The 121,896-nt window shown below is 43.0% G+C and overlaps 1 protein-coding gene across 2 annotated transcripts; it reads left to right on the top strand.

Moving 5' to 3' along the window:
• The first annotated feature begins 734 nt into the window (after nt 1-734).
• Nucleotides 735-67,443, top strand: SUDS3 (SDS3 homolog, SIN3A corepressor complex component). Of its 2 annotated transcripts, XM_073625542.1 has the most exons (13): nt 735-1,013; nt 7,073-7,142; nt 11,069-11,124; nt 15,835-15,897; nt 25,305-25,376; nt 28,388-28,407; nt 35,165-35,321; nt 42,294-42,389; nt 45,362-45,423; nt 46,030-46,051; nt 46,899-47,004; nt 64,473-64,557; nt 66,573-67,443. In XM_073625542.1, the coding sequence occupies exons 1-13, from the start codon at nt 740-742 to the stop codon at nt 66,669-66,671; spliced, it is 1,182 nt and encodes a 393-aa protein (XP_073481643.1). In that variant the 5' UTR covers nt 735-739; the 3' UTR covers nt 66,672-67,443. The 2 variants fall into 2 exon arrangements, with proteins under 2 accessions (XP_073481643.1, XP_073481651.1); XM_073625550.1 differs by lacking the exon at nt 15,835-15,897.
• Nucleotides 67,444-121,896: the final 54,453 nt, after the last annotated feature.

Raw genomic sequence — 121,896 nt, 5'->3', positions numbered from 1 at the left:
CCAATCAGCGTAACTTATCAGTGCCCATCAGTGGAGCCTCACCAGTGCAGCCTCATCAGTGCCAATCAGTGTAACTTATCAGTGCCCATCAGTGGAGCCTCACCAGTGCGGTCTCATCTGTGCAGCTTATCAGTGCAGCCTCATAAGTGCACACCAGTGAAGAAGAAAAATTATTTATTTGCAAAAATTTATAACAAAAACTAAGAAAAACTTTTTTTTCCCCAAAATGTTTGGTCTTTTTCCGTTTATTTAGCAAAAAATAAACACCCCAGTGGTGATTAAATACCACCAAAAGAGAGCTCTGTCTGTCTGTTGAGTTCTTTGTGGATGTGTTTTTACGATATTGTAAATTGAAAAGTATAACTATAATCCAGGCAGGCACTGGCACCCAATAATACAAAAGTAAACTGGTGGATCGTGCTCTCACGGTATTGCGCGTTATGGTGACTTTAGCAGTAAGCGATCTCTGGAAATTCTGTTCCAACTATTGCAAAGTGTCCTGAACTACACTTCCCACAATGCCAAGCGCTGCACAACCAGCCAAACACACAAGGGTTGTTGTTGGGAAGGGCTGTCTTTCAGATGCCTGCATATTCGATCTGTTTTTCGCAGCACGTTTATTTAATGACATGCCTTTTTGAGGTGCTCGGAATGTACATAGATTTTTATTTCAGTTTTGTCCGTATCATTTTAGGTAATTTTCCTTGACATTTCTAGGCTCACGTTGCAGGCATTGCTAATGACAGCCGGAAAGAGGAGTCAGGAAACCAGGCTGCCCGAGGACCCCGTTGCTGTGCGGCGGCTGTTGTATCAGAGTGCTGGTAGAAGACCGGGAGTGCTCTGTGTGGCCGATCGGGGATCGCTGGTGTCCGGCTGTACATTCCGCACCATGAGCTCGGTCGGTGTGATGTCTCCGGCCGCTGCGCCAACCACTGATTACTATGAAGAGGAAGATCTGGAGAGCGCCGAGGAGGAGGATGACCGGAGTTTCCGGGGCCGGGAGTCTGATGAGGGTGAGGGATGCTGCAGGCTTTGTTTACACTCTGCTCCGACAACATGTCAGAGGTGCGGGGAAGTGACGTCATGGACGGACTCCCCGCTGTCATGTGTTGGATCCCCCAGTGACCAGGCAGCTGTGTTCTCCTCCCCAACTTTCTCTGATGGGGTCAGACTCATTCTCTATGGGCAGCAAAAGGGGGGTGTCTGTGTCTTGTGCTGGTCTGAAAGTTGCACCCCCAGTGTCCCCCTCATAGAGATCCATGGGTTTCTGAACACTCCAACCTGAGCGCCACATTTGGCACATTTGGGGTGAAGCGGGTACCTGGTTTTGACAGGTACCTGCTTTCGGGTAAGATTGCAGCAGCGAGAAGATAGTGGGACCAATCACAAAGCACAGTAGGAAACTGTCTGTGAAGGCTTCATTGCCGGTTTCCCTTAAAGTGTTTGTAAAGCCACTTGTCATGTCTCTACAATTCCCTCTGTTAGACAATAACATGTGCCCCACTGTATGTCCTTTATTTACAAAAATAAATAAAAAAAAAAGTGATGTCGGCACCCCAGCGGATTCTTCAATCGGCTTTGGGTGCAGGCGCTGGCATCTTCACTTAAAGTGTTTGTAACCCTTAAAAAAATCCTGTTCCTTTAAAGCATTTTATAATGCACAATACTTGTGCTGTGTAATTTGTCCCCCTGTATCACGTAAAAAACAACCTGGCTGATCCTGCCAGTTTCTGTCCTCCCCCCTGTAAACTGACCACGTTTATCATGGCTGCTGAGTCCTGAAACCGTGGTCAGTTTACATACCTCCCCTCTCCCCCGATCCCCCTCCCTGCCTGTCAGCTCCATCCACTCCACGATCCTCCCCTCCTGCTGGTAAAATAGTAGTGTTATGGCTCTACAATCCTCTATGTTAAATAATAACGTGCCTCACTGTAAGTCCTTTATGTAAAAAAGCCTATATCTACCTTATTTCACATCGTCTCCTGGCACTTGCGTGATGACTCTGCTCTCTCTCCTCTCCCTGTCTGACAGATACAGTGGGAGGGGCCGAAAACTCCCGCTGACCTCAGCTAGGGAGGAGAGGAGAGAGCCGAGGAGGTACGTGAGTGCCTGGAAACGATCTGAAATAAGGTTGATATGGGCTTTTTTTTTTTTTTTTTAAATAAAGGACATACAGTGGGGCACATGTTATAATCTAACAGAGGGGATTGTAGAGACATAACACCTAATTATTTTACCAGCAGGAGGGGAGGATCGTGGAGTGGATGGAGCTGACAGGCAGGGAGGGGGATCTGGGGAGAGAGGAGGCATGCAAACTGACCACCGTTTCAGGACTCAGCAGCCATGATAAACCGTGGTCAGTTTACAGGGGGAGGGCAGAAACTGGCAGGATCAGCCAGGTTGTTTTAGGTGATACAGGGGGCCAAATTACACAGCACAAGCACTGTGCTGTATACAATGCTTTAAAGGAACAGGATCGATTTTTTTTTTTTTTTTTTTTTTTTTTTTTGCGTTACAAACACTTTAAGTGAAGATGCCAGCGCCTGCACCCAAAGCCGATTGAAGAATCGTCTGGGGTGCCGACATCGCTGGATCCCTGGACAGGTAAGTTCCCTAATATTAAAAGTCAGCATGTACAGTATTTGTAGCTGCTGACTTTTAATTTTTTTGGAGGAGACTGGAGCTCCTCTTTAAATGTATTAGCAGATTTAGGTAAACTAACAAATTAAAGCCAATCTCCAACTCACACTTGACTTTTTATAATCAGTTACAGCAAACAGTTTTTTTTGCAGACATCACATCTAAGAGGCCCTAGAGAATAAATTGGTGGGCTTTGCAGTTTTTATGTCGCACAGTATTTGTGCAGCAGTTTATCAAACACAAATATTTTGAAAAAAAAATACACTTTAATGCACACAAACACAATATAATACCCAATTTTTGGTAAAATATAAAAGATGATGTTACACTGAGTAAATAGATACCTAACATGTCACGCTTTAAAATTGTGCATGCTCGTAGAATGGCAACAAACTATGTAGTCATAGCTGACGATTAAAAAGGCTTTTACAGGTTACCAGTTTTTTGTTCACAGTGATACCTCACATGTGTGGTGCGATCAGCGTTTACATGTGTGTTCACCTTTGCGTGCGAGGACAGGGGAGCCTTACTTTTTTTAAATTTATTTATTTTTTTACACTGTTTCTTTTTTTTTTATCACGTTTTTTGCTGTCACAAAACATCCCTTGTGACAGCAATAGGCATGTGACAGGTCCTCTTTATGGAGAGATATGGGATTTATTAGACCCCAGCTGTCTCCTCTGCACTTACAAACATTTGATCACAGCAAGATCGGTGTGATCAGATCCTTTCCAAATTGAAAAATGGCACTGTTTACATTCGGGAAACCGTAAGTGAGGAATATGCTTCTCTCTTCCAGTTTCCTATACCATAGAACTCACAGGGGACCTTGGTCCACAACAAGCTCTGCGGTGAGCCAGCTTTTATTCTGGGCTCGCCTGTGGGGCGGGAGAGGCCCGGGGGGGGGGGGGGGGAGGGGGCCCTCCTGCCCCCTTTAAAAGCCATCTAGCAGCTAATTAGCCACTAGGATGACTTTTATTTAAAAGCCTGTTGCCCGCTGAGAAAAAAAAAACAATATCGGAATGATGCCTGTAGCTGCAAGCATCATCCTGGTTTCACCACTTGAATTCAAATGACGTACATGTATGTGATTTGGTGGTAAGTGGCTAATACCACTTTTAGCTACAACTATGAACAGATAGGGTTGTAAACCTGCTGCAATGTTTTGCTTTGGAGTAGGTGATAGTGTTGTCACTTTAAAGCCTGGCAGTGCTCCTGTACCGCTTTACTGCAGATTGCTTTTCAGAGGGGCATCAAGGGCTGCTGGTGATTTGAACAAGCCCTTTGGGATGTATTTATAAAATAATATGCATAACCATTTGTCCGGTGACTCTGCATGTACATTTGTTCTGTGCAAAATAAAAAATGTTCTTTTATGCTATTTTCTCTTCTAAATGAATGTTGTTTTTATGGACAAGAATAAAATACTACGTTATGGCCTATCGACTAAATGGAGCTGGGGAGCATAGGAAGTTGGTTACGTTTACTTTTTAATTCCTGCTGGTATTCTTTAGAATTGTTACATAATCATTGTATCTCTTGTTCTCCAGATGTGTGTATTTCCTATGCTCTTTAGCTCCATCTAGTGGAGCTGAGGAGCAGAACTCCAAAAACATGGTAATGATTAGAGGTGAGCTCAGGTGTTTTCCAAACTCCTCTCTAGTTGAACGTGTGCTTTTTCTCAGTTCAGAGGATGCCCAAGCTCATTTCCTATGATAATGTGTGTTACATAACTAATATACCAGCACTAGTGTGCTGCTCCGTGCTATAATTGTGCTGATCAGGCTCCAGATCCTCAGTGCTTATAGGCTGCCTGCGCAGATTGGTCTTATTCAGCACCTCTGATACCATAACTGACATCTCACTCCCTTTCAATTCTGTTCATAGTGATGGACCAATAAAACATATGATAGGGGGACAGGACTGCGCCTGACACCACTAGGAAGTCATGTAACTTGCTTGTAAATAAAGCTGCTCTCAGCTGTGTCACAAGTCGTTTTTGCCACGTTTCATAAAAAGTGAAATCAGTCCAGGAAATTTTGTTTGAAGGATAGATTTTTGACTATAAATAGACATTACGCTTGTTTTTCCATTAAGTTATAGCAAGGGATTCTACAGTCATAAATTTGGTGTAATCCAAATCTCCAGTAAAGGAGAAATTAACCATTAAAACTCATTTCATTCCTATACAGAACAGCCTGGTTTCCAGTGCCTAACCTCTCATTCATTCTCCCTGATATTTGCTGTATAGGATAATATGTGAAGATAATATAAAGCTAGATTTCATATAGTTGTTTTAGCACTATTTAAAAGTAACTTATGTATTTTTTTTTCTATATTATGATCAAAACCAAGTAATGGATCTGATTTTAAAGAAGTACAGCCAAAGTTCATTTGGCTGTACTTCTCCTGTGGATCATAGGATTGCAGTTTATTCTACACTCCTGTGATCCATTTTTAGGAGACAGCAGGCTGAAGCTCGCTGTCAGCTGTTGTCACAGAGACTGTCCAGGCTCAGGCAAGATCATGACCATATGGTGGGGATCCGCCCACATGCCTAAACCGGCACCCAGCTCAGCTTCTCAGCAAGCCGCTGAGAGCCTGAGCCGGCCACTTCTGCCCCCTCCACAGCTCAGTGCAGTGAACATGAAGAAAGGGCGGCAGAGCAGAGAGCTGGTGACTGACAGTCACCAGCTCTCTGCTCAGGGAACTCTGAGAATCGAGGAACCGGCAGTGTTTGATCGCTCGGTTCTCAGTCTTAGAACTGGCGAGGAACAGATGCAGTATCAGAGCGATGCTGCATCCACCTAGGTCGGTATGATTTAAAAAAAAAAAAAAAAAAAAAAAAAAAAAAAAAGAAACTTTCCCATACCTCTCTTTTTAAAGTGACCCTGTTATAAGGTGACCATTGTGCCCTCCGTCTAAAACAGGGGTAGGCAACCTCAGCCCTCCTACAAATCCCATCATGCCTCTGCCTTTAGGAGATATGCCTGTTATTGTTAGGGACTTGCAATGTCTCATGGGACTTGTAGTTTGAAAACAGCTGGAGAACCGAGGTTGCCTACCCCTGAAAACAAATGTTTCTTGGCTTTGTCCATGCCTTTTGAGTGACAGACCCTGAGCGAGCGTGATGTACAACGAGTGTCAGAATTCCTTAGCTCTATGCTTGTTCCAAGTCAGCGACTCCGGAAGCTTTGAAGCCAATGCATCTCCGAGATAGCCAGTCGACAAGCATTTTTGGAATGATCCACCATGACAGCCTCCATGATTCTCTAATGACAAGTTCTCTTTAAGATTGTAAAATCATAGAGAATCGAGAGTGATCAGGGCTTTTTTTTTTTTTTTTTTAACCTGATAAGAAGTCCTGTATACAGCCTTAACCTAAGATCCAGGTACCTGTGCCTGGGCTTTGCCAATAACGTTGATGCACTTTGTTGGACATGACAGGATCTAAGGTATTTTTATTTTTCTCTGTGTTGCAAACGGGTCGTTTACCTATTCATGCAGGGGACCCAGCGGGTGCTTCTGGCGATTAGCTGCGGGCAGCAGCCCTATTGAAAGCAATGGGAGCTTCCGGCAAAGACAGCTTCCACAGCTAACCGTCAATATTCTCATCGCACTTGTTCCTCTAAAACGCTTTAAGATATTGGGTATTGCAGCAATCACTGGCTGAAGACTGGATCTTCCATGGCACAGAGTAGATATTTGCCAGCACACCACGGATCTTTATCTACCTGGGTAGGTATGACTTCATAAGTCCGGCCAAAAAGTCAGTAAACAAAAAAAAAAAAAAAAAAAAGAGATCATAAGGATATGCACTAACTTATTGAAAGAAATTCAATGCCACACATTGCCACTCCCACGGCTCATCACACCTGACCATCTGTGACCAGGGCTAAAGGTTCGTAAGGTAATTGCTCAATGAGGGATTACATGCTAGTGGTCACAATTTGCTGTGATGTCTGTTAGCCTCTAATTGCTTTCAAATAGGCTGTTGCCTGTAGCTAATCGCCAGGAACACTAACTGGGTCTCTCATGTGTAATTGTTAATGGCCCTATTTGCAAATGTGAATGGGGCCTTAGAAAGATTTTCCCTCACTTCCTGTCTGAGGACGACCTTCTTACCAGACAGGAAATAAACAAATCTCTCCAGTGAAGCCTGTTAAACCTGATAGGAGCTCTAATCCTTCCCCACTCTACATAAAATTAAAAAAAAAAAAAAAAAAAAAAATTTGGGGTATAGATACACTGTAGTACATGTCTGACATTGTAACTATAGTATGTTCATTTATTGTGTTTTCTGAGATATAATAATTAATAAAAGAAAGACTATGTACAATTCGAAATGCCTGTTGATTTATATCTTGTGATTCAGTTTTGCAGTGACTAATTACATTTTTTTTTTTTTTTTACATTTTTGTGTCCTGTGAAGACACTGAAGATGCCAGTGAGACTGATCTGGCAAAGCATGACAATGTGGACTATGTGGAAATGAAAGAACAGTAAGTAATGGACTCCCAGTAATATGTCGCCCTTTTATTTATTTATTTATTTTTTTTTTGGATAGGACCAACACGGGAAGGATACATGTATGAAATGTATGCATTAGATGTAGGATGTATGTATTTTTGCGGTATATGCATCACAGTGAAGATGTCCGAAGGAGAAATATACTGTGATTTGTTTATGTTGTGTTTGGTGACAGGACATCTTTCAGAAAAGCAAGTAGTGCCACTACAGTAAGCCCTGGTTCACAACGGTTTGGCTTTGAAATCACACTCCTTCAGCACGATTTCTAAGCTGCACAGCAGTGCGATTTGCACTGCTGATTTAATTGCGGCTTGCGACTTAATTTAACAGAAGTCTGTGCAAGTCACAATGAATTTGGTAAAAAGTAGCGCAGGAACCGGTTTTATAATAGCTGCAACATGAGTCGCGGCAATATGAACAGTTCCATTGCCGGAAATTGGGTGCGACTTATCATGTGATTTTGAACTGCCAAATTGCATAACAAGTTGCACTTGTGTGAAGGGGGGGGGGGGGGGGGGCTTGGTGTACTCCATTGTATAGTTGAATCCCCATAAGTGCAATTTGCCTATGTTTAGCCTGAGCAAGAACTTTTCTTTCACATTTATTTTATTGGATTGCCAAGAAATGTTACAAGTGCACTAAAAACAAGGCATCGGAGCGTATGCATTATATGACAAATAGGGTGTCGAATACCACGGGGTAAATGGGGAAGAAAAATATGCACAAAATCAACTATAAATACAGAAAACATGTGCCACCAGTGAGTAAATGTAAGTGTGAGCAGTGGGAATATCTATTGAGATGTAGAATATAGTGCAAAATGTATAAAGTGGAGCCTCAAAATTTAGCTGTTGGGAGTGGAAGTTATTATGGTAGGCTCTGTAAGTAAGGAGTATGCTTTACCTCAATAAAGTTCAAAGTAGTCTCCAGAGTATGACTATGGTTTGTTGTGTGTAAAAAGACAAAGGTTAATATTTTTCTTCTTTGTCTGGTCAGGTCAGAGATTGGTCTGTTAGGTTAAGCCTAGACCTGACATTTACAAGTGTGTTATTTTTTTTTTTTCTTAAAGTGGTTGTAAATTCGTACATAAGTTGCACCTGTTTATTTGCAGTCTTCTCTTCTCCACATCCATTCAAAATCCAGGATTTATAAAGCTTGTCAGAAAAAAGGGGGTGGAGAGCTGAAGTTACACTCTGCGGAACTCAGTGTGGAGAGGTTTGAGAGCTGATTGGAGCAAACGGACACACCCCCTTTCACACACCACACAGGAACAGAGCTGGGGCTGTCACTTAGCTGGAGCTCCCTCCCTTGTCACAATTTTTTTTTTCTCTTGGTGTCAGGAAAACTTGTCAGAAGTGACTCATGCTGATAGCAGAGGAACAAAGCAGCAGACAGAAATCACACTAAAGGCTAACACGCATATCCCTCTATAGTACACACTATAGAGGGATATATTTTGTTCCTATTTAATGTCTGAGGTTTACAATCACTACATTTCCTGTCCCCAAGTGACTGTTTACTCGCTGCTCTGTACCGATGGAGAGAGTATTATTAGCAATCTTGGCTTTTGATTTGAACTACAAACATGTCTTTTTCTCTTCATTTCTGTTATGTGGTGCTGGATTAGAAGGATTTATAGCTTAGGCTCCGTTCACATCTAGGCGCCCCGGATCGTGGGCAGAATCGTGGCGTTTCTGCTCGTGATCCTGAATCACGGCAAATCGCAGGATGCCCTTGCGATTCCCGTCTCTTTCAATGGCACCCCGATCACGGCACGATTTTCCCGCAATTGCTGCCCAACGAATCATTGTAAAGTCGTGCAAACAGAATCGTGGAATGCCAGTCTTCCAAAAGAAGTTCTGCCTGTTCTCCCTGTGCCTGTGGTGGGTTTCCTCCGAGTACTCCTTGTTCCTGAGTACTCCTTGTTCCTCCCACATGCCAAAGACATGTTGGTAGGTTAATTGGTTCCTGTCTAAATTGGCCCTAGTATGTGTATGTTTGAATGTGAGTTAGGGACCTTAAATTGTAGCTCCTAGGGGGCAGGGACTGATGTGAATGTTAAAATATATACACACATACAGTGGCGGCCCATCCATTAGGGGTGCGTCTATGCGTCCGGCCCCCCTGATCTGCATGTTTTTTTTTTTTTATTTTATTGTTAGCACATGATTAGAGCCAGAGGCTCTAATAGGCTTCAAAAAAAGGGTGGGCTCGAGGCGCAGATCCCACCAGCCACCACTGTGTGTGTGTATGTATGTGTGTGTGTGTGTGTGTGTGTGTGTGTGTGTGTATATAATGTATGTACTTGTAATAAAAATAACAGAAATAAGGAAGTGAGCTGCCATCTATATAGGGGGAGGCCTGTGGATGTGATGTATCTAGACTTTGCAAAAGCATTCATTTACAAGCTGAGGTCTGCAGGCTTGGACCCATAGGGTTTGTGCTTGGGTAAGGAACTGGTTACAAGGACGGGTCCAAAGGGTAGTGATAAATAACATGTACTCAGACTGGTCTGGAGTGGTAATTACCCCAAGGCTCTGTCTTGGGACGAACTCTATTCAACATATTCATAAATGATATAGGGTATGGGATAACTAGGTCAGTCTTCGTTTTTGCGGATGACACAAAGATAAGCAGAGTAACAAACTCTCATCAGGCTATAGAAATTTTGCAGAATGACCTGAATAAAATAAAGGAGTGGGCAGACAAATTGCAAATTAGGTTTAATGTGGACAAATGTAAAGTAATGCACTTGGGGTCAACAAAACATAAATGAAAAATATTCACTAGGTGGAATACAGCTGGGAGAATCTCTCCCACAATTGGTGGTGGCTGCGGGGAGTATGGATATTTTCAAAAGACTCTTAGATATACGAAAGAACACAACATACAGAGATATGGGAAATCATTATAGACCAGTGGTTCTCAACTCCAGTCCTCAAGACCCACCAACAGGCCAGATTTTAAGTATTACCTTGGGGAGATGCAGACTAGAATACTGCAATCACTGAGCAGCAAATGATATCACCTGTGATGTATTTCAGTTATCTTGCAAACCTGGCCTGTTAGTGGGTCCTGAGGACAGGAGTTGAGAACCACTGTTATAGACACTGATACACATACACCTACGCAGGTTGAATTGGATGAACAACTGTCTTTTTTTCAGCCTTACGGACTATGTAACTATGTAAAAAAAAAAAAAAAAATGCTGTTTGTTCTTTTAGTTCAGCTCCTGGACCTACTCACGTTTTTGTTTGTTTTTTTTATTTGCACTTTAGTTCTATTGTAGTATGGAGCTGCATTCTTCTTTCACACTGGGGCGGGATGTGTGTCGGCGGTAAAACGCTGCTATTTTTAGCGGCGCTTTACCGCCGTTTTAGCGGTGGTATTTGCCCGCTAGCAGCCGACAAAGGGCTAAAAACCACACAAGGCACTTCTGCAGAGACGCTTTGCCGGCAGTATAGCCGCGGTGCCCCATTGATTTCAGTGGGCAGGAGCGGTGAAGGAGCTCCTTCACTGCTTCATAGATGCTGCTAGCAGGACTTTTTTCAGCGTCCTGCTAGTGCACCGCTCCAGTGTGAAAGCCCCGAGGCTTTCACACTGGATACACAGCAGCGGCTGTTTCAGGTCGGTTTGCAGGCGCTATTTTTAGCGCAAAAGTCCCTGCAAAACGACCCAGTGTGAAAGGGGTCTTAAAGTGTAGTTGTCTTTTAAAACCTGAGATACCATGAGAATGCAAATGTGGATCTCCTGTTTTGTAAGTACTAGTTGGCTTATGTATTCATATGTTAGAAAAGCAAAAAAAGGCCATGCTATAGTTTACATTTTGTTTCTGAAATATAGCTATATCAAAAAAATGTATCCTCTGTTTGACTTGGACCATATTGTGTCTTTTTAGAATGTATCAAGACAAATTGGCTTCTCTCAAAAGACAGCTGCAGCAACTTCAAGAAGGTAAGACATGTTTTCAAAGCTTTCATTTTTGGCTCAGTTGGAATGACGAGATTTGGCATTTAAGAAAACGAAGACATTTGTGCTTCTCAGTTCTTCATACTACATGACAGCCATTGATTTCGGTTTAAGTAGCTGTGTTGGTATGCCTTAACTTCTATGGTAATTTATACCAGTAGCCATGTAATGCTGATCGGTCAGACTAATAGAGTACAGAGACAGATACATTGTTGTCTATTAGGACCACTACTCCGTTCAGATCAGGCACAGGCTAGAAATATTTCAGGGTAAGAAATCACTGCTGTCTACATTGTCAGCAGCTAAGTGTATGCATTTGTTGTGATGTGTTCTTCGAAGTTGTCACAGATAATTTACTGTGGCCCATCTGTGATGTTTCATCCTGCATTATACATGCCCCGTGTTTAATCTGTTTCCTAGTAGTAGCCTTTTATACTTTATTGTGGTTGCTCTGGTACATTCAGTGATTTACTTCTGAGCTGCTGCTTTCAGCAGTTTGGGTTTGTTATCCTAAGGTACGGTTATTGGCATCCTACAAGGATGATGGGAAAAACTTAAACATCATAGGATTATTTTGACTTGCAGTTCTTACGCACAAAAAAAAAAAAAAAAAAATCAATTGCATCCTTATTCACATGCATTGTTTACATCTGCACTGTGGATTGTGTCACAGCTTAAAGGATTTTTTGGCCACAGCATACACTTTCATTTTATAACATCAGCATTGTAATAATACAAACCGTAGTTAAATTTGACAATCTAATATAAGATTACTTGAGAAGTCTCCTTTCATGTTGTGAGTTCTGTCTGTCTGCTGGCCATATCTTTCCACAACTTCCTGGATTCTCTGCATGCTTTGCAGCTTCTTCTCTGCTTTTTACATTTGATTTTTAAAGCTGAGCTCCAGGAACATTGAAACTTCCTTGCATTGGGGCTGCACCTGTACTGCAAGGGAGAAGGGAGCATGCAAGAGGACCAGGAAGTTCATAACTACTCAAATAGAAATGGAAAAGTAGATTTACTTACTGATCCTCTATTCCTGCAGGCTCCCTGGCACTCTAGGCAGGTCCCCACAGCATCTTCTCACCTTTTGCTTTGGAGGTCTAAGGTCCTAATGCCGTCAAGAACGATGCAGAGTTCATTGAGCTGCATTGCACTTGAGGACGTAGAAGGAGAGTTCACTGCATGGGGGAGGATGGGGTATGTAAAATTGCTTTTACCATCTATTAGACAAAATGAGTAGTTAAAGAGGAGGTCCGCCCAAAAAAAAATAAGAGCCAGCAGCTACACATACTGCAGCTGCTGGCTTTTAATAATAGGACACTTACCTATCCTGGAGTCCAGCGATGTCGGCATCGCAGCTGTTTCTTCCATCAGCTGTCAGGTGCTGCCACCGCTATTGCGGGTAAGGGAACCCGACAGTGTAGCCTTACGGCTTCATGCCGGGAACCCTACTGCGCATGCGTGAGGCCCCGCTCCTCTCTCCTACTGGCCTGGTGATAGGGGGAGGAGGAGGAAGGCCTGCGGTGACATAATGGACCGCGGCGCTGACTCCCAGGAGTGGGAACAGGATAGCTGTCAAAGACAGTTATCCTGTTCCCCCTCCCCCACTGAAAGGTGCCAATTGTGGCACCGGAGGGGGGAGAGGAGACAAATGAGCAGAATTTCCACTTTTGGGTGGAACTCCGCTTTAAAGCGGATCTTCACTGCATCTGAGCACCACAAAACAAAAACACTATTTAATTAAATTTTAATACTTAAAGCAAACTCCCCCATCCATCCATGTCTTCATGCTTTATTTTGCTGAGAAATCACTTTGAAAAACACCCCCTTGCGTTTTTGGTTGTGGCCATCTTGAGTAAGGGAAAATTATATTTACTTCCTGGATACCATCTGCCCTTCCATGCATGCAGGAGAGTGTGCTTAGCTGGGAAACCTCTCCAGAAGACACCTGGGATGTATGACATCATTTGTCTAGGCAAGAGACCAGGAAGTAACTAAAGAAATGTAAAGGCAAAAAAAAAAAGTTTTTTAAAGCGAGTAAATATGATATACTTTCCGATCTGTTTACTAATGCTAGCAGCATGAGGATTAAAAATAAATAAATCAATGTTCATTGGGAGAGTAAATTTCCACTTTAACTTTTGCAGTGTGGCTGCAGCCCCAAATCAAGGAAGAATGTTCAGGTCTCTTGGAGTTCAGCTTTAAAGACTACATATCCCATGGTACCTTGCTGCCTGCAAGCAGTGATTCCTGTACTGACTCCGCCTCCTGAAACTCCTCCTCTCAGCACCTCTATAGTTCAGAAGGCAGACTCTGTGAAATGTGTGACACAGCAGTGCCTTCTCACAGAGCATAGTGATTACCTGTCACAGAATTCATGGCAGTTAATGTGGGTTATTCACAAATGTCCAAGATTATTCAGCTTAATAGGAGTAGGCTAGAAATAACTCAAATTCAATGTGGAAGTAAATATGATTTTAAATTTTGACCATAAATACACTTTACCAAAGGACTACCTGCATCCAAACGAACAGCACAACACTGCTAGGATGAAATTTCAGAAAAACAAACTTTTGTGAAAAGAAAAAAGACGTGTGGTCGCTACTATACAGTGCATCCAGAAAGTATTCACAGTGCTTTAATTTTTGTTCCCCATTTTGTTATGTTACAGCCTTATTCCAAAATGGAATAAATTATTTTCCTCAAAATTCTACAAACAATACCCCACAATGACAATGTGAAAGAAGTTTGTTTGACGTCTTCTTGCAAATTTATTAAAAAAATAAAAAACGAAAAAATGACAAGTATTCAGAGCCTTTGCCATGACACTCAAAATTGAGCTCAGGTGCATCCTGTTTCCACTGATCATCCTTGAGATGTTTCTACAACTTGATTGGCGTCCACCTGTGGTAAATTCAGTTGACTGGACATTATTTGGAAAGGCACACACCTGTCTATATAAGGTCCCACAATTAACAGTGCATGTTAGAGCACAAACCAAGCCATGAAGTTCAAGGAATTGTCTGTAGACCTCTGAGACAGAATTGTATCGAGGCACAGATCTGGAGAAGGGTACAGAAAAATGTATGCAGCATTGAAGGTCCCAATGAGCACAGTGGCTTCAATCAACCATAAATGGAAGAAATTTGGAACCACCAGGACTCTTCCTAAAGTGGGTTGTCCGGCCAAACTGAGCGATCGGGAGAAGGGCCTTAGGAAGGTGACCAAGAACCCTGATGGTCACTCTGACAGAGCTCCAGCATTTCTCTATGGAGAGGGGAGAACCTTCCATCTGAAGGACTCTCAGACCATGAGAAACAAAATTCTCTGGTCTGATGGGACAAAGGTTGAACTGTTTGGCTTGAATGGCAAGCTTCATGTCTGGCGGAAACCATTCACTGCTCATCTCCTGGCCAATACCATCCCTACAATGAAGCATGGTGGTGGCAGCATTATGCTGTGGGAATGTTTTTCAGCGGCAGGAACTGGGAGACTAGTCAGGATCGAGGAAAGATGAATGCAGCATTGTAAAAAGACATCCTTGGTGAAAATCTGCTCCAGAGCGCTCTGGACCTCAGACTGGGGTGAAGGTTCTTCCCCAAAAGAAAAATGACCCTAAGCACACAGCCAAGATAACAAAGTGGCTATGGCACAACCCTGAATGTCCTTGAGTGGCCCAGACTTGAACCCGATTGAACATCTCTGGACAGATCTAAAAAATGGCTGTGCACCAACGCTTCCCATCCAACCTGATGGAGCGTGGGAGGTCATGCAAAGAAGAATGGTACAAACTGCCCAAAAGTAGGTGTACCATGCTTGTATGTAACATACGCAAAAAGACTTGAGGCTGTAATTGGTTGCAAAGGTGCTTCAACAAAGTATTAAGCAAAGGCTGTGTATACTTATGTACATGTTATTTTGTTTGCAAATTTATTAAAACTAAAAAAACAAAGATTTCAGACAAAATTTTTTTACTTTGTCATTTTGGGGTATTGTTTGTAGAATCTTGAGAAAAATAACAAATTTAATCCATTTTGGAATAAGGCTGTAACAACAATGTGGAAAAAGTGAAGTGCTGTGAATATGCTCCGAATGCACTGTACACTACTGACAGCTGAGCAGGGGTGATTTAGGAACACTCTACTCCCATGACATGGTGGCAAAAGGGAACATCTTGTGTTCTTTGTAAGTTTAGCCATAGGTGGACAGAAATTCAATTTTTTTTTAGGTAATCTGACTCAGAACTGTGTGACAGATGCTCTTCAGTTGCAAGGAAGGGGAGGAATCGGTGTTCATGTGTTATATTTGTGCATTGTCAGTGGTTGTGGGCACTGTCCTTTCTATGGCCCTCCACAATCCATTTTTTTTTCTGTCTTCCCTTATTTCCTTTCTTCACCTTTACCATACCCATCCCATGTAGTTTGTTATAATGATTTTATTTGTTCAGGTAAAGGCTGACATTCATGGAATATACTGTATACAACATCAGATATATAACAGTTTACTGCTAAAAATAGAATGGATGGCACAATTGTATTATTACATTTGCTAGTGTCCTGCATTGTGTGAGGGTTAGGCTGAGATGGTTCAAAAATCTTCAAAACTGTAATTTCTCATATAATGGTAATGGCAGTTAAAAATGTCTGTAAAACAGCTGTTGTCATACAAGGCTCAATTAATTTATTTTTCTAGTGATGAAAACTAGCACAGAATCGAATGATGTGAAAAAGGAAAAAGGCCAAGTTACACATTACAGTATGTCTATTCTTAGTTATAATGATCTGAGTGCAGTGAAATTTCTGCTTGACTTAATCGCAAAATGTAATAAGATTATACACGTTTGCTTGTTTCCAGACATGCCTCAAAGTTTTAACTCTTTAAATATTCTCTGTATAGTGTCATGCCGTTTTTTTTTTCCTATTTTAGAACGGTACTGTTTATTAGGCAACCATTTTACTATCCTTATAGAAAAATGCGACTTTACAATAAAAAAAACATTGTAATGTGCACAGTCGGCTTATGCTTTGAGTGTGTCAACAACCAGATTTTCTGTATATGCTCCTTTTTGTGTATTTTTGTTAGTAATTTCACGGTCATATTTTAACCACTTCAGCCCCGGGAGATTTGGCTGTAGAATGACCGGCCATTTTTTGCAATTCAGCACTGCGTCACTTTAACTGACAATTGTGCGGTCGTGCCATGCTGCACCCAAACAAAATTGACGTCCTTTTTTTATCCCCACAAATAGAGCTTTCTTTTGGTGGTATTTCATCACCTCTTTATTTTTTGCGCTATAAACAAAAAAAGTGCAACAATTTTGAAAAAAGCTAAATATTTTGTACTTTTTGCTATAATATTCCCCCCCCCCCTTTTTTTTTTTTTTTTCTTAAAAAGCAAATTTTTTCTCATTTTAGGCCGATATGTATTCTTCTACATATTTTTGGTAAAAAAATTGCAAAAGTTATAGCATCTACAAAATAGGGGATAGATTTATAGCATTTTTATTATTATAATTTTTTTTTTTTTTTTTTTACTAGTAATGGCGGTGATCTGCAAAATATTTTTATCGTGACTGCGACATTATGGAGGACACATCAGACAATTTTGAGACATTTTTGGGACCATTGGCATTTATACAGCGATCAGTTCTGTAAAAATGCATTGATTACTGTATAAATGTCACTGACAATGAAGGGGTTAACTATGTTCCCTGGGAGATGATTCCAACTTAAGGGGGAGGGGACAGACTAGAGGAAGTGATGGATCATGGTTCCTAACTAATAGGAACACGCGATCTGTCACTCCTGTCAGAACAGGGAAGTGTGTGTTTACACACACTCGTTCCTGTTCTGTGTCTCCTGCTCACGATCGCTTGTGGCCGGCGGTCATCGTGACCGTCGGCCATGAGCATCGGCGCGCGCCTGCTATCCCGTGCCCGCAAGCCGACGTATAGCTACGACGGTTCGTGGGATCATCCTGACCTGCCGCAGTATGACGGCGGCTGGTTGGCAAGTGGGTAAAGTTTTTGTTTTTTGTTTTTATTTTGGTTTTTCTTTCTTTCAAACATTGTTATACTTGCCTGCTCTGTGCAATGGTTTTGCACAGAGCAGCCCAGATCCTCGTCTTCTCAAAATTCTACAAACAATACCCCATAATGACAACATGAAAGAAGTTTGTTTAAAAAATTTGCAAATTTATTAAAAATAAACAAAAAAAATGACATGTACATAAGTATTCAGAACCTTTGCCATGACATTCAAAATTGAGCTCAGGTGCATCCTGTTTCCACTGATCATCCTTGAGTTGTTTCTACAACTTGATTAGAGTCCACCTGTTGTAAATTCAGTTGATTGGACATGATTTGGAAAGGCACATACCTGTCTATATAAGGTCCCACAGTTAACAGTACAGGCCAGAGCCCAAACCAAGCCATGAAGTCCAAGGAATTATCTGTAGACCTCCGAGACAGGATTGTATTGAGGCACAGATCTGGGGAAGGGTACAGAAATATTTCTGCAGCATTGAAGATCCCAATGAGCACAGTGGCCTCCATCATCTGTAAATGGAAAAAGCTTGGAACCACCAGGACTTTTCCTAGAGTGGGCCACCCGGCCAAACTAAGCGATCGGGTGAGAAAAGCCTTAGGGAGATGACCAAGAACACAACGTCCTTGAGTGACCCAGGCTTGAACCTGATTGAACCTCTAAGCCGAAATCTGAAAATGGCTGTGCTCAGACTCTCCCCATCCAACCTGATGGAGCTTGATAGGTCCTGCAAATAAGAATGGGAGAAACTGCCCAAAAATAGGTGTGTCAAGCTTGTAGTATCATACTCAAAAAGACTTGAGGCTGTAATTGGTGCCAAAGGTGTTTCAACAAATTATTGAGCAAGGGCTGTGACTTCTTATGAAGTAATTGTAATGTAATTTTTTTTTCATGTTTTATTTTGTAATACATTTGCAAAGATTTCAAACAAACTTCTTTCACGTTGTCATTACGGGATATTGTTTGTAGAATTTTGAGGAAAATAATGAATTGAATCCATTTTGGAATAAGGCTATAACATAACAAAATTTGGAAAAAATGAAGCGCTGTGAATACTTTCCGGATGCACTGTAGTTTATATCCAATCAAGCAGCCTATTGCACTACATATTTGTTGGTAGATCTAAAGATTTTACATTTAGATTGTAACATGCTGTGTATGGTGAGCCTTAAGCTGGCCATACACTGATTAACCACTTAAGGACCGCCTCACGCCGATATACGGGCAGGCAAAATCGCGTTAATGTACGTGATCTGCCTCCCGCGGGTGGGGGGTCCGATTGGACCCCCCCACCTCCGGTGCCTGAGGCGGTCCTCTTTTGTCCCCCGGCGATCGGAGGTGAGGGGGAGGCCATCCGTTTGTGGGCCCCCCCCTCGCAATCGTCGCCGGCCAATCAGAACATTCCTTTGCTGCTGTATGCTAAACAGCAGTCATCTCTCCTCGGCTCTGTATTTTCCGTTCCGGCGCCGAGGAGAGAAGACATCCGAGTGAGTGAAAACACACACACACACACACTCAGTAGAACATGCCAGGCACACAAAACACCCCCGACCACCCCCCCGATCGCCCCCCGATCACCCCCAATCACCCCTCCCCCCTCCCTGTCACACTGACACCAAGCAGGTTTTTTTTTTCTGATTACTGCATGGTGTCAGTTTGTGACAGTTACTGTGTTAGGGCAGTTAGTGTTAGCCCCCTTTAGGTCTAGGGTACCCCCCTAACCCCCCCCTAATAAAGTTTTAACCCCTTGATCACCCCCCGTCGCCAGTGTCACTAAGCGATCATTTTTCTGATCGCTGTATTAGTGTCGCTGGTGACGCTAGTTAGGGAGGTAAATATTTAGGTTCGCCGTCAGCGTTTTATAGCAACAGGGACCCCCATATACTATCTAATAAATGTTTTAACCCCTTGATTGCTCCCTAGTTAACCCTTTCACTAGAGGTCGACCGATATGGGTTTTTCTCTGGCCGATGCCGATATTTAGAAATCGCGGTGGCCGATGGCCGATATGTGATGACGATTTTTTTTTTTTTTCTTTTTTCCCTTCATCTCATAAAATCTAACAGTTAGATCCCTTTCACACTGGGGCGTTTTTCAGGCGCCTTTGGGCTAAAAATAGCGCCTGTAAAGTGCCTGTAAAACGGCTCCCCTGCAGTCTCAGTGTGATATCCCAAGTGCTTTCACACTGAGGCGATGCGCTGGCAGGATGTAAAAAAAAGTCCTGCAAACGGCATCTTTGGAGCGGTGTATACCACTCCTCCACCACTCCTGCCCATTGAAATGAATGCGCACCGCTGCCGAAGCGCCTGCAAAGCGTTTTGGCAGCGGCGCTTCAGGGGCGCATTTAACCCCTTCCTCGGCCGCTAGCTGGGTTATAAGCGCCCTGCTAGCAGCCGAATAGCGCCTCTAAAATGACGGTAAAGCGCCGCTAAAACTAGCAGCGTTTTACCATCAACGCATGCCCGCTCCAGTGTGAAAGCAGCCTTAAGTAATACAGAATTTTTTTTCATTTAAACATTAAACAAAACAAACCTCCAATCAGTTCACTTGTATGTATAATTTAGAAAACAAAAAAAAAAAAAAAACTATCTTAAATATTAAATACACAAAAACAGGTAATCAAAACTTTTGGACGAAAAAAAATGGGCTAACTTTACTGCTTAGGTTTTTTTTTTAATTCATTACTGTATTTTTTTTTTTTTTAAATTGCGTTTGAAAGACCGCTGCGCAAATACCGTGTGACATAAAATATTGCAACAACCACCATTTTATTCCCTAGGGTCTCTGCTAAAAAAATATATATAATGTTTGGGGGTTCTAAGTGATTTTCTAGCAGAAAATACAGGATTTTTACTTGTGAGCAACAAATGTCAGAAAAGATTTAGTCTTTAAATGGTTAAACTGAGAGCTTCTACACACGGAATTCAGTCTATTGATAAAAAGAACCTGAAAGATACAATGTATCTTCTTATCAGACTTGGCAGGCTACGCAGAGGAGGAGAGAATCCTCTCCACAGATAACCTCAGGAAACTTGCATTAACTTCTATTACAGAAGTCATTTGCAAGTCACGGCTGAAGTTACAATCGGCCTTTTTTATCAGCACAATCAGCCGATGCCGATTAAGTAAAAAACGCCAAATATCGGCCGATATATCAGCCGGCCGATATATCGGTCGACCTCTACCTTTCACCACTGATCACCGTATAACCGTTTACAGGTGACTCTGGTTAGTTCGTTTATTTTTTATAGTGTCAGGGCACCCGCCGTTTATTACCGAATAAAGGTTTAGCCCCCTGATAGCCCGGCGGTGATATGCGTCGCCCCAGGCAGCGTCAGATTAGCGCCAGTACCGATAACACCCACGCATACAGCATACGCCTCCCTTAGTGGTATAGTATCTGAACGCATCAATATCTGATCCGATCAGATCTATACTAGCGTCCCCAGCATTTTAAGGTTCCCAAAAATGCAGTGTTAGCGGGATCAGCCCAGATACCTGCTAGCACCTGCGTTTTGCCCCCTCCGCCCGGCCCAGCCCAGCCCACCCAAGTGCAGTATCGATCGATCACTGTCACTTACAAAACACTAAAAGCATAACTGCAGCATTCGCAGAGTCAGGCCTGATCCCTGCGATCGCTAACAGTTTTTTTGGTAGCGTTTTGGTGAACAGACAAGCACCAGCGGCCTAGTATACCCCGGTCGTAGTCAAACCAGCACTGCAGTAACACTTGGTGACGTGGCGAGTCCCATAAGTGCAGTTCAAGCTGGTGAGGTGGCAAGCACAAGTAGTGTCCCGCTGCCACCAAGAAGAAGACAAACACAGGCCGTCGTGCCCATAGTGCCCTTCCTGCTGCATTCGCAAATCCTAATTGGTAACCCACCACTTCTGCAGCGCCCGTACTTCCCCCATTCACATCCCCAACCAAATGCAGTCGGCTGCATGAGACGCATTTTCTTTATGTCCTCCCGAGTACCCCTACCCAATGAACCCCCCCAAAAAAGATGTCGTGTCTGCAGCAAGTGCGGATATAGGCGTGACACCCGCTATTATTGTCCCTCCTGTCCTGACAATCCTGGTCTTTGCATTGGTGAATGTTTTGAACGCTACCATTCACTAGTTGAGTATTAGCGTAGGGTACAGCATTGCACAGACTAGGCACACTTTCACAGGGTCTCCCAAGATGCCATCGCATTTTGAGAGACCCGAACCTGGAACCGGTTACAGTTATAAAAGTTAGTTACAAAAAAAGTGTAAAAAAAAAAAAATATATAAAATAAAAAAAAATAGTTGTCCTTTTATTGTTCTCTCTCTCTCTATTCTCTCTCTATTGTTCTGCTCTTTTTTACTGTATTCTATTCTGCAATGTTTTATTGTTATTATGTTTTATCATGTTTGTTTTTCAGTTATGCAATTTTTTTATACTTTACCGTTTACTGTGTTTTATTGTTAACCATTTTTTTGTCTTCAGGTACGCCATTCACAACTTTGAGTGGTTATACCAGAATGATGCCTGCAGGTTCAGGTATCATCTTGGTATCATTCTTTTCAGCCAGCGGTCGGCTTTCATGTAAAAGCAATCCTAGCGGCCAATTAGCCTCTAGACTGCTTTTACAAGCCGTGGGAGGGAATGACCGCCCCCCCCCCCCCCCCCCCCCCACCACCGTCTTCCGTGTTTTTCTCTGGCTCTCCTGTCTCAACAGGGAACCTGAGAATGCAGCCGGTGATTCAGCCAGCTGACCATAGAGCTGATCAGAGACCAGAGTGGCTCCAAACATCTCTATGGCCTAAGAAACCGGAAGCTACGAGCATTTCATGACTTAGATTTCGCCGGATGTAAACAGCGCCATTGGGAAAGCATTTTATCACACCGATCTTGGTGTGGTCAGATGCTTTGAGGGCAGAGGAGAGATCTAGGGTCTAATAGACCCCAATTTTTTCAAAAAAGAGTACCTGTCACTACCTATTGCTATCATAGGGGATAGTTACATTCCCTGAGATAACAATAAAAATTATTAAAAAAAAAATGAAAGGAACAGTTTAAAAATAAGATAAAAAAGCAAAAAAATAATTAAAAAAAAAAACAAAAAAAACCCACCCCTGTCGCCCCCTGCTCTCGCGCAAAGGCGAACGCAAGCGGCGGTCTGTCGTCAAACGTAAACAGCAATTGCACCATGCATGTGAGGTATCACCGCGAAGGTCAGAACGAGGGCAGTAATTTTAGCAGTAGACCTCCTCTGTAAATCTAAAGTGGTAACCTGTAAAGGCTTTTAAAGGCTTTTAAAAATGTATTTATTTTGTTTGCCACTGCACGTTTGTGCGCAATCGTAAAGCATGTCATGTTTGGTATCCATGTACTCGGCCTAAGATCATCTTTTTTATTTCATCAAACATTTGGGCAATATAGTGTGTTTTAGTGCATTAAAATTTAAAAAAGTATGTTTTTTCCCAAAAAATGCGTTTGAAAAATCGCTGCGCAAATACTGTGTGAAAAGAAAAAAAATGAAACACCCACCATTTTAATCTGTAGGGCATTTGCTTTAAAAAAATATATAATGTTTGGGGGTTCAAAGTAATTTTCTTGCAAAAAAAAATTTTTTCATGTAAACAAAAAGCGTCAGAAAGGGCTTTGTCTTCAAGTGGTTAGAAGAGTGGGTGATGTGTGACATAAGCTTCTAAATGTTGTGCATAAAATGCCAGGACAGTTCAAAACCCCCCCAAATGACCCCATTTTGGAAAGTAGACACCCCAAGCTATTTGCTGAGAGTCATGTCGAGTCCATGGAATATTTTATATTGTGACACAAGTTGCGGGAAAGAGACAAATTTTTTTTTTTTTTGCACAAAGTTGTCACTTAATGATATATTGCTCAAACATGCCATGGGAATATGTGAAATTACACCCCAAAATACATTCTGCTGCTTCTCCTGAGTACGGGGATACCACATGTGTGAGACTTTTTGGGAGCCTAGCCGCATACGGGACCCCGAAAACCAAGCACCGCCTTCAGGCTTTCTAAGGGCGTAAATTTTTGATTTCACTCTTCACTGCCTATCGCAGTTTCGGAGGCCATGGAATCCCCAGGTGGCACAAAACCCCCCCCAAATGACCCCATTTTGGAAAGTAGACACCCCAAGCTATTTTCTGAGAGGTATAGTGAGTATTTTGCAGACCTCACTTTTTGTCACAAAGTTTTGAAAATTGAAAAAAGAAAAAAAAAAAAAGTTTTTTCTTGTCTTTCTTCATTTTCAAAAACAAATGAGAGCTGCAAAATACTCAACATGCCTCTCAGCAAATAGCTTGGGGTGTCTACTTTGCAAAATGGGGTCATTTGGGGGGGGTTTGTGCCACCTGGGCATTCCATGGCCTCCGAAACTGTGATAGGCAGTGAAGAGTGAAATCAAAAATTTACACCCTTAGAAATCCTGAAGGCGGTGATTGGTTTTCGGGGCCCCGTACGCGGCTAGGCTCCCAAAAAGTTCCACACATGTGGTATCCCCGTACTCAGGAGAAGCAGCTGAATGTATTTTGGGGTGCAATTCCACATAGGCCCATGGCCTGTGTGAGCAATATATCATTTAGTGACAACTTTTTGTAAATATTTTTTTTTTTTTTTTTTTTTTTTTTTGTCATTATTCAATCAAAATAAATATTCAATGGGTTCAACATGCCTCTCAGCAATTTCCTTGGGGTATCTACTTTCCAAAATGGGGTCATTTGGGGGGGTTTTGTACTGCCCTGCCATTTTAGCACCTCAAGAAATGACATAGGCAGTCATAAATTAAAAGCTGTGTAAATTCCAGAAAATGTACCCTAGTTTGTAGACGCTATAACTTTTGCGCAAACCAATAAATATACGCTTATTGACATTTTTTTTACCAAAGACATGTGGCCGAATACATTTTGGCCTAAATGTATGACTAAAATTGAGTTTATTGGATTTTTTTAATAACAAAAAGTAGAAAATATAATTTTTTTTCAAAATTTTCAGTCTTTTTCCGTTTATAGCGCAAAAAATAAAAACCGCAGAGGTGATCAAATACCATCAAAAGAAAGCTCTATTTGTGGGAAGAAAAGGACGCAAATTTTGTTTGGGTACAGCATTGCATGACCACGCAATTAGCAGTTAAAGCGACGCAGTGCCAAATTGAAAAAAGACCTCTGGTCCTTAGGCAGCATAATGGTCCGGGGCTGAAGTGGTTAAAAGTCCTCTGGTTCAGGAGGGACTGGTTGAATTTCAATAGTTGTGTCAGCATTTGATCGACTTCTGTTGGAAGGACGTATCGGAAACTTTTTCTTGACCAGCGGCTGCAGCCAATCAGCTGCAGCCACTGATTAATGTATCCTGACAGTGGTAGGTGCAGCTGTAAGACTACAATGTCCCAGCAAGGAATATTCCTCTATCCACCTCCATTTGTGTGAATGGATGAATCTGTATTTTTTTTTTCTCTTTTGTTCAGCCCTCTTGCTGAATAACTGTTTATGGCCAACTTTAATCCAGCAAAATACATTAGATGATGGTTTATGTTCTAAAAATTCACCCACTCCAACATCATTTTTTAATTTTTTTTTTTTTTTTATGCTTTACATTCATCACATGTAAGACATTTGGTAGTACCACTATAGTTTGAGGCAATCATCAAACCCTTAGAATAAAATGTTGTATGAAAACTAGGGTTGCACCGACACTAGGCATTTTACACAAGTATTGGTACTTGTGAATATGCCCCGATACTTAAAACCGATACCTTCTTGCTAATTTTGCCCTTGTAGTTGTGTGGGCCAACAGTGCTGAGTGTTGGGAGTGCTCTGTTTCTTCATTACTTGGTCTCATCCAGATGGTAATATTACACAGCACACTGAGATGATGGAGACCCCCCCCACTCCTCCTAATCTTGATCTCCCTAAATGCCGGAAATTGGTATCGGTAATAGGTATTGGCGAGTACTAAAAAAAAAAGTATCGGTACTTGTTGCTACAATAGTGGTATCGGGCATCCCTAATGAAAACAAATGTCTGCTTTTCTTCTTATAGAATGAGATAGTTGCATGAGCTTGTATAGTCTTATATACGTTTGTTTGTGTGTGTGTGTGTTTTTCATCATTTTTTATTTAACAGGGACATTGCAAGAATACCAAAAGCGCTTGAAAAAATTAGATCAGCAATACAAAGAAAGACTAAGAAATGCTGGTAAGACCAAACTTCTCAAATGTTTTGCAAAGTAAAACTCTGTTTTAACTTTTTTTTAATTTAAATTTTTTTTTTTTTTTTTTTTTAATCCACCCACACAAACATTAAAGTGGGAATAAACTCTCATGTATAACTTTTACCCATCTGTAAGTAGGGGTGCAATGGATCAAAAAACTCACGGTTTGGATCATACCTCGGATCAGAGGCACGGATCAGATCATTTTTCGGATCAGCAAAAAAAAAAAAGACAAGACAAACTAGAAAAAGCATTTCCTGGGGAAAATGCGTGGGAATGATGAATAGCCGAATAGCTAAAACGGCCCCCATCAAAACTGCCCCCATCATATTGCCATCAGAATTGCGCCATCAGAATTGCGCCATCAGAATTGCGCCATCAGAATTGCGCCATCAAAACTGCCCCATCAGAATTGCGCCATCAGAATTGCGCCATCAGAACTGCGCCATCAGAACTGCGCCATCAAAACTGCGCCATCAGAATTGCGCCATCAGAATTGCGCCATCAGAATTGCGCCATCAGAATTGCGCCATCAGAACTGCCCCATCAGAATTGCGCCATCATATTGCCACCATCAAAACTGCCCCATCATATTGCCACCATCAAAACTGCCCCATCATATTGCCACCATCAAAACTGCCCCATCATATTGCCCCCATCATATTGCCACCATCAAAACTGCCCCCATCATATTGCCCCCATCATGTTGCCAAAATCAAAACTGCCCCCATCAGAATTGCCTCATCATATTGTCCCCATCAAAATTGTCCCCATCAAAACTGCCCCATCATATTGCTCCATCAGAATTGCCCCATCATATTGCTCCATCAGAATTGCCCCATCATATTCCTCTATTATAAATCAGTACATGGTGTGTCTGTCCCCTCCCCCGGGCTCTGTAATCAGAGCTGAGATGCGCCAGCCACCTCCCCCACCGCTCATCTGTGTATAACAGAAGCTTTGGTAACTATGGCAACAAAAGCAGCACAGTACACTCTGTTTAATGGATAAAATTTCCTGAAATGACCACTAAACAAACAGATTTTTCACAAAAACTGTAAAAGATATCAAACTGAAAAGATATAGCCAGATAGCTGAATATTTTGTCAACATTTTAAAGTTTGTTTGGCGTCTGTAGGTGAAAGTATGAAGGAGCTGAAACTTTTGGGAGCGGAAGAAGATTTTAAGGATCTGAAGCATGCTCTCATTGACTTCAATGTTAAAAAAAAGTGTTAAAAAGCTTAATATTTTAAAAAGTATAAATAGTAGAAAAAAAGTTGAAAAAGTCCCATCATCAGCTGAAAGAGATGAACATTTTAATAGTTGAATGGTTTTAATAGCTGAAAGTATGCAGAAGTTATGCAGAGCCAAAAAACGTGCGGAATAATAAAATTGAAGTTAAAAATAAATAAAAACGAATGACAATAGTGGGACTGCTAAAGCAGTCCCACTAATAAACATAACCCCCCCCCCTGTAATAGCCACAATCTCCCCCCCCCCCCCCGTAATAGCCACAATCCCCCCCCCCCCGTAATAGCCACAATCTCCCCCCTCCCCTGTAATAGCCACAATCTCCCCCCTCCCCTGTAATAGCCACAATCTCCCCCCTCCCCTGTAATAGCTACAATCTCCCCCCTCCCCTGTAATAGCTACAATCTCCCCCCCCCCCCGTAATAGCCACAATCTCCCCCCCCCCGTAATAGCCACAATCTCCCCCCCCGTAATAGCCACAATCTCCCCCCCTGTAATAGCCACAATCTCCCCCCCCCCCCCCGTAATAGCCACAACCCCCCCCTGTAATATCCACAATTCCCCCCCCCCCCCCGTAATAGCCACAACCCCCCCCCCCCTGTAATAGCCACAATCTCCCCCCCTGTAATAGCCACAATCTCCCCCACTGTAAATAGCCACATCTCCCCACACTGTAACATCCACATCTCCCCTACGATTGTCTGCTTGCTTGCAGTTGAGGCGGGGGATGATGACGTCAGCGTGCCACTCACCTAGGCGGCCGCCGGGTGTACCAAGATGGCCGCTGCTCCGGAGCTGGGCCGAAGCCGCAAAACCTTTCCTAAGTCCGAGGCAGCGGAGCGCTCCGCGGATCGCGTGTGTGCCGATCTGAACTGGTTGACCTGTTTGGATCACGGATCGGTGACAATCCGTTGCACCCGTATCTGTAATGTATCTGTAAACCTATGAAAAAGCTTACCTATAGGTTATCTAAATATCTCCTAAACGTTTTCAGGTAAGTGTGTCATTATGTGCTAGTGTGCGATGTATACTAACAAATGTATGACTTAAACTGCCTGCGGGTTGCCAATTTAGGCAGAGAACACTCTGGGTCATTTATAAATGACCCATAAAAGCGGGTGTGATGTGAAGTGAGCACTGCGGTTTCTTCATTTTAATTAGTCCTCTTGATGTACTTCTAATTACTAATTTTGTGACCCGTAATAGCAATCTTATTGTGTTTGTGGCTGCCTAGAGAATGTGATTTTCTCTTTGACTAGAAATTGGAGGTTCGCCTATTCCTAATGCAGTCAGTATCTTTTCATTTTTATTACAATGGGAGATTCACACCAGTCATTTTAAATTGTCAACTATATATATTTTGTTGGAGACCCCCTGAAACTTTATGCCACAATGTGCTAGTCTGCACCACAAACTTCCATTATCGAGCTTCCATCTTCACCTGGTCTTCCTTCTGGGTTCACTCCGTTTTGGCCTTCCGTGCACAAACTGGGCAGAGTTAGGTCAGTTTTTTTGTTGTACAACCAGATGAAGCGGTTGCAGGTTTTAACCAATAACATGTTTAGAATGCTATTAGAATGTTTAGAATGCTATCGAGGTATGTGTCATTCAGTTAAATTGATTTTATATTATGCAACCCTAAACAAGACTCCAAAACATTGAATTACCAATAATTTATGTCAAGTTGTCTCTTATTTTAAAACAATATTTTCATAACTAACTTGAGTTTTTGTGATTATTTCAGAGCTCTTCCTGCAGCTGGAGGTAAGTGCATGTATTCTTTTTATTATAGTCTTAACATGATCACGTTTTCCTTCTTTTTTTTTTTTTTTTTTGCTTGTGACAATTGAACATACAAGGGTTGGATTGCTAAAACTGGTGCGTGAAAAATCTGGTGCAGTTCTGCATTGAACAAGCTGAAGTTGGAAGCTGATTGGCCACCATGCACAGCTGCACCAGATTTTGCACTCTCCAATTTTAGTAAATCTACCTCGCAATCCCCCTAGACCAAATTGCTTACCTTTTAGGACATACTGCTCAGACAGCCAGGTAAGCATTTTTCCCTTTAGGATGAATGCATCCAAAACTGTTAATTTAGAGGTTTGGTATATTCTGGAGAGTTAACAGTCTGGCAACATTTTGCATATTTTTGATGCTTGAGCTCCTGGGTCTAAGGAACTGTTGTGGACATTTGAGAGATTTCCACTCTCCTTATTGGATTTCTTCTGTGTTATGTAAGATTCAACAAGAATTGCTGAAACACACAGCACAGGGAACAGCCAAAACTTGCAGGTGGGGAGGGAGATCTGGCTAAAGTTGAAAGGTTGTACCTTTAAAGAGCTATGAGGCTGCATGGACTAGCTGCGGGAGATCAAAGGGTAATCCGATTCTATCAGAGCTTCGATAACCGGAGTTAGACTTCCCGGTAACTTTTTTTTCTAGGAGTCTTCCAGGACAGCCTCTGAGACATAGGGCTCCTCCCTCCGGGACAGGAAACACGTATAACCAATTAGTTTAAAAGGTGATCCTCCAGGCCTCCCTCTTCAGTTTAACCAAGAACTACCGGGTGGGAAACCAGGCTGTCCTGGAAGACTCCTAGAAAAAGTTACCGGTAAGTCTAACTCCGGTTTTTTCCTTTCGTCTTCCAGGACAGCCTCTAAAATGATAAGCAAGAAACTTAGTTTTTCAGGGCGGGACCACTGCCTGGAGGACCTTTCGTCCAAATGTCTGTTCTTTATCAGACAATAAATCCAGATGGTAATGTCTAGCAAACGTACAGTAGCTGGACCACGTTGCTGCCTTGCAGATGTCCTCCGGAGAGGCACCGGCCCTCTCTGCCCATGAAACTGAGACTGCACCGGTAGAATGTGCCTTAACTAATGGTGCTTGCATCCCTTCTAACTCATAAGCTTTTATAATCACCAGTCCAATCCATCTAGCAATGGAGGACTTAGACGACTTATAGCCTTTGCGAGCCCCCGCAAAATTAACAAAAAGAAAATCTGACTTCCTGAAGATTCTAGTGTCTTCCAGATAAAATAAAAGGCTTCTTTTAACATCTAATAAACTCCGAGATCCCTCCTCATCTGCCTCTGAGGTGGAAAAAAATGGTGGTAAGACAATGTCCTGCATTCTATGAAACGTAGATGCTACCTTAGGGGAGGGAACTAGGGTCAGTCTTGAGTACGATCCTATCCTCCAAAATCAACAAAAATGGCTCCTGAATAGAGAGCCTTCAGATCACTCACCCTTCTGGCTGACGCGATAGCTATCAAAAAAAACTTTTTAAGTACCACTCATTTCAGCGTTGATTCCTCCAAGGGTTCAAAGGGACTTCTGGTAAGGGTCCTGAGGACCAAGGATAGATCCCAGGTGGGGCAGGCCCTTACCCTCAGCGGCCTGGATCTCGCCAGGGCCTTGAAAAACTTCTTAACGAATTGATTCTGCTGAAGTGAGGTCTGAAGGAAAACGCTTAAGGCAGCGCCCTGAACCTTCAAAGTACTAATAGAAAGATCCAGTTCTACACCTGTCTGAAGGAAATCCAGGACTGCCAGAATCCCTGGATGTTCCAGCCCCTGCTCCTGCAACCAGGAACTAAACCTTTTTCCATACTTTGGCATAAATTGCCCTGGTTACCGGCTTACGGCACTCCAGAAGAGTTTTAATCACTCTTTCTGAAAATCCCTGAGACCTCAACAGCTGTTCCTCAGATACCAGGCTGTTAGTCTGAGGTTCTCTATTTGTGGGTGTAGAATAGGGCCCTGAGAAATCAAGTCCTCGCTGACCAGAAGGGATAATGGGGGACCAATGGCCAGTTTCTTCAGGTTGGCAAACAAAGGTCTCCTCGGCCAGAATGGCGCTACTAGGATAAGGTCAATTCTACCGAAAATTTTTGTAGGACAGCTCCCTGTTGAGGGATCACTCGTCCTAATTTATGCGCTGACAGCTGAGAAAATCCACCAGCAAATTTTGAGAGCCTTTCAGATGAATGGCTGACAAAGAGGACAGGTTTACCTCGGCTCAACACAGAATCCTGTTTGCTATAGACTGCAGAGCGGGGGGGTTCCTGGTCCCCCCGCTTGTTCACATAAGCAACGGCTGCAGCATTATCTGTCCGTACCTGTAGGTGCTGTCCCCCTATCCGGGACTGGAAAGCCTCTATAGCCGTCAGAATTACAAGAAGCTCCCTCTGATTTGAGGACTGACCTGCTTCTACTGGCAACCAGGCCCCCTGAGCTAAGATTCTCTCCAGGTGTGCACCCCAGCCCAACGCACTGGCGTCGGTTGTTACCACTAAGGCTGCAGGTTGGGTCCAGGACAGACCCTTGTCCGGGTTGTGATGAGCCTGCCACCACCACAACGACCTCTAGACTCTGGATGATAGGGGCATAGCTTGATCTAGGCTCTGCTTCTTGCCATGCCAGTAACGCAGCATGAGACCCTGCAGAGGGCGCTGATGAAATCTTGCCCAAAGTACCGCTGGGAAACAGGACGTCATCAGACCCAGCACCCTCATGACCTCTCTGATCAGGGCTACCTGATTGGTTTGAAGCTGGGCTACTGCCTGATCCACTTTCTGTATCTTTTCTCTGGGAGAAATACCTTCATCTCCACTAAAGAGATTTTGTACCCCAAATACAGGACCTCCTGTGCTGGGGTCAGCTGGGACTTGTCCTGGTTGATTAACCACCCGAGAGAAATAAGGAAACTCTGCGCCTCCTGCAAGTCTCTCTCTAGCTGTTGGGAAGAGTAGGCAGTAAATAGGAGATCGTCCAGGTAGGGGATCAACTTAATAGCCCTGCCCCTATAGGGGCTAGAGCCTCCGCTAGAACCTTCGTAAAGATTCTCGGCGAAGAAAAGGCAGTGCCTGGAACTGTAAGTGCAGAACCTCTGAGTTTACCCTGACTGCTAACCTGCGGAATTTTTGAAAGTCCTGATGTATTGGCATGTGCTAGTAAGCATCCCTGAGATCTACTGTGGCCATGTGGCAACCTGGAAACAGGAAATTTGGTTATTGTAAAGATTGACTCCATCCTGAATCGTTTGTATCTCACAAACTTGTTCAAGGGTCGGAGATTCAGAATTAATCTCAACTTTTCTGATGGTTTCTTTACAACAAACACATGGCAATATACTCCCTGGCCACGCTCCCTCTGGGGCACCTGAATAAGGACTCTCTGTTCCACTAAATCCCCCAATAACAGTCCCAGAGCGTTTGCTTTTTCTCGGTCTCTGGGTAACTGGGTAACCTGAAAGTTTGAGGGGGGAACCGAATCGAACTCCAATCTGTAACCGTTCTTTATGGTGTCTAGTATAAACGGACTTGAGGTTGAAGTGGTCCATTGTGGGAAGAACTCCCCCAGTCTCCCTCCCACTGGGACGCAGGAGTCACTGGGGCTTTGAGGTGGCTTGAGGAGGATTAAATAGGATTCCTCCTCTTCCACGCCCTTTGTGGCCTGTCCAGTGTTTCTTGGGGCGGCCATCCCTCTCTTGTTGGGGCTGCTGCCTGGGACATCGGAAAAAGCGTTTACCCTCGTTTTTCTTCTTCATTTCAGGAAATGCTTTTTTCCTATCCTGAGTGCGTTCCAGCGCCTCCTGGAGGCCGCGCCCAAAAAGATGGTCACCTGAAAAAGGTAACCCACAAAGATTAAGCTTTGAGGCAGCATCACCCGTCCAGGCTTTTAACCACACAGCCCTTCTAGCTGCATTTACTAGTGCGGCTGACCTAGCCGCCAACTTTAAAGATTCCCCACTCATCTGCCAAAAAACCAACTGCCTTAAATAATAATGGAAACGACTTCAAAAGCTGTTGCCTAGAGGTGCCACCCGAAATGTGGGACTGTAATTGCGTTAGCCAACATTCCAGATTTCTGGCCACACAAGTACCTGTGAGGGCTGGTTTCAATCCAATTGACGAGGCATCCCAAGCCCTCTTGAGCAGCACGTCCCCTCTTTTGTCCATGGGATCTCTAGGAGACCCCAGGTTGTCAAAGGCCAAAAAGTCTTTTTAGAGACCTTGGCCAATGGTGCATCTAGTTTGGGAATTTTATTCCAGGGATGAGAAGCATCTGCTTCAAAAGGGAACCTTCGCTTGAGACTGCCTGAAAAGAACGGCCTCTTTTCCGTCTGCTCCCACTCCAGCAAAATCAAAAATGTGGATGCAATCTTGTCTTTAACAGATGTCATGATTTTGTGACACGCTGCCACTGAATCCTCCTTGACCAGACTGCTGACACACTCGGGGCAAAGCGGCTTTTCCCAATTGGCACCTAACTTAGTCCCACACACGGCACATTTTTTCCTAGGCAGCTGCTTCTGGGTCCTATCTTGTTTGACCTGAAAGCAAAAAAGACAAACAATCTTCCATTAGAATGCAGCCCTGCCCACACCACCACTGTGTTAGGATAAGCCTAGGAAGTGCCCAGCCCATCACCTGTGGCTTCCCACCCAGGGAGGGCTTTTTAGGTCTAAAAGACCCTGACCCCCCAGTGTAAGTCATGGTCTACCCTCACCACGCTTACCTGAGAGGTGCCGGAGCCTGCTGAACCGGAGTCCACCTGTACAGCTGTACCCTCCATGGTCTCTGGTATTCGCTCAGTCTCTCTGAGCCTTTTCCACCGTTCTGAACGCCTGTACACACGCACTGCTGCGCCCAAGAGACTGGAACCGTGTCTCGCGGCGCCCTCTGATGATGCAGTTCTACCGGAAGTACGCTTTCGTCACTTCCTCCTGCTGGAACGCAGAAGCTCCGCCCCCCTCACACAGCGCGCTGCACCTGGAAGAAATGGATACCAGCATGGCCGGCCGAGCGTCTCCCACCCGCCAGCTAACAGGACACAGGTGCCTAGCGGGGCATGGGTGGTGAGATCTGCAGCTTCTTTAGGGTCCTGCTCTCCCTGAGCAAATGGGAGCTGTGGTTTAACAGCGACCCTACTCTTCCCTGACAGGACAGAGGGGTGCTACAGGTAGAGGACAGTCCACGCCAGGGGCTCTCCCAGGACAGAACTGACATATGGAGCTCCCCTTAGGTTCCTAACGTGCTCCTTCCCGTCCGGCAGAAAACACAAAAACTGAAGAGGGAGGCCTGGAGGACCACCTTTTAAACTAATTGGATAAACGTGTTTCCTGTCCCGGAGGGAGGGGCCCTATGTCTCAGAGGCTGTCTTTGAAGAGGAAAGGGGAAAAAATGTTATTGTTCATTGTAGCATCCATATCATCCAGTATTAAGTGTAAAGCCTGGTACACACAGTGTTTGTTTTTTTTTTTTTTTTTTAATTCAACCCAGCATAGCCGCTGTACTAATTATGCAAAGTTAGTATAGCGATCTCCCCTGCTGAGCTGTTGTGATTCCTGACAGGGGGATGCCTCCCCACCAGAACACTCTAATAAGCATTCTCTGCCATTGGCTGAGAGCACTGATCTGGAGTCGGGCGGCTGCTGGTTTTCCAGCATGCTCATCTGAAGGCTTCTGTCAGACAGGGTGGCGTGCACACCAGCCAAATGTCGGCGTTTTTTTTTTGTTTTTTTTTTGTTTTTTAAACGGCCGATGTCTCCCGACATTCAGCCTGTGTGTACTGGGCTTTAGGCCCCTTTCACACTGGGGTGGGGGCGTTGTCGGCGGTAAAGCACCGCTATTGTAAGCAGCGCTTTACCGTCGGTATTGGGCCGCTAGCGGGGCGGTTTTACCCCCTGCTAGCGGCCGAGAAGGGGTATAGCCACGCCGTCCCATTGATTTCAATGGGCAGGAGCAGTGAAGCTCCTTCACCGCTCAGAAGATGCTGCTGGCAGGACTTTTTTTCCCGTCCTGCCAGCGCACCGCTCCAGTGTGAAAGCCCTCGGGGAATTTAAAGCAGCGGCACTTTCGGGTCGGTTTGCAGGCGCTATTATTAGCGCAGTAGCGCCTGCAAACCGCCCCAGTGTGAAAGGACCCTAAGAGTAAATGTTTACATGATGATTTTATTTAAAATTTTGTTACACATTAAAGCAAAGATCAATATTTTTAGGGAGACCGGTAAAAGCTTCTTACTAGGGTAAGAGTTGGAAGCTAAAAAAAAAAAAAAAAGTTTTACTGAAGCTCCGATTAGAAATCTCTGATAGAAACTTGTTTGACCTGCATTTCACCAATTTTTAATGAGCACTAGTTTGCATTATGAAGACCATATATGGAACCAGGGGCTGACTTAGACCAATTAGGCTCTGCCTCTAGCTAAAATGTATTACTTTTGGGTGATCTTTGTAATGAGGGTCCAAAGAGGAGGGTAGGCGGCAGTGTGATCAGGTGCCGGTGGTGGTTCTCCTTTCCGGTCCACAGTGTGCACCTCACCAAGTGTGCTCTTGTCTACAATATCCATGGATTAATGTTTTATGGACAATCATATGAGCGCTGCATCTATCTTTTACTGGTTATCATTGTTGTTCATCAATATTGTGCCGGCTGCTCGAGAGATTATTACTACTGTTTAATTTGAAATTGTTATTAGCGCAGCAGTTACCCAATTTTATTTCTTGTTTTGAATTGCAGACAGAACAAGTGGAAAGGAACTACATCAAGGAGAAAAAGGCTGCTGTCAAAGAGTTTGAGGATAAGAAGATTGAACTGAAGGAAAATCTAATTGCAGAGCTAGAGGAAAAGAAGAAAATGATTGAAAATGAAAAATTAACAATGGAATTGACAGGAGGTAGGATTCGTTTAAGTGTAAACTCTCCTTTATAACACTGTAAAAAGTAGTATTAAACTCTCACGTTTTTAGTTAATCTTGTCTTCTAATTTCACATAATTAGTAGCACTTTCTAAGTATTGTTTTATTCTGGTCCCAAACATGCAATTTAGCTGTTTGTAAAATTTCCGCTGATGTGTCACTGTCCTTGTGGCTTCCTTGAGCATTCCGGTTAGGGAGTGCACACTGTGCAGGTTGCAGAATAATCAAAGTGGCAGAAGGAAAACTGCTGTCAATTTCTTATGGTGGACTGAGCAGGGGTTCAGTTCTTAGAGGAGGTTTTCTCTGCCTCCTGGGTTTGTGGGCGTCCAGGGTTTCTACATGTAAAGCTACAGTTCCAGACGATAGTGTGCATGTCAGGGTGGCTCCAGGGAGATCCTGCAAGCCAGTGGAGCCACCCTGTGAACAGAAGTCTACTGGTCATATTCTTATAGTTCTGCCTTTGAACAAGGTCAGGTAAACCTTTAAACATCTCTTATGAATAGCATGTATTCAGCTACGGATGCAGCGATATTTTTTTTATCAGCGCGTTCGGGTACTGATACTTTCAGTTAGGTACGCGCCAATCCTGAGTACCGATACTTTGCGGTGTGATTTCTGTCCATACAGTATTAATTGGTGCAAATCGCACTGCAAAGAAACGCGTGCGATTCCTGTCCAATTTGCATGCTGTTTTCCCACTGCTCCTGTGTGAACCCAGGCTTGTTGTGGTGATTTCAGCCTGGGTTCACACAGGAGCAATGTGGGTAACTGCTTGTGATTTGGACAGCAATCACACCGCATTCCTGTTGAAATCGCATTTGATTCTTTGCAATATGATTTGCACTCATTCATTTTGTATGGATCCAAATCGCACCGCAAAGTGTTGGTTTCAGTATCGGGAGCATTTTCGTGAGTACTCGTGAAAATACTCAGTATCAACACATTCCTATATTCAGCTATCTATATACAAAATATAGAGATGATCTAGGGAGCTTGACCAAAATGTGTAACTGAGTGAAGAGGTCTTACCACGTGCACAGTGTGGGTGTAACCAAAATGACATATTCAACAACAAAAGGGACCATACACCCACACAGCTGCCTTTTCAAAATGTTTATTATCAAAAAGATATACATTATCTCACAAAAGTCAGTACACCCTTCACATTTTTGTAAATATTTGATTATATCTTTTCATGTAACAACACTAAAGAAATGACACTTGTGCTACAATGTAAAGTAGTGAGTGTACAGCTTGTATAACAGTGTAAATTTGCTGTCCCCTCAAAATAACTCAATACACAGCCATTAATGTCTAAAGTGAGTACTCCCCTAAGTGAAAATGTCCAAATTGGGCCCAAAGTGTCAATATTTTGTGTGGCCACCATTATTTTCCAGCACTGCCTTAACCCTCTTGAGCATGGAGTTCACCAGAGCTTCACAGGTTGCCACTGGAGTCCTCTTCCACTCCTCCATGATGACGTCACAGAGCTGGTGGATGCTAGAGACCTTGCGCTCCTCCACCTTCTGTTTTGAGGATGCCCCACAGATGCTTAATAAGGTTTAGGTCTGGAGACATGCTTGGCCAGTCAGTCACCTTCAGTTTCTTTTAGCAAGGCAGTGGTCAACTTGGAGGTGTTTTTGGGGTTGTTATCGTGTTGGAATACTGCCCTGCGGCCCAGTCTCCGAAGGGAGGGGATTATGCTCTGCTTCAGTATGTCACAGTACATGATGGCATTCATGGTTCCCTCAATGAACTGTAGCTCCTCAGACCATGACACTCCCACCACCATGCATGACTGTAGGCAAGACACACTTGTCTTTGTACTCCTCACCTGGTTGCCCCCACACACGCTTGACACCATCTGAACCAAATATGTTTATCTTGGTCTCTTTAGACCACAGGACATGGTTCCAGTAATCCATGTCCTTAGTCTGCTTGTCTTCAGCAAACTGCGGGCTTTCTTGTGCATTATTTTTAGAAGAGGCTTCCTTCTGGGGCGACAGCCATGCAGACCAATTTGATGCAGTTTGCGGTGTATGGTCTGAGCACTGACCGGCTGACCCCCCCACCCCTTCAACCTCTGCAGCAATGCTGGCAGCACTCATAGGTCCATTTTCCAAAGACAACCTCTGGATATGACTCTGAGCACGTTCACTCAACTTCTTTGGTCTGCCATGACGAGGCCTGTTCTCAGTGGAACCTGTCCTGTTAAACCGCTGTATGGTCTTGGCCACTGTGCTGCAGCTCAGTTTCAGGGAATCTTCTTATAGCCTAGGCCATCTTTATGTAGAGCAACACATTTTTATTTTTTTTTTTTTTTCAGATACTTAGAGTTCTTTGCCATGAGGTGCCATGTTGAACTTCCAGTGACCAGTATGAGGAGAGAGTTACATAGTTAGTCCAGTTGAAAAAAGACACAAGTCCATCTAGTGCAACCATAAGAAATAAATTAAATAAAAATATCATACAATCCCATGTACCCAATCCTATAAGAGTAAGAGTGATAACACCAAATGTAACACACCTGCTCCCCATTCACACCTGAGACCTTGTAACACTAACGAGTCACATGACACCGGGGAGGGAAAATGGCTAATTGGGCTCAATTTGGACTTTTTCACCTAGGGGTGTACTCACTTTTGTTGCCAGCGGTTTAGACATTAATGGCTGTGTGAGTTATTTTGAGGGGACAGCAAATTTACACTGTTATACAAGCTGTACACTCACTACTTTACATTGTAGCAAAGTGTAATTTCTTCAGTGTTGTCACATGAAAAGATATAATAAAATATTTACAAAAATGTGAGTGGTGTACTCACTTTTGTGAGATACTGTACAAGTAAAACCACTGCATCACATGTCCCACTGAACGCCTCCCACCCACTGAGCCGCCCAGGCAGCCCTCATGCATCTGGAACACCCAATGTTTTCCCATGACCACCTGAACGCCCACATTCAACCACACACTCATTGCCCCACAGGAGCTGGGGAGCCCATTCTCCCCTACCTAGCCCCCTCTAATCCTAACCTAAAAGCACCTCAGGTAGTCTGCCGAAAACCAACAGTGGGAAATGCCCTAGACCAATCCCAGCTCCTCCTAATTATATAAAAAGCTCAGTGCATTTTTGGAGGCCAATTGGATCACCGGTACGTAGGTGAAATAGGATGAATGATAGCAGTCTAGTTCACCATCATGGGTGATAGATAAGGGAGTCCATAACAAGGCATGTGGTATGGACTGTCTTATGCAATAGGAGGCCTTTTTCAAGAGGTAAGCGGGGACTGTGTACCGTGTGCTGCGACTTCTCTTCTGTGTCCCAAGTCCAGCCTGTGCTGATGATCCAACACAGCTGATATGACCTATACAGGGGTCTTCGGGTACTGTGAAAGTTCCATCTACCCAGCATCCTAGTAATCTACCACCTACGTGCATTCCATGTTAACAGAATTTTATCCAAAAAGAGGCTGACTGTTCACTTGTTAACTGGTGCTGGCGTACTGTGGTAACACCAGAGCATATAACTCCATCTTGCAAACTGCTGAGGTGGGCCTGCGGTGCAGGGGGGGAAGAGGTGGCGTGGCGCCACGTCACATTGATGCATTTTGCCCCACCCACTACCGGGACTCCTTCAGGACGTATGGTAGGATAGGGTGTCACTCATGCTTAAATACCTCCCTGACCTCCCGCCCATCAACCTCTTAAAGTGACCCCAATCTTACTAATGCCTATCTCCTAAGGAGTGTCCAGGTGGGGAAATACATTCCACTTAATCACAACCAACATTATAAAAATAGTAATAGAAAAAGAACGCGCTAAATAAATTCTAACTACAAAGTGTAAGCAGCAAACCTCCTGTGAGACATATACACAGTACACAAACAGAAAAATGTTATAGGATCGCGCTAATCAATAATATTGGTAAAATTCTATACAGTCCACAAGTGATGTGAAAATAGATTATGTAGACTCCTGGTGTTAGTCTTCACCATCCACCACCTTGTAGTGGCTTTAAACATCAGTGCCTCCACCAACAGCTGAAAAACACGCTTACCAACTCCTGTGGACCCCTCATTACAAAGGATCATTTAACCACTTCAGCGCTGAAAGATTTACCCCCTTCCTGACCAGGCCATTTTTTGCGATACGGCACTACGTCCCTTTAACTGACAATTGCGCGATCCTGTGGAATTATACCCAAACAAAATTGATGTCCTTTTTTCCCACAAATAGAGCTTTCATTTGGTGGTATTTGATCACCTCTGCGGTTTTTTATTTTTTGTGCTATAAACAAAAAAAGTGACAATTTTGAAAAAAAAAGATTTTTTACTTTCTGCTCTAATAAATACCCCCCAAAAAATATATATAAAAAAATTATTCATCAGTTTAGGCCAATATGTATTCTTCTACATATTTTTGGTAAAAAAAAATTGCAATAAGCGTAGCTTGATTGGTTTGCGCCAAAGTTATAGCATCTACAAAATAGGGGAAAGATTTAGGGACTTTTTTTTTGTTGTTTTTACTGGTAATGACGGCGATCTGCATTTTTTTTTTTTTTTTTTGTGACATTGTGGCGGACAAATCTGACTCTAAGTGACACTTTTTGGGGACCAGTGACACCAATACAGTGATCAGTGCTATAAAAATGCACTGATCACTGTACAAATGGCACTGGCAAGGAAGGGGTTAACACTAGGGGGTGATCAAGGGGTTAACTGTTCCCTGGGAGGGGTTTCTAACGGTATGGGGGATGGGCTGCCTGGGAGAAGAGAGATCGCTGTTCCCGATCATTAGAAACTGCTGATCTCTCTTTCCCCTGTCAGAACAGGGATCTGTTTGTTTACATTGACAGATTCCGATTCTGGCTCTCTTTCCCTCGATCGCAGGTGGCCGGTGGAATTAGCGTCCGCCGGACCCACGGGCAAAGCCAGTGCACGAACCGACATACCAGTAGGTCGATTCGCGCAGCTGAGCCAACTTGCTGCAGTATAACTGTGGCGGCTGGTGGGGCAACTGGTTAAGCTTGTGGCTTTAGCCCAGCCAAGGTCTTTCTCCAGATCCGATTGTTCTCCTACACAGGATCACTCCTGGGCACCGTGTTGCATGTGAGGGTTTCTCCAAGAAAACCAAATGCTCTGGAGAAGAGATGCTTGCGAGGGGATATGATTTCAATTTACAAATACCGTACTGGTGACCCCACAATAGGGATTAAACTTTTTCACGGAAGGGAGTTTAACAAGACACGTGGCCATTCATTAAAATTAGAAGAAAAGAGGTTTAACCTTAAACATTGTAGAGGGTTCTTTACTGTAAGAGCGGCAAGGATGTGGAATTCCTTCCACAGGCGGTGGTCTCAGTGGGGAGCATCAATAGTTTAAAAAAACTGAACGCCCGCAACATACAGGGATATACAATGTAATTCTGACATATAATCACACACATAGTTTGGACTTGTGTCTTTTTTTTCAACCTCACCTACTATGTAGCTATGTAACATGCTGTAAAATCCTTATCAAATTTATTGAAATCTAAAATAATCACTTGCAGCATCCGCTAATAACATGCATCCGCTAATAACATGGTTTAGTGTGTCGGCCGGCACACAAACAGACATAACCCGTCCTAGGATACGTGTGGGATTGGTGACGTCAGCGCGACTCTCATCCCTACGCATTTCGTCATAGGTTGAGGTCATCCAGGGAGAAGGTCTCTTCTCCATTCAGGGCTGGAGCTTCTTTCGACCTTGAGTATCTTGCAAGGTCAAGTCTTCTTTCAGAGACTACAGGCCTCTTAGTCTCTGAAAAAGGCCTTTGTTCAGAGGGTGGCTCACATCACTCCCTCTGTTCGTCCACCTTTCGTGCCTTGGGATCTCAGTTTGGTCTTGTGATCCCTACAGAAACCTCCCTTTTAACTTTAAAGTGGGTTTTCTCCTTGCTATCATGTCAAAGGGGTCTCCTTATACTATGAAGAATCCTTTCTTGTTCTTCAGAAAGACAGGGTTGTTTTGAGGCCTAAGGCCTCCATTGTTTAGATTAAGTTTACCCTATGTTAGTTTCTCTCTCAGCTACTACTTCCATTCAAACCTTGTTTTTTCTATTTGTCCTGGCTGTGGGCTCTCAAAATTACTCTGCTTTGTCTTGTTCCACTATCTCTGGTAGATTAGGCAGGTTATTACTAAAGCCCCATACACCCTATCAGATTATCTGCTGATTTTTGTCTTCAGATTTACCAAAACCATGTAGTGCAAGGGCCTGCCTGATTGCATACAAATTGAAACTCCTAAGGTTTGACCTCATATTATATGGTTTTGGTAAATCTGAAGGAAAAAATCAGCAGAAAATCTGATAGTGTGTATGGGCTTAAGGCTTACACCTTGAAGGAGAGTTCTCCTCCTCTTCCTGTTAAGGCCCACTCAACTCGTTCAGTCAGTGCCTCTTGGGCTTTTCAGCACCATGTGTCTGTTTCTCAGATTCCTAAGGCCAATACCTGGTCTTCTGTTCACTCAAGCTGTTCTTTTAGTTTAAAAACAGATCCCCTTGTTTTGAGCCTGTTGACGTTGTTTGCTATGTTACGCAACCCTCAGTTGTATTATTTGTAGAGGTCCCATGGTCAGTACTTAAAGAAGCCTGTGTCGTGTCCTCACTGTATGATTAGGTCAAAATATTTTATTTCTTATCTGTAAAATCCTTGCCATACAGAACACAGGGCACCCTCCCAACTGAGCAGGCATTTTCCTTGAAAAACTAAGGTTTGTTGGGTGCAGGAGGGGTTGTGTGTCCTGCCTTAATACATTTTTTGCCATTGTCCTTATCTTAAGGAGGCAGCATATAACCAATTGTCAAGTCTTAATGGGCCTATGTCTTGTACTGTACTCCAAGAAAGGAGTTTTTACAGGTCAAAAATTCAGTTAATCTAAGTGGTCTTATTAAAGTGCCTCACTTTTTTTACAGATTCCATGGAGGTCAAGCCTATTATGACTCGAAAACTGAGACGACGGCCCAATGATCCAGTGCCAATCCCCGACAAGCGAAGGAAGCCAGCACCTGATATCCTTTACCACATTAAAAACAAATTACTATTAACTATTGTTGCTGTAATACTTTTAAATAATAGTGGCTGGCTTTCGATTCCAAGTTTCAATACAGAGGTTTTGACAAATTGGACTTATTGGCAGGTTGAAAACATATTCATACCCCTTGAAATTTTTTTGCCATGTTACAACCAAAAATGTAAATGTATATTATTGAGATTTTATGTGATAGACCAACACAAAGTGGCACATAATTGTGAAGTGAATTTTTTTTTACAAATAAATATCTGAAAAGTGTGGCATGCATTTGTAATCGCCCCCCTTTACTCTGATACCCCTAACTAAAATCTAGTGGAACCAATTGCCTTCAGAAGTCTCCTAATTAGTAAATAGCGTCCACCTGTGTGTAATTTAATCTCAGTATAAATACAGCTGTTCTGTGAAGCCCTCAGAAGTTTGTTAGAGAACCTTGTTGAACAAACAGCATCACAAAGGCCAAGGAACATACCAGACAGGTCAGCGCTAAAGTTGTGTAGAAGTTTAAAGCAGGGTTAGGTTATAAAAAAAAAAAAAAAAAAAAAATATCCCAAGCTTTGCACATCTCATGGAGCACTGTTCAATCCAGCATCCGAAAATGGAAAGAATATGGCACAACTGCAAACCTACCAAGACATGGCCCTCCACCTAAACTGACAGGCCGAGCAAGGAGAGCATTAATTAGAGAAGCAGCCAAGGGGCCCATGGTAACTCTGGAGGAGCTGCAGAAATCCAAAGCTCAGGTGGGAGAATCTGTCAACAGGACAACTATTAGTTCACTCCACAAATCTGGCCTTTATGGAAGAGTGGCAAGAAGAAAGCCATTGTTTGAAAGAAAGCCATAAGATGTCCTGTTTGCAAGAAGCCATGTGGGGGACACAGCAAACATGTGAAAGAAGGTGCTCTGGTCAGATGAGACCAAAATCAAACTTTTTGGTATAAAAGCAAAACGCTATGTGTGACGGAAAACAAGCACTGCACATCACCCTTAACACAATATATCCACCGTGAAACATGGTGGTGGCAGCATCATGTTGTGGAGATTCTTTTCTTCAATAGGGACCGGGAAGCTGGTCAGAGTTCATGAGAAGACAGATGGAGCCAAATACAGGGCATTCTTATAAGAAAACCTGTTAGAGTCTGCAGACTTGAGACTGAGGTGGAGGTTTACTGTCCAGCAGGACAACGACCCTAAACATACACCCAGAGCTACAATGGAATGGTTTAGATCAAAGCATATTCATGTGTTAGAATGGCCCAGTCAAAGTCCAGACCTAAATTCATTAAGAATCGTTGGCAAGACTTGAAAATTGCTGTTTACATATGCTCTTCATCCAATCTGACAGAGCTTGAGCTATTTTGCAAAGAAGAACGGGCAAAAATGTAACTCTCTAGATGTGCAAAGCTGGTAGAGACATCCCCAAAAAGACTTGCAGCTGTAATTGCAGCGAAAGGTGGTTCTGCAAAGTATTGACTAAATACGAATGCAAGCCACACTTTTCAGATATTTATTTGTAAAGAATGTTGAAAACCATTTATCATTTTCCTTCCACTTCACAATTATTTGCCACTTTGTGTTTGTCTATCACATAAAATTCCAACAAAATACATTTATGTTTTTGGTTGTAACATGACAAAATGTGGAAATACTTTTTCAAGGCACTGCATATTGAAAGCAGACCTGGCCTTGTAATGAAGAGTATGCACCTGTAGGTTTTAGTCTCAGACAAAAGGGATCCTTCTCCTATTTATTATATTTCATTGAATTGTTTGCTCCTGTAGAATGTTTGCAATATGCAGACTTGCTTCTGGCTCAACAAATTTTCATTCTTAACACCTGTTCATTAAACCATTTACTATACAAATTGTTGCATGCAACACTCCTGGACTGTCATAATTGCTTTAGTAGAATATGTCATCTATAAGTTTATGAATATAAAAAAAGTAACATTTTAAAATGTATCCAATTTTTGATGGAGCTTTTTTTTTTTTAAATTCAGTTGGTCAACTTGTTATGGGTATATTGTTGGTCCAAATCATTTGGTGGGGGGGATTATGGTGTGGGGTTGTTTTTTTAGGGGTTGGGCTCAGGCCCCTTGGTTCCAATGAACTCTTAAGGCGTCAGCATACCAAGACATTTTGGACAATTTCATGTTCCCAACTTTGTGGGAACAGTTTGCCGATGACCCCTTCCTGTTCCAACATGACTGTACACCAGTGCACAAAGCAAGGTCCATAAAGACATGGATGAGGGAGTTTGGGGAGAAGGAACATGGCTGGCCTACACAGAGTTCTGACCTCAACCTGATAAAACACCCTTAGGATGAATAAGAGCGGAGACTGCGGCCCAGGCCTTCTTGTCCAACATCCGTGCCTGACCTCGCAAACGCGCTTCTGGAAGAATGGTCAAACATCCCTTTAGACACACTCCTAAACCTTGCGGGCAGCCTTCCCAGAAGAGTTGAAGCTGTTAAAAGTGCAAAGGGTAGGCAATATTGAACCTTTACGAACTAAGACAGGGATGCAATTAAAGTTCATGTGCATGTAAAGGCAGGCGTCCCAGTACTTTTTCACAATATAGTGTATATATGACTCGGGATTGGTGCCTCTCCCTTGCCCAACTGGAGGACACTTCCATCCAGGACACTATCTGCATGGAGTTTGCATGTCCTCCTTGTGCTTGTGTGGGTTTCCGCTGGGTACTGTAGATTCCTCCCATACTTCAAAGATATGCTGTGGCAGGTTACATTTGCTGCTGTCAAAATGCGCCTTGTGTGCGTAGTGAGATAGGGACTGATGTGAATAAATAGTAGGTTAAATGCTTTTAAAATTGGCGGCACTATATAAATACCTGTAATGAAATGTAAACAATCCAGAACAGGACACGAAGTTTGTTTTGTAGCAATGTTGTGCAGACCCTTTTTTCTTTACATTTTGCCTTAACCTTCATACCTCAGCTTAATTACCTACTTACAGATGAACAGATCATGGAAGATTTAAGAACCCTAAATAAGGTAAGGGCTAATTTTAGCTGCTTGTTTCCAGCTGTCTTTATCAGAAAAAGCTATTCTTTTACCCGCAGATACATTTTGGACATGAGAAGTTTTTTGCCTCCACTGACCGATCTTCTTATCATGCCACAATAGTTCAGAGACTGGGGAGAATTCCACTGGCGGAAAGCCAGTGGAAATTTTGTTGGCATCACCCAGGCAGTGACCCATACGCTGGAAGAGAGAAGAAATTTTGTCGGCCATGTTTCCCAGGTTTACCTTGTAGCAAGTGGTCATTATAAAGCCAGCTAATAGTATTGGTTTGAGGGGGTGACACCTTCATTAAGACCCAGTGAAAAACAAAGAATTACAAAATATTTTTACCACTAAACTCTGAAAGGCGTAGGAAAGGGTTGGAACTTTTTAGCTTGTCAGTAGTGCCCACCCAAAACCGAAGCATCATTTTTGGGTAGAGTGGACATTTTCAACTTTTTTTGTGATACCATAGTTCATACAATACAGACCGGTTATGTGGTATTTTGCATAGCATAACATTTTACTGTATATGTATTTTTAAGTTTCTCTGGATTGGCTTAAATCTTTTTTTTTTTTTTTTGTTCTTTCTAACAGTTAAAATCACCTAAAAGACCAGGTAAGTAACTATGACAAGCAAACATAAAAGCACTATAAGCCTGCTAAAGCATACCACCATTATTAAAAAGTGTTTCGCAGTAATTTAAAAATTCCAAGAAATGAGCTCAAGCAGTCACCTATGTACTCTTTATTTGAAGGTGTATTAACACTCACGCTCTACAAATATGTCAGATAATATGAATATCCATCCTTTAAAGCATAAGTGTACAACGTAATCTTATCTTTTTTTTTTTTTTGCCCCTGTGCCCTGACTGGTCACACCCTCCCCTCCCAAGGGCTGCCACCCCTGGGGATCGTTTGCATCCAACACGCATGTTCTTTGTGGCCTGGCTGCGCATGTGCACTTTTTTGTTTTAAAATGCTTTTATACTTTAACCTATTCTGAACACTGTTTTGAGGACCCAGCTTGAGGATTGTAATTTCATTCAGTTACCTATTTAGTGCTGTGAGCTGCATCTGTCTTCGGCGAGCGCTATATTTCTATGTTTATTATCTATGTTTCTTCTAAGGTGTCAAGCAGGTTAAATGTAATTTGCGCATGTTTATTTTAAACCTCCATAGTTTTGCACTAATTTAGTTCTATTGAATAATAATGTTTAAAAATAAGTAAAATATAGTTGCTACACTTAGCTGTACTACAAAACAGAGGACTGGTTCCTCCTCAGCAAAGCCTATGATCTCCAGGTATGTGACTGGATGTTGCTGATATCAATGGTCAATGACATCCTCAAAACCATACTTTCATCTGTTTGTCACCTTTGTTTCGTCAGCTTATCTTGTTTCGCTTTGGTGACCAGTCTGTATTGAGAGACTGTACTTTACTACTTCGTATATTTTCTTTGCAGTATCTCCATCAACTCCAGAACATCTTCCTGCTACCCAAACTGAATCTCCTGCCCTGAGGTTTGAGGCACGGATAGAGGAAGGGAAGCTGTATTATGATAAGAGATGGTAAATATTAATATTCTTTATTGAGCTTGGGATCCTTTTAATATTGCTTGGAAAACAACAAATTCCGAACTCGAATATGTAATAAATTAACATTTTTGTTTTTATGCAGTGTGTGTGTGTGTGTATATGTATATTGTTATATTACAGCCATTTGCTAAAATCATTTAAGTTCATCTTTTTCCTCATTAATGTACACACAGCACCCCATATTGACAGAAAAAACACAGAACTGTTGACATGTTTGCAGATTTATTAAAAATGAAAAACTGAAATATCACATGGTCCTAAGTATTCAGACCCTTTGCTTAGTATTTAGTAGAAGCACCCTTTTGATCTAATACAGCCATGAGTCTTTTTGGGAAAGGTGCAACAAGTTTTTCACACCTGGATTTGGGGATCCTTTGCCATTCCTCCTTGCAGATCCTGTCCAGTTCTGTCAGGTTGGATGGTAAACGTTGGTGGGCAGCCATTTTTAGGTCTCTCCAGAGATGCTCAATTGGGTTTAAGTCAGGGCTCTGGCTGGGCCATTCAAGAACAGTCACGGAGTTGTTGTGAAGCCACGCCTTCATTATTTTAGTTGTGTGCTTAGGGTCATTGTCTTGTTGGAAGGTAAACCTTCGGTCCAGTCTGAGGTCCTAAGCACTCTGGAGAAAGTTTTTGTCCAGGATATCCCTGTACTTGCCCGCATTTATCTTTCCCTCTATTGCAACCAGTCGTCCTGTCCCTGCAGCTGAAAAACACCCCCACAGCATGATGCTGCCACCAGCATGCTTCACTGTTGGGACTGTATTGGACAAGTGATGAGCAGTGCCTGGTTTTCTCCACACATACCGCTTAGAATTAAGGCCAAAAAGTTCTATCTTGGTCTCATCAGACCAAAGAATCTTATTTCTCACCATCTTGAAGTCCTTCAGGTGTTTTTTTAGCAAATTCCATGCGGGCTTTCATGTGTCTTGCACTGAGGAGAGGCTTCTGTCGGGCCACTCTGCCATAAAGCCCCGACTGGTGGAGGGCTGCAGTGATGGTTGACTTTCTACAACTTTCTCCCATCTCCCGACTGCATCTCTGAAGCTCAGCCACAGTGATCTTTGGGTTCTTCTTTACCTCTCTCACCAAGGCTCTTCTCCCCCGATAGCTCAGTTTGGCCGGACGGCCAGCTCTAGTTAGGGTTCTGGTCGTCCCAAACGTCTTCCATTTAAGGATTATGGAGGCCACTGTGCTCTTAGAAACCTTAAGTGCAGCAGAAATTTTTTTGTAACCTTGGCCAGATCTGTGCCTTGCCACAATTCTGTCTGAGCTCTTCAGGGAGTTCCTCTGACCTAATGATTCTCATTTGCTCTGACATGCACTGTGAGCTGTAAGGTCTTCTATAGACAGGTGTGTGGCTTTCCTAATCAAGTCCAATCAGTATAATCAAACACAGCTGGACTCAAATGAAGGTGTAGAACAATCTCAAGGATGATCAGAAGAAATGGACAGCACCTGTGTTAAATATGAGTGTCACAGCAAAGGGTCTGAATACTTAGGACCATGTGATATTTCAGTTTTTTCTTTTTTAATAAATCTGCAAAAATGTCAACAATTCTGTGTTTTTCTGTCAATATGGGGTGCTGTGTGTACATTAATGAGGAAAAAAAATGAACTTAAATGATTTTAGCAAATGGCTGCAATATAACAAAGAGTGAAAAATATTAAGGGGGTCTGAATACTTTCCTTCCCCACTGTATGTGTGTGTGTGTATTTTTTTTTTTTTTTTTAATTGTTCGGTATCCAATCCGCAAAATTGATTTAGAATGTCTTTAACATATTTCTATCTTTCTTTCTTTCTATAAAAATCTATGATAAATATACCCCAGAGATCTGTCAGTAGGGTACCGTAAACACAGGTTTCTGAGCTTTCCTATAAGGGCTTGTTTCACTAAATTTCTAACGCTCAACAAACGCTCTTATAACGTTTGTATGGGTGTCAATGAGCTTTAGTATGGGCATTAGACAGGCGTTTTACAAGCAATTAATGAGGAGGTAAAAATGCTCCCCAAATGCCCTATGTACAGTTTTGAGGCGTTTGATGAGCATTTAAAACTGCTTCACAAACGCCTATTCCATTACAGTAAATTAACTAATCCTAACGCCCCGCAACTGCCTACCAGAGCATATGGGAGGTGTTACCATAGACTTGAATGGGAGGCGTTGAAAGGCATCAAACGTCTCCTGACTCGACTTGAGGCTTCAATTTTGGAGCAACGCGACGTTAACACTTGATGTGATTAGCACTATGTGCTGTCTATTGTATCTTGTACATAGGTGTTTGAGGGGCCTTTTTAACGCCTTTCAAACGCTTGCTCTTAATGCCAGTGTGAACTCAGCCGAAGTGTGTTAAGACGTTTGTGAGATCATATCCACCCCTCTTGTAAAGAGTTAAAAAAAAATTAATAAATATATTTCTTTATCGTACATCACGGGACACAGAGCCATAGTTATTAACTATATGGGTATATAGGCACCTTTCAGTGATGGACACTGGCACACCCAATACAGGAAGTTCACTCCCTATATAACCCCTCCTCCTACCAGGAGTACCTCAGTTTTTTTGCCAGTGTCTAATGCCGCGTACACACGGTCGGACTTTCTAGGAAGCTAGGTCCGACGTACTTGCCACCAAACTTCCGGCGGACTACCGCCGGACTTTCTGAATGGACAGACTTGCCTACACACGACCGGACTTTCCGGAATCCGGTCTTCCCAACGGACTTCCGCCGGACTTTCAGAATGAACAGACTTTCCCACACACGGACAAGTCCGTTCGTTTTGAACGTGACTCGGGTACGACGGGACTAGAAAAGGAAGTCAATCTCGCCGCTTTTATCGGCGATATTGAAACCTTGCGAGCCCCGTCGCAGGCATCCCAGGCCCTTAGGTCTGGTATGGAACTTAAAGGGGAACCCCCTATGCCGAAAAACCGGCGTGGGGGTCCCCCCAAAATCCATACCAGACCCCGATCCGAGCATGCAGCCCGGCCGGTCAGGAAAGGGCGTGGGGACGAGCGAGCGCCGCCCCCCCCGAACCGTACCAGGCTGCATGCCCTCAACATGGGGGGGGGGTGCTTTGGGGGAGGGGGCGCCCTGCGGTGCCCCCCCCACCACATAGCACCTTGTCCCCATGTTGATGAGGACAAGGGCCTCTTCCCGACAACCCTGGCCGTTGGTTGTTGGGGTCTGCGGGCGTGGGGCTTATCGGAATCCGGGAGCCCCCTATAATAAGAGGGCCCCCAGATCCCGGCCCCCCCACCCTATGTGAATGAGTATGGGGTACATGGTACCCCTACCCATTCACCTAGGGAAAAAGTGTCAATAATAAAACACACTACACAGGTTTTTAAAATAATTTATTAAACAGCTCTGGGGGGGGGGGATCTTCCTCCGGCTTCGGGGGTCTTCTTCCGGCTTCGGGGGTCCCTCCGGTTCATCTTCTCCCGGCGTCCGGTTGGTTCTTCTCCGCTCTCTCCGGCCTCTTCTCCCGGTGTTCCAATTCTTCGGCCGGCTCCTCCGCTGTCTTCAGGTAGCTCTCTTGCCAGCGGAGGTCCGCACTTCTGGGCTTCTTGTCTTCTCTTCTCTTCCCCAGATGTTGACACGTCGCTCTCTCTGGCTGGACTGGTCTCTGAGGGCTCCGTTGTGACTTATATAGGCGGAGACCCCACCCCCATATGATGTCACAGTCCCTGGGCATGCTGGGACTGTGACGTTTTAAGGGCGTGGTCACCGAGTTGCAGTACCCTGCTCCTCTGTCGTATCTGGTCCGTCGGACCAGCATACAGACGAACGGGCTTTCCGTCAGGAACTGAGTCCGGCAGAGTTACGACGTAAAGATTTGAAGCAAGTTTCAAATCTAAAGTACGTTGGATTTCCGAAACGGTCCGTCGGAAGTCCGATGGAGACCACACACGGTCGGATTGTCCGCCGGATTTGGTCCGGCGGCATCCATCGGACTTTTGTAGGTGAAAAGTCTGACCGTGTGTACGCGGCATTAGGTGTTGGTCACGAGTGAAGATGTGCTCTGAAGAGCTCTACTGGAGGGATCCTTGCTGGATTTAAATAGCCTCCACAGACCGGATCCATCCAAAGTGCCACTGAGGCCAAAGTGGATGGTACCCGGGCCTCGTATAGGAAGAACGAGGTTTTGCCTGTAAGGTTTGCCGGGCTGGACCCCGGGACCCAGTGCTTTGGTCATGCTCACAGTACCTAGTTTTTCCTGGCGGGGTGCTATACAGGTCCAAGGGAGTGGAACCCTGATAAAAAGGGACCCGGTCCTTGAAGGTTTGCTAAACACAGCCCGCCGTGATGGGTGAAGGTTGGATCTGTCTGTCATCAGCAGTATCCTGCGGCGAGGATAAGGTAAGGGAAGAGGCCTAGGAACTGTGAAAAGTCCACCTAATGGTTTTTCTTCCTTGGGGGGGGGGGGGGAAATGTTGTCATGCCCTAAATCTCCACTAGAGGGAGTAAATGCACATACCTTAATTTGTTGTCTTCACTTCAGCTCAGTGTGTATGTGTGTGTGTGTGTGTGTGTGGATTCAGCAGCAGCTTGTCACAGCGGGGTTTCCTCATGTAGGTAAAGAGCTCTGCCATTCCGCATTTCTCCCCCCTGGAGAGACTAAAAGGATTAGGGAATTCAACAAAATGGTTGCTGCTCCCCTTGTAAATCCCCCCCCCCGCAGGGGGTGCGGAGGTCCCATTTTGCTCTAAAAAAGTTCCCCACACTCTGCTCGCCATTTTGGGCTCTGCCTCTCCTCTCCTCCCCTCTTGATGGGTCTGCAGGCAAACCCAAATGCCGCCCGCTTGCACGGGAGCAATCTGATATTCAAAGGAGGGGGGGGGGGGCAGGTGATGTACGGAGGGGGCGGGGCCTAGGCGTGGCGCTGTGTGCGGGACGTGGGGTCCAAGAGGACACACTGCGTAAGCACAGGATGGAAACTTTGTATAAGAGCAGTCTCTCCTCACCTGGATAGCGGGTAGGAGGAGGGGTTATATAGGGAGTGAACTTCCTGTATTGGGTGTGCCAGTGTCCATCACCTGAAGGTGCCTATATACCCATATAGTTAATAACTATGGCTCTGTGTCCCGTGATGTACTCCAAGAAAAGGATTTTACAGGTAAGCTGTTATAAAAATCCTATTTTTTGTGTGGGGCTTAAAAGAGAACTATCTGTGTGTTGCAACAAACTAAATTCAAGTCTACACTGAAAGTAGCAGTACACTACTGTTTATGTATGTCAAATCATGAATATGTACAACATATGTCCCCTACAGGACTTTTTATTATTCTTGAAATAAATTTATATACTTTTAAACAAAGTTTTTTCCTTATGGTACCGCAACAGTCCTTTTCTTTCTCTCTTTTTGAAAGAGGCAGGATCCTATTGGAGAGGTCCCTGCCCTGATTTCTCTTTCAATCCCACTCCTCGAAAGTAGCAGTAGGAAAGGGAAAGGGTGAAAGGTTGCTGTGGGGCTAAACAAACCATTCATATTTTGGACACTAATTTTGGGGCACATTGTACTGCATAAAGTCCTGGTCCTCTAGCATCCCTAATATTGCAGGTTTACCCATGTCCAGACAGAATCAATGGTAACTGTATACTTTTTTGGAAATGATAAAATGTTGATTGAGACCTCATTTCTGATTAGTTTTTATTGATTACAGACTAAAAATATGGAAGGTGTCATTGATGACAAGATTTATACTGTCATCCTTATTTAATTGATCATTGAGTTCTGGGCTGGATCACACACACACACAAATTACAGTTGAGCTCATAAGTTTACATACCCTGGCAGAAATGATAATTTCTTGGCCATTTTTCAGAGAATATAAATAACACAAAAACATTTCTTTCACTCATGGTTAGTGTTTGGCTGAAGCTATTTATTACCAATAACCTGTGTTTACTCCTTTTTTTTTTTTTTTAAATGGCAACAGAAATGACCCAAATGACCCTGATCAAAATTTAAATACCCTAGTGATTTTGGCCTGATAACATGCACACTAGTTGACACAAAGGGATTTGAATGACTATTAAAGATAACCATCCTCACCTTTTGATCTGTTTGCTTGTAATTTGTGTGTGTGTATAAAAGGTCAATGCGTTTCTGGACTCCTGACCGACCCTTGCATCTTTCATCCAGTGCTGCACTGAGGTTTCGGGATTCTGAGTCATGGGGAAAGCAAAATAATTGTCAAAGGTCTGTGGGAAAGGGTAGCTGAACTGTATAAAACAGGTAAGGAATATAAAAGCTATCCAAGAAATTGAGAATTCCAATCAGCAGTGTTCAAGGTCTAATCAAGAAGTGAAAAATGAGGGGTTCTGTTGAAACTGAACCACGGTCAGGTAGACCAACTGAAATTTCATCCACAACTGCCAGGAAAATTGTTTGGGATGTAAAGAAAACCCCTCAAATAACTTCAGGTGAAATACAGGACTCCCTGAAAACATGTGGTCTGGCTGTTTAAAGCTGCACAATAAGGAGGCACTTCAAGAAAGATGGGCTGCATGGTCGAGTCACCAGAAGAAAGCCATCACTACGCAAATGCCACAAAGTATCCCGCTTACAATACGCCAAACAGCTCAGAGACAAGCCTCAAACCTTCTGGCACAAAGTCATTTGGAGTAATGAGACCAAAATTTAGCTTTTTGGCGACAACTATAAACGCTACATTTGGAGAGGAGTCAACAAGGTCTATGATGAAAGGTACGCAGGTGGATCGCTAAAGTTTCGGGGATGTGTGAGCTACAAAGGCACTGGAAATTTGGTCAAAATTGTTGGCGAGATGAAAGCAGTACGTTATCAAAAAATACTGGAGGAACATTTGCATTTGTCAGCCAGGAAGCTGCTCATGAGACGTACTTGGACATTCCAACATGACAATGATCCAAAACACAAGGCCAAGTCGACCTATCATTGGCTACAGCAGAATAAAGTGAAGGTTCTGGAGTGGCCATCTCAGTTTACTGACCTCAATATCATTGAGCCACTCTGGGGAGATCTCAAAAGTGCAGTTCATACAAGATAGCCCAAGAATGTACAGGAACTGGAGGCTTTTTACCAAGAGGAACGGGCAGCTTTACCATCTGAGAAGATAAAAAGCCTCATCCACAAATACCACAAAAGACTTCAAGCTGTCATTGATGTTAAAGGGGGCAATACATAGTATTAAGAACTGGGGTATGTAAACTTTTGCTCACGGTCATTTGGGTAGTTTCTGTTGTCATTATGATCTAAAAAGAGTAAACACAGTTGATTGTTAATAAATGGCTTCAGCCAAACACTAACCATAAGTGAAAGAGAAGTGTATATATATATATATATATATATATATATATATATATATATATACATACATCCCTCAAAAATTCCACTCGCATTTTGCCAGTGGATTTTGAGGGCTGGCGAGTGTGGGCTACCTGGGAGCCGGTGGGGGGGGGGATTATATTGATCCCTGTTTAGAGTTATAGTACTTTACTGCACTTTATTTTTTGTGTTTAACTTTTAGGTTACTAGACCGTCTAAGTTCATATTAGTGGGAATTTGTCATGCTTTATAGTAGTTTCCTTTTAAAGAGAAGGGACATTTCTCTTGGTTTTGTCTGTTTCTTAGTTAAATTGAACTCCAGGCAAATAGCTAAACACATACAGTGGGGCAAAAAAGTATTTAGTCAGCCACCAATTGTGTAAGTTCTCCCACTTAAAAAGATGAGAGAGGCCTGTAATTGTCATCATAGGTATACCTCAACTATGAGAGACAAAATGTGGAAAAAAATCCAGACAATCACATTGTCTGATTTTTGAAAGAATTTATTTGCAAATTATTGTGGAAAATTAGTATTTGGTCACCTACAAACAAGCAAGATTTCTGGCTCTCACAGACCTGTATCTTCTTCAAGAAGCTCCTCTGTCCTCCATTCATTACTTGTATTAATGACACCTGTTTGAACTTGTTATCAGTATAAAAGACACCAGTCCACAACCCCAAACAGTCACACTCCAAACTCCACTATGGTGAAGACCAAAGAGCTGTCGAAGGACACCAGAAACAAAATTGTAGACCTGCACCAGGCTGGGAAGACTGAATCTGCGATAGGCAAGCAGCTTGGTGTGAAGAAATCAACTGTGGGAGCAATAATTAGAAAATGGAAGACATACAAGACCACTGATAATCTCCCTCGATCTGGGGCTCCACGCAAGATCTCACCCTGTGGGGTCAAAATGATCACAAGAACGGTGAGCAAAAATCCCAGAACCACACAGGGGGACCTAGTGAATGACCTGCAGAGAGCTGGGACCAACGTGACAAAGACTACCATCAGTAACACACTACGCCGCCAGGGACTCAGATCCTGCAGTGCCAGACATGTCCCCCTGCTTAAGCCAGTACATGTCTGGGCCCATCTGAGGTTTGCTAGAGAGCATTTGGATGATCCAGAAGAGGATTGGGAGAATGTCATATGGTCATATGAAACCAAAGTAGAACTGTTTAGTAGAAACACAACTCGTCGTGTTTGGAGGAGAGAGAATGCTGAGTTGCAACCAAAGAACACCATACCTACTGTGAAGCATGGGGGTGGCAACATCATGCTTTGGTGCTGTTTCTCTGCAAAGGGAACAGGACGACTGATCCGTGTACATGAAAGAATGAATGGGGCCATGTATCATGAGATTTTGAGTGCAAACCTCCTCCCATCAGCAAGGGCATTGAAGATGAAACGTGGCTGGGTCTTTCAGCATGACAATGATCCCAAACACACTGCCCGGGCAACGAAGGAGTGGCTTCGTAAGAAGCATTTCAAGGTCCTGGAGTGGCCTAGCCAGTCTCCAGATCTCAACCCCATAGAAAACCTTTGGAGAGAGTTGAAAGTCCGTGTTGCCCAGCGACAGCCCCAAAACATCACTGCTCTAGAGGAGATCTGCATGGAGGAATGGGCCAACATACCAGCGACAGTGTGTGACAACCTTGTGAAGACTTACAGAAAACGTTTGACCTCTGTCATTGCCAACAAAGGATGTATATCAAAGTATTGAGATGAACTTTTGATATTGACCAAATACTTATTTTCCACCATAATTTGCAAATAAATTCTTTCAAAAATCAGACAATGTGATAGTCTGGATTTGTTTCCACATTTTGTCTCTCATAGTTGAGGTATACCTATGATGACAATTACAGGCCTCTTTTTTAAGTGGGAGAACTTGCACAATTGGTGGCTGACTAAATACTTTTTTGTCCCACTGTATATTAAATACATATATGAAAGCTGTTTCACCTGCTAAACGATTTGTATTACTGTCCATTCATTCCTAAGAATTACACAGCCCTGCCAGCCGGGAGAACTGACTTTTTTCTCTACTTCAGTTAAAGTGTTACTAAACCCAGTAATATGAAAAAAAGTTAATCCGCCCCACTACAGTGCCCACAGCTTATAAATCTGCTTTTTACATTAAAATCCTGCCACTATATACATTTTTGGATGATCTGTATACCACGGTTACATGATAAACTGCACAGTTTCTCCAGTGCTGAGAGTTCAGGAAGGAGGAGATTTTTACTACAGCCTGTATACACGCCCACATGTGTGATGTTAATATCATGTGCCCTGGCTAGCTCTTAGAACATGTAAATGTTCTCTTCAGCATAAAAGACACAACTGAGCATGTGCAGGTCGGTTACTCTGCCTGTTTTAGCTTGCCTTTCCCAGATAGACAGTGCAGGAAAGGGAGGATCTATGCATACAGAAGAAAACAGCCTTTTTACACAATGCAGGAGATTAACCACTTAAGTTCCACAGTGAGTATAACAAGCATGCTATGCTGCATATAGAAACAGATTTTAGTGTTGTGGGTTTAGTAACACTTTATGTACGACAACAAGGTCTTGTTCCTCCTCCTGCCTGTCACTGGACAGTGAAGGAGAAGCTGAAGACTGATGAACACATGTCTGTGCTGTCTCCTCCTGTTAGCCTGTTCCTTGCTAGCACATAGCTACTGCAGCACAGCTAAATGGCTCCTTTTGCTGCTTCTCCCTCTCCTGTTCAGATCACTGCTGTACAGGGGGTTACAAAAGGCTAGTATCAAAGTTAAATTCAGGCACTTGCACTAGTTGTTTTCAAGAACATATTTAAAGCCTGGTTCCAGATTTGAACACCCCTACACCACCACATTATAAAAAAAAACAAAAAAACAAACATCTTTTATACTTTTTAAGTGGTGTCTTTGGTCTGGTAATTTGATGCATGTGGGGCCCTCTCTCTACGGCATTCTCCTGTGAGCCCGGGGTGACTTGATGACAATCCCCTCCCTCCCCCAGGGAAGAAGTGGGTTGAATGTTGCTGGGCATACTTCAACCTGGCAGAGGACCAGCCTCAGATCACGGAGAATACATAGGGCAGTTTTGGAGCATGGGGAGTCCTGTTTGGCAAAAGAGGGGCATTGAAAAAAAATATTAAACTTGACTACTTGAATAGACATTTTTAACAAACACACTGTACGTACACAAACTTGTGTCTGTGTGTGTTTTTTTGTTTTGTTTTTTAAACAGACTTTAAGTGACATAAAGACATTTAGCCACTAGATGCCACTGTTGATACACATATCAGTGTGTGTTGGCAAAATAATGTAGAGAAAATCCTTGGTCTATGCTGCCATATAGAAACGGATTTATGTCCAGCCACAGTTTCAGTGATTAAGCTATGCCTTGTATCAGTTTTCTTTTTTTCTTTTCTCCTTCCCCAAATAAAAAGATAACCAAACAGATTATAATATATTGACTAACTTTTTTTTCCTCTTTTTAAATGTTGTAATTTTGTGCAGATTTCAGTTCATCTATTTCTTTTACCTTTTTTATATTGACTTTACTGAAACTGAAGGCTGTCTTCTGATATTGAAAATGAGTGCACTGTTACTACTTGTGTATTTTTGCTTCAGTTCAATACAAATGAATATAAAATCTGTTCCATACTAGTCAGTAGCAGTGAAGCTACAAAAAGAATATGATTATAGTTCTGTAGATCTCTTCTTGTATTTTGCATGCAGTTTTACATGCAGTTAACTGCTCCAAAAATACACAGATGTGACAGTTCTTTTAGGAAAATGACTCCTAAATAATATATCTTGTCCTTCTTTCACTGAATCCTTATATTAGCATCTACTGTGCATTAGTGCTAGTCAACTAAAAATATAAAAGTAACGCCTAAAATATGTAGGAGTTTTGGAAATGCTCAGTGGTTTGAGATTACCCTCCTTATGGCAGTCTCCTTTTTCATTAATTTTGATGCACTTCAAATGAGATCTGTGTCGGTAAGGGGTTAATCCCAAGATTCATAATGACAGAATCTATAATTACACATTCTCACTGCTCAAGAAATGGAAATCTGCTCTGCTGGACAGGTTGGTGAATCAGAGAACATAACAAGAGGTAAACCTGTGTTCAGATGTTAACTCCCCTAAATGCCATTAAATTACCTTTTCTGTCCTAAAGCAAACCTGTACTTTGACCATTGTTATTACAGGTTCCTTTTATAGTGCTGTCAGCTTACCCAGTGCTTTACATATATATATATTTTACATTTCACATCAGTCCCTGCCCTCAAAGAGCTTACAATCTAAGATCCCTAACTCCCTTTCCTACACTAGGGCCAATTTAGACAGGATACAATTAACCCACCAGCATGTGTTTGGAGTGTGGGAGGAAACTAGAGTATCCGGAGGAAACCCACACAGGCACAGGGAGACCATGCAAACTCCAGGCAGGTAGTGTCGTGGTTGGGATTCGAACCGGTGACCTGAGTGCTGCTAGGTGGAAGTGCTAACCACTTAGTCATTGTATGTAGCAAAAGTAACAGGCTTTTGCTGTAAGTTCTGCTCTTCAGATGCACGTCTCCCTTATTATGTTGCTCCTTCCATAAAACGTTTAAAAATGTAAGCCTAACTCCAGCTAATTTTATATTATTTATTTTTTCATTTTAGTGGGGGAGAAATTACATTTTTTTCAAGTGTTTTTTTTTTTTGTTTGTTTTTCCTTGACCTCATCAAGGACATTATCCCTCACTTTTTCTGTTTTTGTGACAACAGTACAAGATATTGCTGTTGTAGTTGTCACCAGGATTCAAACGTATAGACAGCAATAAAAACCATCTTAGAATTTCTAACCCCTCTCACTCTGCTAAAAATCGTTTTTGTATCCACATTAAAGAATAAAAAGAAGCTCATATTGCACTCCTCCGTTCAAGTCTCCAAAATCAAGTTTGGTGCATGGCAGCAGGGCCCTGCCTCAAGTACAAGATGAATGGATGCCAGCGCACCATAAATTGACAAGTAATCTGAATTGTGCAAGTAATGTAGAAATCGACAACGACATTTCAGGACCACATTTATTTATTAGATACACAGATGGCAATAAAAACTGACAGAGGCTCCAACCTTTCTTTATTCTTTCTAAAATAACATAAAGTTTTAACTGGTGTTGAGCAATAAACCTGCCTTGGATGCAGAGGCAAAGAAAGTTGCACAGCACAAACCTGTGGAAGTATAGTTCTACTGACCCTCTGTGGAGTTGTGTTTACATGGTACTTCGAAGACCATGGCCACCAAGGATTAATGGAAGCTGCCATTACTGAATTCTCCTTTTTACAAGACCATTTTCATGGAGCAGAGTCTCTCAGGCGCAGCTGAGAGGTCCAACCAAGTTGTGTGCGTAACAATAATGCATACTACATCAGCCCAAGGAGAATCGATAGTATACATGCCGATAGTCCATCATCTATGGACAATTGTAGGCTGAAAGTCTTCCAATAAAAAAGCAGAGACCCTCTGTGCCTGTAAAATAACAGTGTTCAGCTGCAACTTTCCAAATGTATTTTTTCAGGATAGGAAAAATCTTAAATAAGAGAGAGGTAAAATGAGGCAAAAAAGGGCTGCGGGGGGGGGGTCTGAGGGAAAGGGGATTGGGAAGGGGTGCCCCGAATAGTGGGGAATAGAGGCTATACTAAGTTAGTGATGCATACTTACACTTCCCAATCCCAGAGGACGAGCCATGGGGCAACAAAGGTAGTTTAAAGAGGCGTTCCACCCAAAAATGGAACTTCCGCATTAAGTACTGGTAACCCCCTGACATGATGCATTTGGCATGTCTTTTTTTGGGGGGGGAGCGGGTACCCAGTTTTGACAGGCACCCAGCTCCCACTTCCTCCCCTGGTGCCGGAAGAAAGTCCACCTCTCCCCCCTCCCTCCCTGCAATCTTCTGGGACACGTCACAGGTCCCAGAAGATTGCCCGGCCATTCACAACGCACAGCGCGGGTCACACATGCGCAGTGCGCGCCTGGCTGTAAATCCACATCCGGGCGCCCACAGTTACAATGCCAGCACTGCGGAGAGGAGGGGAAGACTAGCGAGGCTTTGTGCACCCACATCGCTGGACCGTGGGACAGGTGAGTGTCTTATTAATAAAAGTCAGCAGCTACAATTTTTGTAGCTGCTGACTTTTAAATGGGTGGAACTCTGCTTTAAGTCATCTCTACATCAGAAGGGTGTAACAGCTGCTGGTACACCAAAAAGCACATAAGCCATCCAGTGGTTACAACGCCATTTTCTTTTTGTTATTCCGGTAAGTTGACGTCAATGCCGAGTCGCTGACCCAGAACAAGTATAAAGGTAGATAGTTCTGAAATGTTTTGGGCATTTACAGCATGCTTGTTCCAGGAATGTGTCTGAAATATACAGTAACAAAGTCAGAAACAGCCAGAAATTTAGCATTGCCGAGAAGAGAACATCAATGGCAGGCCCCATTTTCCTCTAAGGACAGAGTCCCTTTAAGCACAGCTGCTGTGTTAACCAGATAAGTTTAATAGCTAATTTTAAATCGTTTTACTTGTTAATTATGGTTGTCCTTGAATACATAGTAACTTTAAAATTATTATTATTATACAGGACTTCTATAGTGCCAACAGTTTGCGCAGCACTTTACAAAATGAAGGCAGATGTTACAGTTACAATCGGAGGGCTCTGCTCATTAGAGCTTACGATCTAACATTGTTTTCTTTTTAAAAACTGGATTATGAAAAATAACCCTTTTTCTTTTTTAAAGTTTGGTGTAGGTATCTTTTGAATATGTGTTTTAGAGCTCGTTCATATCTTTGCGATTTAACGTTTGTTACCAACGTGCGTTAACTCACGACAAGTCAGTTGCCATTATTTAAATAGGAACCTGTTCACACCTGTGCACTGCGTTGGGGAAAAATACAGGTGCATCTGTGCACTATTAGATGAAATTGCGTCACTTTTACCTCCATGTGCAAGGTGACAGACAGGATGATGATGGGCTGATGAACTCGTCTTTTCACAGACATCTATGTGTAACTGAAGAAATTTACCCTTCATACCTAAGGGTAAAACAAATCTTGATGCCTCACGCAGTTTTGCAACTTTGATGTGTTTGTAAAACCGTACTTGTCACAGCTATGTTGTGCAACTACTTTTTTTTTTTTTTTTTTTTTTTAGGACAAATTGGGCTTTTATTTGTTAGTAAATGGTTATGGACATCTCCTGGATATTTTTTTTACTATTAAATAAAAATTGGCCAAAAATAGTACAAAAATATAACTTTTTTTTTTTTTTTTTGTTTTTTTGTTTTTTAATTTAGCTGTATATGTTTCTTGTTACTACCATAACCTACCACCAAAGAACAACCCAAAATAAATTCTCCTGCTCTTGACGTTCGCAGCGATACCACATATTTGTTGTTTGTGCCCATAGTACAGCCCAGAAGCAATAGTGTGCATTTTTTTTTTTTTTTGTCCTACCTAAAACACAGTGACACTGATGCTAATAAAAAAATTCACAAAGATAGAGACACAGGGGTGGGCTTCACTGTGACTGGTCACTGTGATAGCCAATCAGAGGCCACCACAGCAGTCAGGTGACCCGGAATCAGAGGTTCGGCTATCGATCATTGGTATGGGGCCCGGGGCTCTCAGAGAGACCCGGTCTCTCTGCTGGGGGCATGCTGTGTGGCACGCTCCAAGCACAAAGGGAGACACCCAAAAAGCGGCATCACAGAAAAAAGCCCAGTACAGTGGGGCCACATATGTGTTACGTCAGCGGGAAGGGGTTAAAGGGTTTAAATTCAAAGCTGAATAATTCTGATATTGGTACATAAAGGACAGAAGTGAAAATCTGGTTACTGTGGCCAACACAGCTTTTATTTTGGACGCAGGAAACGACCATCTGTACAATGCAAAATATTGTTCTCAGACGCTCAGCTGTATAATGTGTTGCTATATTATCGGTGTTTGTAAACTGGTCATGTTACTGATCAGACACCGTGTCTGCAAACAGCTGAGACCTTTCACCATCTAAATATGTTCATGTTTCATTCAGGAAACTCTATAAATATAAATCTGTGTTTCTTTCTTTCCTGTCCATTTAGAGACACAGAAAATCATGTGTTGTTGGGTCATACTATTACCTACAAAAGGATTGGACACTGGCAAACAAACATTTGCAGGCCAGCCTAGGATAACCCCTCTTCTGCGCAACATCCCTCAGTTTTTTGATAGTGCCCCTTGAAGGTGGATTTTTTTTTTTTTTTTTCTTCAGCTCCGCTAGGAAAAGTCTACCCATTTTTCATAGTTTTTTATTTTTTTTTATATCTACTTTTCTTCAGTCAAGATTCTTTTTCACATCTCTGCATGGGCTGGTCACTACATGGCAGCTTTCTGGGTCGGCTTTTCCTCAGCCTAGCTTTGGCGTGCCATACCTGGATCCTGCTGGATTGAGCATTGCAGCGCCAGCCTGGAAGTGACTGTCTGCACTGGGTTCCATGTTAGGCACTTTCCAGACCCCATTAAGGTAGCAAGTCAGCCAGAGCTATTGGCATTGCCTCAGTGCTTGTTCAGTCTCTGAAGACTCCCTCTGAGAGTAGGCCAATCAGGCTGAACACTGGGAGCAACCTCATTATATGTGTGCTTGGGCCACTTTTGAACGCTGACGCCATTTACTTGGTAGAGTGTGGTGCACTCTCAGTACGTTTTTACCTTCCATTCAGTGTTGAGGAAGCCTCTTCCCACTGATGCTTCTGCTTTGCAAAGGAGACGCATGGAACTCCAATCTCTGGTCGGTGGTAGCTGGTACCCTGATTCCCTGACCCACTCAACTGGGGCTGGCTTTGATTGTCCTCTGTTTTAGCAGGCCTCTGCATCCACAATGTCAACCCTACATTCCTGGTACTTTCAGGATGATGGCTGCTGTGCCTTTGGCTCCTTTTCTGGTACCCTTTCCTACTAGGGGATTGATCCCATCATTTGTTGACCATGTCAAGTTGTGGATTTTTTTCCCCCCTCCTTTTTTTTTGTTCCACTCATTTTAGTCCGTGGTTCAACGCTTCCTCCATGTGGAGTCGCTTTTTTGCAGGTCTTGGGCAGCAAGTTGAGGGTTTGGCCTCATCCAGTGTCACATTTTGAGTGTTGGTCCTTCAGGCAGCTCTTAAGTTGGCCATATATTATACAAATTTCTTGTTCAAATTCCTTAAGATTTACCTTCAACTTTGTAGTGTGAGGGCCTGCCTGATTGCATACAAATGAAAAATGTTTAGGTTTGGCCTCATATTATATGATTTTGGTACATCTAAAGAAAAATTAAACAAGAGAATTGTATAATGTATGGCCAGCCTTAGGCTATAGGTAGCCCCCAGTTCTGTTTTTTTTTTTTTTTTTTTGCACCCATTAGTGGTTGTTAGTTTTTGTCCACCATTCAGGTGAACTGCCTTTTGGATGTTCTAACGGCATATGACTTCCTGTCAAAGGTCCCAACTCCTCTTGGTACTGCTCGCTACATACAGAGGCATGCTGGGTAAAGGGGTTGCCCTGGGTTGGCCTACAGTTTTTTGGGTTTTTTTGTCAGTGTCCATTCTTCTTGTAAGTGGCAGTGTAAACTGACAATATGACTTCCTATGTTTATCAGTGGACTCCAAAAAAAGGACTATATGGTGCATACAAAAATCCTGTTCTTTTATATTCAGATGGTCGTGTAACTGTCACATTATAAAAATGCTGGATTTAGTACTTTCTTGCATTTCACTGGTAAAAGAGAATGTTGCAAATGCATTGTTTATAAGAGCCACTGGCAACATTCACAGTTATCTTTTAGTACTGAAAGCTTTGTAACACCCTTCAGAGCCTTCATTAAATGCGCATAATCATTAGAGAGTAATGCAACTATTTACTAATTCATTCTTGCTAAATATTTGCAGGTACTTTACCACTATAGTTATTCTGAAAATGGCAGCAAAAAGCTTCTCTTCTAATTCTACAGGGCCTGCTTTTCTTAGAAGAAAACAAATAAAAGATGCTTTGAAACTAGTAGGCATAACTAGACTATGCTTTTACTGAACCAATCAGTACTATAATTCTTTGTCTCTTATTTCCTTTTAGGTATCACAAGAGTCAAGCAATATACCTAGAATCAAAGGACAATACCAAAATCAGCTGTGTGATCAGTTCAGTTGGAACTAATGAGGTACATGTACAGTGGAGAATAGCATTCAATTTAGGTTATCAGCCACATAGGGAGTGCATTGTTTTTATGAGATAAATGACTCATAGGTTTGTGCTATAAGGAACAGAATGTGGAACCATTGTATTGCACTGCAAAGCAGTAAAAAAAGCCAATGTATGTATTAGGAAAATGTGGCCCCTCTCATGTACAAGCAGTATATAACCTGCAAAATACATGTGTTTGGAGGTGTCCATATTTTCTTATTACAATAGTGGACCTTTACTTGCGGCTTTGTAGTACTACCCAATGGTTGTGCTTTTTGCTCCTTTTGCAATGCAATTCAATGGGTTGGTTGATTTGGTTGAACATTGCACACCCTGTTTGGCTGTATCTTATCTTAACATTTGTAATCCTAAATTCCAGGCTAACTGCTAAACATGGGTGAAAACCTATATGGGAGCTGTTTTACCTGCTAAAGGATTTGTAATTTAGTTCATACAATCCAGCCAAATGGTAGATCTTGGTTAGTAACCTGATATTTTCTGATGCAGTAAAGCAATAGAGTTTGTTCACCTCCCTGTCCCAAGCCGGTGTCTGCACAATTGGGAACCAAGGACTAAATCTCTGGTGTAATCAGGGAATAAAAGAATGTCTGCCTCTTTGAGGGCTGCCGTATTTTAAAATTGTTGTATTCCTGTCTGGTTGTGACAGCGACTGTCACCTTTCTTAAGGTCAGAATTGACACAGCAGATGGCGAGAACTGTGTGTTTTCATTCAAACCTGTGGTGGCTGCTGCCATGTGCATATAAATGGATAACTGGAAATTTACCCTGCTCCATTGACTATCTCTGTGAGTCTTTTGCTGTCACAGTTTCCACTTTAATATAAGAAAAAATGTTGATGTATAAACATTTGGGATCAATTGGCTCCACCTATTTATTTTCATATAAATCATATTCCATACTATCTGCTGCTTGTGTTTTTTTTACATTTGTAAATTTTTTTTTTTAGATTTTGTGTCATTCAAGACATTGTTTTAGCCCTTTTTACTGCTGTTGATGTTTACATAGCATTTATGGGGTTAAAGCAATCTTACGGCTGCATGTGGGCCAGCTATCAGCGTTCTGAAATTTAAAGCTGTCAGATGCTGGCAGGTTGAGGACAAGTAAGCAGTAGTTCAAGTACTGTGCACTAAGGCAGAGTGTAGGGGAGACATTAGGAGTCTAATGAACCCTTTAAGTCTTCATAAAGTGGACCTGTCAGCTCCTTTAGCTGCTTCTCCTTCTCAGCCCCTAAGATTTGGTTTACGTTGGACTTCAAGAAGCAGATGCCAGGTCAAATTCGAGTAAAGACACAAGGTTTTTTTTACCTTCATGCATTCTATGCATGAAGGTAAAAAACCTTCTGTGAGCAGCAGCCCCCTTAACACTTACCTGAGCCCCTTCTTGATCCAGTGATGTTCAGGAGTACCTTGCCTCTCCGGGGACTCGCACTCCTGATTGGCTTTTGGCAGCAGCAAGAGCTATTGGCTCCTGCTGCTGTCAATCACAGCCAATGAGCCAGTCACAAGACGGAGGGGGCGGTGGCTGAGCCGCATCTCCGTGTGTAAATGGACACAGAGCATCAGCTCAGCATGGGTACCCCCATAGCAAGCTGCTTGCTGTGGGGGCATTCGGCAGGAGGGAGGGGGGAAAAAAAACGTGGGACGCAAAAAGAAGAGGATCAGGGCTGATTTGTGCAAAACCTTTACACAGAGCAGGTAAGTATAACATGATTATTTTAAATAAAAAACAAAACTTTATTATCACTTTAATTATGTGTTAATAGATACAAAATTGTGTTAATGTAGTCATGTTGTAATGTTTGAAATTGTTTGTTATTAGACTGCAAATTGGGTGCTTTCTCAATTTACAGTGGAAGTATGTTAATTATTGAATGTAATGTTTTTTCAGTTCCTTAATTTAGAAAAATATCCTACCTTGTATTCATATCAAGTTTCCTTTTTTTAATTCTATTCACTGAACTTTTCTTGACAGATTTGGGTGAGGAAAAGCAGTGATAGCACAAAGATGAGGATCTACCTAGGCCAGCTACAGAGGGGCTTGTTTGTTATCCGGAGGCGTTCTGCTGCATAAAACCTACTGGTCTCACCAGTCTTCTAATGTGACAGTTCCTTTATGACATCATCTTTCATCAGGATGACAGTTGGCGCCACTGACCTGCACAGACTGAAATGCAAACAATGATCAGTGAACATTACCTTGTATAGTGAGATTTTCAATTCTTTTTTAGTGTCAGTGGTACCGAAGACTTGTGGGGATAGACGATTCCATTATTCTTCAGTATATCTTGCCCTGAAGATCTTGTGTTTTTTTTTTTTTTTTTTTTTTTTTTTGGATTCTAGTATTGAGCTGCACAAAGAGTCAACTGCATCTTCCGCGAAGAGAATTGTTTCACAAAATCTCAGTGCTGCTGCATAAATTAATTGTTTATTTTTTAGCCAACTCCTCACAAAGCTCAAACTGACTATAACACATTACAATTAACAGATTTTTTTTTTTTTTCTTTTTTAACTCGTTTTGTTGTAACTTTATTATGATGTTTATGTTTTACTAAAGCAGCTGCTTTTAGATGCAGAATAAAAGGCAGGGAATACGATCTTAGATATTATTCATTATACATTTCATTGTTGCAACCAATGCATCTTGCTCACTTGTATTTCAGGTTTGGTGTTGGCGGTTTTTAAAATCACCCAAACGACCAAACTGATACATTTATTATTCAAGTAAGATACGATCTCAGGAATTTTTGTGGAAAAATTGGTTCTTTGTATTCCTCTGCTTCTATTAGTTGTCGATGTATTATTGTAAACCTTATCTCAAGCTGCTTTAAAATGTATTCATTTTACATTTTCAGTGTTTACGTGTTTATTCCGAATGTACTAAAAAAGGACCATAAAAATTTTTTTAAATGAATTTGTGTTCATTTTAAAGATGATAAACCTTCTGCTGGCACCTGAGGTTGACTGTGCATATCTTTACGTACCCTCTATGTGCCCTGGTAGCCCTAAGACCCAGTATGCTCTATCATATGAATACCAACTTTAGTTTCTGAAGTTGAGATTGGGTACCACAATTTATTATTTTTTTTTTTTTTTGGTCCATCACTAAGATTGGCCTAACTGACCAATAGCAGGGTTCACAAGGTGGTAGTGTGGATCAGAGTTCAGATTAAAAAAAGTCAATATTTGACAATAGAGTGCCTGAATTTCCAGTGATTCTCAGACACTCTGCAAGATATGTGTAAGTATGGACTCCTCCAGGTGCCTGCTTGTCATGCATGCTGATGGTTTAGTGACTTTGAATTGAACACAGGTGAATGTTAAGGGTTTAGTAGCCTTTAAAAATTTTAACAGCTGCTTTTATCATTTTGACCCTATGACTTTATGCATTTGGTAGAACCGTCTTTAGTACTTTTAAGCAAGTGTGGATACCATCAAATTATTTCTGTGTGATGCTTCCTGTTGCTAAGCTTTGATGCTGAAGGTCAACTTTTGGCTTATGTACACAGACATTTAAACACATTGCTCGTCGGAAGATGGATGCTATTCTTCTTTGTGCAGAACAGAGGGTTTGTCCTTTACGCATAATATATGGGCAGTGACAGACCAAAACTAACTACACCAGGATGATTTCTTGACAAATTGTGTTGAAACACCCTGTGTGTACAAAATATCATGCTTTTACCAGGTAAACAGAGGCCACCCAACAGTAAATTGGCACCTACATTTTACAATGGGCTCCCCTCTGTGACACCCTAAATTTTATGCAGTCGTATTGTTGTTCAGGTACAGGACTGGAAAAAGATAAAGAGCAGAGACCACTTTTATTTCCTGCACCAAAAAAAAAAAATCTATTCATTACACATATGCATCCGAACGTACAAATCTTCATAAAAATGTCAGAATAAAGTGTATTCTGGCAAGTTCTTTTCTCTCAGGGTTTTCTGATCTCCATTAATGGCAAGTTACTTTTTGTGCAGGAATTATGTTTAGGGCAGAACCATTGGTTTTCATTCTGCAACTACCACCTGTCCTTTTTTATATATCTCTAGCTCAAATGGAAAGGGGCAGACAAGGGGATGGGTACATGTGTGCAAAAGTACTTAGGCCCCATACACTGATTTAGCAAAGTAGAAAACTGTGTGCATCTTCCTTATGCTGGTCCTTAAGAGTGAAATTAGTTCAGTACACAAGTGTTTAACAAACTTTGGCTATGCATCTTGCTTGGCCACCCTGAAGTGAAAATGAGCTGTATTGGCTACCCTACCTTCCTTGGAAGGGCGCTTAGAGATCAGGGCAAAGTTCACCAAATGCAGAAGGAGGGGTGGATGCTCTTCTCTGTTCAGTCCAATAGTATACTAACCATCAAATACCTACAGTGGATATAAAAAGTCTACACATTCCACTGTTAAAATGTCAGGTTTCTGTGATGTAAAAAAAATGAGACAGATAAATCATTTCAGAACTTTTCTTACCTTTAATGTGACCTATAAACTGTACATAAGTTGAACAACAAACTGACATCTTTTAGGTGGAGGGAAGGAAAAAAAAATAGTAAGGTTGCATATGTGTGCACACCCTTAAACTAATACTTTGTTGAAGCACCTTTTGATTTTATTACAGCACTCAGTCTTTTTGGGTATGAGTCTATCAGCATGGCACACCTTGACTTGGCAATATTTGCCCACTCTTCTTTGCAAAAACACTCCAAATATGTCAGATTGTGAGGGCATCTCTTGTGCACAGCCCTCTTCAGCTCACCCAACAGATTTTCAATCGGATTCCTGGTCTGGGCTCTGACTGGACCATTCCAAAATGTTAATCTTCTTCTGGTGAAGTCATTCCTTTGTTAATTTGGATGTATGCTTTGGGTCATTGTCATGCTGAAAGATGAAATTCCTCTTCATGTTCAGCTTTCTAGCAGAAGCCTGAAGGGTTTTTGCCAATATTAACTGGTATTTGGAACTGTTCATAATTCTCTCTACCTTGACTAAGGCCCCTGTTTCAGCTGAAGAAAAATAGCCCCAAATGATGCTGCCACAACCATGCTTCACTGTGGGTATGGTGTTATTTTAGTGATTTTAGTGTTGTTTTTGCGCCAAACATATGTTTTGGAATTGTGGCCAAAAAGTTAAACCTTGGTTTCATCAGAAAAATGAGGGGAATAACTGCGCTACAGTGAAATACATAAACAATAACAATTATAGCTGCGATTCATCTATGTAACACAAATACAGTGAAATTAAATAAGAAAAAAAGGGGTTTGAATTGCGCTAAAACAGATTGGTGATCATACACATCATCACCAAACCAAATATTTAGAACTAAGTGAAGAGTTCCCCTTTAGTGTATACATAATATACAAAACACATGTCAAATGAATAATCAACCCAAAAATAAAATGTTCAAAGTGATAATAAAAAGTCCATGTATAAAAAATAAATCACCCAAGTGATATGAAAGTATCTTAAAGTTCCAAAAAACATAAATTCTTGCTGTGAGAAGAAAAAAGCGTGCTTGCTCCACCACCGTGAAATCAGGCTGGCCGCTTACCAGAAACTCATGATCCCCCGTTACAGAGGATCAGAGAAAGCTGTTTGTTAATACTGCTTCGAACCACGACCAATGGATCAGAGACCTTATACCAAGATGGGATATCAAAGACTGCAGGGTCAGGCTAAAGGCTGTTCACACTGACAGGTACTCAGACATCAGCCCACATCATTGCATATACGGTCATAGAAGGAAAAAAAGGCTCCATATAGTGTAAAATCATTGACTTTATTGGATAAGTAAAAAGTTAAACTCACATGTTAGTAGACAATAGTAGGCATGTAGTGTAGTCTGGAGCGCCGGCCGGAATTGACGTCACCGGCTCCTCCCGACGCGTTGCATCACTGATCAGGTGACTTCAAGGGATGAAAGTCTTCTTTCTGCCCTGAGTTACTTCAGAGAAGCAGTGGTTCCAGTGTATTTGAGAAGACACAGAGGATTAATTATACAGCAGTGTTTCCCTTGAGGATTACTAAAGACCACCAAAAGGCTTGATTAGACCCAAGGGGTCTTTTCCTAAGGTTAACGGCCAATTCACCTGGGAGGTGGCGGTGGTGGTTACATATCACTGAATGATTTCCACTACGTGGCACATGTTGAAGTAAAGTGTCTAAGGAAGGATCCTAGACCTGATATCCTTGTGTGGGACATTTTTTCACTTGAATTATTTTATCACTTGTGCACTATAGTGTGTCATTCAATTATTTATATTGCTTATGCTACTGCTAGCAGCATTATGGGGTAGAGTGGACGGAAGCCTTTTCTTATGAAGAAAAACATTCAAGCCTGGCTAAATTTTGCAAAAACACATCTGAAGTCTCTTAAAAGCATGTGGGAAAATGTGTTATGGTCTGATGAAACCAAGAAAAAAAGGGAGTTGAATCGCGCTAAAACAGATTGGTGATCATACACATCATCACCAAACCAAATATTTAGAACTAAGTGAAGTGAAAAAAAAAAAAACCCGGAAGAAGCGGTGAGGAGGCGAGCCGCTCGTTGTGTGATCATTTTAGGCATTATGCAAGATGATGGCTATGAGAGTGGGCATTTTTATATTTAATAAAACACATTGATTTTAACAATTTTGCACAATGAAAGTCTTCCTTCTGCCCTGAGTTACTTTAGACAAGCAGTGGTTCCAGTGTATTTGAGAAGACACAAAGGATTAATTATACAGCAGTGTTTCCCTTGAGAATTACTAAAGACCATTAAACCAAAACCTTGATTAGACCCAAGGGGTCTTTTCCTAAGGCGAGTGGCCAATTCACCTGGAGGTGGCTGTGGAGGTTACATATCACTGAATTGTTTTCACTACGTGGCACATGTTGAAGTAAAGTTTCTTAAGGATGGATCCTAGACCTGATACCATTGTGTGGGACGTTTTTTCACTTATGCACTATAGTGCAGTGATGGTGAACCTTAGCACCTCAGATGTTTTGGAACTACATTTCCCATGATGCTCAGGCATTCTGCAGTGTAGTTGAGCCTCATGGGAAATGTAGTTCCAAAACATCTGGGGTGCCAAGGTTTGCCATCACTGCTATAGTGTGTCATTCGATTATTTATATTGCTTATGCTACTGTTAGTGGCAGTTTGTTTTCTAATTTTGGATATATGTATAAGCTGGATTAGCGCACTATTTTTTTTTTTTACTGTCTGAAAGAAGAGTTCTCTGCCACTAGGTCTGGCTATCCCCACTTTTGGGAATTGCTGGATACTAACACCTAAAAATGCTTTTCTGCCACCCCACCCACTGATTATCTTCAGTCGTGACAGCCTTAACTGCCTAGTGCACTTCTACTTGCAGAAGGTAAGGGTGAATGCTGACTATTGAGTGGAAGTGGCAAATCATTTTTCACTGCCATAATGTCATGAAGTTACTACTTCAGCTTTTCGCCACATGCTGGCTACTGTGTACTCTTCGGTTGAAGCAGTGCGTTCCAGTCCCTGGATAGATATGCCTAATCTGGATCAACCTGCATTATATAATGATGGGTCCAACTCAGAGGGGCTATTCTCTCCTCCTGTAAATTGTAATATCTTGTACCCTATGAAAGGGAAGTTCAAGAAGAGATTGACTGTTCCCACTGTGGATCCAGCCATTCTCGCACTAAATAATCTGTTTCGATTGCTGTTATTCCCTCTTTTAAGGACTCAGTTGCAACCGGCTATTTCTACCTTGTTGATTGCCCAGACCATGGCAAACTAAAGTGGAGAAAACCATAATGAATTTGCTCCAATTTTAGAAGTTCCCAATCTCGCTGCAAAATTACAGCTCTTGCTCGCAGCGCTGCTGTTTTGTGTAGACATTGTGGAGAATGTGATCTGTCAGATCTGAATGGCCTTACTTTCTATTTATATGTGCAGAATCTTATGGCTTGAAGCCTAGTCAGCAAAATGCCACATAAAATGTACCTTTGCCAAATGCCATTTGAAGGTACAACATCTCTTTGGAAGTTCCCTTGAGGAATACATTGAGGAGGCTTATGTGGGAAGGGGGTTCCTACCTGACTATCCTCAATCTCACCTTCCCATTTTATGTACTGTTCAGAAGACAGAGACTAAACCTCATATCATCATATACATTTCTTCCCCTTCAGCACAACATTTGTCTATTACTGACACCATATTCATGAACATGGTGCCATTGTTGCCCTTCTATTGCATCTCAATGAGAATTTCCCTTAGTTCTGCTTTTGGACTTTTTTGGGAAAGTTAGTGCCTGTTTTTTCCATTCCTGGCACTAGCACTGTACACTATGCCTAGAGGCTAGCTCCATTGCATGGATTTATATAGTACTACAACCCTTAGACTCTGCCCTGTGTCTTGACATGTCCTCTCTCTCCATATCAAGGTCAAGTATGACTGGGTCACCAGCTCTACAAACTCAGCAGTCTTTTTTTTTTTTCATCTTGCAGCCGTAAAAGAATTGGCCTTTACACGGTCAACTTTTGTGCAGCCCTAGTGCTAGGAAACAACGCATTGCCTGTTCTCAGTACTAGTTTTATGGACTTGTTTGCCTCCATATGCGGTCTGTAGATACCGGAACTTTGTCTAGCTACCAGAGCACATTCATTTATGGACTGCTCTACAGACACTAGCCTAGAGATCTCATAGCATCTCTGATGTTGTTAAACACATTCCAACCTAGGGGTTAGGCGCCCTTCTCTCAGAGCCATGTGGATTGCTCCCCCTAAATACTCTGTAATCTCTGTAAGGTAGTTCTCACCTAAGGTGATAATAGAGAACCCCATCCTAGAAATTGTTACCATTCCTTATTTGGCAGATTTTCCATTGGATGTACAAGACACCTAGCCCTTAGTACTTTGGCTAGACCTTTTGTACATCCTCTTCATAACAGTTTGGCTTGACGCTTCTTGTCCTTGCGCACCCCCTTTTGCAAGAAGTTGCTGTTCTTTGTTGCCCTTGTGATTTTCTCTGCCTCTCTGGGGCCTTTCTCAGGTGTTCTTGCCCACACAATAGCTCTCTTCTTGTGCTAAAATGGGCTACTTTCTTATAAAGGACCTTTTTAAACATGGAACCACCTCTTTTCCACTTTCCCTAACAGCAATCATATTCTCCCCCCCAGCACCCATCCCCTGTGGCTCCCCTGCACCTGTAGGAGCCATAGGGGGATATCACTGCACAAATATGTCCCCCCCCCTTTCCCCCATACTCTGCCCGCCTTCACAGAACCCCTGGTGCGTCCATCCTGCAGCCGCTGACTGGCTTCTTCTCCTTCCCCTTCCACTGGCTGCAGCTGCTCCTGGGGCAGTAGACTGGTGCAGTGTCCAGGATGGAGACCTGATGGAAGGGAATGAACACAGTGAGTGACCAATCACTCCTATGTTCATTCATCACTAAAGCAAAGTATACATTATCCTTTAGTTTGTGAATGAGTTGGAAGCCTCTGTACACCCATGCAAGGCCTTGTTCCCTGCATCCTTGTGCAGGCCACACCATTCATGTAATTTGGGAAGGAGCGGCTGGACGGACATAGCCACCGCTCTCAATTTTACAGCTGGGTGGGTGTGGGTGCATGTCCCTGAACCCATACTGTCTGTGTTTGGGGCTGTACACACACACACACACACATACATACATACATACATACATACATACATACATATGCCAGATTGGGAGCAGCAACAGTGAGAGTGCATTAACACAGCCCTCACTTGGGCATACACTTTACTGCTCTCCTTTTTTATATATATTTTTTTTTCCTTTTTTTTTTTATTTACATTATTTCTGATATACACTTGTATTATTAAACTATTTTTTGGGACTGTGAGCTCACTTGTTCACTGTTGTTACCTGTTTGGTAGGGGTGTGGATCACCTATCATTTGCTATTTATGTTTCAGCCTAGTAGGTTGTTGTTCACAAGTGAATTTCTGCAATCCAATTTGTGTTCTGTCATTTTTCACAGACGTTAGGTCCCATTAATAGCGGTGTACAGCTTTTTCAATTCATGTGTTTAATACAACAGTCCTCCCACTTGATTTGCCAGTGTCTCCTTTTTCCCTTTTACATCCAACTGTAAGTATTGCCCAGCAGGAATCAGTTAATGTCCCTGAAATGCCGGATGCTTCTATGTGCTCTGCTTACCCCACCTGGAAGGAGCCAGTGCAGGAGGGAGATGTGCCCTTGGGTGAGCCAGAAGGGGAATGCAGAGACATAGATTGGGGTTCCACCAAACTGCAAGCAAAATTCGGCTCCCTGGAGGAGATGGCGGAATGGCCATCACACAGTAGCTCAGAGAAGGAATGGGAGATAGGAGGCTCCCTGGTCCAGGATGAGATCCAGTCCAAGGTGTTAACTGTGCCAGATCTTGCTGTGGGAACTGGAGGAGCTGCAGGAACCCCTGTCAGTGCAAGAAAACTCTTCTACAACAGACCTTCCACCACCCAGACCAGAGCAGCTGAGTTCAAGCAGTGGGTCCCCCAACGCTTGTGTCCTGCTGGGAAAAGGGAAGCCAAGATAACTGCCTAGGTTTTCCAGGTTCCAGTGGGAGATTCAGCACAGAACAGCTCTGAAGTGGGGTCTAGACTATGTCCCTCCCAACATCATGGACATCATAGAGGACTCCTGGAGAGAGTGGAAAGATGACCTATTGTGGGAGTACATGCATATCCCTTAGCCTCTGCAGAAGTCAGATTGTGAAGAGACCTGGGCCTGGTTTCAGGACATTCGGAAGGAATGGAGGCTGGGGAGAGCAATCCACAAAGACAGAGTGGTGGTCGTGAAAGCAGGACAGCCTGTTGGGAGTCACTCTGTCTCTTTTAGAGAAGCTAATGGCGGTGGAAGGAGACTGCCTGATCCCAATTTCCATGCTTGAGGTACTGCTGGATTGTGCCGTTCATAAATGGAAATTGTTACATGGACTGCAAGGAAGATTGCAGTTTGTGTTTGCTTTTCTGTTCACTTTTGGGACTAGGCCAGCCTGGCACCCTGACCTGTGCCAGCTGGATAAACACTTCCACTGTTGAACTTTGGGTGAGGCCTAAGTCCTGACTTTAACTCTTTCAAGGAGCCTGATAATCTGAGGAGGGACGCCTCCTACCAGGCACTCCAAAGAGAACTGTTCACTACACACTTTCTATTTTTTTCTGTCAGCAGGATCATAACCCCCTGTTGATAGAATGGAAAAAAGTGTGTTTACTATTGCCTTTCTGTCAGTAGGATCATAACCCCCTACTGACAGAAAATATGTACAGTTAGTTGTTCGTGGTAGGATGGTGTTCTTTTTATCTTTCTATTTGCAGGTTTCAGTATGAACGGTTCCTCCTGCTTCAGGCGGATTCAAGAATTCCAGCTGTGGAAGGATTTTCCTTGAGGGGGAGGTTCTCCCACGGGATACTGTATATTTGTTGATCTTGCTGTGTTAGATCCAGGGACCTGTAGCTAGGGTGTGCATATGGTGTAAATATTTACTGTATAGATATGGTGTATATTTTTGATACAGTAATTTATTTGTAATATAGCCTTGTACCAGTTTGTTCCCTTTCCCCCTTCCAAAATTGTATTTAATGGGATGCCTTTGCTCCTGGGAGCAATTTTTTCTAAATTCCCAGGCAAGGGACTGGCCTGGACTTTAGGGGGGGTTGGGGGGTTGTTGAGTGTAATGCCCTCTAGTGTTGCTAGAATGTTTCTGTTAGTGTAGGTGTGTTTTTCCTGGGTTTGGCAGAGATCCAGGGTTAGCTGGATGACTCAAAGGCAACATCACTGAGATCTCCCCCCCTACTTCTAGAATGTACTGGAATTTTCTAGAAGAATTGGAGGGGAAGTAAGGTGGAGCTGCCTGGAGTATTCTGAGGTTCCTGATCAATCCCCAACAGAAAGGTTGGCAGGGGGCAGGCCCCCACAAATACTCTGGGTTAGCCCAGCTGGGGCAGTATGGAGTTTGGACGGAAGCAGGAGATGGAGTGTTAGACTTTTGGGGCCTTTGAAAGTAGCTCCCCAGTCTGGGAGGGGGGCGAACTCAGGTCTGGGAGGGGGGCGAACTCAGGTCTGGGCTCGAAGCAACCCCTCTTCACGACACGCAGAGGGATCCTGACCAGGAGGCACGGGGGCAAGGAGAGGACAACAGCCAAATGGGCTGGTGAGTGATACAGTCAGATGACTGAGTGCAAGCAGTCTGGGACAGATGCAGAGTCAGTCTGGGAGGACTGTGGAGAAATAGCCATGAGGGCTAGAGAAAGGAACAGCTGCATCCAGGCAGGCTGGCAGTGCCTGAAAAGGTGGTACTGGGAGCAGTAGCCACAGAGAAGGACAGCTAGCACCAAAGACCTCATTTTTGCTACACCAAAGTTGCCCGCAGTCTCTGCCTGCAAAAGGCATTTTCTATGGTCTGAATACGCTCTTGTCAGACCATCCACAAAGTACTAGCTGGTCCTGGGAGTAGTAGTTCTACAAGCAAGTTTGTGATGGAGGTAGAAGAAAGGAGTGTGTATATACCGGATATACAGTATATAGGTTGAGTAGTTGAAGAGTTCTGCTGATCAAGTGGGCATCTCATATTAACCCTTCCCCATCCGTCAAATCCCCCTAATAAAAAAAAAAAAACAAACAAAGCTGCAAGAACTGTTTCTTGACTCCAGAGTGTATGGAAAATGTGTGTGCCTGGCTGTGCAGGGTGGGAGATAACAACATTCACCAGCAGCTCCTACGGATGTAGTGCTACACATGTATGGACTAGTCAAAAATGAAAAATGTTGACTATTTTTACTATCGATTTAAAATCAATTATGACGATTAGTTTTTTCAGGTCTAGTGCTATTATAAAGTAAGTGCCTGCTTGATACCAATGGGATTTATGATTACAGCTCAGCACCAGTGCTACATACTTATTGATGGAGGATATTGGGATCTTTACAGTAGAATTGTATCTTTTAGCAAACCCCTAGTAGTCAATAAGATGTAATTCTGTGTATAATTTATGATACATACATACACTCACCGGCCACTTTATTAGGTACACCTTGCTAGTACCAGATTGGGCCCCCTTTTGCGTTCAGAACTGCCTTAATTCTTTGTGGCATAGATTCAACAAGGTGTTGGAAACATTCCTCAGGGATTTTGGTCCATATTGACTTGATAGCATCATGCAGTTGCTGCAGATTTGTCGGCTTCACATCCATGATGCGAATCTCCCATTCCACCACATCTCAAAGGTGCTCTATTGGATTGAGATCTGGTGACTGTGGAGGCCATGGGAGTACAGTGAACTCATTGCCATGTTCAAGAAATCGGTTTGAGATGATTTGAGCTTTGTGACATGGTGCATTATCCTACTGGAAGTAGCCATCAGAAGATGGGTACACTGTAGTCCTAAAGGGATGGACATAATCAGCAACAATACTCCGGTAGGCTGTGGTGTTTAAACAATGCTGAATTGGTACTAAGGGGCCCAAAGTGTGCCAAGAAAATATCCCCCTCACCATTACACCACCACCAGCCTGAACCGTTACAAGGCAGGATGGATCCATGCTTTCATGTCCTTTACGCCAAATTCTAACCCTACCACCTCAATGTCGCAGCTGAAATAGAGACTCATCAGGCCAGGCAATGTTTTTCCAATATTCTATTGGCCAAATTTAGTGAGCCTGTGTGAATTGTAACCTCAGTTTCCTGTTCTTAGCTGACAGGAGTGGCACCCGGTGCAGTCTTCTACTGCTGTAGCCCATCTGATTCAAGGTTCGATGTGTTCAGAGATGGTATTCTGCATACCTTGGTTGTAACGAGTGGGTATTTGAGTTACTGTTGCCTTTCTATAATCTCAAACCAGTCTACCCATTCTCCTCTGACGTTTGACATAAACAAGGCATTTTGAATTTGGAGCAGACAGCCAGGATGAGGAAGATGGGGGGTCAGCTAGTTAACTGATGCTTCTGAATGCCGCAAGTTCACTTTTTAAACCTGCACTTATAATTTGTACTGGCTTTTTTCTTTTTTTTTATTACTTTTACTTCTATAGTGTTTAGTTTGCCTAGACCAATCATAAAAAGTTTGTTATAGGTGTAGTTCTTCTTTAATAAACCTAAAAATGACAGAATAGCACAGCAGGAAGTCAGGATCTGTAATACAGTATATTTATTAAAACTGGGGGAAGAATGTACCAGCCAATAGCCAAAAATGAAACTCAGTTTCCCCCTACAGAAAACGTATATTGTTCGTTATCATTTTCCTAGGTATTTCTGGTCCACAAGCACAGAGATATTGATTGAAACATTTCTAAACACAAACACCACTGAACATTCCGATCTGAGCTCAGTAAGTGGCAATTGTGATGTATTTAAGAAAGTTAGGTACAGTGCCAAGTAAGGATAATCTCTCTGAAATGAAAAAAACTGTTTTTTGTTTTTTTTGTTTTTTTGAAAGAACAAAAAGTTCCATTACGTTTTCATAATTGCTAGTCTGAAGAGCAAATATTTCCATTTTCAGGAACACCCAGAATGTTATTGTAACAAACATGTTCTGGCAGATTTTTCTTAACCTATTATAATGCTTACATTATGATTCATTTTTGACCTTCTCAGGTTCTAAACACTTGTCATGGGCATCAGAACAGGTAAATGTAATCCTTTTTTTACCTTTCAGTAAATGTTTTTTGTAAATCATTAAAAAAAGCTACTAAAATACTGCATGCGCTATTTTAGTAGCTTTTTTTAATGATTTGCAAAAATAAAAAATGCTAAGTGCTATTTTACAGCTGACCTTTAAAGCTGTACCACTTAGTAAATTGAGTCCATAGTTTTTATTAGGTGTGTTCATGTAGGTAGAATTTGTTACATATGTTGCATTTACAAGGGTCCTAAAGCAAATCGCTAGTTACTTAATATTCACAAACAAAAAACACAACTGCTTTTTGGTATACGGTATAGGAAGTCAGAGGTGCTTGCATATACACTATATTGTCAAAAGTATTGTAATGCCTGCCTTTACACACACATGAACTTTAATGGCATCCCAGTCTTAGTCCGTAGGGTTCAATATTGAGTTGACCCACCCTTTGCAGCTATAACAGCTTCAACTCTTCTGGGAAGGCTGTCCACAAGGTTTAGGAGTGTGTCTATGGGAATGTCTGACTATTCTTCCAGAAGCACATTTGTGAGGTCTGGCACTGATGTTGGACGAGAAGGCCTGGCTCACAGTCTGTTTTGCTTGCGTCTATCTAGCAAGGTTACTCTGTGGTATAAGCAAGGAAGCTGAGATTTCTGCAGTGTGTAAATTGTGCTTTTACTATACAAAGATGCTGTACATACAAAACTATTACAATCTTAGGAATACAATACAAGACTGACAAATCTCTATAACAAGCAATATGCCTATCAAATGAACAGCCTATAGTCTTTATCAGTACAAATACACTTAAAAGTTATTTATTGTCTGTTACTGTATGTTCGTGATCTCCATTGGCAACGATTTTTCGGGAGCATCAGGCACTGTTCTTGTATCATGAGTGGCGGCTTCTGATCTTCAAAGCATGATGGTGTGTGTGTGTGTGTGTTCCTACTCACCCCTTTTTATGTGTCAGGCTGTTTACCATAGTTACCAAACAACAGAAAACATGCCTGTTTACTGTAGCTGTAGAAACAATGGACTGTTGATAACTGCATCTACGTACCCATTGTCTAATCAAGCCAACACCTGACAGTAATCTAACATTCTTTCAGTTTGAAAACCTCAAACAACTAAATCTCTTTCTTGTGTACTGTAGCAATAGAGACAATAGCCTGTTAATTGAACTGTCAATTAAATACAACAATGATATTTACCCCCATTGTATAAAACAGCATTTGTTTGAGAAATCTACTCAAGCCAAAAACTGACAATATCTCTATGACCAACCACTATTGTGTAATGTTATGTCTCATGTATCGTAAGTCTGATTAATAAAAAAAAAAAATCATATTGTAACAAACGCAACACACAGTCTCCTCTCTAATTCATCCCAAAGGTGTTCTGTCGGGTTGAGGTCAGAACTCTGTGCAGGCCAGTCATGTTCCTCCACTCCAAACTCACTCATCTATGTCTTCATGAACCTTGCTTTCTGCACTGGTCCAAATCATTTGGTGGAGGGGGGATTATGGTGTGGGGATGTTTTTCAGGGATTGGGCTTGGCCCCTTAGTTCCAGTGAAGGGAATTCTTAAGGCGTCGGCATACCAAGACATTTTGGACAATTTCATGCTCCTAACTTTATGGGAACAGTTTGGGGATGACCTCTTCCTGTTCCAACATGACTGCGCATCAGTGCACAAAGCAAGGTCCATAAAGATATGGATGAGTGCGTTTGGGGTGGAGGAACTTGACTGGTCTGCACAGAGTCCTGACCTCAACCACTAGAACACCTTTGGGATTAATTTAGAGTGGGGACTGTGAGCCAGGCCTTCAACATCAGTGCCTGACCTCACAAATGTGCTTTTGTAAGAATGGTCAAACATTCCCATAGACACACCCCTAAACCTTGTGGACAGCCTTCTCAGAAGAGTTGAAGCTGTTATAGCTGAGTGGGCCAACTCAATATTGAACTCTATGGTCTAAGACTGGCATGCCATTAAAGTACATGTGTGTGTGTAAAGGCAGGCGTCACAATACTTTCGACAATATAGTGTATATGCAAGCACCTCTGACTGCCTGTATATTATACCAGAAAGCAGTTGTTATTTTTGTTACTAAGTAACTAGTGATTTGCTTTATTACCTTTGTAAATGCAACATTTGCAACACATTCTACCTATATGAACACACCTAATAAAAATGATTATGGACTCAATTTACAAAGTGGTACTGCTTTAAGTGATATATCACTTTAAGAAATAGCACATGCGGTATTTTAGTAGCTTTTTTTTTAATGATTTGCAAAAGACATTTACTGAAAGGTAATAAAAGGATTACATTTACCTGTTCTGATGACCATGACAAGTGTTCCTTGTTCTAAACTGACCACACAAAGCCCAGAAGCTGATCTGTGCTTGTGTGGTCAGTTTTCATCCTTTGGCTGGCCATTCAGAGGTATACGACAATGTGCAGGCACAGCACGCCTGTATTTGATATTTGGTAGTTTGTTCTGCCACCACGCCAGACCACTCACAGCCTGCTTCTTGAACTGCCCCCCTGCACAAGCACAGTGTGCATCTTGCCTCAGACTGAATAGGCTCTGGACTACAGATACACAGTGTGTCTCCATAGTGTCCTCTAACCCCACCCCACACTATCAGGAAAAAGAAAAACATGTTTGTATGCATCACATTGTAAAAAATGTAAGAGACATTATTTTTTAAACTAAGCAAAAGCAGTTATGGTGCCTGCATAGTTATACCTGTATTAGAAAGTGTCTATAACATATTATGTTCACGACTAACAAGAACAAAGGGTGCCAGATCAGCAGGAGAAAAAAAAAAACTAGATTTATTCCAAAAACACATGATATACAACTTCCAGAGTGCAGTGTACAGGGTGGGTGTGGAGGACAAAGCGAGCAGACAGCAGCCTGGATGGACTGATGGAGACACAAACCACGTAGCTGGGACCCGCAGGGGGAGATGGAAGCCGGCGGTGTCTCCGGCACACACAAACACCTCTGACAGTAGTTGGGAACAGACTGGGGGCAGGCAGCAATGCGTTCTTGTGTTCAGTGTGGCCTGCCCCAACCTGTTCCCCGCTCTGATCAGATGTGCTTGTGTGCGTGCCAGAGACACGTGCCGTGGTTTTGCGTCTCCACCAGTTCATCCAGTGTTTTTGGAATAAATCTAGCTATTTTTTACTCCTGCTGATCTGGCGCACCACCTCCTGTTAATTGCTGTCTGCATATCAGTTGAGTGCTGACTCACTGGTTGAATTTAGCCTGCGTTCTTTTTGTATATTCACAGTTACTTTAATGCACATCTGTGCCCAGACTCTTGGCAGTAATGACCTCACTCAATACTGTAGCTGCAGGCACCATTGAGCCATTCATCTGCAAACATCACTTAAGTCAGGTTTCAGTCAGTTAGTTTATTACAGTCTATAGCTACAGAGATCAGGGGTGGCTTGTTTTAAAACTTTTACTGCTTGTAAGGAATATGTTTACTTCAATGCAGGTCTGGACATATTTCACCCAGAACTAGGAACTAGCTTAAAAATCCTAGCACTAAGCAACCTGACAACATAGATAGCTGAAATATACAGTACATCGTTAAGCAGCAGTTAAAGTGATTGTAAAGGCTTGTTTTTTAAATTAACTAACATGTCATACTTACCTCTACTGTGCAGCTCGTTTTGCACAGAGTGGCCCCGTTCCTCGACTTCTGGGGTCCCTCGGCGACTCTCACGGCTTCTCCCCACATCGGGTAGTGGCACCCGCGTCATTGGATTTGATTGACAGCCGCGGGAGCCAAGGGCTGCGCTGCTATCAATCTATCCAATCAAGAGCCGGGACCCAGTACAGAGAGGGACAGCGTGTCTCCGCCAAATGAATTCCAGGGCTCAAGTACGTAAAACTGGGGGGCCGGTGACTGCCAGAAGATTTTTCACCTTAATGTATAGGATGCATTAAGGTGAAAAAACACAAGAGTTTACAACGCCTTTAACCACTTGACGACCGCCTCACGCCGATTTACGTCGGCAAGGTGGCACGGACAGGCAAAATCACGTACATGTACGTGATTTGCCTTCCGCGGGTGGGGGGTCCGATCGGACCCCCCCCGGTGCCCGAGGCGGTCGTCTTTTCTCCCACGGCGATCGGAGATGAGGGGGAGGCCATCCGTTCGTGGCCCCCCCCTCGCGATCGCCGCCGGCCAATGAGAACATTCCTTTGCTGCTGTTTCGGCTCGGTAATTTCCGTTCCGGCCCGAGGAGAGAAGACAAGTGAGTGAGTGCACAACACACACACACACAGTAGAACATGCCAGGCACACAAAACACCCCGATCCCCCCCCCGATCGCCCCCCCGATCCACCCCCAATCACCCCCCCCCCCCTGTCACAAACTGACACCAGCAGTTTTTTTTTTTTTTTTCTGATTACTGTATTGGTGTCAGTTTGTGACAGTTACAGTGTTGGGACAGTTACTGTTACCCCCCTTTAGGTCTAGGATACCCCCCTAACCCCCCCCTAATAAAGTATTAACCCCTTGATCACCCCCTGTCACCAGTGTCACTAAGCGATCATTTTTCTGATCGGTGTATTAGTGTCACTGGTGACGCTAGTTAGTGAGGTAAATATTTAGGTTCGCCGTCAGCGTTTTATAGCGACAGGGACCCCCATATACTATCTAATAAATGTTTTAACCCCTTGATTGCCCCCTAGTTAACCCTTTCACCACTGATCACCGTATAACTGTTACGGGTGACGCTGGTTAGTTTGTTTATTTTTTATAGTGTCAGGGCACCCGCCGTTTATTACCGAATAAAGGTTTAGCCCCCCGGTCGCCCGGCGGTGATATGCGTCGCCCCAGGCAGCGTCAGATTAGCGCCAGTACCGCTAACACCCACGCACGCAGCATACGCCTCCCTTAGTGGTATAGTATCTGAACGGATCAATATCTGATCTGATCAGATCTATACTAGCGTCCCCAGCAGTTTAGGGTTCCCAAAAACGCACAGTGTTAGCGGGATCAGCCCAGATACCTGCTAGCACCTGCGTTTTGTCCCTCCGCCCGGCCCACCCAAGTGCAGTATCGATCGATCACTGTCACTTACAAAACACTAAACGCATAACTGCAGCATTCGCAGAGTCAGGCCTGATCCCTGCGATCGCTAACAGTTTTTTTGGTAGCATTTTGGTGAGCTGGCAAGCACCAGCCCCAGGCTGCGCCAGATTAGCGCCAGTACCACTGACACCCACACACGTACCATACACCTCCCTTAGTGGTATAGTATCTGAACGGATCAATATCTGGTCCGATCAGATCTATACTAGCGTCCCCAGCAGTTTAGGGTTCCCAAAAACGCAGTGTTAGCGGGATCAGCCCAGATACCTGCTAGCACCTGCGTTGTGCCCCTCCGCCCGGCCCAGCCCAGCCCAGTCCACCCAAGTGCAGTATCGATCGATCACTGTCACTTACAAGGCACTAAACGCATAACTGCAGCGTTCGCAGAGTCAGGCCTGATCCCTGCGATCGCTAACAGTTTTTTTGGTAGCATTTTGGTGAACTAGCAAGCACCGGCCCCAGGCAGCGTCAGGTTAGCGCCAGTACCGCTAACACCCACGCACGCAGCATACGCCTCCTTTAGTGGTATAGTATCTGAACAGATCAATATCTGATCCGATCAGATCTATACTAGCGTCCCCAGCAGTTTAGGGTTCCCAAAAACGCAGTGTTAGCGGGATCAGCCCAGATACCTGCTAGCACCTGCGTTTTGCCCCTCCGCCCGGCCCAGCCCAGCCCACCCAAGTGCAGTATCGATCGATCACTGTCACTTACAAAACACTAAACGCATAACTGCAGCGTTTGCAGAGTCAGGCCTGATCCCTGCGATCGCTAACAGTTTTTTTGGAAGCTTTTTATTGAACTGGCAAGCACCAGCGGCCTAGTACACCCCGGTCGTAGTCAAACCAGCGCTGCAGTAACACTTGGTGACGTGGCGAGTCCCATAAGTGCAGTTCAAGCTGGTGAGGTGGCAAGCACAAATAGTGTCCCGCTGCCACCAAGAAGACAAACACAGGCCCGTCATGCCCATAGTGCCCTTCCTGCTGCATTCGCCAATCCTAATTGGGAACACACCGCTTCTGCAGTGCCCGTACTTCCCCCATTCACATCCCCAACCAAATGCAGTCGGCTGCATGAGAGGCATTTTTATGTCCTCCCGAGTACCCCTACCCAACGAACCCCCCCAAAAAAGATGTCGTGTCTGCAGCAAGCGCGGATATAGGCGTGACACCCGCTATTATTGTCCCTCCTGTCCTGACAATCCTGGTCTTTGCATTGGTGAATGTTTTGAACGCTACCATGCACTAGTTATTAGCGTAGGGTACAGCATTGCACAGACTAGGCACACTTTCACAGGGTCTCCCAAGATGCCATCGCATTTTGAGAGACCCGAACCTGGAACCGGTTACAGTTATAAAAGTTAGTTACAAAAAAAGTGTAAAAAAAAATATATATATATATAAAATAAAAAAAAATAGTTGTCGTTTTATTGTTCTCTCTCTCTATTCTCTCTCTCTATTGTTCTGCTCTTTTTTTACTGTATTCTATTCTGCAATGTTTTATTGTTATTGTTATTATGTTTTATCATGTTTGTTTTTCAGGTATGTAATTATTTATACTTTACTGTTTACTGTGCTTTATTGTTAACCATTGTTAACCATTTTTTTGTCTTCAGGTACGCCATTCACGACTTTGAATGGTTATACCAGAATGATGCCTGCAGGTTTAGGTATCATCTTGGTATCATTCTTTTCAGCCAGCGGTCGGCTTTCATGTAAAAGCAATCCTAGTGGCTAATTAGCCTCTAGACTGCTTTTACAAGCCGTGGGAGGGAATGCCCCCCCCCCACACCGTCTTCCGTGTTTTTCTCTGGCTCTCCTGTCTCAACAGGGAACCTGAGAATGCAGCCGGTGATTCAGCCAGCTGACCATAGAGCTGATCAGAGACCAGAGTGGCTCCAAACATCTCTATGGCCTAAGAAACCGGAAGCTACGATCATTTTATGACTTAGATTTCGCCGGATGTAAATAGCGCCATTGGGAAATTGGGGAAGCATTTTATCACACCGATCTTGGTGTCATCAGATGCTTTGAGGGCAGAGGAGAGATCTAGGGTCTAATAGACCCCAATTTTTTCAAAAAAGAGTACCTGTCACTACCTATTGCTATCATAGGGGATATTTGCATTCCCCGAGATAACAATAAAAATGATTAAAAAAAAAAAAATGAAAGGAACAGTTTAAAAATAAGATAAAAAAGCAAAAAAATAATAAAGAAAAAAAAAAAAAAAAAAAAAAGCACCCCTGTCGCCCCCTGCTCTCGCACTAAGGCGAACGCAAACGGCGGTCTGTCGTCAAACGTAAACAGCAATTGTACCATGCATGTGAGGTATCGCCGCGAAGGTCAGATCGAGGGCAGTAATTTTTGCAGTAGACCTCCTCTGTAAATCTAAAGTGGTAACCTGTAAAGGCTTTTAAAGGCTTTTAAAAATGCATTTATTTTGTTGCCACTGCACGTTTGTGCGCAATTTTAAAGCATGTCATGTTTGGTATCCATGTACTCGGCCTAAGATCATCTTTTTTATTTCATCAAACATTTGGGCAATATAGTGTGTTTTAGTGCATTAAAATTTAAAAAAGTGTGTTTTTTCCCCAAAAAATGCGTTTGAAAAATCGCTGCGCAAATACTGTGTGAAAAAAAAAAATGAAACACCCACCATTTTAATCTGTAGGGCATTTGCTTTAAAAAAATATATAATGTTTGGGGGTTCAAAGTAATTTTTTTGCAAAAAAAAATAACTTTTTCATGTAAACAATGAGTGTCAGAAAGGGCTTTGTCTTCAAGTGGTTAGAAGAGTTGGTGATGTGTGACATAAGCTTCTAAATGTTGTGCATAAAATGCCAGGACAGTTCAAAACCCCCCCAAATGACCCCATTTTGGAAAGTAGACACCCCAAGCTATTTGCTGAGAGGCATGTCGAGTCCATGGAATATTTTATATTGCGACACAAGTTGCGGGAAAGAGACAAATTTTTTTTTTTTTTTTTGCACAAAGTTGTCACTAAATGATATATTGCTCAAACATGCCGTGAGAATATGTGAAATTACACCCCAAAATACATTCTGCTGCTTCTCCTGAGTACGGGGATACCACATGTGTGAGACTTTTTGGGAGCCTAGCCGCGTACGGGACCCCGAAAACCAAGCACCGCCTTCAGGCTTTCTAAGGGCGTGAATTTTTGATTTCACTCTTCACTGCCTATTTTGGAAAGTAGACACCCAAAGCTATTTGCTGAGAGGTATAGTGAGTATTTTGCAGACCTCACTTTTTGTCACAAAGTTTTGAAAATTGAAAAAAGAAAAAAAAAAAAGTTTTTTCTTGTCTTTCTTCATTTTCAAAAACAAATGAGAGCTGCAAAATACTCACCATGCCTCTCAGCAAATAGCTTGGGGTGTCCACTTTCCAAAATGGGGTCATTTGGGGGGGGGTTTGTGCCACCTGGGCATTCCATGGCCTCCGAAACTGTGATAGGCAGTGAAGAGTGAAATCAAAAATTTTCACCCTTGGAAATCCTGAAGGCGGTGCTTGGTTTTAGGGGCCCCGTACGCGGCTAGGCTCCCAAAAAGTCCCACACATGTGGTATCCCCATACTCAGGAGAAGCAGCTAAATGTATTTTGGGGTGCAATTCCACATATGCCCATGCCTTGTGTGAGCAATATATCATTTAGTGACAACTTTGTGCAAAAAAAAAAAAAAAAGTGTCACTTTCCCGCAACTTGTGTCAAAATATAAAATATTCCATGGACTCAATATGCCTCTCAGCAAATAGCTTGGGGTGTCTACTTTCCAAAATGGGGTCATTTGGGGGGGTTTTGTGCCACCTGGGCATTCCATGGCCTCTGAAACTGATAGGCAGTGAAGAGTGAAATCAAAAATTTACACCCTTAGAAATCCTGAAGGCGGTGCTTGGTTTTCGGGGCCCCGTACGCGGCTAAGCTCCCAAAAAGTCCCACACATGTGGTATCCCCATACTCAGGAGAAGCAGCTGAATGTATTTTGGGGTGCAATTCCACATAGGCCCATGGCCTGTGTGAGCAATATATCATTTAGTGACAACTTTTTGTAAATATTTTATTTTTTTTTGTCATTATTCAATCACTTGGGACAAAAAAAATAAATATTCAATGGGTTCAACATGCCTCTCAGCAATTTCCTTGGGGTGTCTACTTTCCAAAATGGGGTCATTTGGGGGGGGTTTGTACTGCCCTGCCATTTTAGCACCTCAAGAAATGACATAGGCAGTCATAAACTAAAAGCTGTGTAAATTACAGAAAATGTACCCTAGTTTGTAGACGCTATAACTTTTGCGCAAACCAATAAATATATGCTTATTGACATTTTTTTTACCAAAGACATGTGGCTGAATACATTTTGGCCTAAATGTATGACTAAAATTTAGTTTATTGGATTTTTTTTATAACAAAAAGTAGAAAATATCATTTTTTTTCAAAATTTTCGGTCTTTTTCCGTTTATAGCGCAAAAAATAAAAACTGCAGAGGTGATCAAATACCATCAAAAGAAAGCTCTATTTGTGGGAAGAAAAGGACGCAAATTTCGTTTAGGTACAGCATTGCATGACCGCGCAATTAGCAGTTAAAGCGACGCAGTGCCAAATTGGAAAAAGACCTCTGGTCCTTAGGCAGCATAATGGTCCGGGGCTCAAGTGGTTAAATGTAAAAAAAAATTTTGTTATTTTTAAATCCTATCAGACACTAAAACATTGAATATTTAAAGAGAAACTTCACCCGGCTATCCAAAACAAAAAGTCAGAAGCTACAAGTACTGTTGCTGCTGACTGTTAAAAAAAAAAAGCATACTGTATTACATAATAGCCTATAATGTCTATTGCTGTTTTCCTTGCACCCAAGTTATTTACAGCTTTTTTTTTTTTTTTACTTCTATGCCCTTATCATGAATCCTGAATCTTGAATTCAGGAGTTAACTGTAACTTTCTGATCACTCAAAGATGACCCCCCCCAGCTGAAGTGCTGCTGCACATCCGTGATATTGGCAGACTGCGGGAAGATTGTCGTGAAGCCTCCTGGGATTTGTGATGTGATATCCCAAAGACTACGTGCGGTCTGGAGGCAACATCATCCTTGCCTAGGTGAAGAAGTGTGAGCGGGAACCAGCCAAAACAAGAATACCTTCTTTCCAATAAGAAGGAAGTCGGCTTTAAAAAGTATAAATATGTAAATGTTTGGCTTTACAATTAAAACGATCAATAAAGCACAACAAAATGATTAGTATTATGAAAGGCCTAGGGCACATTTGGATACATCAGAGAAACAATTCCAAGAACAGTTCACATGACCAGCTTGTACCTAACAGTGAGAGTGGCTTATTAAAACAGAGTTCCACCCAGAAATGGAACTTCCACGGATCTGATTCCTCCCTCCTCCGGCGCCACATTTGGCACCTTTCAGGGGGGAGGTGGGAGCAGATACCTGTCAAAACCAGGTATCCGATCCCATTCCAGGGAAAGATCGCTGCAATCTTGTACGGCGATCTACAAAATGTCTGACCCTCCTCCTCCCCCCAGCTGCTTTCTGGGAGACACACAGGTCCCAGAAGACAGCAGGGACCATTCAGAAAGCGCAGCCCAACTCACGCATGCACAGTAGGAAACGGGCTGTGAAGCCGCAAGGCTTCACTTCCTGTTTCCCTTAGTAAGGATGCTGTCGCCTGCACCCGGAGCCAATAGACGGGTCGGCTTCAGGTGCCAACATCGCGGCCTCCCTGGACAGGTAAGTGTCCTTATATTAAAAGTCAGCAGCTACAATATTTGTAGCTGCTGACTTTTCATTTTTTTTCACCCAGGCGGAACGCTGCTTTTAACAGGATCTGTGCCACTGTATACACTGCACACATATGCCACAGTTCTTATACTCATGAAATACAAATTACTGTATTGCATGTGAGGGTCTCACAGACACATACAAACCTCAGCACAAAGGATCATTATTAAAAACTAATGGCACTCCTCCATTACATATTCTCTCTGCACACAAACTGTTATCACTTTGTCTAAGCCTACCTTAAAGAACAGTGTAATTACCTACATCATAATACTTATTCATCTCATATCCTGAATCATTTGCTACTTTAGGATCATCTATAACCCATTGAAAATTTGCTGTTTCCTCTACCTCAATTACATTAATACCAGGAGTCCATGCATGTATTTGTAAAACAACAATCTTCAACAGAAAATATGTAAGTAGATATTTCATCATGTTGTTTTCTCGGGTTGTTTCTTGCAATGTGATGCGTGTATCCAGGTAGGTTTTCCTTCCAGCTTTACTGAGGTGGCCGTGGTCAGAAGCACTTGATAAGGACCTTCAAACCTTGGCTCCAATGTCTTTCTGGTGTGTTTCTTTACATATACATAATCCCCTGGTAGCAGAGTATGTGTACCTGCTATTGAATTAGGGTCTGGAAGAGAAGAATACACACTTTTGTGGATCTTAGTTAGACGTTGTTTTAATTGTATTACATATGCAGTCAAACTATCACATTGCAATTGCATACTCTGTGGAAAGTATAGACCTAATCTAGGCGCATTCCCAAAAAGTATCTCATATGGGGACAATCCTGTTTTTCCTGTTGGAGTGTACCTTATAGAGAATAAAGCCAAAGGCAGACATTCAGGCCATGGCTTGTTTAACTCTTGCATGACTTTTTGTATTTTTAACTTTATTGTCCCATTTACTCTCTCCACTGATCCCGAACTCTGTGGGTGGTAAGGGGTGTGAAAACTTTGTTGAACCCCTAACATGGTCATTACATTCTGCATGATTTCTCCTGTAAAGTGTGTTCCCCTATCTGATTCTATGGTTTCAGGAAGACCAAACCTAGGTATTAACTCAGTGATCAGTTTCTTGGCTGTGGCTTTTGCTGTAGCTGATTTTACTGGATAGCCTTCGGGCCAACCTGAGAATAAATCAATACACACGAGGACAAATTCAAAGGGGCCGCTCTTAGGCATTTGTATGTAGTCAATTTGCAGTCTCTGGAAGAGGTATTGGGCCCGGACCTGGTGTTTTTGTGGGGTTTTTACTCTCTGTCCTGGGTTATTCAGGAGACAGATTTGGCAGGCTGCACAGTAGTTTCTCGCAGTACTACTGAATCCAGGGGCGAGCAATCCTTGGTTCACAATCCTATACATGGAATTGGAACTGACATGTGTGAGTAGGTGAACTGCCGCTGCCATTGCTGGGTACAGAGAGGCAGGCAGGCATATTTTGCCTCCTTCCCTCCATACATTGTCAAGGTCTGGTGCTGCTCCCATCCAGACCCACTTATCTTTCTCGCTCTCCCCTGCTTGCTCCTGTAATTTACTCAGCTGCTGCCATGTTGGTTCTGGGATACTCACCTCTACCGCTGCTAAGGTTTCAGGGCTTCCTTCCCCTAGAGCTGCCTGTTTTGCAGTCAAATCTGCAAATGCATTTCCTTTTGCCTCAATTGTTTTTGCGCTCGTGTGTGCCGCTATCTTCATGATGGCCACTCGTTTAACCTTTTGAAGATTGTTCAGGACTCTCTTAATCCCTTCTCCATGTTTAACAGGTGTACCTGCTGCTGTCAGATAACCTCTAGCCTTCCATATATGGCCATAATCGTGCGCTACACCATAAACGTAGGTGGAGTCAGTGTTAATATTCCCTTCTCGTCCTTTTAAGTATTCTAGGGCTTGTTCTAAAGCTTTTAATTCTGCTTCTTGTGCTGACATGTGGGCTGGTAAGGGCTGTGCGTCAATCACCTGTGTATCAGTCACTACGGCATACCCTGTGTGATATTTACCCTTATCATCAGCAAACCTGCTGCCATCTATGTACAAAGTGTGCTCAGCGTTTAAAATCGGTGTATCTGTAACATGTGGGAATCCCATTGTCTCCTGTTCCATGAGCTGAAAACAATCGTGTTCATCTACTTCTTTAAACAAAAGAGTGTCAGGTTCCTCATTTCCTTTCTCACTAGTACTATTAGCACTATCATTCCCCCTTGCCAAATCTGGTGACTGAAGAGGCAAAAAGGTGGCCAAATTTAAGGTTGTACAGTGCTGAAAAGTGACATTTGGAGGTAAGAGTAAAGTACACTGTAACCTTAATTGCCTAGCCATGGAAATGTGTTTGGGCTGTACCTGAGACAAGATTGCATGTATGTCATGTGTGGTATGCACTACAACTGGATTGTCTAGAACAATCTCTGATGACTTATCTATGATTATTGACACTGCTGCTACCGCCCGTACACAGGACGGTGAACCTCTGGACACTGGATCTAGTGCTGCTGAAAAGTAAGCGACTGGTCTTTGTTTTACATGTGCCTGTGTCAGAACACCTGTGGCGTGTCCAGTGATCTCAGCAACGTATAGATTAAATTTCTTAGTGTAATCTGGAATACCAATGGCCGGAGCGGAAATCAACAACTTTTTCAAAGTGATAAACGACTCATAAGCTACTTCTGTAAGCACATTAGGTACAATTTTCAAACAATCGTATAATGGCTGCATCAAAGCGCTAGCATGTGGTATCCATTGTCTACAATATGACACAATACCTAAAAACATACGCAATTGTTTGAAATTCCGTGGGGGTAACATTCCCTTTATCACTTGAACACCTTTCCTCAGTGAGATGTCTTGTACCCTGTGATATACAATGTCCCAGAAAGATAACTTTTTCCTGACACATTTGTAATTTGTTCCTATTAACCTTGCAACCCTTTTCTGCTAGAAATCGCAACAAATTAAGGGTGGTATCCAAACAAGTTTCCTTGTCAGGGCAGCATAATACTAAATCATCCACATATTGTAGCAATACACAAGAATCTGGTGGTACCCATTCTCCCAACACCGTTTGCAATGCTTGCGAATACAAGGTAGGTGAATGCGCCATACCCTGAGGTAGGCGTGTCCAGGTTAGTTGCCGATTTTTTATTGAAAATGCGAACCATAGTTGGCATTCTTCAGCAAGTGCGACAGAAAAGAAAGCATTCGCTAAATCTATAACCGTAAAGTAAATACTAGTTGAGGGTATTTGTGACAGTAACGTATGTGGATTGGGTACTAAAGGTGTCATCGGGGCTAGTATTTTGTTGATTGCTCTGAGGTCTTGGACCATCCTATACTTAACCGGACTACCGGCTATCGTTTTCTTTTTAACCGGGTACAAAGGAGTATTTGCCGGTGATTTTACTTCTTTTAAAACTCCACTTTTTAAGAAGGATTGGACCTGCATTTCAATGGCCGCCTCTTGGAGTGCACTGAGTGGATACTGTTTTTGTTGGGGTAGCACTGCTCCTGGAATCAGCTGTAGGGTAACCGGAGGTATGGGCAAAAGTCCAACATCAGCTAGATGCTTTTCCCATAGTTCCTCCGGAAGGGTTGACAAGATCTGATCCAAATCTGGAGGAGATGGACCGAACAGTTCCGATTCCTCCTCCAGGTATTGTATCAGGTTAAACATCTCCATGTGTTCTTGATCATCCCTTATAGCTAAGGTGACAGTGCCATCGGGGTGATAGGTAATATTAGCCCCTATTTTCTGTAAAATGTCAGCTCCTAGCAAATTAGTGGGGGCTCCTCTAGATATCAGAAAACGTGAAAGGAACATATGGTTCCCTACTTTAACTTTTAAGGGTTTTGTGAGCGGAGCGTCTGCTAAAATGCCATCATATCCAGTTATTAATAAAGTGTCAGGTGATTCTTGCTCAGGGAGTAGTTCAGAATCAGAAAGTAACGAGCGTGAAGCGCCTGTATCAACTAGACAAGAGATTTTCTTATTACCAACCGTTATAGTAGTCTTAAGCATCTTAGTTTTGGATCTTTCTAAAACCGGAGCGAGTCATGCTTGTGGACCATCTCCCTGCCGCCTAACATCACCATTATTGTTGTCCCTGGGCCAGTTCCTCCTCTGATTAACTGGGTAATCAACACCCTCCTTTCCCTCATCTCTTATTCTCTTTCTGCAATGGCGTCTGATGTGGCCAGTCTTGTTACAGTAATAACAAGTAAGGGGTTTGCGATAGGAACCTCTGCTTGGTTCTTGGGGATCTACAACCGTATTGATTGCCGGATGTTTTCGACTTCTGTTTTCTGCTAAGTCTGCTTCTATACCTTGTGCCTTTTGTAACAACGACCCTCTATCTCTAATTGCCCTCAACTCTGGTGTGCAGGCTTTCAGTCTTTCACTTATCTGTGGAATTAATCCTTCCATAAACTGTCTGTTGAAGGTTCGGATCGTAATTGTCAGTGCTAAATCCATTCCCTCATCTGCCATCATACTTTCCATTGATAAGTAAAAGTCTGATACCGTCTGCCCTGGCAGTTGTTTCATGGGTGAAGTGGATCCCCTCTCTTGCTGTTTTGCCTGACAAAAAGCTTCTAATCTAGCAAGAAAAGGCTCCCTTGAGCCGATATGCCTGACATGTCCGTCTATCAGATTGCCGTCTGCATCGGCTACTTCTACAGGTCTATGCGGACCTATCTCTGTCATAAACTGATTGAACATAGTTAAAGTCATTTTATGTCTACACAAATCTTCCCCGTCCTGCCAAGTTGCTCTATGTGTATTCATTAGCTGAGTCACAAATCTATTAAAAGCAGCCAGCTTGGCTACTGGGTCTGGGGCGTTCTGAATTAGAGCCATGAGTGTGTCTGCCGACCATGGTTTCCAGGTATGTATGGCCATGTTACGAGTAACCGTGGGTGGTGCTCCTGGATGAGCTGGGTCCCCGTGGTGAGGATTGTTTAATGTTACAGTTCGTGTACTAATGTGTACTGGGGCTACAGGTTGCGGGTGAGGTTTTTGTGCTCCACAATGTACACATTCTTGTGCCCATTCGGGATTTTGTGATCCACAAATCTGGCAAACCCATCCTCTACCCTCAAGTACAGGATATAACCCTGACTTATGTGAATTTTTCTCTATATCAGTTTTTTGGGGGTGGGATGGTTGAAGTAATATTATTTAAGGTTTCAACATTTTTTGTTCTTCTATCTTTCATATCCCAACCATCACAATCTGGATTATATTTCCACCCCTCTTCTTTTGCTCTATTTGAAACCTTAATTAAGCATTGAACCTGACGCATCCATTGCTTCTCTAACACCTCTCCTTGTCTGTCCCATTTTATTTCACTCCATACATCCGGGTCTAAACCCGCTGCTCCTTTCCCCTTAAATTTACGAAGGACATCCTTTAAGTCCCGCGCTTCATCTTCTCCACAGATGTTTTTAATTATCTGTGGCACTGTGTAATGTGCCACAATTCCCTGACGGGGTTTTGTGTTCCTCTGGCCCATTCTGACAGTCCTGCCTAGGTAGCGTGTGGGACACTTAGTGTACAATATAAAACACTTAACCAAGTTACACTAGTTCCTCGTTGCCTTCCTCCTAGGATGCCAGAATACTAAAAACCTCTCCTGAATGAGATTCTTGAAACCGAATTACTTTATATGCTAGTCAACTGACAAATATTATGACCAGACTGACGACTACAACATATACAAGCATTCCTTGAAGTGACCAGGTATCCGACTAGATCTCCGGACTTTATGGAGACCTTATTCCCCCCCGTATCTGGGATCCCTCTCATACACTCTTATCCCTGCTTTTTGGAGCAGACAGGGCTTACACTCGCAACCCTTCTATGGTTTATGAATTAAATTGAATATCAAACTTAAGCGTCAGACCCCCCAAGTCCTCTTGCGAGGTAAGGGCGCATTCCGTTGCTCATTGGGATGATATTCTTTCAATTCATACCAACCTAGGCAAGGCTCATTCACTTTCTCAACAAGACAGACAGACAACAAACAACAAATAATTCCAGCAATATAAACCACAATATGCAGTAATTCTAGACTCACCACTACAGAGGCTGGTGTTTTAAAACCAGGAGAACCATAACTGACAGAACGGATAGGCACAAATCAGGGGAGCACAGAATATAAGAAAAATAAAGCTTTTTCTTACCTGGCCAGGTTTTTGATCTGTGGTTCCCGGAATGCCTGTCCTTTCGTTCCGTCAGCGTAGCTCAGCCACCTCTTGTAGTATCATCGGTGGGTCCCTGTTGTTTCGGGCGCCAAAATGTTAGGTGCAGTTTCTATGGAACTGCTTGTTGGTTTATATTACTTTGTCAAATCTCTTAAAGAAATAGACACAGAATCAGAGTATCCATATATCAGTCTACGAGCCTTGAATGTCCTGTACTGAACTAAAAATGTATTGTTTATTGCATCTTTTTTTATAGGGTTTGGTTACATAAACACAAGTTTCAAAGTGCAACATAGATATCAGATAATAAACGCAGTTTCGACAGATAATGGTGTATCAGCAGCCAAAGGTTACAATAAAAGCAGTTTCAATCGAGAATGGTGTATCAGCAGACAAAGGTTACATTTCATAAAATACTGCAACGCAGGCATTATCATATTTCATAACAGACTACATTTCAATAACAGATTTACACGTAGACATTAGATTAAGTGAGAACTCTAAATCAAATCCCTAACCCTATCAAGCACAACCTCTTTGGGAACAGCTGTTGAGACAATGAACACTTTGGTCAGCACTAAAGTGCTGAGTATATACAGCCCCTATCCTCTTCATGCAGGGGTGAGTGTTGAAAACAAATAACTTTAGTGCCAAGGCAGTAAATTCAACAAATTTGTGACAAAAAATTACCAGCAGCAGTGTAAATGTGAGCTCAAAAGCAACACTACAATTCAAAATATTGTGATGGCGCGATCAAGCCTCGATGCATTTCAGCCAATAGGAAAGGCCATCATCAGGAAGCTCGGGGGTCAGAGCTTCCTGGTGACGGCCTTTCCTATTGGCTGAAACGCGTCAAGGCTTGATTGCGACATCACATACGGCCGAGGAATCTATCCATTTGAGTGGTATCCAGTGGATTCCGGCCGGATCATTTCCCTTGACATACTCATGCTGAACACACCAGGTGCCAGGATATAGCCACCAGAACATGTGAGTGTACCTATGTTCATTTACTGCAATTGTTAATCAATAAAACTGTTTTATGCTATGGGCTCCCCCCTCTGTAAATTTTCTCCCTACCCTACCATTAGAGAAATATCTGCAGTGTGGCTGGCCAGTAAAGATATCATCCAAGGGTCTCTTTCCCCACAAAGCGCAAGTGACCACACTAGAGATAGGTGGTGAGTTTACATCCATGTGGGGCACCTGGTCTGAACACTAAGTAGTGGAGCACCGATTTGTTTATTTGAAATTTGAGCACAAGCACATTTCTTTCACCATTGTGGGGCTTTATAATATTTTTATGTTTGATTTATTTCCTTTTAATTTGGATTTACCAAATTAGCCAAACATGGTGTCTGTTTATATATTTTTAGGGGGTGAGTATTGTTAAATAGATTAATGGGGACTGGGAAATGGAGTTATTGTTCTGTTGCTCTGGTGGCTGGCCCTGCTTTAATGTCCATAGTCTGTGCACAGGTGTAGTTTAAATTTAGTATTCTTGTAAAAAAAATAGGGTGTAATATTCCCAAACTTTACCTGTAATAATGCTGCAGGTGAAATTTGAGCATCCTTACTGGTGAATCTGGTCCTCAACCCAAACAGAGACATAGATATGGGGCAGGATTCAACCCCCTGTCATGTCATCACGGCTGACTACTGTAAACCCACTACATACTGTAAATGGTATATGGATATTTACATAGATAGATAAATCATGTTACTCAGACACTATTCCAGCATGGCTGAGGTCAAGATGCCCACTGTTGGTGAGTTCTAAAGACTGCTTTAGGACACTGGTACTCACACTTCAACTGTAATTCTAGTGGGGGGAAACATGCATCTGGCTTTGAGGACTAGAGTTGAGCACAGCTGCATTAGAGGAAAGGCAATCTAGCATTCCTGGGTTCTCTGTAGACTGGTGACAGCAATAGCTTAGCTGAGAAGCTTGACTAAGCATCTTTCAAATAAGGTAGAGTAAAGCAGTAAGGCCCAATAAAAAAAATTACACCTCTCCTCACTGCACACAAGTCGACCAAGTTATTGAAAATATCATTACAGGGTTAAGGTATGTTTTAATTTTTAGTAGACAATGAAATTCTTCTCTGCGGTATTTGGATGTATACCTTTGCAGACTTAGTTTTTTTTTGTGAAAGTTTATAAATGCTTTATTGATGAATTTTTTTTTTTTCAAAATTTTTATTCAGTTTTAAACAATACATAAATGTTCAGAAATAAAAATGACATAACAGGCTGACATATATGTAGACCAATTAGAATAAAGTAGTGCAAACTTAAGTGGGTATGGGTATCTTTAGCTAGATTCGCTACATCGTAGTGCTAAACATATGAGTATACTCCTATACGGATTCATAACTAGTAGAAACAGTTCCAGAAAGAGAGAGTAGGGGGTAGTGTGAAGCCCCTTAGACGGTGGATGTAGGTATGTCTCCGCTAGGATGAGGGGGTTCACTGCCCATGTTGGGGTTAGAGTCAGGTAAGTTTAGTTTTCCTAAGGAGTTAGTAAGATTTGCCTTGGCATACCAGGTGGTGTATTGGAATGTGGCCATGAGTTGGTGTATTTCCAGCAATGTGAAAGAGTATTCTATGAAAACCTTCCATCGGGTGAAGAAATGCTTGGTGGTTCCAAGGTTTTGTAGCATAGCATCAAGTTTTTCCAGGTACAGGAGTGTTTTCAGATCTTTCTTTACCGTGGATAGCGATGGACTGTGTGTAGAGGTCCAGGCCCACTCTGTTAAGAGACATAGATGTATCCATGGAGTAAGAGGTATTGGCTTTCCGTCATTCGGGGTGTTGCCAACCATAGGGGGGGAGTAGCTGAACAGACAAATCAGCGGATCTTTAGGTAATTTTGTAGATGTGATGCCGTGAATGTGTTGAATTATTTGGTCCCAGAAAACCTGAATTGAGGTGCATGTCCAAAAGCGGTGTAAAATGTCGGTCTGCTAGCGTTGCACCAAGGACAGACCACAAGGAGTGGGTTAGTACAATCCATCAGGGCTGGTATAAATGCCCTATGCATAATTTTAAATTGAGTCTCCCTCCATTGCTCATTGATTATGATCTTGCGCACTGTCTTGTATCCTTCCAGGATGTGTGTAGTGTCCTCCAAGTCCAGAAGATCTTTGGACCAAGCTTTCCCAAAGGATTGTCCTGTGGAGGACGTAGTGTATTGCAGGATTTGCGAGTACAGTATTGAGATAGAGTAATGTTTTTGTTGTACCGCTTTATCAACCACTGGGTGAAATAGGTTAGTACTTTTTCGGCCCAGTTGGGATTTGACAAAGGCCACCAGTTGGAAGCAGTAGAAGGAATGGTGTGAGGGTAGACTATATTGTTTTGAAACCTCCTGGAAGGTTTGTTGCAGGTGCCTGGGTAGAGTAATGAGGCTGCACGTGTTAGGCCCAGGGTAGACCATGTTAGGAATGCTTCATGTGTCATTCCTGCAGGGAACAATGGATTACCTTGTATTGGGAGATGATTCGAGATAGTATAAGGTACCTTCATAAGCTTACATACCTCTCTCCATGCCACCACAGTGTCTCTTATCAAGGAGTTGCTTCTGAAATGAGATGGCAAGACCTTGAGGGGAGAGTGGAGCACTGCTGATAGAGGGGAGAGACCAAGGCCGCCTCTAAGGCAAAGTTGGAGTAGTTGGATCTATGTAATAACCAGTCCATGCCCTGTCTAAGAAGGCATGAAAGGTTGTATAGGCGAAAGTCAGGTAGTCCCACTCCCCCCCTCGTGTTTCGGAAGATGCAGTTTGTGTCTAGCAATGCGTGATCTCTTGGATCTCCACAGAAAGGTCGTCAAAGCCTTGTTGAGATTTTGGATGTCTTTGTGCTTAAGTAGTAGGGGAAGTGTTTGTAGGGGATATAGCAGTCTGGCAAATGAGACCATTTTGTATATATGGCACCTTCCAAAAAACGATATTGGGAGAGTCGTCCAAGCTTCCAGCTCCCTCTTAATCCTGTCAAAAATGGGTGGGTAGTTAAGGTGGTATAGAGAAGAGGGATCCTAGCCTATTCTAATACCCAGGTACGTTATGGAATGCTTCGCTACTTGTAAAGGGGAGGATTGAGTCCAATGTTGGGAATGGGTCGGGTGTAGTGTAGCGAGTACCTCGCTCTTACTGAAGTTAATGCGTAGTCCCGAGCAGTGTCGAAAGTTAGAGAAAACATCTTGAATGATAGGGAGGTCAGTGGGCATAGTCGAGGAGAAAATTAAAATGTCGTCCGCAAAGAGCGTTGTTTTCATCTTGATGTCGCCGATTTGGATACCTGAAAGGAGTGGGTGGTCATTAAGTAATCGGGACAGTGGTTCTATGGCTAGATTGAACAATAAGGGGGAAAGAGGGCACCCCTGGCATGTTCCCTTTGTCAAATGGATTGGGGCTGATATGTTGCCGGGCGTCACTAGACAGGCTGTGGGAGTGGAATACATTGTTTGTATGAAATTTGCTACTGGGCCCAGGATCCCAAACTTCCTCAGTACCAGAAACAGCCATTGAAAACTGATGTTATCAAAGGCTTTTTCAGCGTCAAGAGAAAGAATGGCCATGTCTTTTTCAGGGTGGCGTTTAGCATGTTCCAGGGCAAGTATGACTTTGCGAATGTTGAGCACTGCTCACCTACCTGTGACGATCCCTGCCTGCGCCGGATGAATGAATGTAGAAAGAAGAAAGGCTAGTCGGGATGCAATAATTTTAAATAAAATGTTAGCGTCTACATTAATTAAGGAGATGGGGCGCTATGACCCCGGAAAGGTTGGCTCTTTTCCCTTATTTGCCAGTAGCTTAATGAATGCCATTGAACCCGTAGGGAGGTATGGCCCACCTTCCCAAATACTCGTAAAGACTTGTAGCGTGTGTGGTATATATTCCCTGGTCAGCTTGCAAGATTCCGCTGAATACCCATCCAGGCCAGGTGCTTTGTTGTTTGATAGATGTTGTATGGTGGAGAGAATTTCAGTCAAGGAGATAGGAGCATTTAAGGAGTCTAGTCAGGTGTCTGATAATGTAGGCAATTTAACAGAAGCGAGGAGAGATTGTGCTGTGTCCAGGTCAATTAGGTCCTTAGCGTATAATTGTTGATAAAATTCAGTCAGTAGGGCAGTTATTTCTGGTTGGGAGGACGTAAGGGTCCCTTTGCTGTCCCTCAGTGCTGCAATGTGACTGGGTGTATGAGCCTCTCGACAGAAATTGGCAAGGAGTTTGCCTGCCTTGTTACCATACTTATGTAGGTGGAGGGAATGGTAAGAGGTCTTAATTCGTTCCTTTCGATCTGCCCAGAGATCCAAACCTTTATTTAGCAGCTAGCCATGCCTGTCTATTTTCTGGAGAGTGACATAAGGTCAGATCTGCTTGGGCTTTCCTTAAAGCAGCACTTGCCTGGCAATATTGCTGTAGAGAATGCTCCTTAAATTGGGTAGTGTAGGAGATGTTTACACCTCGCAAAACGGCCTTGCCTGTCTCCCAGAATAGACTGGGATTAGATACATGCTCAGTGTTAGTGAGCACATAATCATTCCATGCTTTGTATATTGTGTGCCGGATATCCTCATTGTCTGATAAATACGATGGGAACCGCCACGGGGAGGGTTTATCGTGGGGTTTGAAGTCATCCAGAACTACCACTACAGGGCTGTGATCAGAAATTGCTATCTCTGGAATCTCGGAGTCCTGAACCTTTGGGATTAGGGCAGAGGAGCAAAAGAAAAAATCTATGCGTGAGAAAGTGTCATGGGGTGGAGAATAGAAAGTGAACTCCCTATCGGTAGGGTTGGTAAGACGCCAAATATCCGATATATGTAAGAGGGACATGGTGGTGGCCAGTAGTATAGTGGGCTGTTGAATAGATGGTGGGGGGGGGGGTGCCTAGTACTGAACGTGGAAATGATTTATCCTCACATTTGTTCATAACACTGTTGAAATCCCCTCCCATCAAGTGGAGTGAGTCTGAGGAGCGAAGTACCCATGAGGAAAGGTCTTGGAAAAATGCAGTACCTGGGGAGTTGACCACGTAGATGTTGGATATGGCTAGATCCTTTGAGGCAATTGTCAAATGGATCGTTAGCTTGTGGCCTTCTTCGTCTCTGTCAACTGATCGGATAGTGTATGGCAGTTTTTTATGTAAAAGGATGATCACTCCTGCTTTGTTCCCTAATGCTGGGGAAACAATGACCTCCCCACCCATAGTTTCTTGAGATATTGGAAAGCTTGCTCACCTAAATGAGTCTCCTGAAGGAGAGCAATATGTTTGCATACGTTTTAAATGACGGAGAATTTTCATCCGCTTGTTCGGTGACCTGAGCCTCTTGACATTCCAGGACACTATCCGCATGATGGAGTCAGTATAAGAGCTCCCAAAAAGTGGAGAGAAAAAAAGGGGGGAGAGCATGTGAACCTACCCTCAAGTTGTAGTTAGCCCTTATCCAATAGGGATAGGTTATAGGTAGGGAGTAGATAGGTCACCCTGGCTTACCTAGTTTGGGGATAGCTGAAACTGGGGATTGTACTGTGTTGACCAAAAGGAGAGATGGGTCAATGTAGGTCTAACCAGGGGTAAACAGTAAAACAACAACCGAATGTAACTATTGACTTCACTTTTTTCCGTGCGAGAAAAAGAAATCAAAAATCGTACACAAGAGAATCTAGCTTCCATGCCCCCGTCAGATGGGTTTTGTTGTAATGCCAGTATAGGCCTTGCTCTTGAATCAGGCGAAGTAAAATAGAGGGAGAACAAGATATAGTGAAAAATTTTAGCCCTCGCCCCGAGAATCTCACCCGATCTGTATCTTGGCAGGGAAGCTGACGTTTCCTGGGTATTAATACAAACATGGTACAGAATTTCAAACATAGCTCTCCAACCTGTAAACCTACAGGGAGGAGAGAGTATCAAACAAACAGGTATATTACCACCATGAAGGTAGCGGGCACAGGCATGTCCCATGCGGCACATATTGGGGCAAGTCAGAGGTCAGCGTATACCTGACCGCTGAGGAAGAGGGGCATAGCGGCCACGCTTGGATGGGTATTTCACCGGGCTGCTTTGGTGCTTGGATGAGCTTGGAGTTGGAGAGGAAGGAGCAGGGCGAGTTTCGTCCATAATATTGGTGGAGGCCATGTCCCCCACCAGCAAAGATTCAACATATTGCTGGGCGTCTGCTGGGGATGTGAAGGACATCTGGTCGCCTTGAGGGGATTGCAGGCGCAGAACAGCAGGGTATGCCAGGGAGAATTTCAGATTGTGCTGGTATAGCTGCGAGCATACAGAAGCAAAGGATTTCCACTGTTTGGAGACCTCCACGAGTAATCAGCGAATATTAATAACTTGTGGGCCTCTATAGAAAGACCCTTCGCTTTACGGTAGTGCTGTAGGAGGGTGAGTTTTTCTGCTTAGTTTAAGTAACGCACAATCACCGGCCGCGGCTTGGGTTGCTGATCTTGCTGAGGGCCTATGCGGTGAGCCCGTTCCACCACGCAAGGGTAGCGGAGACCCAAAGCCTCAGGTATGCAGTGGCTGCAGAGCTCCATTAGGCTGGTCACCCTGTAGGACTCAGGGAGACCTATAATTAGCAGGTTGTTCCTGCGGGACCAATTCTCGAGGTCCTCAAGCTTATCCAGCAGGAATTGGGGTACTCCTGCCTGCGTGGATATAGAGGTTGTCACCTGGTGCAATCGTTCCTCCACTGAGGCTATACGTTGCTCTGCCTCCTGCAGCCTATGTGTCTGGCTGTGTATGTCCAGTCTCAATTGCTCCATGCCATGCTGGACAGCCTTGTCCACTGCCTCTTCAATCATGGGGGTGAGGAGTTGGGCAACCACCAGAGCTATCTTGTCATGTGCTGCCTCAGTGTCCTCAGGGAGATGTAGAGCCTGAGAGGGGGGAGGTGGAGCAGCGGTATCCTCGGCAGGGATAGCGCCCGCCATCTTAGCCGCTGTGGCTGCTCCTGGCTCGGGCAGGCTGCAGGGAGCCTGTGTGAGGCGGGGAGAGGATCACTCCACAAAACGATCCATCCACCCCTCCGGATTGTGGCGGTATCCGCCGCTCGCTGAGGCTGTTGCTGTGGCGCAGATTATGTGTGCTGATGAGTCGTGGGGGAACGGGAGCTGAGGCAGGTCACTCCATGCTCGCACGGCGCCGGAACCGGAAGCTTCCAGACTTAGTTTTTTAATGTTTCTGAACATTACATTGACAGATTGTAATGTCTTATTAGATTTCAATGCAGTAAACACTGTTCATGAATGAGCTCTTGCTGCACAAATTTATCCATAAGTTTGTGCAGATTGTATGGCCAGACCAATAGCAAATATAATCATCATCACAATTTTTAAAACAAAAATCAGCATCTCATTCACAAGTACAGTATACACTCTGCTTCACTGGAACATAGATCTTCAGCATTCTGCTATAAAGTTTTATCTGTCAATATCAGAATAAAAGATCTATACTCTTATATACTCTCCAGCACTTATATACAGGAAACTAAGTTACCTATACAAAATGGTTTTCTAAAGAATGTATTATATATTCATATATTCCTATGTATTTCTTTTATATGTTTCTTCTTTCAAAATTCCTGCTGCACCATAGCCACTGCAGCTCCTCATGCAACTTCTGGATTAGTTAACTCCTTGGCAGAGTCTTGGGGTTACTGTACTCAGTCTCCGCTGGATGGAAGAAACAGGGCCAATTGGTAATGTTGCTTACATGCACTGAATCCTGCTGATTTGTGGAGCTTCTTATAGCACATAATGTACCACATGGAGTTAGCCACAGGAGCCTTATAGGTCCAGGGCAGTGGTCTGCCTGTCACAGAGTCCTGTCCCTGATGACTCCTGAGGGTTGTATACACATTATGGAGGGTAAAGCCAGGATGACGTATATCCCTTCCTAGTTCAGCCTACCAAATCTTCTGTGGTGAGTAAAGGTCAGAAGCCCTTTAAACATTAACCCCAGGGTTAATGTGCACTAGTATTGGCATTAGTGTATCTGCACAGAAGCTTTGAGTGAAGCCTAGTGCACCTGCATGAACTGAGCACTTACTGCACTACTTTTGATTGAGGTTACTTCGGCTGCATGCCCTGCTTTAACTCTTTATGAGCAGAACTTTGGACTGGCAAACTTCCCCTGATTCTAACACGTGGGCACAATATAACGTCTGTTACCATACTACCATGTTACTGGTGCCTACAAGAAGCATTCCCCCTCCCTCTCTACTGCTGTGGAGGTCAAGTGTCCCCCTCATGGGTTGATATTTACAAGCATGACAGATCTTAAGTGCAGGAAAAAAGGTCAGATGGACTTGCTAGCTCAGGCTCAGCTTTTAGCTTCATTGGGGGTGGTAATTTATCCATTCTAAACCCTAGTACCATTAGCACTGACAGTCTTCTATCTTCCAATAGCCATTTTTCTGCCCCCTCTGCCACACCTGCATCTTCTTTTCTATGTAGAACATTTTTCTGTCAGATTTTATAGGCAGATTTTCTGGCTTTATTAAAGCCATAGTCAGCAGGGGTCACATCTGTGCCCCTTTCACCTTTCCCCTTATATCGGCTTTTGAGCAAGACACCTTAACTGAGGAGGTGTTGTCAGTTGAAGATGATCCTTCTCCTTCTGAGGTATTGGATCAGGATGACAGGCCTGTAACAGAGTTCACCCAAGCTAAAGGATACCATAGCTACCCCTATTTACAATGTACGCTCCTACATAGCACTGGCACAGCCTGAATCTGCTCGCCTCAAGGTATCCAATTTGGGGATCCCATGAATTACCCAAACCAGCCAGAGAAGAGAGAGAGCCCAGAGAGCTTCTGTTCTTGTGCACATTACTGGATCAGGCTCGGGTAAGTTGGGGGGGGGGGGGGGGGCTGGGGGGAGAGCTGCTTGCAGAAGAAAAGCAAAGAATGCATTAAGGAAAAAACTTCTGCCTTTATAAGCACTTTAATGATGCCTCTGTGCAGAATCTCTGAGTATCACCTTATCCTGTAAAGAGCTTTTCTTAGTGTTGCACACAGATAAAGTTGATTTCTAAGCCATGGTCTTGAGGTCCTGAAAGCTTGGTTCTAAGAGAAAGAGATCTTTCAGATTCTGTCATTCTTACCCTTTTAAAGTCGGCTTATCCTAAATCTACCATTACACCTGGAGGTTCTATTTTGCTTGGTGCAAGTTGAGAAACCATCCTAAAAAATAACTCTGCTGGGATGTATTCTGTCTTTCCTGCAGCCCAATCTGGATCAGCATGTGGCTTGGAGTACCATCAAAGTACAAATCTCAACCTTTGCAGCACTATTTCAGACACCTTTATATTAGTAGTAAAAAGGCCAGGTTTGAGCATGTAGGCCCTTTACAAAATAATCTAGAGTGGGTGACTGGGGACAAAGAGAAGGCAAATTTATTAAATACTTTCTTCAGCTCTGTGTATACAAAGGAGCATGGGGGAGCTCATGTCCATAATGGGGTGGTAGTGACACAGCCCCGAATGATCCACAATGGCTCAAAAGTGATATGGTCCAGAATTATTTAGACAGAATAAAGGTGGATAAAGCACCTGGACCTGATGGCATCCACCCACGGATCCTAAAACAATTGAGCTCTGTAGTTTCAAAGCCATTGTATCTAATTTTTAGGGACTCAATAATGACGGGAATAGTACCACTGGATTGGCGCAGGGTGAACGTGGTGCTATATATTTAAAAAGGGATCAAAGTCTTTACCAAGTAACTATAGACCTGTTAGTTTAACTTCTATAGTCGGGAAAATACTGGAGCGTTTAATAAAAGACCACATAGACGAGTTCTTGCTGGAAAAAAACATTTTAAGCAACAGACAGCATGCATTCATGAAAGACAGAAGTTGTCAGACAAACCTGATTTCTTTTTATGAAGAGGTAAGTAAAACCTTGGACAGAGGGGTGGCTGTGGACGTGGTATACTTGGATTTTGCAAAAGCGTTCGACACAGTTCCCCACACGCGGCTCATGTGTAAGGTAAAGTCTACAGGCTTGGAAATATCAGTTTGTAAATGGATAGAAAATTGGCTAAAAGACAGAATTCAGAGAGTAGTGGTTAATGATTCTTACTCTAAATGGTCTAAGGTTATCAGTGGTGTACCCCAAGGTTCAGTGCTGGGACCCTTACTTTTTAATATCTTTATAAATGATATAGGGTCTGGGATCGAAAGTAACATTTCTGTCTTTGCAGATGACACCAAGCTATGCAGTGGAATAACATCCTTACAGGATGTCTCCAATTTACAAGCCGACCTCAATTTGGGCGACTATGTGGCAGATGAGGTTTAATGTTGAGAAATGTAAAGTTATGCACTTGGGGGCTAAGAATATGCATGCATCATACATGCTGGGGGGAGTACAACTGGGGGAATCCCTGGTGGAGAAGGATCTGGGGGTTTCGGTAGATCATAAGCTAAATAATAGCATGCAATGCCAAGCTGCGGTTTCCAAAGCGAGCAAAGTCCTTTCTTGTATTAAGAGAGGTATGGCCTCTAGAGAGAGAGATATAATTTTGCCCCTGTTCAAATCATTAGTAAGACCTCATCTGGAATATGCAGTTCAGTTTTGGGCACAAGTTCTCAAAAAGGATATCGGGGAACTGGAGAAAGTGCAGAGAAGGACATTAGATTGTAAGCTCTTCTGAGCAGGGCCCTCTTAATCCTATTGTATTGTATTGTATTGTATTATAACTGTATTGTCTCCCTTTTATATTGTAAAGCGCTGCGTAAACTGTTGGCGCTATATAAATCCTGAATAATAATAATAATAAGAGGCATGGAGGAGCTCAGCTATGAGGAAAGATTAGAGGAACTGAATTTATTCACTCTTGAAAAGAGGAGAAGAAGGGGGGATATGATCAACATGTTCAAATATATAAGGGGTCCATATAGTGAACTTGGTGTTGAGTTATTCTCTTTACGGTCAACCCAGAGGACACGGGGGCACTCTTTACGTCTAGAGAAAAAGAGATTTGATCTCCAAATACGCAAAGGTTTCTTCACAGTAAGAGCTGTGAAAATGTGGAATAGACTCCAGCCAGAGGTGGTTCTGGCCAGCTCAGTAGATTGCTTTAAGAAAGGCCTGGATACTTTCCTAAATGTACATAATATAACTGGGTACTAACATTTATAGGTAAAGTTGATCCAGGGAAAATCCGATTGCCTCTTGGGGGATCAGGAAGGAATTTTTTCCCCTGCTCCAAATTGGAGCATGCTCTATTGGGGTTTTTTGCCTTCCTCTGGATCAACTGAGGGTATAAAATTGGGTATATTGGATTGTACGATATTTTTTATTTTATTTATTTATTGTTTTTAAGGTTGAACTGGATGGACTTGTGTCTTTTTTCAACCTGACTAACTATGTAACTATGTAACCTTTTACCTAGTTGAGGCGAGACTAAAGCCGCATACACATGAACGGATTTTCCAACGGGAAATGTGTGATGACAGGCTGTTGGCAGAAAATCCAACCATGTGTACGCTCCATCGGACAATTATTGGATTTTCCGCAGACAAATGTTGGCTAGCAGGTTTTAAAATTTTCCGCTGACAAATGTGTGTTGTCGGATTTTCCGAGCATGTGTACACAAGTCCATCGGACAAAAGTCCAAAGTACAAACACGCATGCTCGGAAGCAAGGACGAGCCAGAAGTAGTCGGTCTTGTAAAACTAGCGTTTGTAATGGAGATATCACATTCGTGATGTGGCAAATTATGAAATCTCTCAATGCAGCGCACATTCTCTTCTTCTTTATAATGGGATAATAATGAAGCTGCTTTGCTGGTGATATTGACAGAGTTCTGCCAAAGGTATTTCAAATGGCTTTTTTTTTCTAGTGATATCCACAATAATACAGTCAGGTCCATAAATATTGGGACATCGACACAATTCTAATCTTTTTGGCGCTATACACTACCACAATGGATTTGAAATGAAACGAACAAGATATGCTTTAACTGCAGACTTTCAGCTTTAATTTGAGGGTATTTACATCCAAATCAGGTGAACGGTGTAGGAATTACAACAGTTTGTATATGTGCCTCCCACTTTTTAAGGGACCAAAAGTAATGGGACAATTGGCTGCTCAGCTGTTCCATGGCCAGGTGTGTGTTATTCCCTCATTATCCCATTTACAAGGAGCAGATAAAAGGTCCAGAGTTAATTTTAAGTGTGCTATTTGCATTTGGAATCTGTTGCTGTCAACTCTCAATATGAGATCCAAACAGCTGTCACTATCAGTGAAGCAAGCCATTATTAGGCTCAAAAAACAAAACAAACCCATCAGAGAGATAGCAAAAACATTAGGTGTGGCCAAATCAACTGTTTGGAACATCCTTAAAAAGAAAGAACGCAGCAGTGAGCTCAGCAACACCAAAAGAACCGAAAGACTATGGAAAACAACTGAGGTGGATGACTGAAGAATTATTTCCCTGGTGAAGAAAACACCCTTCACAGATCAAGAACACTCTCCAGGAGGTAGGTGTATGTGTGTCAAAGTCAACATTCAAGAGAAGACTTCACCAGAGTGAATAAAGAGGGTTCACCACAAGATGTAAACCATTGGTGAGCCTCAAAAACAGGAAGGCCAGATTAGAGTTTGCCAAACAACATCTAATAAAAGCCTTCACAGTTCTGGAACAACATCGTATGGACAGATGAGGCCAAGATTAACTTGTACCAGAGTGATGGGAAGAGAAGACTATGGAGAAGGAAAGGAACTGCTCATGATCCAAAGCATACCACCTCATCAGTGAAGCATGGTGGTGGTAGTGTCATTGCGTGGGCATGTATGGCTGCCAATGGAACTGGTTCTCTTGTATTTATTGATGATGTGACTGCTGACAAGAGCAGCAGGATGAATTCTGAAGTGTTTCGGGCAATATTATCTGCTCATATTCAGCAAAATGCTTCAGAACTCATTGGACGGCGCTTCACAGTGCAGATGGACAGTGACCCGAAGCATACTGCGAAAGCAACCAAAGAGTTTTTTAAGGGAAAGAAGTGGAATGTTATGCAATGTGCCAAGTCAATCACCTGACCTGAATCCGATTGAGCATGTATTTCACTTGCTGAAGACAAAACTGAAGGGAAGATGCCCCAAGAACAAGCAGGAACTGAAGACAGTTGCAGTAGAGGCCTGGCAGAGCATCACCAGGGATGAAACCTAGCGTCTGGTGATGTCTATGCGTTCCAGACTTCAGGCTGTAATTGATTGCAAAGGATTTGCAACCAAGTATTAAAAAGTGAAAGTTTGATGGATGATTGTTAATCTGTCCCATTACTTTTGGTCCCTTAAAAAGTAGGAGGCACATATACAAACTGTTTTAATTCCCACACCGTTAACCTGATTTGGATGTAAATACCCTCAAATTAAAGCTGAAAGTCTGCCGTTAAAGCACATCTTGTTCGTTTCATTTCAAATCCATTGTGGTGGTGTATAGCGCCAAAAAGATTAGAATTGTGTCAATGTCCCAATATTTATGGACCTGACTGTATGTTGTTGGGATAACAGAGCATTGGACAAATAGGGATCTCACAAATTGATTTCTAAAAAAAAAAAAAAAAAAAACATATATCAGGAATTGGTATTGTAGCCTTTCCAAAATCATTCTTTTCATGTCAATTTATGTCTGACTTAAATTGTATCCTACATCCAAACAGTTCTGCAAGGTACCACAATTTAGAAATGACAAGAGTTAAATGAGCAGCTTGTGAAGGAGCAATGCTTGATACTGTCTTTCCATTTTTCTTAATCATAATTGCATGACATTTATTGAAGTGTTTACTTCTCTGTAGTTTCTCCTCTCTGTAGCTTTGCAGATAGTGCTTGTGGTTACACAGCCTAAGCGCACTTAGGACAATTAGATAATTTACCTGCTGTGGTAGGTTTAAAATCCAGGAACAGAGGGCTGAATTTTCTACTGTTACGAAATAAATCCTTAAAAGAAAACACAATTTAAACTGTCTCAAATAGCTTTTTGACACATGCAAGCAGGAATGCTCTCTATGAAAAGAACAAGCGATTAAAACATGGAGTAATATAAAGAGCTGGCTGTATAAACATAATAAAAAGTGTACTTTGGCAAACGAGATTTTATCTGTAAATTGTGTCCATGTGTCTGCATCTAATTCCACATCCTTAGATCCTTGTTATTGATTATTACTGTAGATGATGAACAGCAATAAGGAAAGGAGATATGCAACTAATTAATAGAATAGTTAATGAGAAGGAAGGAGGATGAATTAATGAAGAGAGATGTTGAGATATTCTAGCTCTTGATGTGTGCAGCGAACAGTAGCATTATCTCTCCCCGTGCGCTAAATTATAATGATTTGCCTATGAAGCACTAGAGTTAGGAAAACTCTCTGGGATTTGGCAGTATTAATAGGTGAATTGGAATGCATCCAGATGTATCTGTTTTGACATAAACAATATTGTAGAAACATGTGGAATGAGGACTTTCACTGTACTAGACCATATTAGACATATTGCAATAGAATTGGTAAGGACAATGTTACAGTCAGGCTTTGTGCATTACCATTGTTCACATTCACTTCTGAAAATTGTTCTTGTAATAGGAAGTATGTTGATGTGAGTCCATTAGCTCTTAGGCCCATTGCACATGGGGCCATCCAACTTAAGTGTGTCCCTCCCTGTGTTTTATTGCAACCAGGAGGGACAGGTGCAGCTTCAAGCCTTGCCGCAGGCAGCCATTCACGGTCTATGGCAGGCTGTGGCTGGATGGGGCTGAACTCTGTGCCGAGCATACCACTCATATTTGAATGCACAGGGCCCTAAATTGTAAATGGCCCTAAACTGGTATAGTGTTCAGCCACATCCAGCCACAGCCAGCTATAGACTTTGACAGGCTGCCTGTCGGCGGGCCTGTCCCTCCCTGGTGCACTAAAATGCTGGCAGGGAGACGCTGCAGCTGGACTGCCCCATTTTCATGGGACCTTATAGGTCTGCACTGTGCTGCCATGGGACTACAAATCTCAGTGTGCCAACCTGAACCTAGACGGTGCTGACTGCCATTCCAGATCTGTGGTTCCAAGATTGGTGATTTTAGGTTAAAGCTTCCACCCCCAGTGTTGCTTGGATGATCACTTGTAACAGCTGTGGGATACTAACTTGGGAGAGACTTTTTGCTGGCTCACGTAGGGCTACCCTGAGACCCAGAGACTTGCTGCACTGAGAGGCCTCATGCCATTTGTTGTTGCGGTCTTACCTGACTTTGTTGGCTTACCCAACCCAGAACTTGGGCCCCAATGCCAGCCAACATTGAACAGACCACTTGCTCAGTGGTTAGAGAGGGAAGATACCTCTGTTAGACTCTGGATTATAATGCCCATTTTAGGATGTTCATAACTTGTTGAAACATTGTTTGCTAATTTTAGGGTACTGTATTATTCCTTAGCAATCATTGTTGCTCACCGTTTCCTGCTGTTATTTGTTTGCCTTGCTGTGCATTGCATCCCAGTGGGTCATCGCCAGTCACTTTGTTTTCTTTTTCAGGCTTTTTTCTTTATTTTCAATTGGTAATCCATCCAGTAACACACTTCCTGTCCAATGTGACAGCGTGTAGGATTACAGAACAGCTCCCCTATTCCTCGTTCTGTAGTTCTGTAGTCCACAGAGAGAATCAGAACTGAGAACAGTGCAGCAGATGTAGCAGAGATTATCAGATCACAAGATTTCTGGCAGGGTCAACAGGCATTTTTTTGCCCTTGTTGAACAGATATGTCAAAACACTTTCAATGGTCTATTTAATAGACAAAAGGGAGCAAATAAGAGAAGGGTATTATTAGTGTTTGCATACATTTTAAAAGATTGGCTATAACACAGGCGCATTGTTTGGTGGATATTTTTAGTGTAGCGCCACCCCCGAAGGAACTGCTTGATGTTTGGGTCCCTCTGTTCTTGGTGCTCAGGGCTCACCTAATGTTACCACACTTTCTGACACACCTTAAAGCAGTATCTGGATGAGTGAGCACAGGGGGCAGATTTGAGCAGCAACATTGTCAGTCTGGAGGGAGCGTAGTGTTGGATGTACTAGCAGATTTAAATACACTAACAAATTGAATCTCTCTAAACTTTATAATCAGTTACAGAAATTTTTTTTTCCCCTTTTGGATAAAGGTTTTATATAAATAAATAAACACTGATCATTTTAAGCACCCCTGACAGTGTTAAAAGGTTTGTCTCATCCCTGGAACTGCAAGAGAACTTGTTCTTACTTGTTCAGACTTACTGGCTAGATCACCAGATGAAAATAGAAGAAAGAAAGCCTAAAAAAACAACACATTGCCACATTGCAGCCATCAAATCTAAGGATTGTTAGCTGCAATTTAAACATATTTGCTTTTGGGTTTAATAATACTTTAAGGCAAAGAAAAGGGATATTTATTCAGGCTACACACCCAACAGGGAGAAACAACAACAATAACAATAAGCCACAACAATTTAAAAAGTGTGTAACAGTAGCATTGTGTGCAAGCAGTGTAAAAGAGATCTACTGTATAAAGAGATCATACCCTAAAACCTGGATCAAGGAAAAAAACCTCAAGGTCTCTGGCCCTAAGGAGGTGCCCTAACTAATGGCAGATACACAGGGACCTATTGGGGAGAACAGAGGTCATTTATCTATCATTTGCCAGCTTTGGGGCCCAAAGTCCTTAGTGGAGCACTCTAAATAGATTTTGTAATCCCCACACCGAAAAGTATTTGTTCCCCCAAAAAACAATATTTCTTTTTCATACATTATGGGACACAGAGTTAGGCTAATATATTCATTACCTACTGGGTTATAATCAATCTCTAGGTGAATGGACACTGGTAAACAAAGTCTTAGACAGGAAGTGATCCCCTATATAACTCCTCTCATACAGAAAGTACATCAGTTTTTTACCAGTGTCTGCGAGGTGGATGGGCACATTTGTTTGAGCTTTCTGAGCTCCTCGTCTCTAGTCCCACAAACGGTTCTTAAATGAATCAAGGGATTGACCGATCGGATCCATTTGACACAGGCTTAATATGCTTAGATAAATGGTACCCAAGCCTTGCAAAGAAGACACAAGATTCTGCGAGGTTTTGCCTGTAATGCGACCTCCGGGCTCTGGACCCTGCGAAGTGGAATCCTGGACACCACAGAGCTAAGGCGTTCCTGCAGGGTGCTGTACAGGTCAAAGGGAGTGGACCCTAAACATAAAAAGGGTACCCAGTCCTTGAAGGTCCTTGAAGTGACAGGAACCTGTTGTGATGGGTGAAGATTGGGCTCTTAGTTTCTAAGCTGCCCTGCGCCTGGACGGGTAAGTAAAACCCCCTTATTTACTTATTGTGGGGTGTCCCAGTGATTGTAACAATCAGTTAAGCTAGCTAGAGGCTGGACACCTGTGTGTGGTGACCATACGGGGGAGTTTTGGGCTAGCTGTGAGTGTTTGCAAAGTGTACCTTTTTTGCTTGTGTCTGGCTGTTTTTTTACCTTTATGATGGCGCACGATGGTGTGCCATTTTGCCTTGGTTTGCCATAGTGCATGTGCATTCGCAAGAGCGCTGCTGTACTCAGCAGTTTTATTTGTTTGGCGGCCATGGCACACGCGGCTTCGCCATAGGCGGAGGAGCTGCGCATGTGCCGTAGCCTAATCTGGCCGCATGGAGATTTGCGTCATATGCAAATCCAACAGCACCCAATTGCTGGGACCGTACACGTGCGTGTGTATGCATGCACAGAACATCCCGGTGCACAGCCAGCTTATTTAAGCTGTGTATACCAAGCATGCAGTGCTTCCATAAGGCAGTTGTGGGACACAGAGCAGGCTCTGAACCAGGCACAGCACACTATGTCATTTGTTTTACAAAACAAGCAGTGTAAATACCTAATTTGAGCTGTCTTCAGGCCGGTGACATGACTCACAGCTGCTTTCCAGCTCTGATGGGTGGCTTCTGAAGGAGGGGCTGTGATCTCCCTCTGATGTCAGCCGGGGAGATCACGTGACCACTAGTCTCCCCCACAGAAGCCCTGTCTCGGAGCTGTAAAGCGGCCGTGAGTCATGTGACCGGCCTGAAGACAGCTCAAATTAGGTATTTGCACTGCTCATTTTGTAAAACGAACGACATAGTGTGCTATGCCAGCCTCTAATAGAAAGGCTGGCAGTGAAAATGTTATGATTTTATTTTACAAGCAGGGAAGGGCACACCTATGTCGCCAGTAGCTCCTGATGAACATAGTCGTATCCCTAGTGTTGTATCCTCTAAAAAAAATCTGAGCCGCTGCGCCTATCTGGTATTGTGCCTACAGTCAACGCTGCTGCTTCACCCTTTATCCCCAAGGATGAACTGTCCTAGTCAGGTTAGAGCACAGGATTACTGGCATGATTGCCTCCATCCCACAGGGTGGCAAAAACGTGACAGATCCCCCTCCCCTGAGCCTCCTAGTTTAGTGCAGGAATGGGTGGAGGCTGGGGAAGAGCTAAAAGCTCAGGATTCTGTGGAGGGCTTGGCGGATGAGTCTGCTTCTGAGCAATCTGGACAAGAAGATATCCAGTTGGTGTCTGCCTCTCAGTTGCAAAGGCTCTTGATCCAGACTCTTACCGAGATGGTTCGTTCTGCCTTTAAGTTGCCTTTTGCAGAGGTTACTGAGCCCCCCTGGTCCTCTTTTGGGTCCCTGAGGCCTCTTCAGGCCGCACAGGCTTTCCCCTTACACCCTCTGTTACATCCCCTTACACAGGTGGCGTATGCTGATTGGGAATATCCTGACAGGATTTTTGTTCCTCCTAAGAGGTTTTCCCTTTTATGTCCCATGGATGAAAAGTTTGTTAAGAAGTGGAGCATGCCAGCCGTAGATGCAGCAGTCTCTTCCTTAAACAAGAACTTAACTTGTCGGGTGGATAACGCACAGGGCTTGATAGACCCTGTTGGCAAGAAACTGAAGTCATTATTAAAGGCTTCTTTTTCTTTGGGCAGTTCAGCTATTCAGCCAGCCGTTGCAGCAATTGGTATCTGCCAGTCCATAAAGTATCAGGTCAGACGGCCTGACAGGCCTAACCAGGAGGATGATCTTACTGAAAATAAGACAGATATTCCTCAAATATATATTCCTCGAATATTCGAATATTCCTCGAATTCCTTGTGTTTTGCTGTTGATGCCTTAAAGGATTCAATACAGCAGGTTTCTCATTTGGCTCTCTTGTCTGTACATATGTGCAGACTTTTGTGGCTTAAGAACTGGTCAGCCGAGCATCCTTGTAAGAAGTTATTGGCAGGTTTCCCCTTTCATGGGGAACGTTTGTTTGGTGTTGATCTGGAAAAATATATCCAAAAGATTTCCGGAGGGAAGAGTTCTCTACTTCCTGTAAAGAGAAGCACCAGGCGTCCCCCATTTAAAACCTCAGGGATTGCTTCCTCAGGTGTCTCAGCGCCAAGCTAGTTCCGCTGCCAACTGGGCGCTAGAGCCAGGGGCAAGCCGCAAAGCCAGGGCCAGAAAAAGCCCTGGGTCCAAAACTCTTCTAAACTCGACACCAAGCCCTCCTTTTGAGGGGACCCCCCCACTCTATTGGGCGCTACACTTTGTGGACATTTGGAGAACAGTGGTTCAGGACCAGTCGCTCACCTCGACTATATCCTGGTTACAAGCTGGAATTATGGGGGTTCCCTCTCAGAGGTTTCTAAAATCCCTGAACCAGTACCTACTAATCCAGTCCTTTCAGTCTCTCCGCTCAGTTGTAGCCTAGCTCCAAATGGGAGACTTTCTAGCCTCCATCGATATAAAGGATGCTTATTTACACATACCTATCTTTCAGCCTCATCAGAGGTTCCTGCAATTTGCAGTAGAGGAACATCATTTTCAGTTTGTGTTTGTGGCTCTACCCTTCGGACTTACCTTAGCTCCCTGGGTGTTCACAAAGGTCCTAGCACCAGTACTGGGTCTTTTATTGACCCAAGGGATCTTGGTGTTTGGGTATCTGGACAACCTCCTGCTCAGAGATCACTCACTCCAGGCTCTAGAATAGAGCAGAACCTGCACAGTGCAGTATTTGGAAAGCTTAAGCTGGGTCATAAATACCGAAAGGTCAGCCTTGAGACTAGCTCAAAGTCTGAAGTATTTAGGTCTGATCCTAGATACGGTCCAAGCAAGGGTATTTTTGCCACCCGTAAGGACCTGTGCCCTGAAGGAGCAGGTGCGTCAGATAAGGGGCACCACACAACAATCCATTTGGCTTTGTATGAGTCTTCTAAGAAGGATGGTGTCCTCCTTCGAGGCAGTGCCCTATGCCAAGTTCCATTCCAGGCCTATAGAACAAGACATCTTGGAACAGGAGAGGACAAGCCCTGGATTATCCAATGTTCTTATCTACTCGGGCACGCTTAAGCCTAACCTGGTGGTTGCAGGATCAGAACTGGTAACTTGGAGAGTACTGACCAAAGATGCCAGTCTCTCAGGTGACCCTAGATGAGCTCACAGCTCAGGGGAGATGGTCAAGGACAGAACAGAACCTGCCCATCAACATCCTGGAATTACGGGCAGTACGTCTGGCCCTATGGTCCTGGAGGGTGGAGCTTCAGGACTGCCCTATCCGGGTTCAGTCCGACAATGCCACTGCAGTGGCCTATATAAACCACCAAGGCGGTACCAGGAGTCGTTCGGCTCTGAAGGAGGTGAACCACATACTAGCCTGGGCAGAGGGACATGTGCAGATTTTATCGGTAGTCCACATTCCGGGAGTAAAGAACTGGAAGGCAGATTATCTCAGCCGCCAGCAGATATGTCTGGGGAATGGTCCCCACACCCAGGGGTGTTCCGGGAAATTTGCCAGCGTTGGGGATTGCCAGAGGTCGACCTATTGGCATCCAGGTTCAACAACAAGCTACAGCAGTTTGTATACCAAACAATGGATTCTCTGGCAATTGGAGCAGATGCTCTGGTAGTTCCTTGGAGCCAGTACTCTTTGGTTTATGTCTCCCCCCGATCCCTCTCCTTCCGCATTTGTTGCTCAGGATTCGGAGAGAGGAGGTTCCAGTCATTCTGGTGGCACCAGCCTAGCTCAGAAGGCCCTGGTTCCCGGAGATTGTGAGATTGGCAATAGACGGGCCATGGACGATTCCACGCCACCCCGATCTACTATCTCAGGGTCCTATATTCCACCCCAATTTTTACAATCTCTAAATTTGACAGCATGGCTATTGAAGCCAGGGTGTTGAAGGACCGTGGCATCTCAGGACCAGTGGTGTCTACCCTAGTAAATGCTAGAAAAGCTGTCACTAGGAGGATCTATCATAAGGTCTGGAAGACTTATATTGCTTGGTGTGAAGCCAGAAAATGGCATTCTTGGAAATACATGATTGGGAGAATTCTCTCTTTTCTACAGTCAGCTGTGGAAATCAGATTGGCTTTGAGTACAATCAGAGGTCAGATTTCGGCCCTGTAAGTATTCTTCCAAAGGTCTTTAGCCTCCCATTCGCTGGTCCGAACCTTTATGCAGGGGGCAACTCGTTTGTTTCCACCCTTTAGGTCACCTATGTGTCCTTGGGACTTGAAGTTGGTGCTGTCTGTGTTACAGAAACAACCATTTGAGCCTATCGAGGAAATTCCATTAGACTTGCTATCACGCAAGCTAGCCTTCCTGATGGAAATCACCTCGGTTAGAAGGGTGTTGGGGTTGGCAGCTCTTTCATGAAGGGAACCGTACTTGATCCTTCACCACGACAGGGTTGTGTTACGACCTGTTTTATCTTTTTTGCCAAAAGTGGTGTCAGCCTTTCATTTAAATCAAGACATTATTTTGCCTTCCTTTTTCTCTCAGCCTCGTTCGGTGGAAGAGAGACGACTGCATTCCTGGGACGTTGTCCGGGCAGCCAAGGTATATTTGTCTAGATCTGTAGAGATCCGGGAATCAGACTCCTATTTTGTTTTACTTAAAGGACCCAAGAAGGGGCAGGCAGCTTCCAAAGCTTCCATTGCCAATAGGGTCCATCAATTTGCCATACAGGCCTATGTAAAGCTCCTCCCTTTAGGGTGAGAGCTTATTCTACCAGGGGTGTAAGAACCTCCTGGGCTTTTCGCCATCGGGTATCTGTGACTCAGATTTGTAAGGCTGCTACCTGGTCTTCAGTGCATACGTTCACAAAATTTTATCAAGTGGATGTTGGAGCAGCTGAGGATTTGGCTTTCGGCCGTTGTGTATTACAGGCTGCCGTATAAGGTCTGATGGATATTTTTTGGCAGGGTACCTCCCTCCCCTCAAGGCTATTGCTCTGGGACGTCCCAGTAGGTAATGAATATTTGCCTAACTCTGTGTCCCATGATGTATGAAAAAGAAAATAGGATTTTTTCGTCATTCCTACCTGTAAAATCCTTTTCTTCTTTTACAACATCGGACACAGAGGTCCCTCCCCTCTTTTTTGATGATTCAGTGCTTGCTACAAAACTGATGTACTTTCTGTATGGGAGGGGTTATATAGGGGATCACTTCCTGTCTAAGACTTTGTCTACCAGTGTCCATTTACCTAGAGCTGATGTATAACCCAGTAGGTAATGAATATTAGCCTAACTCTGTGTCCCATAATGTACTTAAAGAAAAGGATTTTACAGGTAAGTAAAAATCCAATTTTTTATGGGCAATTATCACTGGACATAACATATACCATGAGATTGAACTGTTTTGCAACTAAACAAACTTTACTCATGAGATTAAACTAATTTTGTCATGTCTCCTAGTAAAAGAAGCAGGCAGGAGGAGGTGTCTTGGGAGACAGTCTGGGATTTTGCCCTTTAAGACCAGAGCAATCAGCACTGGTGCCTCTATGTGCCGTAGACAAGATCTCTTGCGAACTGAAGAGTCATATGTCAGTGTCTTAGGGAGATGTATCAATCTTCTGACTCTTTGCTGTTTAGACTCAAATGGATCTTCTTCTGGAGTCCCTTTGTTAGATTCAGGGGCTGGCTGAAGGATTTCCCTCTTCTGAACTGAAAACTCGACCTGTTCATCTTTATTGTGGATCTGGACCATAAACTCAAGGGGCATCAGGTCTGAAAATCCCAGAATAAGTTCTCATAGCGGAAATGGTTGTAGTGCTGACTCGGTTAAATTGATGATAGGCAACTCCTATCCTCATATTGATTAGTGGTTCCAAATTAATAATAACTACTGCAGTAGGGAACAGACACAAAAGATACGCTCAGCATCTTTCCAAATAACTGTTCTGCTTTATTATGACGCAATTGAAGGATTTTATGCACATGATTACGTAGGTATCACATTAATATTACAATTGTAGGTTTATCGTAACCAGGGGCGTTACATAGGCAGGCTTATTCTAATCAGGACTCGAAAGAATGTAAACATTTACTGAAAACATTATTAGTGCTGTGTGCACAGTGAGGACAGTGTGCAATACATACAAAATACAATACAATTATATACAGAACTTACAAATTTCCATTACAGTCTCCCCTCTTTTGATCAATATTTTGATCACTAACCATACCTTCTATCACCTTTAACCTGGAACCTCCACACGCTTAGGTGGAGGTAGTCCTGGCCAAAGAGGCAAAAAACTCCATTGCGGAGAAAATAATAGCTGAGCAACTTTTTCATTACAAAATGACTTTTCATTGTGAAAAACAACTGATTGATAAGACATATTTACAGAGTACTGTCTGTACACTCCTGTGGCCAGAATGGCCTTCTAGCTGAATTGTGGGCATGCTGACTTATCAGCATATGTAAACACAGACAATTCTACATAAAATGGAAGACATACAAAAGACAAATATAACTTCAACATGGCTAAACTACTTTTCAAATATATATATCCCTTACAATTAAAGTAATTTAATCAAAAAGTACCCTAGACTGTGATCACAAGAGGGAAACAAATCAAACTCAGAGATTTCTTTAATTTAGTCATTTTTGCAGTGTCTGGTGTAGATCCAGGTGACTTTTCCTTCAAGTTTTGCAAAAACTGTACATGAAATAGATGCTGCATTGAGTCTCCAAACATTTCCTTATATATAAATGTCTCTTAACAATCCAAAAGTCACCTGGCTTTAGTTTTAGATCCTTCCAAACATTTAGGATCTGGAATTGGGGAGAAAACACATAAATGAGTTTGTCAAAAACCTTAAAAAATCAGCAACATTCTCTGTGAGATCCGAATAGAGGACTTCAGCTACTGAGACAAAATATAAGCAAGTGAGTAACACACTCCAAACCAAATACCATAGGGAGAGAGTCCAACATCCCCCTTCGGGGCTTGATAAAATATAAGAAAACATTCAGGCTAAAGTTTTTTAGTTTCTTACTCTACTTTGTCCGCTACATTGTAGACAGTAGGGGGTGTAAAAATAAAACCTCAAAACTTCTAGTAAGGACTCTCCTATAAAAATTATTTCCTCTGTTACTCTCTGTACTTTCTTCACTTTGTATTTACAAACTACTTCTGATAACACTTTTTACTGTGGCCTTTGCAGTAGCATTTGCCACTGGACATCCAAAAAACATGTCCATACAGACAAAATGCATACTCGT

The sequence above is a fragment of the Aquarana catesbeiana genome, linkage group LG01 (assembly GCF_042186555.1).
Source record: "Aquarana catesbeiana isolate 2022-GZ linkage group LG01, ASM4218655v1, whole genome shotgun sequence".
Classification (NCBI taxonomy): domain Eukaryota; kingdom Metazoa; phylum Chordata; class Amphibia; order Anura; family Ranidae; genus Aquarana; species Aquarana catesbeiana.
Note: the sequence above shows the minus strand (reverse complement) of the source record. Positions and strands in the feature narration are given on the sequence as shown.

Bases quoted from the DNA above. Each gene is read 5' to 3' on its own strand.
- SUDS3 (XM_073625542.1), top strand. From the start codon at position 740: ATGACAGCCGGAAAGAGGAGTCAGGAAACCAGGCTGCCCGAGGACCCC. The intron at 11,125-15,834 runs GTAAGACATGTT...TTATTTTTCTAG, and splicing joins GCTGCAGCAACTTCAAGAAG to TGATGAAAACTAGCACAGAA. The intron at 25,377-28,387 runs GTAAGACCAAAC...TGATTATTTCAG, and splicing joins AGAAAGACTAAGAAATGCTG to AGCTCTTCCTGCAGCTGGAG.